This window comes from Prionailurus viverrinus, unplaced genomic scaffold (genome assembly GCF_022837055.1).
Source record: "Prionailurus viverrinus isolate Anna unplaced genomic scaffold, UM_Priviv_1.0 scaffold_93, whole genome shotgun sequence".
NCBI classification, from domain to species: Eukaryota; Metazoa; Chordata; class Mammalia; order Carnivora; family Felidae; genus Prionailurus; species Prionailurus viverrinus.
The window spans coordinates 1-135489 of NW_025927655.1; the positions used below are offsets into that span (position 1 = coordinate 1).

The window sequence follows — 135489 nt, forward strand, 5'->3', positions numbered from 1 at the left end:
CCCTGTGTCACGGCCTTGACCCCTGACCCTGCCGTGCAGGATCTCTGCGGCAGGGCTCCTCTCTGGCCCCCTCCCACCTGGCCCCTGCTGGCCATGTTCACTCTGGAAGCTGAGCTAGACCCTGCTCACAAAACTGAATTCAGTGGTTGCAGGTCGACCTCGGGGAGCAAGTTATCGAGAGGCTGTGGCCGGGCCTGTGGCTTGGGGGCTGTGGGTCCTGCGTTCGGCTGACCGGGATCCTGACAACGCGGCCTCTGCTGGTGGGCATTGCTGGGGGACTGTGAATACTGGGGGCCGGGGGACAAAGGTGTTGTCCTTGACCAGACTCTAGGCGACTGCTCTGAGCCGTTTTCCACCTGGGCCTCAACCTTGGCCTCTACAGACGTGAACAAGCACCGAGAGGCCCCGCCCCTGGGGGACCCCGGCCCCCAAGCGCCTGTCTGGCCGTGTGTCCCGGCCAGCACCCCAGATGTCCCCCAAGGGCCGGGTGACAGGGAGGGAGAGGTCCCAACGCCCCCCTCCCCCCGCCCCGGGGAGGTACGCGTCCGTGTGTCAGAGCTACGGGGACCTGCCTGGGACTCTGCCTCCAACGTGGCCGTGAGAGGTTTGCCACGGGGGAAGGCGGTGCTCACAGACATCTGGGCTCTAACCCGAGGCGGCCCTGCCCATCCCAATGCTCTTTATAGGATGTCCATCTGGAAACTTCCCTGTGGCCTCTGGGCGCAGTAGACCGCTTTCCCGACTCCACTCGTGGGTTTGCCGCATGTTTGCACAGCCCAGGGGGGCTCGGCCGTCCGCACTGCGGCCCCCCGGGTCCGTCTTCCGTGTGTGCCGTCCGCCCGGCCTGGCCCTGGTCCCCACAGCCCGGCGTTTGCCGGGAGCGCTGAGCGGGGGCCAGTGCCATCCGCCACCGCCTCCAGCTCCCGCCCCACGTGCTCAGCGGCGCCCTGACCTCTCTGGACGGCCCCACGTGGCAGCCGTGGCTCACTGAGGGAGGGGGTGATTCCAGGCACCTTCCTTGGAAACACCTGAAAAACTCCAGGCTCGGGAGGGCTTCAAAGGCAGGATATCAGGCCGCTGGAGGTGCATGAGGTCACGGGCCAGTGTCCCCCCCCCCCCCCCCCCCCCCCCCCCCCCCCCGTGGCAGGGGCTCAGGGAGGCGTGGCCTGAGCCGCAGGTCCCAGCAGACACTCCTACTTGAGCCATCCCAGCCCTGCAGCCAGGGGAGGGTCTGGGCGCTGCATGAGGGAGCGGTGCCAGGCCTGGGGGTGGCACTGATTGGTACAGGATGGGGACCTTTGCTCCGGTGAGCTGTCCCCCGCCCGCCCTCTCCCATCCCCCAAACAAGCACCTGATTTAGTTGGACAGAACCGGCCGTCTCTTCGCCTAGCGTGGGAGGTTACCTGTTTCGCCGGATGTTACTTGTTCCAAAACCCCCTTTGTCCTGGACGTGCGCGTGTTGACCTGTCAGGTCCGTGTCTGGCCCTCCTCCTTGGCCCTCTTTCCAGCAGAAGTGTCCCCAGTCCAGACCCAGCAGCCCACACGAGGGTCTGTTCCTGGAAAGGAAAGAGTGAGCGTTCGATGGGCTGCCCGCCTGGTTCGGGGTCTCCTCTGCCCTCAGCCTCACCCGAGCAGGGACCGGGGTCCCCGTGCCCAGCGTCCCCTCTGCCGGGGCCTCCACCCCTCCCGGGTCTCTGGGGAAGCAGGAATGAGACGGTGGGTCCTCATTATGCACATCAGTGCTCTGGATAAAACCCACCAGGAGACCGACCTCCTGCCTTCTCTCCTCCGAAGCCGAGAGAGGAGGATGCAGCCTTCCGGAAAACCGTGGGGGCAATCAAAGTTGAAAGACCGCTCCGTGCCTGCAAGCTCTGCCCACCCCGTGCACCACTGTGGGGCCGGAGGGGGGCAGCCCTTCCTTCCTGTCCTCCCCCGGCAGGGCCGTGCGGTCTGACCCCTCTGTCCTTAGGGCGCAGGACCGTGGAGCTGTCCTGAGGCTTCGCATGCATACGCTGGGCTGGCACAGGCTGCTCCAGTGGGGATCCGTGCCGCCGTGGGGAGCGGTGTCCCGGGGCACCCCGCTGGTGTCCTGACCGATGCCACTGGGCGCCCCGCCCCGCCTTGGCTCTGCAGCCAGCCGCTAGAAGCGCGACGGGACCGGTGCGGTCGGCGGGCAGGTGTCGTCATGGTTATGGACGGCCTTTCCCCTGGAAGTAAAGTCGTTTGGGGTCAAGCACGTTCCCCTTAGCATCACACTGGCATTCTGGGGGTGACGGGGTGGCTTTTCTACTTACCCTCCTGGAACAAGCCTGCTTCATTTTGATCATGCCAGACTCACCCCTCAGGTCCCACTCACTCACTGCAGGTGGACCTCAGCTGCCCCAAATCCTGTGGCAATGACGGTCTCTTGGTGGTTCCTTCATGCCCCGCCGAGTCCTGCTTTCCCCCGACCCCGAGACCATGGGCCCAGCTTCCCTGCCTACCACGCCTCGGCTCTGTGCTCCTCTGGACCTTCTTCTGGGGTGGGCGGGGCTCCGTGGTGGCCCTGGGGCCTCTTCAAGCCCTATTATCTGCCACGTCCTAGGATCCATCCCGGGAAGCCCCCGTTCTGATCCCCAAATGCGACTTCCCACGTGAGCGGGCAGCTTCCTCCTCCTCCAGGCCCCGCAGGCTGGACTGAGGTTCTGGGCAAGGAGCCGGAAGGCCGGGCGGGCCGTGGGAGGGTTGGGTGCATCTGGCGCCTTTGGAAGGGGCACAAAGCTCTCCGTCAGCCGCCTGGAGCGCCTGAGCCCTGGTCCTACAGCCGACTCCGCTGTTATGAACAGACACTGCTCCCCCGGGGACCCCGGAGAACGGGCCCCCTGAGGGTGGCCGCTGACTTTCGACCCTGTCCTGCTGACCCCAGCCAGGGCCATCCAGCCCGTGTCTCCATCCTGGAGATTCCTGGATCAGTGGGCCGTGGGGAGATGTCAGGCTGTGCTCACCTGTGGACACTTGGGGCGCTGAGGGGCCAGGAGAGCCCCCTCCTTGCCCTGTCCGGCTGCCCTCCCTGGGGCTGTGTGGCAGCCGGCTAAGCGTCTGCAGAGCACGCGTGGGGAGTTTGGTCTCTGCTCTGAGGGGCAGCAGGGGAGGGGGGGAAGCCCGGTGGGCAGCGAGGGGGCAGCGAGGGTGGTGGGGCCTGGGGCTGGGCCCCAGGGTGGGGACAGTGCAGAAGGAGCCTGTTAGCATTTTCTAGGCTGACTTGGAAAGAAAGACAGACACTTTCTCTTTTTTGCCTTGTATTTGGAGTGAACTGTAGGCTCACAGGCACCTGTGAGAACAGATTCAAGAGACCCCCGGCGCCCGTCCCCTGTCCTCCCGATGCTACCGTCCTGCACTCCGTCCCCTCCGCGCCCTGCCCCCGCAGACTTGCTCGTGCGCGTGGAGTGTGGGTTGTGCCGCTCAGTTCTGTGCTTTTCCCTGGCAGGGAAAGCCGCACGCCCCGCCGCAGTCCGGATTCGGGGGGACCCCCTCCTGTGGCCCCTTTAAGCCACACCTGCTGCCTTCTCGGCCCTCCCCACCCCTAACCCCTGGAGGTCACGGAGCGTTCCCTGTTGCTGTGGATTTGACATTTTGAGACCGTTTTACACACGGATTCCTTCTGGGGCCGCCTGCCTTCCCCGACCCCGCGGCCTTGAGGCTGTCCAGCTTGCGCCTGTTCACGCGGAGCTGTGGCCCGTGCCACGTTCAGTCACCCTTCTCCCGAGGGCGGCTGCTGGGCCGATTCCAGGCGGGGGACGTGGACAGGGCTGCCACGGACGTCTGGGTCCAGGTCTCGTGTGCGAGCCTCCCTAGCTCTGAGGTGAATACCCGCTGGGCCATCGCTTGGAGTCCCCAGAATAACCACGGAATAGTGGGGACTCTCCACGTATCCGCCATACACGGGGTGCGTGTCCCAGCTGCACAACTAATGATCTCTGAGGGATGACGGTCACCACCTGTCCCTCTCTGCTGGGGAACCGCCTTCCATCCGACTCCCCTACCGGAGGTGCCCCAGGCCCTCGCTCCCCAGATGAGGCACTCTGGGGGGACCAGTCCCTGGGAAGGTAGGGGGCGATCTGCAGTGGGACACGGCTGGCCCTGGAAAAGGACAGTTCAGAGAAGGAAACTGTGGGCCGAGTGGGGTCCCCCACGTATGTCCGTTCCAATCTAGTGTCCAGAACCTGTGAGTGTGACCTTATTTGGAAAAAGGGTCTTTGTGGATGTGAATCTTGAAATGAGATCATCCAGGGTTGTCCAGTGGGCTCTAAATGTAATGAGGGGCACCTGGGTGGCTCAGTCGGTTGAGCGTCCGACTTCAGCTCGGTCATGATCTCACAGTCTGTGAGTTCGAGCCCCGCGTCGGGCTCTGTGCTGACAGCTCAGAGCCCAGGGCCTGTTTCCGATTCTGTGTCTCCCTCTCTCTCTGACCCTCCCCCATTCACGCTCTGTCTCTCTGTCTCAAAAATAAATAAATGTTAAAAAAAAATTAAAAAAAAAAGTCATAGCTACTGTTAAAAAAGAAAAGAAAATAAATAAACGCAATGACAAATGACCTTATCAGAGACAGAAGAGGAGAGACACAGACACAGAGGAGAAGCCCTGTGAATATGGAGGCACGGGGTGCCTGGGGGGCTCAGTTGGGTGTCTGACTCATGATTTTGGCTCCGGTCATGATCCCAGGGTCGTGAGATCAAGCCTTGTGTCAGGCTCTGCATTGACAGCGCGAAGCCTGCTTGGGATTTTCTCTCCTTCTCTCTCTGTCCCTCCCCTGCTCTCTCTGTCTCTGTCAAAATAAATAAACATTAAAACAATTTTTTAATGTTTATTTATTTTTGAGAGAGACAGAGCATGAACAGGGGAGGAGCAGAGAGAGAGGGAGACACGGAATCTGAAGCAGGCTCCAGGCTCCGGGCGGTCAGCACAGAGCCCGACGTGGGGCTCAAACCCACAAACCATGAGATCATGATCTGAGCCAAAGTTGGATGCTCAACCGACTGAGCCACCCAGGTGCCGCATATGTATTTTTTTAATGTTTATTTGTTTTTGAGAGAGAGAGACAAAGCGTGAACAGGGAGGGGCAGAGAGAGAGGGAGACACGGACTCTGAAGCGGGCTCCGGGCTCCAAGCTGTCAGCGCAGAGCCCGACGTGGGGCTCGAACTCACGAACCTCGAGATCATGACCTGAGCAAAGTCGGACGCTCAACCGCCTGAGCCACCCAGGTGCCCGTCAAAATAAATAAATAAACTTTAAAAAAATGAACATGGAGACAGAGGCCTGAGGGACGCCTGGAGCCCCAGAGGCTGGAAGAGGCAGGAAGGACCCCCCCCCCCCCCCCCCCCCCCCACCGATGGAGCCTCCGCAGGAGCGTGGCCCTGCCTGGCCTGGACCTCGGACTTCTGGCCTCCACGCTGGGAAGAATGAGTTCTGTGGCTCTGTGCCCCCAGTCCGTGGTCACCGGCTAGAGCCGCCTCGGGACACTGACACAGGGTGGGCTCCTCCCCAGAAGGCTCCCCGCCACTCGGCGGGGAAACCCCGCAGACAGGGTGAGGGGGGGGTTTGGGGAAGCGGGCCCCCTCCTGCCCCCGGCCTCCTCCACGGCGCCCAGTGCTGCCTCAGCCCCCACGCCCGCCCTGAGGCCAAGCTCACGCACCGTCAGGCCTGGGTGGGCGTCTCTACCTTCTGTATTTGAAACAGGCATCTGGGGAGACAGAGCCGGGGGTGGGGGGGTCTCAGATGGAGACTTTCTGGAGCCTCCACCCCCAGCCCCGAGGCCCCGGGACTCTCCGGAACACTCCTGGCCCAGGGCTGCTGGCGCAGGAGGTGGGAGGCTCGCCTTGGTTGCCGAGGCTGATGATGTTCTGCGGACCCAGTCCGTACTTTCTGCAGACTTTTTCAAATCTGTCCAGGAAGCTGGGACCCAGGTCCGGCACCCGTCCTGAGGACGCAGCAGCAGGGGCCGGGCTCCCTCACTGCTCCCCTGGGACGGTGTGTGGAGAAGGTCTCGGGAGGGGGGGCGGGGGACTCAGGCAGTGCTGAGGCCGAAGGGGGAGGGGGCGCCCTGAGCAGACAGGCGGTGCAAGGTGGGGGTCCAGACGCAGCTCGGAAGCCTGGACCTGGGAGCCCCAAGCCCACCCTATGATGTGATTGACTGTGGGTGCTCTGGCAGGTGGGGACCTCGGGACGTGGCCAGACCCCCACCGGCCGAGGGTCTGTCTTCAGAGGAGGGGGACCCTGAGGCCCGACGGGAGGGGTCAGGAGGCGGTACCATAGAGCGCCAGCACAGTGGTCTGTGTCCCGTTCCTGATGTTCCGGAGGTGGAAGATGATGTACTGTCTGTAGTCGGTCTCCGAGAGCAGCACCGTATTGTCCCCCTCATCTGTGTGGACACTTGGCTTAGAGCGGCCCCCGCCAGCACCCGGCACCCACGGCTCGTGGGCCGGGCGTGCTGAGCGGCCGCGGGTGCGGAGGGTGGGCAGGTGGGCCTCGGCGGGGGGAGGGGTGTCACTCCGGGCGGAGGTCCCTGGGCAGCGTGGGTGGCAGCGGCGTGCGCCCCCTCCCCCGGCCCCGGGCTGGCGCACCTGCCCCCCTAGGGCCCCGGGTGGGGGCCGAGGGCCCGAGGAGACGCGGCGCTTTGCCGCCAGACGGACGGGGCAGCTCCCGCCTCCGCTTACGGCTGATGCTGTACTCCCCGTCCCTCTCCGCCTTCTCGCAGACCATGGCCACGTGCTCGCACTCCCCGTGCACCCTGCGAACCAGCGGGGCGTGAGCCAGGCGGCCTCCCTCAGCCCGCACCCGGCCCCCCACCCGGCCCCCACCCGGCCTTCTCTCCCGCGATATGGGTGCAGCCGGTTCGGTCAGCACGCACATGGCGCGGAAATGGAATCTCAGACGCCCGTCCCCCAAGCTCTCGATGTTCCGGATGAAGACCCTCAGGTCCCCGTTTTCCTCGATCCGCTTTATGTCGTCGGAGGCCATGGACACCGGATACCAGATCCCTGAAACCTGCAGGCGAGGCCCCGCAGACGCACGAGGAGCCCGTGTGGTATGGCCCTGGGGCTTCTTGGTAACTTCTTCCTGCAGGCCCTGGGTGTGTGGCCCCCTACCAGGGTCCCCCTCTGCCCTCCCAGAGCCCGCCCCCCCATCCTCTCAGGGACTCCCTCTGCCCTCCCAGGGACGCCCCTGTCCTCCCAGGAACGCCCCCATCCTCCCAAGGACCCCTCTGCCCTCCTGGGCACCCCCTGCCCTCCCAGGGATACCCCCATCCTCCCAGAGATCACTCTTCCCTCCTGGGGACAGCCCCTGTCCTCCGAGGTCCCCCTCTGCCTTTCCAGGGACACGTCCGTCCTCCCAGAGACCCGCCCCTCTCCTCCCAGAGACCCACCCCGGCCCTCTCAGCTGGGGGAGGAGAAGCAGGCCCCCAGGAGCAGCGGCCCGGTCACAGGTCAAAGACCCCGGATGGAGGGAGGACAGACGCCCCGCAGCCCAGCCCCCGGGGGAGGCCCAGACTCGGACCGCAGACCCACCTTGGCCATGTTATAGTTCTTCTGCACAATGGCCTGGGGGTTGAGCTCCTGGGCGGAGACCAGGCTCAGCCCCAGGGTCAGCAGGAAGAGAGCCATGGCCTCTGGTGGGGGCCTCACACGCGGCCCACTGCCTTTATACCCCTTTCTGCTCCACGGTTGCCACCCCTCTGTGCCCAGCACAGCCTGTCCTCCCCACCCCTCCTCCGAGTGCCGGGAACACAGCCAAAGGCCGCCACCGCTGCCACCCACCCCCGCCCCTCATGGGTGTCCTTGAGCCTATGACGGGAGCGCCCTGGAGTCCACCTGGACGGAGTGTCCAGCCAGGTCAGAGGCCGCAAAGGGAGGTCGGGTCGGGCAGGGTGGGCGATAGGCACCCTGGGCCGGAGCCCCCGCGGGCTGCAGAGGCCCCGATGATGCTGGGGCCTCGCTGGCCTCTCCGCGCCCCGGGGGGCTGGGCAGCAGACGGCCCTGCAGTTCCCATCCCCGCCCGGCCTACGTGTCTGGGCCTGAGAGCATCGTCGTGCCCGTGCAGCTAAGCACGCAGGGCGCTGTGCGGCCGTCCTGGCCGTGACGATGCGACCGTGGACTCGGAGTGAAGGTCCACGGAGCCCAGGAAGTGCCGACTCCCAGGAGAGGGGCCGGAACGAGACAGAGGTTTTGAGGTTTGGGGTCTGGAGAACAGAGAGGGGGGTTGGGACAGATGTGGGCCTGACCCCTACCCTGCCCCCTCCCGGCCAGGGTCCAGAGCAGTGGTGGAAGGACCCCCGTCTCCCTGTGCTGCGTTGCGGGCACAAGGCTGGCTGGTGGTCGGGGGCCGGGACTGAGCAGGACGTGGGACCCCCAATCCTGTGTAAAACACCAGGTCTCAGCGTATGCACCGATGGGGTACATTTTGTTTCACTGAGCACCTGCCGGGTCCCAGGGGTTCTCCTGGCAGAGGGGGAAGCAGACCAGGCAGGTGGCAGTGGTGGTGACCGGGGCCTGCCTGCCGCGCTCGCTGCCCTCCAGCCTGCTGGCCGGCCCCTCGTGGGGAAGGGCCCCCTCCCTGGCTGTCCCCCGTTACGGCCGGTTCTGTCTCCACGCCTCTGTCCTGTTCAGGTGTGTGGCTTCTGGAACATGGCACCCGAAGTAACGGGTCCCCGCCCCGCCCCCCATTCCGCTTCGTTGTTCGTTATCGGGCTCCGGTTCCCAGGGGTCCCCTTCCCTGTCTGATTCACCCCTGAGGCAGCGACTTCTCCCTCCGACCAAACCCGGCCTCCCTCGGTCCCTCGGCAGGTACAAAGTGATCTAAAGGATGTTAAGTCCGGCTGTCCTTGGAGGAGGGGCTTAGTCGGGATTCCCTAAACCGGGTGAGTCCCGCAGCCACAGTCTCAGGGACTCCTCTGAGAAGGTGCTGCCCCCACGGCGTGGTCTCAGGTACGAGTCCTTCCATCACTGAGCAAAGGCCAGGCGGGGACACGAGGCAGTGCGAAGGCAGGGCGGGTGCGTTCGGTTCGTGACGGCGACTCCCTCTGACCCTTGGCTCAGGGACCTGAAGCCCCCTTGAAGATGGGGGGGGGGGAGAACGCTGGCTGGTGGAATGTGCCGGATTCCCCTCTACGAGAGAAGCCTCCCCTCACTCGGACCCGGCCCCCCGCGGCCCCAGCCTCTGCCCACTGCCCTTGTCCTCCCGGGCCGCCTCCGCCTCTGGACACGGCCATCGACATTCCGCTCCGCAGACACTGGACGGTCACGGGCACAGACGTGCTCACCCACATACCCGCACTCACACACGAGCTCACGCCCTCAAGTGCAGCTCGGTCTCCCGCTTTTCTTCGCAAATTTCTCTTAGCACAGAACTCAGCACCTGCTCGAACGGAAAAATCGGGAGAAAACGTCAAACGAGCCAAAGCTGGTCTTGACTTTCAGGTGAAGGCGGCGTCACGGGGGCCGGTGGAGGGAGGGGGGGATGCGTGTTCCAGGCCAGCCGGGGCTGCTGGGAGAAGCAGGCCCACCCAGGTCAGGCTCTCTGGGGCCGGGCGCCGGACGGCGCCTCTCCCGGGGGAAGGGCAGGCCCCTGCCCCGGGTCTTCTGAGAACGCCAGGCCGGCCGCCCAGAGGCAGAGTGCGCAGAGACAGGCGTGAGCAGTCGGGGGCGCCACGGGGAAGCTCGGGCACACGGGAGAAGCTTCCACGGGAGGGCGGAGTCAGGAGCCTGTGAGTGGGGTGGGGGTGGGGGTGGGGCGCCAGGGACCCCCACCTGCACCGAGGCCGGAGAGCACGCCGTGCCCACACCTGCTTCCTGCACTTCGGGCCCCCTCTGCTGTGCGGGCACACGACCCTGCGGTGACAAGTTGTTACGCAGCCCTGGGGGGTGGAGACGCCACACATACGTGCTACTTTCCCAGTAATAACAACGCCTTTATTTCCAAAGGGGAGGGTAAAGGAAGACGCATGTTACGACCACAGATCAGGACGCAGGGGTCACGCGTGACTGTGATTTCGTTGCTCGCTAGTGGACCCGACAGGCCGCACGGCACAGGAACGTGTCGCCTCTGTGGTCGGAGAGGGGAGTCCTGCATAGGCTTGCTGGGGAGCACCAGGGACGCGCTCCTGGGCCGGGGTGGACGTCACCTGCAGGACGTCACTCTTTCTGCCGTGTGGGTGAGCACACGCACCATTCAAGACACCCCGCGGTGGGTAAGGGTCGGTCCCTAGAGAATGAGGAGGGAAAACGGAGGAAGCGAAAGGCAAAGGAGCACTCAGAAATATCCTCTGCCTTTCGGATGGGACAGGGTCCCGTCGTCTGGCAACCGTGAGAAGCCCCCGCTGGCAGGTGCATCATTATGACTGTGACTTCCTGACGTCCGCATCATCAAAGGGTCCGCCGACGTCACCATCCACAGCAGGCTCACCATCCCCGAGAGCAGGGCACAGGGTCCGGCCTGTGATTTCACAAAGACCCGGAGACAGAATGCTTGGGAAACACCCACCTGGGCTCTTCCATCCTCCTGGCCGAGGTACAGGGACCCTTTGGGGGGGGGGGGTGTGGAAAAACTCGAGGGGTTGTGGTAACAGTGGCACCTGCTTGGAGCGGTGTCACCGGGGCACATGCTAGAGAGACCCCTCCGTCCCCCTCTACCTGGCATCTCTGACGCCCTTGAATTCGAGCGGTGGCCCGTTGCCCGTCACGGGCGTGAAAGCCGTGTCCAGGGCGGTGCTGTCCAAGCGGACCGTCTGGCGGAAGAACGGCATTTGCAGCATCCACTTTTCTAGTGGCCACGTTGTCAAAGCAAAAAGGAATGAGTGGATTAATTTTCACAGCATATCGGCACTTAGTTCGGTAGACCCAGCCTATTGTAATTTCACGATCTCACCAATGTGACATTATTGAGGAGATCCTTTCTTTCCCCCTGCGTCTGCCTTCAGTGTGTTTTGTGCACTCGGGGGACAGCTGAGGTCAGAGCAGCCGCCCGTGGCTGGTGGCGACTGAGCTGCTCAGCGCGGCTCGAGAGCCTCTTGCCCGTTGACTGAGTGCTCAGAAGTGAGGCGTCAGAGGCCTCCGCTCTGCTTCGGCCACGTAACCCTCCAGACGTGTGAACAGAAACCCCGCGTAAACCTTCCAGTGTGAGCTCCGGGGGCTGGCTGGAGCCGAGCTCCACGTTTCAATGTAGGGCCTACGCTTTGGGCTTTAATCCCTGTCTACAAGCGCCGACCTTCGCGGGAGCTCGTAGTTTTTGTTTAAACCCCCATTTAGTCTTGGGACAAATGAGCCATCCTACTATCTGTGCGAGAAAAAAGAACAAGAGATCTGCTCCGGGGACACACCACGCCTCCTAGTTCAGGAAGACTTCCTCTCGTGACCTCGCTTTGCTTTCCCAGCCGTGACGTGGGGGAGAGTTCATGCGTCTCTTTCCTGCCACGCGGGTGGCATTCGCTGAGCAATCGAGGAGGACCACGGCCCCTGCACTCGGTCCCGGGGGGGGCACCCGGCGCCCCGAGGAGCTGCGGGAGGACAGAGCCCCCCACCCCCACCCCGGCCGGCCTGGTGCTGCTGGCCGAGCGTTCTGGAAGCAGGGGCTGTGGTTGGTGTCCCCATGTCTGCAGATTAGACGTTGTAAACCATGGTTGCAAGTGGCAAAGGCATGTGAATGTTGACTATCTGACATCTCCTTCTCTTCTCCTTTTTCGTCCAGGAGACGATGAATTTGAAGAGAAAGATTGTGGTGCTGGTTTCATGTGTGTTTTCCTTCCTGCTGCTGGAGCATCATCTCAGGTAAATAGATGCCAGGGAATCACAACCCGTAGTGACTGGCACCGATGGGGTGGGGTGCTGGGCTTTGGCCAGACGTTGACAACACTCTGGAAAGTTCCCTTCCCTCCGTGGGACGAAGCACCGTGCGATGGCTAAGGGTTGTTTCTGAGGGAGCAGGGTTGACCCCAAGCACCTGCTCCGGGGAGCTTTTCCATTCTTGACGGAGGGGAGGCAGACGGTCCAGAGGCTTGAGGTAGACGCCCATCAGGAGTTTGCACAATAAAAGTCGTGACGGAAAAGGGAAGCAAGGCCGGCGATAGCACGGGGCTGCTCTTCCTGACAAACAGTCCCAGCCTGTGTCCATGATGACCGGCGTCCGGGCCACAGCGGCAGGCGTGGCCCAGGGGGCGCCTCTCTCCCGATCCTCGACCCCTCCCCACTCCTCACGACGGCGTCAGGAGCAGGGCTCTCTCCCCACGAGCTATTGGAAAGGCATCATACTGTGAGAAAAAACATGTTTAAACATGAAGCCCTCACAAAACGCACATCTGATAAAAGGCTTGTGTCCAAAATATGCAAAGAACTCTTACAGCTCAACAACAAGGAAACAACTAATTAAAACGGCAAATCCGAAAGGACAGCTCACCCAAGAAGCTACACAGGGAGCAGACGGGCACATCGTGTGTCACGACACAATTGCAGATCAAACAAGGAGCCCCCGCCACACGCCCGTGAGAAGGACCCGAATCCCGAACCTGACAACACGCGCCGGCGAGGACACGGGGCAGCGGGGTTCTCGTTTGCGGCAGGGGCCACGCAACACGGGGCAGCCACGCTGAGGACCGTCTGGCAGCTTCTTCCAGACCTAAACACAGTCTCTCCAATTACCTAGCAATCACGCTCCTGAGAATTTATCCAAGTGGTCTCAACACTGTGTCCACAAGCAACCGACACAAGGTGTTTATAGCAGCTTTATTCGCAGTTACTGAGAATTAAAGCAACCGAGATGCCCTGCAGGGGTGAGCGGATAAAGTGCGGTGCGTCCAGACCAGGCAATGTTATGTGGCACTAAAAAGAGATGAGCCACGGAGCCACGGAGCCACGAACACACGGGTGAGCCTTAAATGCGGGTCACAAAGAACAGGAAGCCAATCTGAAAAGGCCACGCAGTGTATGTTAAACTCACATCCCGGGGGGCAGGGGGGGAGTCGTGTATCTTGTCTGGAAAACCTCCCTCCAGAAGGAGCATCTCGTGGCCAGAAGCTTTGTTGTATAAAGACCCACAGGTGCCTGGGGGCTCAGTCGGTGAAGCGTCCGACTCTTGATTTAGGCTCAGGTCATGATCTCGTGGTTCGTGGGTTCGAGCCCTACGTTGGGCTCTGCGCTGACCGTGTGGATCCTGCTTGGGATTCTGTCTTGCTCGCTTGCTCTCTGCCCCTCCCCTGCGCACACTCACTCTTTCTCACCAAAAAAAAAAAAAAAAAAAAAAAAAAAAGACCCTGCAGATTGATAGCGAAGCCAGCAGGAGCCAGGCGGTTCCAGTGGTGATCAAGCCAGAAGGGATGGAAAACCAGAGACAGAAAGTCCCAGAGGCATCCAGAAAGTCAGCTTTCTTGCCTACCAGCTCGGGAATATTCTGCACACGGTGCGTCTCCGTTAGGCAAGTGTGTGTGTGTGTGTGTGTGTGTGTGTGTGTGTGGTGGGGGCAGGTCCAAGGAGAGGGGTGTTCAGGGAGCAGGACAGAGATGACAGTCCCGCATCGCAAGCTTTGTTGTCCCTGGAGCCCGTGGGGAAGCCAGGAGGACCACACGTCCGTGTGACTGTTTGCTGCTCGGTGATTAGAAGACGCCAGTGCAGGTTTGTGGGGTCCGTAAAGTCGGCCGCATTGCAAGCAGCTGGGTGTGTAGGCACACAGCGTGGGTGGTCGGGCCAGACCGGGCGGGGACGGGGGCAGCAGGGAGCCAGGCGCCCTTCCCTGTGTCCCGTGGGCTCAGCCCCTCCCCCGCCCGCCCGGGACGAGGCCGGCTCCGCCATGCGTTGGGCCCCTCTCTCCGGGGTGGTGGTGTCTTTAGGTCAGGACCCCCTCCTCAACCAACCGTGTCTTCCACTCCTCCAACGCTCGGTACGACCCCAGGAGCCCGTGACACCGACATTCTAAAAGAAAGGCCACTTTGTAGTGAGTTGGCTGTTTGTCACTTTGTGGTTTTAGTGCAGCTCGGCACTGGCCGTCTGGATTTTGACAGTCTGGTCCTGGAGAGTCCGATAATGAAATTGGGGTGCCCTCTCGAGCTTCTTCCCTTACGGACAGCACGTCCCAGCACTACGGGAACAAGCCACCTAATGTGCTCGTTAAAACACCACAGAACTCGAGGTGAATCACGTACTTAGATGAAAACGAAAGACGACCACTGACTCCTTCTCCAGCCCGTTCACACTAACACGGCAAAGCCACTCCGCGGGGGACGAGGACGCTGAATCCGCACAAGTCAGCAACACGCGGACAAGCCCTTTCTTGCCTTCCCACTGTGGCCATCGCCTCCTCGCCCTGCCCCTCTTCCTGACCACGTGTCCCCTTCCAGATGCGCGGAGATAACTCCTCTCCGAGTGGCTCGCCTGACCCCCAAATCGGGTCGGATGGACCACTTACATACCCAGAGCCTGTCCCCACCGGCAGCCCCTAAGCCTGGGGTCCACTGGTCGCCTCCTCAGCTCCCCCAGGGCAGTGTGAAGGCTGTAGGGCCACAGCCGTGGAACCAGTGCCGAACGGCACCCGCCACGCCACGGGAGCTCCGTAAATATTTGCTGAACAGATGGGTGACTTATAATAACTCGGTTTTCCCTTCGCTCACAGGCCTCCCGCAGAAGAACTCAGGCTCTCAGACTGGTTTCATCCTGGGTAAGAATGAACACGCCCACCCCCGCACGAGGGTAATAGTGCCCAGTTTGGAGCCATAGGCCTCTCCTGGTCACCCAATCATAGCTGCCCCGGGAGGCTTCCTGCGGCCGGAGTTGCAATTTTTAAGGCTGTCGATATGGACATGCGGTACTTGGTTTAACCATCTTGGCGTAGTGAGTGACAGACTGTCTTTGGGGGTGGCTTGAAGATGCCGTGATGGCCCCTCTATATTTTGGCACCCGCGCTGGGGAGCCCCGTCCCCGTCTGTAACGGCCGAGGAGTGTTGGACTTCAGGGCCATGCACCGTCAGGCACTCACCCTACTCCCTACTGGTTCTAGATTGTCTACGGTTTGGGGCTTTTGCAATGATGTTTCAGCGACACATGTTGGACGTCGATCTTTTCAACTGTCGCACAAGTTGATGTGTGGGACAGATCCCCGAGACAGAGCCATGAGGTCAAAGAAGACAGGTGTAGGGGCGTCTGGGGGGCTCAATTGGCTAAGCGTCCAACTCAGATTTAAAAAAAAAAAAAAGAGGTGACACTCAGTAAGAAAAGTGAGTGTTCCGGCATTATAACTCGCCCTGGACTGGGTGCTCTCTCTGGCTCTGCGACAGTCTTGAGCCAGACCTCCCTCCCCCCGCCCTGGGTATGTTTCCTGTTTCTCGTTATGTCGTTACGGTCCTTTGTTTAATGACTTTTATAAAGTCTGTATTTTTTTTTTTTTTTATTTTAGGGAGAGAGAGAGCACAAGTGGGGGAGAGGGGCAGAGGGAGACAGAAAGAGAGAATCTTAAGCAGTCTCCGTGCTCAGCGTGGAGCCCGACTCGGGGCTCAGTCTCACGACCCCAGGATCATGACCTGAGCCGAAATCAAGAGTCGGACGCTTAACGCGCTGAGCCACCCAGGAGCCCCCTAAAGTCTGTTTTCTTTGTTATTTATGGTCTCGCTGAAATCCCTGGTCCGTTAGAAAGAATCAGGTTTCTAGACTGCCACATTCTTGAAATGATCCGTTTCTCAACCCGAAATTACCAGACAGGCAGAGAAAAAGACAGTATGGCCTGTACATAGGGGACATTGCCCCCAGAGAAGACAATAAAAGTGCCCAACCCCCACCCTCCGTGTGGCCCCAACCGTCCCCTTACAGACTCAGTACAGTGTCGTGGGCCGTATTCCCTGTGCCGTACTTCTCGTCCTGTGACTTGCTTTTCATATTACTGGAGGTTTGAACCTCACTTCCTGTCCCCTGTTTTGTCAGTGCCCCCCCCACCCCCACAGGCAGCCACCGGTTTGTTCTCTGCATTTAAGGAGTCTGTTTTTCTGCTTCTTTGTTCATTTGTTTTGTCAGATTCCATGTATAAGAGAAATCACTTGGTGCTTGTCTGTCTCTGACTTGTTCCGCTTAGCACAATACCTTCTAGCTCCTTCCGTGCCGTCACAAATGGCGAGGTCTCATTCTTTTCTGTGGCTGATTAGTACCCCATCGTGTGAACACACCACATCTTCTCTGTTCATCTCCTGATGGACACCCTGGCTGCTTCCATACCCTGGCTGTCGTAAACAATGCTGCTATAAACATGATGGAGCATGTAGCTTTAGAATTAGTGTTTTCATTGCCTTCGGGTAAATACCCAGAAGTGGAATTACTTCTGTTTTGAAATTTCTGTTTTAGACTTTTTTGAGGAACCTCCGTACTGTTTTCCACAGTGGCTGCACCAACTCACGTCCCCACCAACAGGGCCTGAGGGTCCCTTGGGGCCACATCCTCGCCAACACGTGTCGTTTCTTGTCTTTTCGCTACTGGCCACTCTGACAGGCGTGAGGTGATACCCCGTTTTGGTTTTGATTCGCATTTCGCTGGTGATGAGTGATGTCGAGCATCTTTTCACGTGTCCGTTGGCCGTCTGGATGTCTTCTTTGGAGAAATGTGTGTTCAGGTCATCTGTCCATTTTTAACTTTTTAAAATTATGTTATTATTATTATTTTTGACGATTTTATTGTTAAGTAGTCTGCACGCCCAACTCCAGCTCGCAACCCCGGGATCGAGAGTCACACGCTGTACTGATGAAACCAGCCAGGTGCCCCCATGTGTCCATTTTTTTTTTTTTTTGGCAGGTAGAGTGTGTGCGCAAGTGAGGCAGGGGGGCAGAGGGAGAGGCAGAGGGAATCGTAAGCAGGCGCCATGCCCAGCACAGAACCTGATCCCACGACCCTGGGATCATGATCTGAACCAAAATCGAGTTGGACGCTTAACTAACTGAACCACCCAGGCACCCCTCTATTTTTCTTGATGGATTGTTTTTTGGTGTTGAGTTGTATGGGTTTTTAAAACTATTTTGGATATTAATCCCTTATCGGGCATGTCATTTGCAAATATCTTCTCCCATTCAGTAGGTTGCGTTTTCATTCTGTGGATGGTTTCCTTTTTTGTGCCAAAGCTTTCTAGTTTGATGTCGTCCCAGCTGTTTGCTTTTGCTTTTGTTGCCCCAAGACTTAATTCAGCTGTTTCGACTACGTGGCTAATAAGCCCACGAAAAGATCCTCGACATCATTAGTTATCTGGGAAATGCAAATCCAGATCACGGTGACATACCGCTTCACACCCTGCGAGGCGTAAAGACCGCGTGATGACTAGATTCCGAAAGTTAGACCACAGGAGATGTTGGCGAGAAAGCAGCGAGTTTGGAACTCTTGCGAACTACTGGTGGGAACGTAAAATGATGCAGCTGCTTGGAAACGTTTGGCAGTTCTTAAAAAAGTTAGCCGTGAAATTGCAACATGACCCAGAAATTTCCCCTCTAGGTACACACCCGAGAGAATTAAAAAAAAAAAAATGTATGTTTACAGAAAGTCTTGCATAGAAACGTTCATAGCGGTACCATTGATAGTCGCCGAAAAATGCAAACCACTAAAACGTCCATCGACTGACAAGTGAATAAACAAAATCCATGCCATAGAATATTATTTAGCCACAAAAGAAAGGAACTACTGATCCATGCTACAATACAGAACCTCCCCACGAGCAGGCTAAGCGAAAGAAGCCGGGCACCAAAGACCACATGCGGCATGATTCTATTTGTATGAAATTCCCAGTATAAGCAAATCTACACAGACCGACGGTGGATTAGTTGTTGCCGTGGGTTACAGGAAGGGGGGGGAATGGGCAGGGACTTCTGGTGGGTACAGTGGTGTATCGAAATATTTCATTTCTTTTTTGGAGGCAACTGCAAATAGCATTGTGTTTTTAATTTTAGTTCCTGCGTGTTCCTTGTTAGTATATGGAAATGGATTCATTCTGTGTGTGTGCTGATCCTGTGTCCCGTAACCTTGCTGACTTCACTTGTTAGTTCTAGGAGATTTGGGTAGATTTTGTAGGATTTTATATGTAAACAAATCATCTGCATATAGGGATGTTATTATCTTCTCCTTTCTAGTCTGGTGCTTTTATTTCCTTTTCTTACCTTATTGCAATGGCTAGAATTCACATAACTCTGCTGACTATGAGCTGGTGAGAGGGAACATCCCTGCCTCATTCCCAGGTTTAGTGAGAAAGCATTCAGTCTTGCACCGTCGAGTATGATGTTAGCCACAGGAATTTTGTAGATGCTCTTGATCAAGTTAAGGTAATTCCCCTCTATTTCTATTTTTTCTGGGAGTTTTTCATCTCTTTCTTTTCTTTTTTTTTCATCATGAATGGGTGTTGGACTTTGTATAATGTTTTTTTTCTGTGTCAACTGATATGGGCATCTGACTGTTCTTTAATTTCCTGCTATGGCAGGTGCATCAAACGACTTTCACATGTTGAACCAGCTTTGCATGCATTAAGTGCTGTTATTGAAAGCACATCTAACGTCTCTCTCCTTTTTAGACTTTTTATTTCTGCCAGATTGCACTAATGGACCTAATGCAAGAGGGGGAAGTTTAGAGAAAGCACCTTCTGGATCTTCTAGAGAAAGGGGAGGGACAGAAAAAGAGGAGGAAGGGAAGAGAAAGCATAGGGACGCAGAGGTAGTGTGCGTGCAGCCCTGGCTTCAGGCAATACCAGAGGGCGTTCTGACTCTGAGCTGCCTCAGTTCAGCTGAGCCGGAGCTCAGAGGAGGTCGTCCCTGGGCCCAGAGGCAGGTGGCGTGGTGACAAAAGCAGCAGGCGCTGGGTCTCGCGTACTGACCCACATGTGTCAGCTCTGCGGTATGAGGCAGCTCGCTCCACCGATCTGTGCCTCTGTCTCTGCACACCAAGAACAAGGACCATAATTGTGTTTCCCACACAGACCACTACAAGGACCGAATGAACACCAACACAGTGCCCGGCACGTGGTAAGGGCTCTGTAGGCGTCAGCCGGTGCCGCTTGGACGGCCTCCGCTGGGGCACCGGCTTCACTGGCTTCTCGTCTGTTAACAGGAAACGCCCTGATGTTGTAACAATCACAGACTGGCTGGCCCCAGTCATATGGGAAGGCACCTTCAATAGACAGGTCCTGGGGAGATACTACGGGAGACAGAACCTCACCATAGGCTTGGCTGTCCTTGCCACTGGCAGGTAGGGGCCATCGGTTTGCCCCGTTTTATTCTGGAAAAAAAAAATACGAATGAGTGCCCGGGGACCTTCCACCTCCAAAAGGCTGCCCGTAGCTGCCCACAACCACTGTATGTGGCTGTCCTGAACAAAAACAAAGACTCCTTCCTTAGCTGGGTCGTTAAAGCCACTTGGCTGCCTTTTTACAGATACCATGGAGTTCACATTTTCTTTCTTCCCAACAGTCGTTCCAAAACTTTAAAGGCCTTTTTCCCAGACCCTCCAGGTCAACGTGTCCTTTCTCACTGACCAGTGCAGTCGAAACTATAGACCGGGCCTGTCTCCCCTTTCCTGCTGGGGGTCCTGGAGCATCGGTGACTCCTAAGTTAGACGTTTGGGGACGCACGTTGATCTCTCGCGAGCGTTCGGGGAGCGGCTTCCTCCGTGCGTGTGTGTGTTTTGCAGGACTGCGGACCAGTACCTGGAGCTGTTCATGCGATCAGCGAACAAGCACTTCATGAGCGGCTACAGAGTTGTCTTTTACATCATGGTGGACGCCTTGCCCCGGCTGCCGGACCTGGAGCCAGATCCTCTCCGAACTTTCAAGGTCCTCCCCATCAAAGGAGACCGGTGGGGTGACTTTCACCTCACACGCATGAGTTCCCTGGCCGAGCACATACTAGGGCACATTGAGGACGAAGTCGACTTTCTGTTCAGCATGACCGTCAACAGGGTCTTCCAGAACGACTTTGGGGTGGAGACCCTGGGCGCGTCCGTGGCTCAGCTCCATGCCTGGTGGTATTTTAAAAACAAGGACATCCCTTACGAGAGGAGGCCCGAATCGGCAGCGTGCATCCCGTTTGGGCAGGGGGACTTCTACTATGACGGCTCGGTCATCGGTGGCAGGCCCCTGGAGGTCTTAACCCTCATCGAAGGTTACCTGCAAGGGGTCACTCACGACCACAAGAATGGGCTGAACAGCACCTACGAGAGGCACCTGAACAAGTATTTTTTCACGCACAAGCCCACCAAGCTGCTGTCTCCCGAATACAGCTGGAACGCGGCACTCCGGCCCCCTCCGCAGGTCTGGTCGGTCAAGGCCACGCGGCTCTCCCGCCGGTACTTCTGACCCGCCGGCTCCTGCGAACGCCCGGCGGTAGGTTCCCGGGGTCACGGGCGTCCTGACGCTTTCCTGGCTTCCGGGGCTGGCGCGTGCACACCACCCAAGGGAAATGTTTCTCCTTGCCGTTTGGAACTGTCCAGTTTGGCCCGTGCAGGATAAAGAATAAAAATGATTATTTAATGTCTACTCACAGTGACGTTGGGACCCATGTACTGTAGAGAGCCGGGACGTCATTTCTGAGGCATACAATGATTTATTTTTTTTTAAGTTTATTCATTTTGAGAGAGAGAGAGAGAGAGAGACAAGTCAGGGGAGGGGCAGAGAGCGAAGGAGAGACAGAATCCCAAGCAGGGTCCTCATTGTCAGCACAGAGCCTGATGCGGGGCTCAAACTCACAGACTGCAAGTTCATGACCTGAACTGAATCAAGAGTCGGATGCTTAGCCGACTGAGCCACCCAGGCGCCCCAAAATGATTTTTTAAATGGAGAAAGATTGTAGTCCAGAAAAAGACATACATACCCAAAAGGGCAAAGGGTTAAAATACAGAGGAGACATTCATCAGCTCACAGAATATGCATGTGCCTCAGTAGCCAGGAGTGCTAAAAGCGAGGAGGGGGACGTGGGCGGCTCTGGAGGGGGAACTGCCCCCGTGGGTGGTGGCATGCCATCGTGGAAGAGACCACTGTATGTTTAGGGCAGGGAGGGCTTAGAGAGTCCCTACGAGGGCTGGAGGGCCCGAAGCTTTTCTTTATGGGACAACAAAGAGGGTTAGATAGCGTCAGGCCTGAATTGTGTCCCCCAGTTCACACGTGGAGGCCCTGACCCCAGCACCCCAGCACATGACTACCTGGAGACGAGGTCTTCACAGGGGTGATGAGGTTACGGTGAAGTCACGAGGTGGGCCCTGACCTTTTGAGGCAGGAGATCGGGACACGCACACACAGAGGGGCGACCCTGTGAGGACACAGGAGAAGACGGCCGTCTGCACGCCAGGAGGGACGCCTCAGGAGGTAGCAGCCCTGCCCCGCCTGGATCTCGAACTCCAGCCTCTGGGACGCGCGGGATACGCGTCTGAGGTTTGAGCCTCCAGAATGTGGGTCCGTGTGACGGCCGATGAGCCATACAGTGAGGGTTCCCCCAACGGCAAATAAAACACTGAAATCCTGAGGATCGGTCCCCGGAGTAGAAGCGGGGGGCCGGGAAGGCAGGCACGAGGCTGCCGGCTCGTCCCCGAGTCCACCTGGGGCCAAGCCCCGTCCGTGCCCCTTCGACGGCATCCTGCCACACCCACTCCTGGGTTTCGCCGAGTGACTCTCACACAGAACTCTGTGAATGTCTCCAAACGGAGAAAAGAGATGTTCTGGGAGCCACAAGCCCCGCATGCGCGACGCTTAGCGTTAGCGATCTCAGGTCAGGCCTGAGAGGGGGCCGTGCGGTTCAGTACCTGACTCGAGCAAACTCGAGCGTTTCCCCGACCGGTGGGCAAGGCCGGGGGTCTTACTGGAGGGGCTCGAACCTTCTCCCTCCGATGAAATCACGGCATTGGAGACACCGTGAGTTCCTTGGCTTCTCTGGGACCAGGGCAGGTGAGCGTGTTCATGCCTCAAAGTTTCGGGCCCAAGAGCAGGTCTGTCCACAGGACACAGAGGCCAGGGCCATCTCTCCGAGCAAGCGCGAGCACCCCCACACAGTGGGCGCTGACTCGGCTGTGGAAAAAATGGAATCTTGCCGATTTGGTGAGTAAAAATAGCGTATCTTTCTCTGGGATCCTTATGACGTCGAAGCTCCTTTTATGCCGTAGGGACGGGCTGTCTGTGTGTGTGTGCCGCTTTTCTCACATAGGGGCCCCTCTCACAGGCTTGGATACATGTCTTCACAGATGTGACGTGAACCCTTGATCGAGCTTGTCGACGACATCGAGTTCAGGTTTATGCGTAATTTTGGCGAGGATGGTTTTGATGCGCCGAAACCATAATTACCATCTTTTCCCTTACTATGTGTGGGGTAGGATCTCATCCCATCCCATCCGTAGGGCAGGAGGCATGGGGTGGGATTCCATTCCATTCTTCCGCACAGTGTAGAACTCTCAAGGTTTCTTGCTTATTTGGAATCAATCAGGAATTATTTTGAGATAATGCAAAGAGTTAGATATCAAAACTTGTTTTTTTCTCTAAATATCTTGGCCATTTCCCCCAACAATGTTTATTGAATAAATAATGCCCCTTAAGACAGGCCCTCTGTACACGACATTGAGTTATTATACTTGTTAGGGTTCGTTTCTTGATCTTTCTTTCTGTCCCTGAGCTAACTCCCCACAATTGTAATCGCTGTACGTTCATGTTTTGTTAGAATAACACAGTATTTGCATGACTTCCCTGACAAACATTTCAAAACTTTTGTTCCTTTTAGATTCTGGTTTGCAGTTTGGGGTAAGGATCCCACTGGAACGTTGACTGGATTGCTCGGATAGATAGGTTAATTTGAAGATTATTAGATATTTATGACGTTGAAAGACTCTGCGGGAATATCCCATATCCATTTACTCAAGTCGTTTTTCAGCGTCCCAGAGTAAGGATTTAAAAATTTTTTCTCCCCATACGTTCTGCAGATTTCTTGCCGAATGAGCAGGAAAGCATCGTGTTTGAGCACCTGTTCGTCTCCAGGGGCTGAGGGAGCCACAGCCAGACATCCGCACCGGCGGCCAGGTCTCCGTCGTGCTGGCCTCACGTGGCCGTGGATGTTGCCTTGCTTCGAGGCGTGGGTCTGGGAGGCCCTGTCTTTGCCCAGGGCGTGTCTGGGGCGGGATCCGGTCATACCTGTCTCTGGCATTTCCAGACGGTAAGTATGGAGGCCCCTGACCCAGTTTCCTGAGAGCCTGCCCTGCAGCGGGTGGTCCCCGGCTCACCCGGGCAGAGGGGGACGCCTTCCGTCCGGGCACTGCCCTCGTAGTGGCCTTGACTTCCAGGGGACGGCGCTGGCATGTCTCACCTGTGGCGCAGGCGCACGGGCCTGTGTTGACCTGGCTCCTCTGGGGAGCACGGGCTGGTGCCGCGCTCACTCGGCGCCCTCTGACCTGGGCGGGGACTCGTTGCGTCGGCTCACGGGGCCCAGGGCACCTCTCTGGAGTCGTCCTAGCAGGACCCAGGTGGCGGGAGCAGGTCAGAGGGTACAGTCCAGTCCCTCGCAGGGTCGTGTCCCTGAAGGGACTCCACGGGTGGCCCCATCCGCCAGACTGCAGTGCCGTGTTCGCTGTGGCCCAGACTTCCGGGGGCCACCTGTCCCCTCCTAGAGCGTTCTCACGCCCCTGGGCCGGGCCGGGAGAGGCTGGGAGGCGGACAAGGTAGGGGCCAGGCCCAGGCTGGAGCGGCTGCCTCGGGGGGTTGGGAGGCACCGGAGCAAGCAAGGTGGGGGAAGCGGGGAGAGGCGAGGGCAGGGGGCAGGAGGGCCGGACAGGAAGCCTCGGGCGGCCCTGACCTAGGCTTCAGCTGCGGGACACCGGGCTGTGGAGGGAAGAGAACAGGATGGGGATACGCCGAGGCTTTGTCCGTCCACTTCGAAATCACGCAAACACAGCTCGCAGCCCGTCCCTCTTGGGGATCACCTTGCCTTCTGCCATCCGGCACCCAAGGCAGCCACGTCCTGCCGTGGTCCCGGGGCCCTCACTTTGACCCCCAGACTCCACGACCCCGCCTGCCCCTCAGCCAGCCCCCCTCGTGGGTGACCCACAGCACGGCCGTGCTCCCCTGCTCTGGGCTCTCTTTTCCCAGCAGATCAGTGAACTGCCCTGTCCCCGCTGCCCTGTCCCCGCTGCCCTGTCCCTGTGAAACCGCACAAGGGCTGGACAACGTGTCTGTCTCATTCCATCTACATGCGTTGTGCCCCCCAAACAGCCTGGCCTGTGTTTGTTGATGGACCGAATGACGCACAGGGAAGGGAGGGTGAGGGGCCCTGCTGTGTGGCCTTGGCCTTATTTCTAAGCCTCTCTGGGCCTCAGGGTCTGAACCCACAGAATGGAGACGGATATTGTGCCCGGGTCACCACGTTACAGGGCGCCCAGCGCAAGCCCGCCCACATGGGCCCCGGAGAGGCTGCCCGTGGTTTTCTGTGCCCTGGTCTTACGCTCCCAGCGCGGCCTGGCGTCGGGGAAGCGTCCACGCACTCACCATCGAGATTGAAGACCGGGGCTTTGTGCAGCCGGAGCTCCCGAACGTACTCCAGGTACTTCTCCAGCCACGTGGGGTCCCCGGGCGTCGTTCTGGCTGGAATCACAGGGTCGGGTGGGGGGGACGCCGAGAGCCCACGGGCCCCGACCTTTCTCAGGGCCCCTCCTCCTACCGTCTGGCTGGTTGCCGCGGTCTAGCCGTGGGCCGCCTCCCCCCTCCGAAAGCAGGTCCACCCTGGGCAGCCCAGGTGCAGCCCCAGCCCCTCGGGGGAGGGTCCCCGGGGGTCCTCCCTTCGCCCCGCAGCCTGCTGCCTGCAGGACCTGGCCGCCCCCTCCCCGCTGCCCACCCCCTGGGCTCTGGCTCTGGTGGGGCCCATCCCCGGGACAGCCCCTCCCCTCCGTCTGGTCTGGAGGACAAGGTGCGCCCCCTCCCCACGAAGCCCACCCTCCACACCCTCCCACCCTTCTCCACATGGCACTTCTACTTTCTGGAGCCTGATGTGACTCAGTGGCTTTTAGGCTCACAGGCTATCTCCCCGGCGAAGACAGGGGAGGGTTCCTGCTCTGGCGCAGTGTCCCCGCTCCCAGGACACAGGCGAAGCGGGCGGGAGATGGGCTGGCTGAATTCCTGAGGGATTGAGCGGTGCGGGCAGGGATGCCCGACCTGAGGGGCGCCCACAGGGGTGCAGCTCTGAGCGGCCAGGGAGCCGCTGGCAGTAAGCACGGGGCCCGGCAGACGCCCCGGGGTCGGGGAGAGCCACCACCTACCCAGCAGCGCCCACAGGCTGGTGACCTCGCCGGCGTCCTCGAGGCGGATGTAAAGAACGAGGTTACTGTAGTCGGTGCCGACGAAGCAGACGTGCATGCTATTGCCTCCCTCCCCTGTGGGAGACCCCGGGCGGTGACAGGTGAGCCCTCTCTCCTCCGCCCCCAGACCCACCCCCGGGGCAGCGCTGGGCACCGGGAGGGCGTCTCCCTCCGGCACGGCGCTTCCCCCGTGACCCTGGTGCAGGGCATCGGGCGTCCCCTGCCCTCGCCTCGCCCAGCACGGCACCCGGGCCGGGGGCCTGGGCCACTCACAGGAGCCTTGGAACTGGCCTTGGAGCCCAGTCGGGTGGACGGTGATGTTGACTCCTTGGCACACGCCCTCTCCTCTGGGGAAAGAGGAGGGAGCATTCCGGGGTCACGGCCTCTCCCTGTCTACTGGCACCGAACGGTGCCGGCTTGGGCTCTGCCCCCGGGGGCATCGGAGGTGCCCTGGCTGAGGTCCCAGGTGTCCACCTGAATCCCTCGGCTATCTGGGTTCCCGAGGGTCACCCAGCAGGGAGGAAGAGGGTGGGCCCCTGAGGTGCCTGGACGGGGCTAGAGGGTAGGAGGGAGGAACCAGGGGCTTCCTGGTCTCTGGAACGGAACCAAAGCCCCCGGGAGGACTTGCACCTGTCTGTCCTTGGCTCGGAGCCTCAGGTCTCTGGGTGGGTGGCCTGGTCCTGGCCGTCCCCAGTCACCTGGGCTCCACGCGAAGACCAAGCCTTTTTGGTCCCCTGCCCCCCGGTCTTCCTTTCTCACCTGGGGTGGGCGGGGGTGGGCTGGGTACCAGCAGACCCTGGGGCCGCACAGGCCAGCGCCGTGGTGTCTGTGGCCCAGCGCAGGCAAGGGCGTGGCTCTCACTGTCGTCAAGGCCACCGGTGCAGAGTGTTGTAAGTGTCTCTGGGTTCAGCACAGCTCGTCACCGCTGTAGATGTTCCTGACCAACTGACCGCGGTGCTGCCCCGGCCCCTCCAGCTCACAAGGCAGGAAGGGACGCCGGCGGCCAAGGACCGGGCCCCGTGTGTGTCTCCCCACGGCCCCTGTCGTAAAGCTTTGGGGCTTCTGAGGTGAAACCTCCTACCTCTCAGGACGGTCTCGAGCCTGCAGCTCGGTGCCCCGTGTCCCTCCGGGTCTAACCCCTGGTCCTTGTCCCCTGGGAGGCCCTTGGGAAGACCACCCCGTGAGGAGCTGCAGGGGCCACGCTTACGTCCAGAACAAGACGAACGTCACATCCTCATCCTGGGTCCAGATGGAATGGAGGCCGAGCTTCAGGGGGTCGGCTGGGGAGACCAGGTGTGCACGGCTAGAGGCCAGCTGGATGGTCAGCCAGCGCCCCTCCACCTGTGGGTGTGCGGGGGGGGTGGTCAGCATGGGGGACAAGTGGCCCGTCCCTGTTGCAAATGCCCTTCCCTGTCAGGCCGCCCTCTGGGTCCCCTGGGCCCCTTCCTGCTGCCTCTCCCTTCCCTGCCCCCTTCAGCTCCTCCCATGTCTGGTCCAGGCTCCGTCCTCTGTTGGCCTGGACCTGGGGAGGGGGGGACTGTCCTGGGGCCACCACCGAGGCCTGGGGTTGCTCCTGCCAGCCAGCACCAGTCACGACCTCCGCGGTGGTGGGCAATGGGCAGGTCCCTTCCCGTCCCAAGGGTGACAGTGCTCAGCTGGGTGCCTGGTGGCCTGGGCAGATGCGGGCCTGGGCTGGGGATGCCCCTGCCCCTCACGTGGCCTCTCTCCTCAGCTCCTGCTGGCGGAGTGCCACCACGAGACAACAGGACCCTCATCCCTGTCCCAGGGCCGAGCTGGGACCCGACCCGGCTCGGTTACCTTCTGGGCATTAAAGCCTGGCTGTACGGGCACCTCTTCTAGCGTCTGCTGGGCACAAGCCAGGCCCAGGCTGAGGGCCAGCAGCAGGAGTGGCCCTCTCTGGGGGACCATGACCGCGGGGCCCAGAGCGGGGAGAGGCCGGGCAGCTCCCATCCCTTCCTTGTATGTGTCCTCCAGAGGCCGCTCATCTGGACAGCTGCCCTGGCCAGTCCTGCCGTCTGGCCCGGGCCCCTGAGCACCCAGAATGCCTCCCACAGGAGGACGTGGCCTCCCGACACCCACCTGTGTCTGAAGGGCGTGAAGGGTGTCATCTGACCTGGGGGGCGTGTGCTGTCAGAGCAGTTTACCTACATTGCTGGCTTCCTGGAGGCGTCAGCTCACCCCAACTCGTCTCCCTCCTCCTGGCCTGTGCTCCCCTGGGGGCTCCCACCTCCCATTCCTCCCTCCTCCCGGCCTGTGCTCCCCCTGGGGCTCCCACCCCCCAGTCCTCCCTCCTCCCAGCCTGTGTTTCCCCTGGAGGCTTCCATCCCCCAGTCCTCCCTCCTCCCGGCCTGTGCTCCCCCTGGGGCTCCCACCCCCCAGTCCTCCCTCCTCCCAGCCTGTGTTTCCCCTGGAGGCTTCCATCCCCCAGTCCTCCCTCCTCCTGGCCTGTGTTCCCCCTGGGGGCTCCCACCTCCCAGTCCTCCCTCCTCCCGGCCTGTGCTCCCCCTGGGGGCTCCCGCCTCCCAGTCCTCCCTCCTCCTGGCCTGTGCTCCCACTGGGGGCTCCCACCTCCCATTCCTCCCTCCTCCTGGTCTGTGTTCCCTCTAGGGGCTCCCACCCCCCAGTCCTCCCTCCTCCCGGCCTGTGCTCCCCCTGGAGGCTTCCATCCCCCAGTCCTCCTTCCTCCTGGCCTGTGCTCCCACTGGGGGCTCCCACCTCCCATTCCTCCCTCCTCCTGGTTGTGCTCCCCCTAGGGGCTCCCACCCCTCAGTCCTCCCTCCTCCCGGCCTGTGCTCCCACTGGGGGCTCCCACCCCCACAGTCCTCCCTCCTCCCGGCCTGTCCTCCCCCTGGAGGCTTCCATCCCCCAGTCCTCCTTCCTCCTGGCCTGTGCTCCCACTGGGGGCTCCCACCTCCCATTCCTCCCTCCTCCTGGTCTGTGCTCCCTCTGGGGGCTCCCACTCACCAGTCCCCCCTCCTCCTGGCCTGTGCTCCCCTGGGGGCTCCCATCCTCCGGTCCTCCCTCCTCCCGGCCTGTGCTCCCCCTGGGGGCTCCCACCCCCCAGTCCTCCCTCCTCACCTCCCACTGTCCCAGGGGGTGTGGTGGGGAGTGACAGCTGGAAGTCACATAATCCCTGAGGACAGCGATCAGCACGCCTGCCAGAAACCAGTTCCGGGCGACGTTGTTCCTATTCATGACGAGCATGTCTCGTACCCAGCACCCCCTCTCCAGCCCCATGGCCACTCGGACCAGGCCGCCCACCCCCCTCTCCCGGGACCCTCTGAGCTGCACGACCCGGCTGGCTGGATGCTGTCCGATGGCCACCCCCCTCAGTCTAGTCCACAATGTGGGGTTCTTTCATGCCCTCCCCGCTTTTTCTAAGAAGAAAGCAGCCTTTCAGGGAGCTGTGCCTGCTGGAGTCAGGCCCTATGTGGGTCACGGCCGGCGCGAAAACCGGTCGGCCTGGGTTTCCCAGGTGGGGCTGCGGGATCCCCTCCCATCCGCCCTCTGAGAGCAGAGGCCACGCAGACGGGCACCCCCATCCCGGGGCTGTGAGGGGATGCCCCAGGAGCGGCAGGAAAGCCGGGGGACCCGTCAACCCTGGGCTTTCTGGGGCCACGGCCGGGCTGAGCCAGGTGGCTGGTGGGGCAGGGGATGTGATGTTTTGGCTGTAGTTTTCCAGGGGTCTGATGTCAGATACAGCACGTGGGTGGGAACTCCTTCCGTAACTTGGGGTCCCATCCTTGGATCCGGTCCTGGTCTCCACCCCCAGGTGGCATTGAGTTGTTTCGGGGGTTAGGACCTCCCAGTCACACGGGAGGGCCAGAGTCCCGCTCCCAGAAATCGTCCTGGAATGCGACCCCCCCCGAAGGGGGCGCAGGGGTCCGGGGGAGAGCCGTGGTCCGGGCGGCTGGGGGGCGGGTGTAAGGCCTGCGGGGAGCACGTCCCAGGCTGAGCTGGACCCCAGGGCCCGGAGCCAGGCCGACAGAAGCAGCCTCGGAGCGTCTGACCTCGTGACAGAGCCAAAGACGGGCTTTACCACTGAGCCCCAGACCCCAAAGGCGGGAAGCTTCTGGAGCCGGACGAGGGCCTGAAGGACAGCGATTGTGTACATCGGAAGGAGAAACAGGAGAACGGCCCAGAAACCCTGACCATGAAGGGGCTGGCGCAGCTGCGGGCCACAGCCTGTCACCGAGCGGGCCTCCGGCACACTCCAGGCAGCCGCGGGCACAGGGAGATGGAGACTGTGAGGTTGACAGACTTGTGGAACTTAGTTCCCGTCTGGGGGCTCCACACAGAGCCACACAAGTGACAGGTCACATGCTGCCCGTCCGTCGGAAAGGGTGGGCCGCCAAGCTGTGCGCTGGGGGTGGGGCTGGATGAAGGGAGGAGGGAACAGTTTCCGGTGGGTGGAACAGCATGGGTGAGACCCCTGAGGCAGGCAGGGGACGGCCGACTGAGTGAGGAGAGGTCCGAGCGGCGTGGGAACGCGGACGTTTGCTGAAGGTGCGGATGCTCCGTGAGGTCACCGAGGCCAGGTCACAGGAGCCCCTGGACCACGTGCATAATGTGGATTTTGTCTGCGTGGTGGCGGCTGGTGGAGGGACACAAGCGGGGTGACATTCTGGCGATGTTCCTGGGCTGTGAGGCTGTGGGGGTCGCCCACTCTCTCCAAGGCCAGGCTGGCGGGGAGGGGGAGGTGAGCTCGGACTCCGCCCCGAGGCTGCCCTTTCCTGTGGCCACCTCCTCTCTTGCCCTGGGAGCCGCAGGACTGTCAACCCCCCACCCCGTGGACAGGCCTGCTGCTCTTATCATCATGGATGCCCACCTGTGTCTGACGGGGGAGGTGCTGCCCGGCCCTGCCTTTCTGGGGCCCGCCATCACCCACAGACACAGCGAGACCACCAGCTCCTGACCACAGAGAGGTCACTCGTGCCTTCACCAAAGGAGTGTCCCCGTGGGCAACCCCGGGTGGGCCCTGGGATCTCAGGTGGTAGCCCACAGCTCCTCTGGGCCTTCCTCTGCCCTGGGAGGGGTCTAGGGTGTGCATCCTGGGGTGGGGCTTTGGGACAGGACGGCCGTGCTGGACAGGACGGCAGGCACCTGGGCAGGTGATTCTGTGCTCACACACGATGGTCACTGTGCACGCCTGGCCTTGGTGGCCCCGGGACCATCACGGCCATGTCGGAGGCTAACCCAGAAAGCCCTGGTTGGCTTAAACGCGTGGCTGACGCATCCTGGCAGACTGGAGATCAAGCCCACGCTGTGGGAGCCACCAAAGGAGTCTAATGAGAGTGATAGTCCAAAGTGGCTGCTTACGGGAGGGTTTGAGGGTGGCCTAGAGTTTCCCGAGTTAAGGTGCCGCAGGACGTTTGAGCCACTCGGGTAGAGTGTCCCGCCAGTCTCTGTACAGCTCGGCCCAGGGTGTGTTTACGCACTAAGAGGGCTCGGGTGCCACCAAGTGGCCATCCTGGGGACATCACTGCCCGTCCCCATGGAGCCACCAGTATCTTTTCCTTCTGTGGGAGCAAGTCTCTGCATTTGAGTTCAATCTTCCCGATTTCGAAGTGAGGAAACCCACGAGATGTCTCGCTTAGCAGTGAGCTGACACTTTCCCCTTGGGTTTGAAACTACTCATTCTGTGCGCGCCTCAGCTCCAGTCCTGCCGATGCTTCTGGTAAGTCACTGATTTCCTTCTTGCGTTAGGGTAACAGAGAGGGCGAGGCATCCCTCTGCGGTGACACCAGATCGTGAAACCCTGGAGGCCGATCCGTCATCAGTGTGGCTGGTGACTCCACCCGTGAGGTCCCGGAGCCACATGCCCCCTGAGGCCCCGGAAGACACAGCCCTGAGCTGCTCCTGAGCTTGGCGCTTAAGGCGGGGAACAGACTTCAACTTTTTAAAAGATAGGGACGGGCCACGGAAAGGACCACAACAGGGCTGTCTATGGGAGTGTGGGTCGTGGGGACTGGTGTTCTGTGATGTGGAAAACCTTAAATTTCCTCACTGCGTCCAGCCCCTGGACAAGTCCCTGGGACAGGCAGAGTCACCGCCCTCTGGGAGCCCAGCTGCCTCGATGATGACACTTCGCTAAGGGCAAAAGGCGACCTTAGCTTGACCTCATCCCGACCTCCGGGATCCTGTAAGTGTCCTTTATCGCGTAAGAATCCCTTCGGAAACGTCCTTCACCTCTACCCCCCAAGACATAAGGTAACAATCAGACTCCAAGCGTAAAGTCCCCTGATACACATCTGAAAGGTCTCATGACTGAGGGTTTGCTAAACGGTAATACGGTAATACGTGACCTTTTCCCAACAATAGTGAGCCCTCTCGGGGCCCTGGAAACCTTGCTCCCAAATCCCTTGGAGGCCTGTGCTGTCCCCAGCCCCCTCCCGACTTGGCGGGGGGTAAGCAGTCGCTTCTCACAGCTCTTCCTGCCCCCGGACCTGTCCCCGTGCTTTAATAAAGCACCAAAGATGTCTCAAGAATTCTTTCATGAGACTTTTTGTCGCACAGGGTTTCGCGACTGTTTGCTCTGAACCCCAATATCTCCACGTCCTACTGGAGTGGAACAGGTGTCCCGTGGTCACAGCTCCCCACCCAACCCCCGACCAGGCAGCTCAGCTGAAGGGTTTCTAAGGGAGCAGCTGACGATTAGGCGGAAAGTGGGCAGTAGCAGAATCTCCAAGGTGCCCCCCGGCTAGTCGAGCAGAGCTGGGCTGTGATTTAGAGGGAAAAAAGGCTCCTTCCTAGGAGGAACCTGTGGAGAATGAGACAAGCAGAGGCCACTGTGTGCTGGGAGCCTTGCCTGGGCTTGATCACAAATTAGGAAGGGTTTAGCATGGTTTTAGGGATGCTCCACTCTGGATTTTAAAAACTGGAGTTCTAAAATATCTCCAGACAGCAAGGTCAGTTGGGTGTATTTGTGCGAATCTATTTCTGGGTTCTTTGCTCTGTTCTACTGATCTGTGGGTCTGTGCCTCTGCAAATACCACAGTCTTGATTGTTTGAGTTGTATCATAAGATTTAAAATTTGACAGACTGTTTCCATTTTATTATTTTTTCTAAGTTATTTTAGATACTCTAGTACTTTGCCTTCCCATATGTATCTTAGAATAATCTTAACTATGTCTACAAAACACCCTCCTAGGATTTTGATAGGAATGGTACTAAAAAACATATATCAACTTGGGCGCCTGGGTGGCGCAGTCGGTTAAGCGTCCGACTTCAGCCAGGTCACGATCTCGCGGTCCGTGAGTTCGAGCCCCGCGTCGGGCTCTGGGCTGATGGCTCGGAGCCTGGAGCCTGTTTCCGGTTCTGTGTCTCCCTCTCTCTCTGCCCCTCCCCCGTTCATGCTCTGTCTCTCTCTGTCCCAAAAATAAATAATAAACGTTGAAAAAAAAATTAAAAAAAAAAAAATATCAACTTGAGGAGAATTGACGTCTCTGCTATGTTGAGCCTTTCAACTCATAAACACAGTAAGTCTGCTTATTTGGATCTTCCTTGGTTTCCTTTAGCAAGATTGCATAGTCTCCAACATACAGATTCTGTATATGTCTCATTAGATTTACATTGAAGTGTTCCACTTTTTTGGGAGTGATTATAAACGGTGTGCTATATATATATATATATATATATAATTTTTTTTGAGAGAGAGACAGACAGACCATGAGCAGGGTAGAAGGGCAGAGGTGGGGAGAGAGAAAGAATCTTAAGCAAGCTCCATGCTTAGCGTGGAGCCCGACTCAGGACTCCATCTCATGACCCTGGGATCATGACCTGAGGCGAAATCAAGAGTCAGACGCTCAACCAACTGAGCCACCCAGGCGCCTACAAATGGTGCTGGTTTTTTATTTCCGTGTCCATATGTGCATTGCTAGTATGTAGAAATGTAATTGATTTTTGTATGTTTATCTTGTATCCTGCCACATTGGTGATCTCATTAATTCTAGGAGATTTTGGTTTTGTTTTCGTTGATTCCTTAAGATTTTCTACATAAATAATTGTGTCATCTGCAAATAGAGATACTTTCGTTTCTTCCTTTAAGATCTGTATGTCTTTTATTACCTTTTCTTGACTTCTTGCCCTGGCTAGAGCTTCCTGCGCTCTGATGAGTAAGAGAGTTGGGAGCAGGTGTCCTTGCCACGTTCCTGAGTATTCACCATCCATTCATCATTGATGAGAGTCTTCATCATTGCCCGGTAAGTACCACGTTTCTAAGTTTTATGTAGATGCCTTGATCAAGTTGAAGAAGCTCCCTCTATTCCTACGTTTCTGAGTTTTTAAAAAAAATCGTGAAGGAATGCCGAATTTTGTCAGATGCTTTTTCTACATTGATTGATGTGACCATATAATTTTTCCTTGTTAGCCTACTAATACAGAGGGTTACACTGATTGGTTTTCAAGTGCTGAAGGAGCCCTGCATCCCTGGCATAAATCCCACTTTGTTATGGTGTATAATTCTTTTTTTTACCTTGCTGAATTCCATTTGTTAATATTTTGTTAAGAATTGCATCTATATTGATAAGAAACATTAGGCTGTAGTTTTCCTTTTTTAAAAAAAATCTTTGTGGGCTTTTGGTATCAGAGTAATATCAGCTTCATAAAATGAACTGGAAAATGTTCTGTCCTCTTTTATTTTCTGCAAGAGGTTTTGTGGCATTCACACAAATTCTTTACAAATTTAGTGTCATTCTCCTGTGAAATCACCTGGACCTGGAAATGTCTCTTTGTGGAATTTTAAAATCAGGAATTCAATTTTCTCAATAGGTGTAGGGCTATTCAAATTATCTAGCTCATATTGGATGAGCTGTGGTAGTTTGTATTTTTTTTAATTTTATTTTATTTTTTATTCTTTAAAATTTACATCCAAATTAGTTAGCATATAGTGCAACAGTGATTTCAGGAGTAGATTCCTTAGTGCCCCTGACCCATTTAGCCCATCCCCCCTCCCACAACCCCTCCCGTAACCCTCAGTTTGTTCTCCATATTTATGAGTCTTTTGTTTTGTCCCCCTCCCTGTTTTTGTATGATTTTTGCTTCCCTTCCCTTATACTCATCTGTTTCGTCTCTTAAAGTCCTCATATGAGTGAAGTCATATGATTTTTGTCTTTCTCTAATTTCACTTAGCACATACCCTCTAGTTCCTCCCATGTAGTTGCAAATGACAAGATTTCATTCTTTTTGATTGCCAAGTGATACTCCATTATATCTATATACCACATCTTCTTTACCCATTCATCCATCGATGGACATTTGGGCTCTTTCCAGACTTTGGCTATTGTCGATAATGCTGCTATAAACATGGGGGTGCATGTGTCCCTTCGAAACAGCACACCTGTATCCCTTGGGTAAATACCTAGTAGGGCAATTTCTGGGTCGTAGGGTAGTTCTATTTTTAGTTTTTTGAGGAACCTCCAGACTGTTTTCCAGAGCGGCTGCCCCAGCTTGCATTCCCGGGTAGTCTGTATTTTTCAAGGAACTGGTCCATTGCATCTAGGTTGTCAAATGTATGTATACAGAAGCATTCATAGTATTGCCTTATTACCCTTTGATTCCTGCAGTGGCTGTGATGATATCCCTTCTTTCATTCCTGAGTTAAAATTTGTATCTTCTCTCCTTCGCGCTTTGTCAGTCATGCTAGATGTTTCCTTGCCAGTGTTTATGCTTTTCCTTTCTTATGATTGTCTTACTGCGCTAAGACATTCAGCATGATGTTGAAGAGGAAAACGGGCAGAGGCCGACCTTACTTTGCTGTCAATCTTAGGGGGAAGCAGTTAGTCTCTCACCATTAAGAATGATGTCAGCTGCTTACTTTTTTTTTTGTTTTGTCTGTTTTGTTTCATTTTGTTTTGTTAATGATCAGTTTAGGGATGTTAAGGGTTGCATTTTTGGCTTCCTCGTTGAGTGACTTCTGGCCAATGGGTGGGGGAGGGGGGGAGGGGGTGCCGGGTGGGATGTGTGTGCCTTTCAGGGTGGAGCATTGAACAACGGTTTGAGGCCCTGTGTCTGTGTTTTCCCTGTAGCGTGGTGACCAGCAACCTCCTGGAGGTGGCTGTTTGATCACCTAGATCCTTGAGTGGCCCTGAGGTGCAATATCCCTGCTAACCTGTGACGGGAATTGCACGTAAACAATCAATAAATCTGATGTTTTTAGCCACTGAGATTTTAAGTTCATTTGTTAATGCAGCATAAACCAGCTTCTGTTGAATGACTCTCTTGATATGTGAGAACTTTGCCTCATGAAAGGGTATGATATTTTTGAAATATGTATATATATATTTTAATGTTTATTTATTTTTGGGACAAAGAGAGAAAGCACGGGCAGGTGAGGGGCAGAGAGAGAGGGAGACACAGAAGCGGAAGCAGCTCCAGGCTCCGAGCTGTCAGCACAGAGCCCTACACGGGGCTCAAACTCACGAACCGAGAGATCATGACCTAAGCTGAAGTCGGACGCTCAACCGACTGAGCCCCCCAGGCGTCCCGAAATATATTTAAAAAAATCAATTAAAAGTGCTTATATGCACATGTCACCCTTAATCTCTCAGCCAGTGAGTTTTTGATATTTCCTAATATGGAAATGTCCTTCACTGTCTGGGTTAAATCATGATGTATTGAATTCATTGTTGGATTCAGCCTGCTAATAAATTATTCAGACATTTGTCTTTGTTGCAAAAGGATGGTTGTCCTCTCCTTTCTTCTCTTGTGCCCTCGTCCCCCAGCTCTGTTATAGGAGAATCCAGCAATTTCCCACCCATCTGTGTCTACACCCTGGAACGACTGCGTGATCCAGGAACCATCTGATGGCAGGGTGCTGGTTCTCACCCAAGATCTGGAACTGTTTCTTATTTTCTATAGTTATTGTTCTTTTAAAGTTTTCTTGGTAAAAATTAAACATAGACATGTCATGCAACCCAGAAATTCCACTTGTGGGTACTTATCTGAAGAAAATGAAAACACTAATTCCAAAAGATACACGTACCCCACGATCACGGCAGCACCATTTACGATGGCCAAGATACGGCAGCCGCCCAAATGTCCTCCATAGACGAACGGATGAAGAAGATGGGTGTGTATGCAATGGAATATTACGTAGCCATAAAAAAGAGTGAAATCTTGCCACTCGTGACAACGTGGATGGACCTAGAGTGTATTATGATAACTGAAAGACAGAGAAAGACAAGCACCATTTGATTTCACTCATATGTGGAATCTAAAAAACAAAACAAATGAAGAAACAAACCGCGAAGCAAAACACGAAGTCATAAATACAGAGAACAAACTGGTGGTTCCCAGAGAGGGGGAGGCGGGAGGGGGTTGGGCAGAAGAGGGGAAGGGGGTTGAGCTGTGCCAACTTCCGGTTATAAAATAAATAAGTCACGGGGTGGGAAGTACAGGTAATACAGCCCATAATCCTGTAACAACCCTGTGCCGTGACAGGTGGTGAGCATTCTGTAGGGTACAGCTGCTGAATCACGACAGTGAACCCCTGAACCTAATAGCATTATGTCAACTGTTCCTCAATTAAACATTTTTTACAAATTTTGTTCAAGTTTTCCTTTTAGCCAATATTGGTAATCGATCTTTTTTTAGAAATGTTCCGTTCCATCTATATTTTAAAAACTTAAGGGGCGCCTGGGTGGCTCAGTTGGTTAAGCGTCCCGACTTTGGCTCAGTTCGTGATCTCGCGGTTCGTGGGTTCGAGCCCCGCGTCAGGCTCTGGGCTGACAGCTCGGAGCCGGGAGCCTGCTTTGGATTCTGTGTCTCCCTCTCTCTGACCCTCCCCTGTTCACTCTGTGTCTCTCTCTGTCTCAAAAATAAACATTAAAAAAAATAATAAATAAATGAAAACTTAATATCACACATAAATTGTCATGTACATATAACATATATATATAACTGGGCACATATATAAACATGTGTATATATTGTTATATGTAAACTTTGTTATTTGAAAATCCCTGTTTCTGTGGCTCTGTACGTTAAAGTCAGTGGAAAACAAGTTTCTTTCCACCTCTGCTGCCTTCGCCCAGACCGCGACCCGGGGGAAATCTCTGTCGTATCATCCAGGGCAGAGCCACGCACTCACAGGCACATGACGCTTGAAGCCCCAGGACTTCCCGGTGGTAGCGATCGTGCTCAAGTTCCTGGAAGACGACCTGGAGGGTCACGGGCCGCATTTTGCAGAGAGCGTGAAATTGGATCGGAAAGTAACTTACTGACGGTTTTCTGTCAATATTTACTAGGTGACGTGACCAAGTTTTCATTTCTTGTCGTTTGTGGAGTTTGGGTGATGCCCCACTGTATGAACTGGCAGGCTGCCCCTGTGCCCTCTTGTCTCCTTCTTCAGGTTGAAAAGAGCCCCCCATCATGTGTGCTGGTCCCCAAACGTGATGGGCTGTTCAGGTGCAGAAGCCCGAACCCCGCCCCGGCCTGCGCCGCACCCCCCGCCATCCCCACTCATCCCCAGACACACAGGGCCAGGAAAGACCCAGGCAGACTGTTCCCTGCTTTATTTCTTTATTGCTGGAGGGGAGGGGCTCAGAGCAGGAGACCCCAGGTTGGCTCCCCGCCAGGAGCCTAGGGGCTGGACGAACAGGTCCGGCAGGCCCGGTCCCTCCTGAGTCCCCCGACGGGGCTGGAAGGGGTGTCATCCTCTCTGGGCCCTGAAACGGACCAGGGCTCCCCTGTGATTCCTGGGGAGCCTGTCGGACCCTCGCCGGCCCCTCCCAGCCTGGGGGTGAGGGACGGCCTCTCCACCTCAGGCTGAGTGCTGGCCACCCCACGCCCTTGCCCAGAAGAGCCCATGGGGACGTCCGCGTGGGGGCTCGACCGGGACACAGGAACGACATCCCACAAAGGCCATTCGAGAGAGTGGACACACAGCCAGCCCGGCCCCCGCGGTCAGCAGGAGAGACGCCGGGTTCCGGCCATTCCCGCAGAGGGTCCAGGGCCCGACGGAGTGGAGCTGGGGGTCCCCCGGGACGCCCCCAACCCGTGCACATGCCCAGGACGTGGGGGCAGGGCTGCTACGTTACCCCAGGAGGCGGGTCGGGCAAGAGCTCACCTACCTAGACGCGGCACTGCTCTGCGGGAAGAGAGAGAGCGGGGAGGGGGGGAGAGGTCACAGGTCGCCAGGGCAGCCCTGGGCCCAGAGGAGTGGGAGGGGGACCCCGCCCCAGGGGCTCTGCACCCCTTCCCCCGGGGCCCCGGGGAATGGGGGCCACCGTGGGAGACGGACGCGCCCCGGGCTCATGGCTGTCCGACGGGTGAGCCGCACGCAGGGTGAGAGCAGGGACGCGGGGTGTGGAGGCGGTCACCTGCCACCTGGGTCGGGTCAAAGAAGAGGCGGACGTGCACGGGCAGAGTCTGGAGGGCTCTGTCGAATTTCTCCATGACCTCGTTGTCGGCCTTCAGGGTCCTGGCTGTGGGGGGCGGTGGGTCAGTCCCTGGGCCGCGGGGCTTTGACGGCCTCGGGGAGCCCCGTCCAGGGAGCCAGAGCAGGAAGGACACACTGGCGTCCTGAGGTCAGCCCCCGGGTTGGCCTCCGGGGCTCAGCCCCCCTGCCCTCCAGGGTCCCCGCCCCGCCCTCCCAAGATGGCGCCTGGGGCCCTGCGGGGACACGAGGCCGGGACCCACGTCCCCGGGCGGCTGGGGCTCGCCCGCAGGGCCGATGTGCCGGCCAAGAACGCGTCTCTAACCGCACACCAAGCGCTTCATTCGGGCAAAGCGGCCGCGTCTCAGCCCCCTGCTACCAGATCTTAGCGGCTTGCGTTCCGTTCAGAACGTGCTTTTGTGGAGCATCACCCCCAAGCAAAGCTTCCACTTAGCAGTCATCCTCGGGCCGAGGCAGGAACACGAAGCCCAGCCCCTCGGCCTGGATCCTGGATCCCCGGTTCCCGAGGCAATGTCAGGGGACTCGGCCCCCACCGGGGGTCCTCAGCCGCCCCCGCCCCACGCAGGGCGACCCCGGGCCTGCTCAGTGACGTACTCAGGCACTGGCACGCGAGGTTCTGCCCGGGGGCGTCGGTGTTCTCCAGGCACAAGAACAGGTAGTTCTCGTAGTCGGTGTCCAGCACGAGGAGCTCGTTCTCATCCAGATCTGGGGAGAGAGAGTCCCGGGTCTTCCCTCCTAGCAGGAGGGAGAGCATGGGTCTCCTCAGGGCGGCCCCATGGCAAGGCCGGGGTGGGGAGCTTCTCCCGCACCCCCTACAGGGCACAGGGGGCTGCGAGGCCCTGGCTGTTAACTGCGGACCCCCCGCCAGAAACGCTGTGCCTCCTGCTAGATGGGCTCACTCAGCACTCAACCCCGGACCCCCCACCCCCGTGTTCTGGGACCCAGAGAGGTTAAGAAGTGGGGTTCCACACTGATCTTGAATGAATGGGGCACCTCGGAGAAGAGGGGCGGAGCCGTGGGATGCATGGAAACGGGGGGTGGGGGTGAGTATGGGCCGGAGGTGACGGTGGCCCTCGGGGGCCGTGGGGACTGCCAGCTGCACAGCTCGGTGCCACACCCCCACCCACGCGGCTCTGAGCTGGAGCCCCCGGGGCCGGTCGGCAGCCGTCGCACGAAGCCAGGCTGGAGGGCTGGCCTAGGGGGGGCAAAGTGGGACGCAGCCCAGGCTGCCCGGTGGGGACGGCCGTGGAGGAAGCGGCCCCTCCCACGGGGCCTTCTCATTCTGGACCTGGTGAGGAATGCGGGAGCGAGCACGGGAGGGAATGACCCAACGGGGGTCTGGGAGTGCAGGAACCAGGGGGCAGGCCGGGCGTCATGGGGCACCCTGACCCGTGGGAAGCAGGAGATGTCCTGGCGCAGGCGGCCTGGGAGGCGGTGCAGAGGACGGCCGGGTGCGGGTGCCCCCCAGGCCCGGCCCACAGACAGCGAGCTGGGTCTCATGGCCGTGGGGGTCAGAGAGGCCCAGCAGGGACCTGCCCACGGCCCTGAAGGCGGGAAGGGCAGTGAGAGCTGGCACTGAGGACCGTGTCGCTCTTGTCAGCACCCTGGGGCCGGAGCACGGACCCCGCCATGCTGCCCGGGAGCCGCCAGCGGGGGTGTCCGGGGTGGCCCGGGGGCCCGGCACTTACAGCTGATCTTGAACTCAGCAGGGAGCTCGGTTTTTTCTGCCCAGACCTTCTTCTGCACACACCTGCCGTGCTCCCTGAAAGAAGGCCGTGTCTGCGGGCCGCCTGCACAGACCTTCCCGTGACAGAGCTGAGCTGCGGGTGGGGAGCAGAAGCCCGGCTCTGGGAGGCCTGGGCGGCACTCGGCAGGTGACCCGGTGGGACAGGGCCACCCCATGAGAGGGCGGAGGGAGCCAGAGGGAGCGGGGGTGGGAGCGCCCTCGCCCCAGCAGTCAGCAGACAATTGTGGGGTTTGTGTCCTCCTCTCTGCCCCCCACACTGACCCCGCTCTCTCCCGTACCCCCACAACCTCTCCAGGGCGGACAGGGCTCGTGGCAGGAACCGCCCAGGCCCCCAGGGCCCCAGCCCCCAGCTGACCGGCCGGCCTCCACGCGGGCCTCTCTGCGCACTGCCCTGCGGCCTCCCTGTGTGGTCGGCCCGTCGGCCCGGAGCCCTGGGTGGGGCCTCCGAGGCCACCGGGAACCACCCCCACGGAGCCAGCTCCCGTCAGGACCCTGCCCGCCCGCCCGCCCGCCCGCCCTGGGCCCAGGCCCTCGCTGGCCCCCAGCCCGGGGGCCTCGGTCACCCACCATTTGCGCAGAATGATCTCCAGGTTGTCCCGGGGCGTGGGTCTCAGCTCCTGGACGTACACTCTCAGAGGGGCGGTCTCCGAGTCCAGGAGGGAGATGTCGCTGGCCGCCATGGCCATGGAGTGCCACGTCCCAGCCACCTGGGGAGGGGGCCTGAGCTGCCATCGGGGGCGGGGAGGCGGCCCCGGCCCCACAGCGGGCTCTCCCTCCCACCCCGGCCCGGGGCCCGGTCTAAGTGCGGTGGCAGCCAGTGAGCTCTGGGCGACCCCTCCGCCACCGACCAGACGCCCCTCTGGGAGCCCCCACACTTGAAATGACATCTTAGGTTCCCAGGTGGCCTTAAAGGACAGGTTGTGCAAGTTCTGTGGAACCATCTGGACCTTGGGCAAGCGAGGGAAAGCCGCCCTGGGGGAGGGGAGCAGGTAGGGGGGTGTCCCAGCGTCCTGGCTTCCATCCGTGCCCTTCAGATGGCCAAGGCTCCGCCCCCCGCCCACCCTGCAGCTCACCGCCCCCTCCCCCAGCCGTCCTCAGACCTTCTGCAGGTCTAGGCCGTCCATGGTCAGGGGGATGGTGGCGGCCTGGAGGCCACACACGAGGGCCAGGCCCAGGGCGAGCGGGAGGCACTTCATGGCTGTGGCTCGGGTGGCGCTGAGCTCCCGGGACTGAGGAAGGCCAGGCCGCGGGCTCGGGCCCTTATACGGGGGCCGGGGGCCTGTGAGCCATGTGGTTCCCCGAATCCCCCGTGGCTCATCCCCAGGCCCTCAGGGGGCTTCCTCCACCCGCACAATGGGAGGTCTTCTTCTCACGGAGCGAGCGAGAACGGGACGGTCCCTGTGTCCCTGGACGGTTCCTGGTAGGCCCCCGAGGGGGCAGGGTCCGGGGTGTGGGTCCAGGCTGGTCGCCAGTATCGGGAACACTTCCTGGGTCACGATCTTTGAGAACAACAGGTCAGAGTCAGCACTGGGGACAGTTGTGTCCTGGAGGGTGTGCCCCGGAGCCCAGCCAATGGCCGGAGGGCCCCACGCCAGCCCCAGGGTCCGGGACATTGTGACTGCGGGTGGCTGTCTGTCCCACACGAGGAACAGACATCACCCCTTCACCCCGTCTCCTCCTGCAGGCGCCCACCACCTCCCGGTGCCCCCACGTGCCCGGCGGGTCAAGGCCTCCCAGGTCTTTCTCCTTCAGATTCATTCTCTCTCCTGGGGCATCAGCGACTCCACGACCCACGGCCACGACCTTGGGAGGATGGGTTCTCCTCCCAGTCGCCCCACCGCTTGCAGGAAGGGGAAGGTGCCGCGGGTTCAGGTGGGGTCCGAGGACGGGCCTGGCCAGCAGTGGGCGTTCTGCCGAGTCACAGGAGTGGTCGGGGACCACGGTGATCGGCAAGGTCACCCAGCCCGCGGGCTAGGTCCTTCTCAGGGTGGGGCGCCCGTGGGGGCAGCACGAGGGGCATCCATGGGTACGTGCCATCAGGAAGCCCACGGGTCTGCCAGGCCGCAGCTCTGAAATCGCCCGAAGCACTTCCTGTGGCCCCTCGTGCCCGGGAGCTCCAGGTGTGCGGGCGCGGAGGGGAGTCGAGCGGTTACAGAAGAACGTGTCCCGCTGATCAGGTTGCAAACCAGCACCCACAGGGGGACGCGTGAGCCCCGTGCGCTGAGCCAAGGGGGTGAAAGGCCACCGCCTGACGTTCAGACGGTCAACCTGCCCGTCCCCGGGAGGCGGGCATCGGGATGGAGGAGGAGCGCGGAGGGAGACAGCCACCTGCCCTGTGCCCTCTCCCGATGGGGCATCTGGAGGGCGCCTCCCCCACAGGTGGGGGCCATCCGGGTGACCCACAGGCAGCAGCAGCACCTCGGGTGGAGGCCCAGGGCTCTGCTCTCTTTCCTGGAAAGGCCACATGTCACTGCATGTCACTGTGCCAGGAAAGAGCCCACCCCGCAGAGAGATGGCAGGTCCCGGGCCACGGGGCTCCGGTTCTAAGGGCGGGAAAGGCGGTGGCTCAGGCCGTCAGGGCGGTGTGGCCCTCTTGTGGCAGCTCGTGCAGACCTGCCTCTCGGTGTCCACGATCCTCCCTGGCAGGTGGCCGGGTTCAGTGTGGCTGCCGCTCCCGGGGGAGGCTCTGACCCCGGACGTGGGGGTATCTGTTGAAACTCTGAGGAGTGGCCTTGAAGCCAGGCGGGGTGGGGTGGACATTCTTGCTGCCTGTCGGTGGAGGATCTGGAACGGTCCGGATGAGGTGGGTGTCCAGCAGCACCTCTGTGGGGCGTGCGCCAGGCACCGTGACCCTTCCGGGCCCTCCCCACGCCGTCCCCGCAGTCCCCGTGACAGCCTCCGGGGTTCAGCGTTTTCCTGTTTTCCGGGGAGCAGCAGGGAATGCACTGGGTTGAATGGTGTCCCCCAAAACTCACGTCCAAATGTGACCTTATTTGGAAACAGGGACTCTACAGATGTGATTTCTGCGGATGAGTTCCACGTGGGAGTGGGGGCTACTGTCTCATGTCCTTTTAAGAGAAAACAGAGGCAGAGAGGGGACCCAGGGAGAAGGCCTGTGGCCACGAAGCCAGAACTTGGGAGGGATGTGTCTACAAGACAAGGGATGCTGGGACACCCAGCAGCTCCAGAAGCTGGAAGAGGCCAGGAGCCTCCCCTGCAGCCTTCGGAGGGAGCACAGCCCTGCCCACCCCTTGACTGGACTTCGGGCCTGGGAACTGGGAGAGTGGTCCTCTGTGGCTAGCAGTCCCCACCAGCAGGGGGTCCTTTGCGACGGTGGCCCCGGCTACTAGCTCCAGCAGCTTCGACCGTGTCCGCGGTGACCCGGCTGCGAGATGCGAGGCCGTACTTGGCTTCCAGGACAGGGTCGTGGGGGTGTCAGCCTGCAGAAAGCAGATGTCCCGTTTTCTGGTGAGTTTGGGACGCGCTGGCCCCGCCCTCCGCGGGTGACATCCCTCTCGCGTTCTCGGAGATTCTGCCGCGTCCCTGCCAACATGGTGCTGCAAAGCGTGCTGTTTGGGATGCACCTGGTCATAATTTCCAGAATACTCCTCAGAATGCTATTTAAAAAAACACAAAGAGGGGCGCCTGGGGGGCTCGGTCGGTTGAGCGTCCGACTTCCGCTCGGGTCATGATCTCACGGTCCACGGGTTCGAGCCCCACATCAGGCTCTGTGCTGACCGCTTGCTCAGAGCCTAGAGCCCGCTTCGGATTCTATGTCTCCCTCTCTCTCTGCCCCTCCCCCGCTCACGCTCTGTCTCTCAAAAATAAATAAACTTAAAACACACACACACACACACACACAAAAGGAAAAAAAAGTGATCGCTGGCCTCAGGCGGTTGGCGTTGTCCAGTGTGAGGGGAGACCCAGGCCCCGGCATCCAACTTTCCCAGATCGCTGCCCCAGTAAGTGGGACGTGGGAGGGGACTGGCCCCAGCCCCTTGCCCTCCTGTCGGGACCCCGAGGTCTTCAGAAGTGGCCGGAGGGCAGGCCTGTGACGGCAGAAGCAGGACATTACTTTTCTTAGGATAAACTCTCGGGGCCAGGGAGGGGCAGTGGGCTTTCACGCAGCTGAGGACGTGCGTTGATGCCCCGCCCTGTTTCCCCGGGACCCGTCCCTGCAGCTGGGCCTCAGTGGGACCAGCGGGTGGCGTGGCACCACGCGGGCCAGTCTGAGTTTTGCCGGGCACGAGTGTGGTGGCCGGCACCAGGTGTCCCCAAGCATGCACCCTCGTGGGTTAACTTCCATCTGGAAAGAACACCTCTCCCGGTGGGGGCTCCCTCCCTGCACAAATCCTAGGCAACCCAACCCCCACCCCCGACACCGGCACCACTGCTGCGTCCCGGACGCCGCCTCCCTGAGCCTCCAGAGCCCCGGGGACTTGAGGTGCCCACACTTACTAACGTTACTCACGTCAGTAGCACAGCAGGTAAAACACAAGTCGCCAAAATAGTCTCAAATGTGTCACCAACAGTGTGGCCAAATTACTGTCACCATAGAAGACCGGATGGCAGTTCCTCAAGAGAGTAAGCAGATTTCACAATTACCGTGTGATCCCACAGCTCCGCCACAGACCCCAAAAGATCTGAAGGCACATTCTTCTTTTCAGTTTCCTTGCTTCCTTTGAAAGAGCGAGAGGGAGACAGAATCCCAAGCAGACCCCACGCCGCTCGGCGCGGAGCCTGACGCTGGGCTCGATCCCACGAACCGCGGGACCACGGCCTGAGCCGAAACCAAGAGTCAGACGCGCCACCGACTGAGCCCCCGGAGCCCCTGAGAGCAGATCTCGGAGAGATATTTGTGCCTCCCTGTTCACGGCAGCGTCTTCGCAGCGGCCGAAGCGGGGAAACGGCCCACGTGTCCATCGACACGTGGATGGAGGCATAAACCACGCGGTCCGTCCACACCGTGGAAAATTATTCCGCCTTCGAAAGGAAGGAAATCCTGACAGCTGAGACCACGTGGACGGAGCTTGAGGACATTATGCCGAGTGAGATATGCCAGACGGGACAGATCGAATCCCGTAGGATTCCACTTACGTGAGGGACCCAGAGGAGTCAGGTCCGTGGAGATGGAAGGAGGGGGGGCCCAGGGGCTGGGGGAGCAGAGGTATTGTTCTATGGGTGCAGAGTTTGTATTTGGCAAGATGAAAAAGTCCTGGAGATGTGTTTTTACGGCAGTGTGACTGCACCCAGCATTACCGAGTTGTGCACTTCAGAACGGTTCGTCTTAGGGAGAGAGAAAGGAGGAAAAAACCCCACAGACACAGAAAGCGGGAGGGGGCCGGGGGGCTGCACAGTCTGGGGGGAGGTCAGTGTGTAACGGGACAGAGTCCAGTCTGGGCAAATAGACACGTTCTGGGGACGGACAGAGGGGACGGCTGCACGACCGCGTGAATGCGCCTGACGCCCCCGAACGGTGCCCTCGAAAGTGCTAACTGTTGTGATTCACGCTACGTGTATTTTGCTGCAATTAACAAAAAAAGTCTAATTGCCACGCACAGCCTCCCCCGCCCCCACCCCCCGCCCAGCGTGCTCCCCATCCTTTTGGAAGCATCCATCTCGGGAGGGGGTGTCACTCTTGTTTCCTCGGAGGCCGCCTGAGCCCCTGCTCTTCCGCAGAAAGGCCACGCGGCCTAGCCTGCTGCCTCCATCTGGAACATTCTGTGGTTTGCACCAAAGCTCAGTGCCCGGTGCTCGTGCAGCCTGGTTCTGAATGAGCCCTCGGGGCACGGGGCGAGCTGCCAGCGGCCCCAGGAGCGCACACAGTCAGCGCCCAAGGAGGCACCGTGGCCTCGCCGGCTTCCATAGATGGTTTCTGTATAACGGTTTGCGGACACGGTCTTCGAGCAGAGAGCAGAGCGCCAGACCCGCTTTGGGCGGTGGGAGGGCGGCTGCCGCCTGGGAGCAGGTGCCGGCACAGGCACGCCCAGGACCCACAGCACAGACAGAGCCACTGGTGGACGGAGCGATCGAATGCCTCTGAGGCCCCGGCGTGGGGACAGGACAGACAGCGACCCCCCGGGAGAAGAAATGGGTGAAGGTGTTCTGAGTGCCCTACACAGAGGCCGGGGGTCAGGCCCCTCCCAGACTCAGCGACGTGGACCCCCAAGATCCTTGCTGAGCTCAGTCAAGGACGAGGAGAGACACCACACAGAACAGCCGGGTGAAAGGGCCCCAGGTGTGGAGGAGGCAGAGACCGAGGCCGGGAGGCTGGGAGGCCGGGGAGCGCCCACCAGGAAATGCGCCCGAAGAGAGTGGGGACCCTCCACAGTTATTAAGCCCATCGTAGCAGTGATCTAAGTGTTTGCTGCGACATCACCAGCTCCGACCGCCTCACCGCCCTGCTCTCCTCTGACATGTTCGAGTACAGGGTCCAAACCCAGAACGGGAGGCAGGGTACTTACTCCCAGCCCGTCCCACGGACCCGTTCAACCTCTGTGTCACAGCAAGACAGGGAGCGGCAGCCTCCCCTGGAAGTAAGTGCGAAACGCCCTCGGCTAAAGGGCAGAATGTGGCACCCAGCGGCGGACAGAGCATCGGAACGAAATCGGAACCGTGAGGACCTTCTGACACCGCAAACTGCACACCGGTGCCATTTGTAACCTCAACAGGCTAACGAGGAAAGACGACTTGGTCAGCTTAGCTTACGCAGAAATCACACCGCTTATAGTTTACCAGCAACCCTGGCTCAAAAACACAGCCCGGCACAGGACAAGACAGGGCAGGGCAGGACAGCCCAGGACAGGACAAGACAGACTAGCACAGGACAGCCCAGGACAATGAAGTAAAACCTTTCAGCAAAACAGGAATGGAAGGGACGTCCCTTGACCTAACAACGCACACGAGCGCCCAGTCCCCAGCACGATCTCTCCCTCCTACAAATGCTGCCGTCGTTCGCTTTGTGTTTCTTTACCTGGAATTCGTCTGTCTCCATCACAGATTTCATTTATTTATTTATTATTGATGAGACAGAGACAGCGCGTGCACGCGCACGCGAGCAGGGGAGGGGCAGAGAGAGGGGGGGACGGAGAACCCCAAGAAGGCTCCACACCGTGCAGCTCATGAGCCATGAGATCACGACCTGAGCAGAAACCAAGAGTGGGACGCCGAACCGACCGAGCCCCCCAGGGGCCCCCGGTCCCAGGGTCAGGCCACGTGAGCGCGCTCTGTTCTGGTGGCCCTTTCTTCGTGTTTCTCTGAGTTCTGTGAGCTGCTCTGGAGACTTCCTGGCCCCACCCCTCCCCTGCGCTCGGTAGCCGGGCCGTCAGAGCCCGCGGGGCCCACGGGGGGGTCGCCTGGCGTCTGCAGAGGGGCGTCCCAGGGTCTGGACGTCGGGGGTGAGAGCCGTCCGGCTCTGAGGCCGTTGGGGCCGCGCTCTGTGTAAGCGGGTTTGTACCCGCTGGTGGCTGACCGCGTGGCTCCATTTCCTGCACTTACCGCCCCCGGCCTCCCGCATCCCTCGGCCACTTGGGGCAGGTGCAAGCCCCCGGCTCAGAGCCTGGGGTGTCTGTCTGTCCGTCCCCCTTTCAGGCCTGTCAGCCTTCGCTGGGGGCGTGCTGCAGCCGCGCTGTGTGGGCGCGTCCATTGGGACTGCCGTGTGTCTGGTGAGCGGGTGGCCTCGTGCTCAGGGACCTGTCATCAGAGCAGTTTCCTTTGCCCAAGGAGGTGTGGTTGGTGCTGCAGTAGCGGGAATGTCCACCGTCCGCGAATGTCCATGGGGCGCCCTCTCGTCGTCTTCTCCCTCGGGCTGTGATGCTCCTGGTGTCCCGTGTGCCTGGTGACCTCCGGCTGCTCCCTGGTCACTCTGCCTCTTCTGTCGGAGACCCCGGGTCCTGTTGAAAGTGTCCCAGGCAGCAGCAGCGGCGGTGGCTTCCGGTTTGGGGGCAGCACGCGGTCCCGCCAGTCTGACGTTCACAGCGTGCCTTTGCCGGCGTGGCTGGCGTGGGGCTCCCGTGGCCCTGCCGGCGCTGCTTGAGGGGCAGGAGCGATTCTCCAGCTCAAGGCCACGGCCCGGCTCCCCAGGGGAGGGTCGTCTCAGGCCCGGTGTCCCGAGGAAGGGGAGTCCATCCGGGCGGCTCGCGGTTGGAGGGGCCCCCGTTGGTCCTTCTGGCCACAGGCACTGGGCTAGCCTGGTGTCATGGGGGGGACCCCGGTTTGATCCAGGTGGGCAGTGGGCCACCCTGGGCTGCCTTCTGTCCTGGGGGGGACCCAGAACTAGCTGCCACTGCGCTGTCCTCGGATCCCCGGGTCCCAAACCAGACCGCCCTGCTCGCCTGCCTTCCAGGGCTCTCTTTTTGGAGTTTATGTTATTTTCAGGGCTCGTGATCGTGGTGCTTACTTTGCTGGCTTCCAGGTAACTGTGGCGGTGGCCGGAGGGGCCCGGCGGGAGGGGCAGCCGGCCCTGAGGTTGGGGCCTGAGGCCCGAGGGGTGTCAGAGTTGTGGTCACTGCAGCAGGGCCACACCACCATGCGGGGTGTGCAGCCGAGCTCAGGGTGCAGGAGCTGTCCTCCCCCGTGTCCTACCTCCCACTCCCTGCATTTGTTCCTTCGGCCGTCTCCACTTACGGACGAGACCAGACGCGGAATGGACGGCAGGGGCCGGGCGGGCTGGCGTGCGCTGCCCTCTTGACTCCAGCACCCGCGCCTCGCCAGCACGTGGCCCTGGTGACCGCGGACGTGCGTGGCACACGGGTTCCGTGCCCGGCGCCCCCAGAAGCGAGCTCACCTCCTTTCCACCCGCCCCGGGTGGGCCGGATCCCATCAGTGGTGTCTCCGGGCCCGAACCCGGTGTTGCCCTCAGATGGGGCTTTGTGTCGGGTTCAGAGCTGGGCTGGAGCCACACGGCCTGGGTCAACGTCCAGGTCCCCCTCTGACCTGGCTGTGTGGACCTGGAGGCTAGTTGCTGCTGGGACACCCTCTCTCGGTGTGGACGGGAGTGGCTGCCTTCCAGGGCCTTGGTGACGGTGGAAGGAAGGCCTACGTTCAGCCCCCAGGCAGGGGCTCAGGGTGACCGCAGGCCGGCCCATTTCCTGTTCCCGTTTCTGTCCGGGGCGGGGGAGGGGGGGCAGGTCCCCTCTGCAGTGGCTCCCTGGGGGACCCCAGAGCCCTAACAGGGGGGCGGGGGGGGGCTCTGCTCTTTGATGCTGGTGTCTGTGGGCCTGTCGTCCACACCGCAGGCCGTGTGCCCTCTCGGCCCTGGAGCTCCAGCCGCCCCCCCAACCCCGACCTTCAGGCTGGCAGGAGGGCAAGAGGCACCAAGGAGACCCCTGAGACATTTCTGTGTCAGGAAAGGCAACGGAGCAGTTGGAGCCCCAGCTGCACGGCCCCCTCAGCACGTACAGCTTCCACGGTCGTGGGACCAGAGACGCCACACGTGGTAACGGGACATCGTGTCTAACACCCCGCGGGGACCCCCCCCCCCATCCCCACACGCACAAGGCCAGGAAAGACCCAGGCAGACTGTTCCCTGCTTTATTTCTTTATTGCTGGAGGGGGAGGGGCTCAGAGCAGGAGACCCCAGGCTGGGCCCCCCCCCCCCAGGAGCCTAGGGGCTGGACGAACAGGTCCGGCAGGCCCGGTCCCTCCTGAGTCCCCCCGACGGGGCTGGAAGGGGTGTCATCCTCTCTAGGCCCTGAAACGGACCAGGGCACCCCTGTGATTCCTGGGGAGCCTGTCGGACCCTCGCCGGCCCCTCCCAGCCTGGGGGTGAGGGACGGCCTCTCCACCTCAGGCTGAGTGCTGGCCACCCCACGCCCTTGCCCAGAAGAGCCCATGGGGACGTCCGCGTGGGGGCTCGACCGGGACACAGGAACGACATCCCACAAAGGCCATTCGAGAGAGTGGACACACAGCCAGCCCGGCCCCCGCGGTCAGCAGGAGAGACGCCGGGTTCCAGCCATTCCCACAGAGGGTCCAGGGCCCGACGGAGTGGAGCTGGGGGTCCCCCAGGACGCCCCCCACCTGTGCACGTGCCCAGGACGTGGGGGCAGGGCTGCTACGTTACCCCAGGAGGCGGGTCGGGCAGGAGCTCACCTACCTAGACGCGGCACTGCTCTGCGGGAGGAGAGAGAGCGGGGAGGGGGGGAGAGGTCACAGGTCGCCGGGGCAGCCCTGGGCCCAGAGGGGTGGGAGGGGGACCCCGCCTCAGGGGCTCTGCACCCCCTCCCCAACCCGGGAATGGGGACCAATGATGAAGGATGACGCTGTCCTGATTTCTACAGAACCACTGATGGGTCCCAGAGCTGGGACAGCAAGCCCAGGAGGGGGCGACTGAGGGCAGAGCTAACCCTTCCCCTGGGTCAGGTCCAGGATGATCCGGATGTGCACGGGCAGAGTCTGGAGGGCTCTGTCGAATTTCTCCATGACCTCGTTGTCAGCCTTCAGGGTCCTGGCTGAGGGGGCGTGGGGGGGGGAGGCAGTGGGTCAGTCCCTGGGCCGCGGGGCTTTGATGACACTGGGGAGCCCGAGGTCCCCCCCCCCCCCCCCCCCCGTCCAGAGAGCAAGTACAGGAAGGACACACTGGCGTCCTGAGGTCAGCTCCCGGGGTAGCCTCCGGGGCTCAGCCCCCCTGCCCTCCAGCGTCCCTGCCCCTCTCCCGGCCCAGTCCCAGGACAGCACCCGGGGGGGTCTGCATGGACACAGGACAAGAGGGCCCACAGCCCCCGGGCCGTCGGCTGTCCTGCCGCATCAGGACACCGTGAGTCAACTGGCCAGGGAGCGTCCTGCTGGCCCAGCGCCCACGGTCCCCTCGGGAGCCCCGGGAGAGAGCACCTGAGAACAATGGTAGGGTTCCCCGTGTGGACGACTCCACATCGGATCACACCCCAGGACCTTTGCTAACGTGAGCCATGGAGGCCAGGAGGCAGCCCTGCTCCCTTCCTCCCACCGGGGCCCCCGGAGTGCTCACGAGCCACGCCTTGGAGGGTGGCCCCGTGGCGGCTACGCACCCAGGTACTGGCACATCATGCCGTTCTCCGTGCCGGGCGCTGGGGCCTCCACGCAGAAAAACATGTAGTGGGTGTAGTCAGTGTCCAGCACCGAGATCTTTCTTTCCCCCTGGTCTGGAGAAGAGGCCGGAACAGAGACCTGAGATCCGGCCCACGACCCCCCTCGCCACCTCGGGCCTCCCCTTCACCTGCCGTGCATTTCCACGGCCCGCACCTGGCAGGGACCCCGCGGGGGGCCCTCCGAGCGGCCCTGGCTGCGCCGGACCGGCACGCCCTGCACTTGGGCCGAGACTGTGGGCATGGCTTTCAAAATCCTTACGGCAGCAAAGCCTTCTGGGATTTTCTGCCCTGCTTGGCCCAAGGCTCGTCCCCACCTCTGGCGGTGCGCTTCAACCTTTCGGATATTCGTGCAGACGCTCAGGCGCTAAGACCCAGGTGACCCCCCCCTACAATTCCTGTGACAGGTGCCCAGGTCCTGGGAGCGATGACAAAATAATCCAGAACCGGAGCCGGAGTCCACTGGAGTCGCGGCTCTACGCGGACATCAATGGGCAGAAAGAAATGGAGAATTATCGCGGTGGGTAGGGCCGTGGTGTCTGTTTTTCAAAGGTGGGGAGCCAACGGGAGCGTGTGGGGACCCCAAGTCTGTGGGGCCGTGGGCCTGGCAGGGCTCGGAGCAGGACAGCGGCGGGTGGGCCAGCAGTGTCCCTGCCGGGCACCGCCCAGCTCTTCGGAGGCTCCCGTCACCTTCCCAGGATGACCCGAGGTCCTGCTGGAAAGCCTGCTCATAGCTTAAGAATGGGAGGTGCTGGGGTGGGTGCTCGGTGGCCGTCCTTGGTGGCAGAGGAGGGCTGGAAGCTAGGGGGTGGGCCCGGGGCCCGCCCCGGATGAGGCCTCTAGGCCCAGGAGACAGGGCCCGGGCGGAAAGGCTGGAGTTGAGGCCCAGAACGTTCCAGAAGCAGGTTCCAGGATTGACCGGCAAATCCACAGGGTGTTTGCCCACCGGTCTGGTTTATTTGGGTATTTTTAAGGAGCCCCAGGCCGCTGGTCCCTGAGCAGGGGAGTTGCCGCAGGCCTGCCCTCGGGCGTTCCCTGCGAGGACCGAACCTGCCCGGGTTCGCAGGGAACCAGATGCCTCTCCGCCGTCTTCCTACCTGAGCAGGGAGCCAAGGGGCCTGGAGGAGACTGAGCCCCAGAGGCGGGGGGCTGGTCCCCAGGCCTCATCCACCCCCCTCCCCGGGAGTGCCCTTTGCGATGTAGGCTAGGAGAAGCCGGGCCTGGCGTTCAGGGCAGGCCACACACCCGTCTGACTCTTCCCTGCCGTCAGGACGTGGCGGGGGTCGGGGGTGGGGGGCTCAGAGCGGGAGGGAGCACTCTGTCCACGGGCACGGGGTGGGGGCACTTACAGTCGACCGTGAACACGGCTGGGTCCTCGGTCCTCTGGGCCATGATGTTCCCCTCGATGCATGCGTGGTTTTCCCTGAAAAGCCAGAGCGGTGGGGGTCACCCCCGAACCCCAGTGGAGGGACAGGAGCTGGGCTCCAGGAAGCGTCCACAGACCCTGAGGACACCCAGCCCTGGGTCGGCTGTGAGCAAGGCCATGAGGTGTTGGCCCAAATGTGAGTGGCCCTGTGGCCTTGAACAGGTGACTCGGACAAGGTGACAATGGGGTAGACGAAGCCAGCCCAGAAAGCTGCTGGGGGTGGGGGGCGGGGGCTAGCTCAGAACTGACCCCGTCCGCGGGGGGATTGGTCACAGCGCCTCTAAGGATCTCATCACCGATCACAGTGAGAATTCCTTGGGTCCCCGGCCCTCTCTCCAGGGCAGACAGGGCTCGTGGCAGGAACCGCCCAGGCCCCCAGGGCCCCAGCCCCAGCTGACCGGCGGCCTCCACACGGGCCTCTCTGCGCACTGACCTGCGGCCTCCCTGTGTGATCGGCCCGTCGGCCCGGAGCCATAGGCTGGGCCTCCGAGGCCACCGGGAACCACCCCCACGGAGCCAGCTCCCGTCAGGACCCTGCCCGCCCACCCGCCCGCCCGCCCGCCCTGGGCCCAGGCCCTCGCCGGCCCCCAGCCCGGGGGCCTCGGTCACCCACCATTTGCGCAGAATGATCTCCAGGTTGTCCCGGGGCGTGGGTCTCAGCTCCTGGACGTACACTCTCAGAGGGGCGGTCTCCGAGTCCAGGAGGGAGATGTCGCTGGCCGCCATGGCCATGGAGTGCCACGTCCCAGCCACCTGGGGAGGGGGCCTGAGCTGCCATCGGGGGCGGGGAGGCGGCCCCGGCCCCACAGCGGGCTCTCCTTCCGACCCGCCTGCTGGTTTGTCCCCTACACTCTGGGGTTTCTCGAGTGGGATCGCGATTGTGGTGCGTCAGGACTCAGGGCACATCTGAGGACCTCCTACCGTGTGCCAACACCCCAAGGGGTTCTTGCATATTTGCAATAGCTGCCCTCTCCCCCCAGCGCTGTCCTGGGTGAGCTCCTTTCCGGAGTGTGGCAGAGTCATGGGTGACTCCGCCCGGGAGTGAGAGGGAAACAGGCAGGTGGTCGGAGCCAGCGTTTGGGGGACAAAGGCCTGGCCTAGCTCTATGCCCCGTCTGGTCTTCCCTTAGATTTCTGCAGTCAGGCCTTCCTGCCCTCTGTAGGCCCCCCAGCACCCACCCCACATGCCCACACCTGTCTTATATCCAGGTCCTCCATGGTCGGGGGGACGGTGGCGGCCTGGAGGCCACACACGAGGGCCAGGCCCAGGGCGAGCAGGAGGCACTTCATGGCTGCGGCTCGGGTGGTGCTGAGCTCCCGGGACTGAGGAAGGCCAGGCCGTGGGCTCGGGCCCTTATACGGGGGCCGGGGGCCTGCAAGTCAGGACCTCTGGGACCCCAGCCATGCGGTTCCCCGAATGCCCCGTGGCTTATTCTCAAGGTCCCGAGGACATCATCTTCCAGGACAGCCTGAGGCCCTCTTCCAGTGCCACTGACTCCCCCACTCCAGTCCAAACAGGAAGGTCCCTGTGTCCCTGAGGCCTGGACGGTTCCTGGTAGGCCCCAGAGGGGTAGGTCTGGGGTGTGGGTCCAGGCTGGTCGCCAGCACCAGGAACACTTCCCAGGTCGCAATCTTGGGCAACAACAGGTCAGAGTCAGCACTGAGGACAGCTGTGTCCTGGAAGGTGGGTCCCGGGGCTCCACCAATGGCCAGAGATCCCTATGCCAGCCCCTGGGTCTGTAGACATCATGCCTGTGGGTGGCTGACTGTCGAGCACAAGGGGCCCACCTTGTCACATTCCTGGTCCCCTCCCTGTGTGATGCCCAGTTCACACCGTTGTTCTGAGCTTGTGTGCCCTTGGGCCGGACATGGCCACGTGCTCTGTTGTGCTCCATGAGGACCCCACCGCCACCTCGCTCCTGTGTGGCCACCTGGGCTCACAGGTCATCATTCTGGGGGCAAAGGCTGCAGTCCCAGATGTTTGGGCAGGCTAGTGGCATACAGAGTGCACAGAGGACCCTGCCCCCTCCCAAAGCCACCCCTCAGGCAGGTTCTATGTGCCCCTGAAGCATGGGCAGTCAGCTCACCTTCGCTCCCTCTGCGGGTCTGGGGGTGGGGTGGAGGCTGTCGTGGGAGTGGGACTTCAGGTAGGCAGAGAGGGGGGCTCGGGTCCTGGGCCCAGGTGGACAAGTGCGTGGCCGGCAAGTTGACCAACTCCAGAGAGGAAGGTGGACGTGGGGACGCGGTGGGCAGGGAGGGGCAGGGACCTGGGACTTGGCACCCTTTCCGATCTCGCTTTTGCTGTCTGTGTAAGTAATACAATTTCTGAATCTAAAAAGGGCTCATTGTTTCTTTACCAGTGGAATCTGTCAGCCTCGCTTGATATGTGTATCTGTCACGTCACCAATAACACTAATGAATCCACATTTGTGTAGCAGAAACAATTGTTTCTGCATTTTGAAAGTTACCTGTACTCTACACAGGAAACCTCTGCAGTATTTATCCCAGGGTTGACTGTTCAAGGGGCTCTACTGAGGTAGTGTTGAGGCAGCAAAGATTCCCAAAACAGGTCACACAGCACTCTAAATGGTGTTTGAGAAAAGGAGTGACGGATGTTAAATAGATGGGTGGATGGTAGATGGATAAATGGTGGATGGATGGATGGATGGATGGTTAGTGGATGGATGGTAAATAACTGGATGGATGGATGGATGGATGGTTAGTGGATGGATGGTAAATAACTGGATGGATGGATGGATGGTGGATGGATAGACTGATGGTGGATAGATGGTTGGATGGTAAGTGGATAGACGAATGGTAGAAAAATGGATGAATGGCTTCCTTAACTCCTATTGGACAGGACATTTAGCGTCTCATTCTCACAATGCCTCCAACTCTCCAAGGTGCTTTCGTGTCCTTTGTCACTCTTGACACCTCCCGGCCAGCTTCCTCTGCAGGTGTCAAGAACGAGATCTAATGTGCCAAGTGCCTGACCTATATTGACCCACAGTTAGTGGCCAAGGCTGGCCTAGAGTCCAGGGCTGTTGAGGTCAGCCAGAAGCAGGTTCTGGAACCAACGTCACTTCCAGCTCGCAGGGCCCTCCTAGACCCGGTGCGGGGCCATCCGCCTGAACCCAGAGTGAGCCCGACACCTGCCAGATTCTGCAGAGTCCTCAGGCTCTTCCTCATAATGGGTCTTTGTGTCTTGCTGGCTCCGTTTTTGGCCCCTTCTGAGACTTCCCAGTAACCCTGAGTGACAGCTGGGTCTGATCATTAACTGAGTAGGGCAGGAAGGAGGTGAACACCAGTTCAGTCTCAGGGCTGCAAGTGGTAATTAGGGCTTTCAGCTGGTGCTGATAAATATTTACAAGGAGAGAGTCAAAGTAGGACTCAGAGTCCTAAACTGGTCCCTGTTATTCCCAGGCTTTCTCCACTTACCCAGATACGCTTGGGACCCAGAGGACAAACCAGGGGACCCTTCATGTTTTAGGACGATCAAGATTCGATTTTCCCCTCCAAAATTGGATTATGAGCTAGACTAGTCAATGGTTCTTTTTACAGCAAGAACATAGAGATTGTAGGGCAACTCTTGAGTGAAAGAGAAAATTGCAGAGTATTTAGAAAATAAAAATGAACACATAGCACATCAGATTCTGAGGGATCTGGGAAAATCTATTGTCCTAAAGATGATGTTAATAAATGAAAAGAATGAAAAGGAATTGGTTAGCTATACCACTCAAAAATTAGGGGTGAAAACAACATAACCATAATAAAGGATAAAGAAGATAATATTTACATTTCTGCAAACATAAAAGCAGAAATCACTGAATTAGCAAATAGGAAAATGGGAGGGGAGGTGTCTGTGCCGATAGCACAGAGCCTGCTTGAGATTCTCTCTCTCCCTCTCCCTGCCCCTCCCCCACTTGCACTCTCTTCCTCTCTCTCTTTCTCTCAAAATAATAAATAAATAATAAAGAAACTTAAAGAAAATAGAAAAACCATTACTTGGTCAAGTGGTGGTTCTTGAAAAATATCAATAAAATGGGGAAGCCATTAGGTGCCTTAGTCAAGATAAAAAGGAAAAAGAAAAAAATACATCGAATATGGGAAATAACCACAAAAGGAGAAAAAAGTAAAGAACCGTTAGAAGGGAAATTTTTATTTAACTTCACGGAATAAATGAAAAGTTGGATGAAACAGACAATTTTCTAGAAAAGCGTTTTCTGCCAGAGGAGAGGGAGCCGTGCCCAAAATGCGTGAAGGGGAGTGGGAGGCACAGGCTCCCAGTTACGGAATGAATAAGTCACGGGGATGATAGGTGAAGCATGGGGGACGCATGGGGGACATAGTGATGTTGCAATAGTGTGTATGGTGATAGATGGTGGCCACGCTTGTGGTGAGCACAGTACAACGTGCAGAGATGCTGAATCACGATGTCGTGCACCTGACCTGAACCTAACGTAATGTTGTGGGTCAGCTGTGCTTCCAAAAGGCAACACACAGAACAAAACCACTGGGGTTCTGGCACGTGGACAGCCCGGGAGAATGGATGAGAAGCCTCCGAACAGACCAAAAATACACATGAGAATCACGAATGTGGGAGAACTCAGTAGTTATAGACGGTTTCGGGAGAACAGGGTGGATAGTTGGAAAATACTGTTTGGGTGCTAACTCATGAATTAAAGCAAATGAATTCCTGATGGAGAAAAGATGAAATATTTTTTAATATGAAATTTATTGTCAAATTGGTTTCCATACAACACCCAGTGCTCATCCCAACAGGTGCCCTCCTCAATGCCCATCACCCGCTTTCCCCTCCCCCCCCCACCCCCCAGCAACCCTCAGTTTATTCTCAGTTTTTAAGAGTCTCTTATGGTTGGGCTCTCTCCCTCTCTGTAACTTTCTTCCCCCTTCCCCTCCCCCATGGTCTTCTGTTAAGTTTCTCGGGATCCACATAAGGGTGAAAACACATGGTGTCTGTCTTTCTCTGCCTGACTTATTTCACTTAGCATAATACCTTCCAGTTCCATCCACGTTGCTACAAAAGGCCAGATTTCATTCTTTCTCATTGCCACGTAGTATTCCATTGTGTATATAAACCATAATTTCTTTATCCATTCATCGGTTGATGGACACTTAGGCTCTTTCCATAATTTGGCTATTGTTGAGAGTGCTGCTATAAACATTGGGGTACAAGTGCCCCTCTGCATCAGCACTCCTGTATCCCTTGGGTAAATTCCTAGCAGTGCTATTGCTGGGTCATAGGGTAGGTCTATTTTTAATTTTTTGAGGAACCTCCACACTGTTTTCCAGAGTGGCTGCACCAGTTTGCATTCCCACCAACAGTGCAAGAGGGTTCCCGTTTCTCCACATCTTCTCCAGCATCTACAGTCTCCTGATTTGTTCATTTTGGCCACGCTGTGTGAGGTGATATGTCAGTGTGGTTTTGATTTGTATTTCCCTGATGAGGAGTGATGTTGAGCACAAAAGATGAAATATTGAACATCCAGGAATTCAACTTTAGAATATGAAAAGCCTCTCTAAAGATGATCGAAGCCCTGTGACAGTGATCGGAAGCCACAAAAGGAAACGCCGGTGAGTTTAGCCACATAGAGGAAACACATTAAAATGACACCAGTAGCCAAGCAAGAAAAGCAATGATAAACTGAGGAAAATTATGTTTAACTCTTTTAACTGATAGCACAAATAAAATCTAATTTCCTTAATACATAAAGAGCTCCTACGAATCAATAGAGAAATACCAAGAACTCAATAGACAAAATATATGATTTGCTCCCTCACAGAAAAGTATTTTGAATTAAGTAAAAACGAGAACGAAATCTATTACAATATGTGGACACAGCTCAAGCAGCACTTTGAAGGGAATTTGTGGCATTGATGCTTATTATTAGACTGCCGGAGACCAGCTCCAGCAGCCAGGGGTTCCCGAAGGAAGAACGGTGTCAGTGAAAATCAAACAAAACTAAAATAAAAAACTGGAAAATAAAAAACTAAAATAAAAACGGACACAGTCAACAGCAGTGTGTTGAACTGGCCAATTTATTGCGGTAAACGTGGCATTATATATGCTAGTGATTTCCTTGTAACGTACGTCATCTATGTTTTTCTAACATTACCCAATTCTAAAATTGTTCCATTGTATAATCACCCAATAAGGAATAACATGATTGTTTTATCATAACGTTCCCTCCTGCCCTTTGCTTGTTGATTAATTTCTTTTATTGTTTTTATTATGTATCTATGTTTATCTATAATTTATAAAGTATTTGCTTTGCTGTTTTCACGAAAGGTCATTTATCTCTCAACACTTCAAGTGGAACAGTTACAGGGACACGACCTCTTAGTTGTTTCCCTGAACCATTCGTGGTTTTGAAGAACAAAAGCGTTCGCCTGGGTCCGAGGTGCCAGGAAGGGGGCCAAGAGGGCCTTAGAAACCCACGCCTTACACATTCTCAGAGAGACAATGCACCTAGGAACCAATGAACCCTTCTGTACTTTAACCGATGAGGTTCAATCATCATCTGGAATGCCTCCTGGGGGCCAAGTGGGCCTAGGGGTCAGAGTGACCTGTGTCCATAGATAACACTCCTTAGTTACCGGAGTGGGGCTCTCTGCTTCGTTGGCCGCCTTTGCTGGCAAATGCATGAGCCTATCCTTCCTGTAAGTAGAGGAGTCTCCATGGGGGATGGCAAGGGCTAAACATAAGGCCGCACAATTTCTTGCGGAACTTTATTTTCTTTCCTAATTGTTCTTTTCCCAGAGGGCCTGTCGAGGGCGATTCCCCAACAGACAATACCCCAGGTAGCTTTTTTTTTTTTTTTTAAATTTTTTTTTTCAACGTTTATTTATTTTTGGGACAGACAGAGACAGAGCATGAACGGGGGAGGGGCAGAGAGAGAGGGAGACACAGAATCGGAAACAGGCTCCAGGCTCTGAGCCATCAGCCCAGAGCCCGACGCGGGGCTCGAACTCCCGGACCGCGAGATCGTGACCTGGCTGAAGTCGGACGCTTAACCGACTGCGCCACCCAGGCGCCCCTACCCCAGGTAGTTTTAAGGCCAAATTACCTAAAAGCGGGAGTACAAGAAGCTTCCCTGTCGGCGGCCGCCCTGCAGTCACCAATCCGTCCACAGCCCGGGCCCTGCCACTCAGGCTGGGATAGCTCGGCTTCCAGAATTAGACCACATAACATGCTCAATTTAAAAATCTAAGTCTGTAGCTTAAGTAACTAGGAGAATAAGTCAAAACCAGTGTAAGCAAGAGGAAAGAAATGATAGTAATAGCAAAAATCGATGACATGGAAAACAGAAAACCAATATAGAAAATTAACCCAAATCAGGTTTGGTCTTTGAAAAGATGAGGAAAATGGATAAACCTCTAGCCAGACTAATCAGGAAAACCCAGATAGCTGGTGTATATCACTATTAGGGATAAAGAATGTGACACCAGCACAGATCCTATGGACTCTAGAAGAATATCAAGGGAGCATTTTGAGTAACTTTATGGAAATAATTTTGATAACTTGGACAATTGCATAAATTCCTGGAAAGATGCAAAGTATCAACGCTTATTAGAGAAGCAATGCATAGCCAGAATTGACGTAGATCTATTGCAGAAATTGAATTTATAGATAAAAATCTCCCCCACCATCAAAATCTCAAACCACAGTTGGTTTCACTGTTAAATTCTGCTAAACATTTAAGAAAGCAGTAACATGAATCTTGCAAAAACTCTTCCAGAAACCACAAGCCGAGGGGTGACTCCCCAACTCACATTATGAGGCTGGCACCACACAGATTCCAGCTGGCTGTGTGCCATTCACTAAAGAAGACTTAAGTCTCCTTCGAGTTGAAATGTCACTCTTACCTTCCATTAAATTTCTTCACAAATTTCCCGCCAGTCTACTTTGCTCCACTGACCTTTTCATTTATTCCAGTGACAACATGAGTCCTTCCCTGTCCCTTGTCCTCGTGACTGTGCGTGGCAAGAGGTTGGCTCCACTGTCCCCAGCCCCCTCCTTCCTTCCCTGGTACCAGATCGCTCTAAATGAGTCCTCGATCAAACCCACGCCTAAAGTTCCATCTGTTTCAAATTGGATTCCAGCTGATAAGAACACCCATATTGTCACCAACACAAATGTTACTACTAGGCTGATGTTAAGATTTCTTTTTCCCTAGAATATAGTCCACACAAGATTGAGTACGAGGAAGTGGGGCACTATCGCAGGGGCGAGACCCCCGGGTAGGCACACAGCACAGTGAACATGGGGTGACCAGAGTGTGGCATCTGGCCAAGATTTCTCGATGTGGCTACCCACTCCATCACTGTCCATGTTCCCTAATATTGGAACTGACCACGCCTCAGGGCAGATCGATCTCCGTATGGCATTAAAACATGTCACTGGCAAAAAAAAAAAAAGTTTGGGATTTTTTCTCTGAAGTGGTCAATTTATAGAAGTTAGATTCATTTGTTTCTGCTTGTTTATCATTTTATGGCTTGCTGCCTTTCGGTTTTTATTCTTGTCTCACATTTAAAATATTTAAGATGTGAACGGGTTCGAAACTTAGAATTGCGTGAAAAGCTGCGCCCGCCAATTTGTTGCCTGCGCACCTGCGTTCCTCGCGGTAGATCACCAACTCACTGATGTGTGCTCCGTCCTGAGTGTCTTGTCACGGGTTCCTGCGTACGTGCTCATGGCCGTCCTTTCCCACGCAGAAGTTAGCACGTGACGGCAGACGCTGGAAACCTCCCCACGTCCATTTAGAGAATCTACAGGAAGGAGTTTCAACAGACTTCGCCACCTACAGAGAAGCCATTCCCCTTTGCCTTCTGTTATCTGAACATAGTTTGTTCAGACATGTCTTCTGGGTATGAGATCCACCCCGATGCCCCCCTGTTAGATCCCAGGGGCGACTATGCCATTCAGGGGCTTCGTGCTGATGCGTGGGGTGTCCTGGGTGGCTGTGTGCACTGACGCCGGGCCGGCTGACCCATCGGGCAGGTGGATCGGGAGGCGTACCCGGTGCCTGCCCCGTGCGCGGTCGTAGGGGTGAACTGGCCATCTGTGAACACAGAGCAGGGAGGAGCCCCTTGGTGCCGTGCAAGGGCACTATTCCTGGTAGGGCTTTCTGTCACTGTGCTGTCTCTGCCAGTCTCTGTCAGGCATGAGGTAATGGAGCTGCCCACTGCTGACCTTCTGTCCCTGAAGCACCTGTCTGTCCCCTCCTGATGCTGGTGGCCGGGGAGCGGGCGGGGGCTCTGCACCTATCGGTCTGTCTGTCTGTCTGCCTGGCAGAAGGACCTGTCTACTTTTTCTCTGGTCTTCTTTGATTTATTTTGGACGCTTGCATTTGCTGTGGAAGTCATCCATTTGGGGTTTCAAGTATATTAGGCTAGAACCAAATAGACAAATCCCTTATGATTCTTTTAATAAAATTTCTCTTGATCTGTGGTGGTCATTGATTGTTCTGGAGTTTGTGGTTTTTCCCAGCTATTTCTGACAGGTGAGCTAACTGAACGGGTGCAGCCTCACCCCGCCCTCACCGTGGGGCGCAGGCACCTTTATTATCCTCACTTTAATGCTTTCTTTCTAACTTGAGTTGATTGTAGATTCATTTATTTTAGCTTCTTTTACCTAACTACCGTAAGGATTAAGGACTCCTCCTGGCCCATCGATTCTGATACTTTGCGCGTATTTGACAAATTTTGCACAAGCAGGTTCTCCTGTTTTGTTGATGAGAAACCTGGCCCCCCCCCCCAGATGCTGCCCGGGTCCCACCCGGAGCCCCCAGAAGTGCCAACAGAGCCCGTGTCCCCACACACTCCCAATGACACACTTCGAGGAGCAGAGGTCATGCGGCTTTATTTAGAATCTTCAGAGAGCAGGTGCCCGGCCCCCAAGCACAGGGACCAGGAAGGAGGAAGGGGACGGGACCAGGTCTCTGGCTCCCTCTTTGAGAGGACAAGGAGACGTCTGCCTTCTGGAGGAGGGGACCGAAAGGTCTGCTTGCTCCTGTGTGGGAGGTGAGCAATGAGGTCACGAACACAGACGAAGGCAGAGCAGCGTGCTGCTGGGGACAGGGGACCGGGTGGGGCCAAGGACATCCCCCTTAGTAATGTGGCACCAGGCCTGCAACTTCTCAGCCTTCGATGCCACCCAGCCACGACCCAACCCCCTCCCTGTCCAGTTCCCCCCCCCACCTCCTTCAAACAACAACCTGACCCCCAAAGAAAGCACGAGGTCCCAGAGTGGGGCACGTGCCTGGACCTAACAGGCTCTAGGACAGAGCCGGGCACTTGACTGGCATTGCCAGCCCGGCCCCCGCGGTCAGCAGGAGAGACGCCGGGTTCCAGCCATTCCCACAGAGGGGCCAGGGCCCGACGGAGGGGAGCTGGGGGTCCCCCGGGACGCCCCCCACCCGTGCACGTGCCCAGGACGTGGGGGCAGGGCTGCTACGTTACCCCAGGAGGCGGGTCGGGCAGGAGCTCACCTACCTAGACGCGGCACTGCTCTGCGGGAAGAGAGAGAGCGGGGAGGTGGGGAGAGTCACAGGTCGCCGGGGCAGCCCTGGGCCCAGAGGAGTGGGAGGGGGACCCCGCCCCAGGGGCTCTGCACCCCCTCCCCCGGGGGCCCGGGGAATGGGGGCCACCGTGGGAGACGGACGCGCCCCGGGCTCATCGCTGTCCGACGGGTGAGCCGCACGCAGGGTGAGAGCAGGGACGCGGGGTGTGGAGGCGGTCACCTGCCACCTGGGTCGGGTCAAAGAAGAGGCGGACGTGCACGGGCAGAGTCTGGAGGGCTCTGTCGAATTTCTCCATGACCTCGTTGTCGGCCTTCAGGGTCCTGGCTGTGGGGGGCGGTGGGTCAGTCCCTGGGCCGCGGGGCTTTGACGGCCTCGGGGAGCCCCGTCCAGGGAGCCAGAGCAGGAAGGACACACTGGCGTCCTGAGGCCAGCCCCCGGGGTGGCCTCCGGGGCTCAGCCCCCCTGCCCTCCAGGGTCCCCGCCCCGCCCTCCCAGGATGGCGCCGGGGCCCTGCGGGGACACGAGGCCGGGACCCACGTCCCCGGGCGGCTGGGGCTCGCCCGCAGGGCCGATGTGCCGGCCAAGAACGCGTCTCTAACCGCACACCAAGCGCTTCATTCGGGCAAAGCGGCCGCGTCTCAGCCCCCTGCTACCAGATCTTAGCGGCTTGCGTTCCGTTCAGAACGTGCTTTTGTGGAGCATCACCCCCAAGCAAAGCTTCCACTTAGCAGTCATCCTCGGGCCGAGGCAGGAACACGAAGCCCAGCCCCTCGGCCTGGATCCTGGATCCCCAGTTCCCGAGGCAATGTCAGGGGACTCGGCCCCCACCGGGGGTCCTCAGCCCCCCCCGCCCCACGCAGGGCGACCCCGGGCCTGCTCAGTGACGTACTCAGGCACTGGCACGCGAGGTTCTGCCCGGGGGCGTCGGTGTTCTCCAGGCACAAGAACAGGTAGTTCTCGTAGTCGGTGTCCAGCACGAGGAGCTCGTTCTCATCCAGATCTGGGGAGAGGAGAAGAGCCAAAGGGGAGACGAAGTCCTGTCCAGCAGGAGCCCCCTACGGATGTGGTTCCTTGTCCTGCAGCCCCCAGGGTGCTGCCCACGTGCAAGCGTGGCCATCGGCAGCAGGAAGTGCAAAGTGGGGAGCACAGAGCCGGGTGTGTCCCCTAGGCCAGGCGTGTCATGGGTCAGGTGGCGGGGACAGAACGGTCAGACGCGCACACAGCGGTCGGAGCTGTGCCCCGGGCTGTGAGCAGGAGAGCTGCTGACCAAGCACTCAGGCTTGGCAGGGAGGGGCCGGAGGTAGGGGTGAGGTGGGGGTGAGGCATGAAGGAAGGAGAGAGAGGAGGAGGGTCAGGGTGGCCCAGAGCAAATCTTCAGCGTGAGAGAAAAATAGAATTTGCCGACCGAAAACCCACAAGAAATGTCTGTGCCTCCTTTGTTTAAATTTTAGCACTTAGCTCTCCATTTGTGGTTTTTTATAATTCACAAAAGCCCCTAAATGTTGCAGTTTGTGATAGAGAATTCGGTAGAAGATCCTTAAACCACCCGCCCCGCCCCCACTCCAGCAGAGTCCAGGAGCTCAGCTGCGCACTGACCGCAGTCGTGGGGCCGGAAACTCTCCCTGCCCCGGTTCTGTGGTCGGGCTGGGTAACCACGCCTGAAAGGCTCCTGGCTCGGGGCGGGGACAGACCCACGGGTCAGCGCCCCACCGGCCGCTCCAGGCAGCCCCGAGAGTGGGACCGGACCGGCACTCTCCCACCTCGTCCCCGCCTGCAAGGACAGCCACCACCCAGGGACAGTTGTGACCAGCCTTGTCACTCGCACCCGGCCCTCGGGGAACTCCCACTCGGCCCTTGGGGACACTTACAGTTGATGTTGAACTTGGCCGCACACTCCGTTTTCTCTGCTAAGACCTTCTTCTCAACACACCTGTTGTCCTCCCTAAAAGGTGGTAACACTGAACTTGAGTTGTCCTCTCTGTGATCCCTCATGGCAGGAACCGCCCAGGCCCCCAGGGCCCCAGCCCCCAGCTGACTGGCCGGCCTCCACGCGGGCCTCTCTGCGCACTGCCCTGCGGCCGCCCTGTGTGATCGGCCCATCGGCCCGGAGCCCTGGGTGGGGGCTCCAAGGCCACCGGGGACCACCCCCACGGAGCCAGCTCCCGTCAGGACCCTGCCCGCCCTGGGCCCAGGCCCTCGCCGGCCCCCAGCCCAGGGCCTCGGTCACCCACCATTTGCGCAGAATGATCTCCAGGTTGTCCCGGGGCGTGGGTCTCAGCTCCTGGACGTACACTCTCAGAGGGGCGGTCTCCGAGTCCAGGAGGGAGATGTCGCTGGCCGCCATGGCCATGGAGTGCCACGTCCCAGCCACCTGGGGAGGGGGCCTGAGCTGCCATCGGGGGCGGGGAGGCGGCCCCGGCCCCACAGCGGGCTCTCCCTCCTGACCCGGCCGGGGGCCCGGTCGAAGTGGGGTAGCAGCCAGTGAGCTCTGGGCAACCCCCCCCCACCAACCAGATGCCCCACTGGGAGCCCCCACACTTGAAATGACATCTTAGGTTCCCAGAGGGCCTTAAAGGACAGGTTGTGCAAGTTCTGTGGAACCATCTGGACCTTGGGCAAGCGAAGGAAAGCTGCCCTGAGGACAGGGTGCGGGGGGGGGGGGGGGGGGGTCCCAGCATCCTGGCTTCCACCCACACTCTTCAGACGGCCGAGGCCCCGCCCCCCGCCCACCCTGCAGCTCACCGCCCCACCCTCCCAGCCGTCCTCAGACCTTCTGCAGGTCTAGGCCGTCCATGGTCAGGGGGACGGTGGCAGCCTGGAGGCCACACACGAGGGCCAGGCCCAGGGCGAGCGGGAGGCACTTCATGGCTGCGGCTGTGGTGGCGCTGACCTCCCGGGACTGAGGAAGGCCAGGCCGCGGGCCTGGGCCCTTATACGGGGGCCGGGGGCCTGCGAGCCATGTGGTTCCCCGAATCCCCCGTGGCTCATCCCCAGGCCCTCAGGGGGCTTCCTCCACCTGCACAATGGGAGGCCTTCTTCCTGCGAAGCGAGTGGGAACGGGAAGGTCCCTGTGTCCCTGAATGTTTCCTGGTAGGCCCCCGAGGGGGGAGGGTCCGGGCTGTGGGTCCAGGCTGGTCGCCAGTATCGGGAACACTTCCTGGGTCGTGCTCTCTGAGGACAGCCGAGCCTGCCGCCTCTGTGCTCCCCAGCTCTGTGCCGTTTGGCAGCCGGGACCCAGGCAGCACCCCATTGGGAACCCGGGGTCACCACGCTGTGTCCAAACGACCTTGACAACTTCACCCTGGAACGACCTCCCTTTTGTGTCCCCAGCAGCATCTGGGTGACTGCAGCCCGCACACAGGCTTGTCAGTGGGCACAACCACGGAGACAGGTCTCCCTGCCCCCGGTCACCCACTCAGCTACCAAGGAAGGAGATTCTAATGCAGATACGACCCCAGTGTCTTCTCTGTAAGACAGAAGGGATGACCCTGGAGCATGTTGTGCATTTTGGGGGAAGAAGTTCTGGACCTAGAGGGCTCCCTGAAATCTCCTGGAGAACTTTTCAAGACGGTGCTAGTCCTGGGCCCATCCAGACCCACCGAGGCAGGGACGGCCCCGCCTTGCCCGTGTGAGGGACGACCCCCAGATGTGAATACGGGTACGGGCGGCCACTGAGGCGTGCTCACGCGTGGTAACTGCCACGTGTGGTCACAGCACGTTGCTTTGTTTAAAATACCACGCTAGCAGAGTGCAGACTCTTCTCATTACAGAGGCCAGGGAGGCATGTCTGGGGTTGGCCCTGGAATGTTCCGCCAGAGACAGAAGGAAAGTAACAGGTCTGTCTGTGGAGCCCGGACAGCTGTGAAGCTGAGTATAGGGTCCAGGGGGCTCACCCGCCACCCGGTCTTCTCCGCACACGTGAGTGTTTGTAACATTTTAAATAAAAAACGCAACCCATGATCACTCCTACGTGACCGGCTGGTGAGTATTCACTGAGAGGATGGAGTCCCCAGATCAAAATGGATTCCGGTCCCCAGGGTCCTGTCACTTCTCACTCTGGTCCCTGAGCTCTGGCAGCTCCAAACCCCTTCCCTGATCCCTGGTTCTGGCCAACCCCATCTCCGCACAGCCACCCCGGCCCCCGTGTCCCCACACCTCATAGCTGCACAGCCACCCAGTCCCCTGCGTCCCCACCCGGTGGCTCAGCTCACGCAGGAGGGTGCCCTCTGCACACCAGACAAGGCGGCTCAGGAGGCGACTCTGTGCGCAGGGACCTGGGCCAGCCCGGGGACCCGAGGCAGGAGCTGTTCTCAAGTCTAAAGGGGGGGCTTTGCCAGGGGAGACAATCCAGCCCGAGATGCAGCCCTGGGCCTCTGGGGGTGAGTGTGCCCGTGTGTGTGTGTGTGTCTGCCGGGAGCCAGAGCAGTGGGTATCTCACCTCAGTGACCCCTGTGGCCACGGTCCAGCGTCCGGAGGCCCAGGGCAGCCTGCTGACCGGGCTCTTGCGAGGGTGGGGCTGGAGGCGTCCCCGCCTGCCCGCTGCCCCCGTTCCCGCACATTCTCAAGCCTGATTATCTGGATCCAGTGAATTCTGTGAGCTGCAGTCATCTGATTGAATTTGACTTCCGCCTCGGTTACCTGGCTGGTTCCTGGCGTCTGTGCTCAATCACCCCGATCGGCCCAGATGCTCACAGGACGAACGAACGTGGCCCCCACGGCAGCTGCACCCCACGGTCTGTACCAGAGCCGGCGTCCGGGGCCGGGGCTGTCAGGACACAGGGAAATAAAACGTGAAGGGCGACGGAAAGCCTGCAAACCTCACCTGACCCAGAACAACCGCCCGCAGGGGCCCCCACGAGTCCACACACGCGCGTGGTCACAGCAGCACCGGCCACACCCGCGGACACACGCCACGGCGGGGGGAGCCTCGGAAACGTCACGGTGCGCCACGTGCGAGAAGCCAGACACGAGAGGCCGCCCGCGGAATGATTCCTCGCCTACGAAGGTCGGGGACAGAGCGCAGATCCAGGGTGTCGGGGCTCGGGGAGGGGGGCTGGGGTCGCCTTTGGGGCGATGAACACATTCTGTGACCAGAGACAGGTGGTGGCTGCACGGCATCGTGAGTGTCCCAAATGCCACTGGATTGTTCATTTCCATGGCTCATTTTATGTTGTGTGACTGTCACCTCAATAAAAGACCAAGGACGAAATCCATCTGTCTGGACTTGCGAGATGGAGTGGCAGGTGCACTGGGGCAGCGATGGAGAATTTTCCAGAATTCTCCAGAATTTTCCAGAACGGAGCGCAGACATCAGTGCTCAGGCCGGGTGTAAGAGGAGGACTCTGCCTCCGAGCAGCCGCTGCTGAGGACCAGCAGGAGGAGCCGTGGGTGCAGGGCATCTGCTGGGGGCTGGAGGGAAGGTGTGGGTCAGGGAACAGGCGGGCCCCACAGGAAGTGCAGTTTACAGGACTCCGTGAAGATCTCGCTGTTCCGCCCCATCTCACCGGTGACTGTCCTCCCTGGGACACTCCTGGGTCTGGGCCTCCCTGCAAACCACTGTCCAGCCTTCGGGCAGGGCCGGGTCATTGGGGAGGGGACGGTGCTCGGGCAGGTGCTGAGCTTGGCTTTCCGGAAAGGAAAATACCTCCGACGGGGTGTCTGCCACCTCCCCCACCGGGGAGACGGAGACCAGGCTACCGGGCTCCACCGGGGCCTCCCAGGAGCTGGGCACGGGCCCCCCGCCTCCTTGTTCTCCAGCTGGAGGGAGGCCTCCTGGGACTGTCACCTGTCGGACCTTACACCCCCACCCTGAGTCTCAGCCCCAGACCATTACAGACACTGGGCCCCCGGCCCCGGCTCCCTGGAGCCCCTTCTCTGGGCCTCGGTGCAGCCACGGCAGGAGGACCAGCTGCTTAGGGACAGGTCAGCACCAGGTGGATAAATGGTGACAGGCCTGGAACCCCAGGACAGGAGCGTGTGGCTGGGGCGGCATCCAAGGGGTCTCCCTGCCAGGTACCCAGCTTGAGGGCCTCGTGTCTTTGCAGGGAAAGCGGGGTAAGGAGCATTGTCATTACAGAAAGCCAGACACGCAAGGCCAAGGCCAGTGAGGCCGGGCCCTCAGGCACTGCTTCTGGACGCAGCAGGGACCCCTGCCCCGTGTTTCCTGCCTGGGCCCCCGCAGTCTGCATTTGGGGCCGGCTGTGTCCCGGAGAGGCCCCGGGATGCCCGCGACGTAGGAAGCTGCACTGACCCTGCGTGGACGGAGCTGCCCTCATCTCCCCGCCTCAGGGGAGCCGGGCCGGCTTCACCCTCCCGCCAGGAGAAGGGAGACGCTGGCCCCCGCGGCTGTGTGTCAGGCCTCTGGCTGCAAAGCTGCCCAGTGACTCTGGGAGCCCGCAGGGTTGGCTCCAGGGCGTCCAGCCAGGCCCGGAGGGAGGGGGCAGGAGCAGAGGGCGCCCCGGCTGGGCTCCCATTGTCCGGCTGCCCCCATCTGTGGGCCCGGGGAAACGTCCTGCTGCCCTCACTCCTGCCCGGTCTCCAGCCAGCGGGGAGCTGGGGGGCCGGGAGATCCCCCCTGCGTGTGTCCCCACATCGGAAACCTGTCACCCTCACACCCCTGTCCCCCAACCTCAGGACCACCCCGGACCTGAGCTTTGTGGCGTCGGCCCCGCGGGAAGCCCCCACAGGACCCTTGGGCAGAGCCACACCCCCACCCCTCCGCCCACACCCCCACGCCCCTTGGGCCACCGCACCACCGCCGAGAACCAGGACGCCGGGTGCCCTCGCGTCCTCCCTGGCCTGGCTTGGCCGCCCTCCCTGACCCCAGCCCACGCGAGGGGCCCCACACACAGGCACAGTCAGCAGTGATTGCAGAAGCTCTTTATGTGGGGACAGGAGAGGGGTGGGGCAGGGAGGCGGGGGAGGGGAGGGCGGCAGGAGGGGCGGGGCGAGCCCAGGCCCGGTGGGCGGTGGGCAGGGGTTCCTTCCATGTCGTGCAGGACAGAGGGTCCTGGTGGTGCCGCCCCGGGGCTGCAGTGGATCCGTTCCTCACGCCTCTGGCTCTGGAAGGGGGGGTGTCAGTGAGGCCAGGGGCGGGGGAAGGCCTGGAGGGGGGCTCTGTGGGGTGCAGGTGTGGGTTCACAGGGGGGCCGCTGCAGAGCCTGTCTGAGCAGAGGGGGAGGGTCCTTCTGCCATCTGACCCCAGCCAAAGCTCTGTGTGCACGAGGGGCTGGGCCACGGCGGGACCTCAAAAATAGCCCCATTTTGTCCTCATCTGGCTGTGCTCCCGGCAGATCTGGGGGCCTCGGGTGGGTCACGGCACCTCTGGCTCCAGTATTAGTGAGCCGTGTGACAGAGGTCCTGGTGACAGGGCAGCAGAGGGGATGCGGGAGGAGGGGAAAGTGACAGCTTGCCCTGGATCAGGGTGGCCTGGCAGCTCTCTCTGGGTGGGCCGGGTGTGATCAGGCAGACCCTGGGCCCCTGGCCCCGACTTCCACATATGAAGCCAGTGGACAGAGAAAGAAAAGGAGTCCCTCAATGTCCCTGAGTGACACCTGGGGACAGATATCCGAGGCGACGAGCAGGCCCCAGAGGGGGCTCTCAGGGCAGAGAAGGCTCTGCCCACACCGGGTCCCTCCTGTCTGCAGGTTGGGGTGCCCCTGGGGTACCCGACATCCCATCGAATGCAGGACTTTCCTCCAGGGGTCACTCACCCCAATCGCAAGTAGGGGCGCAGCTCTCTGTGGAAACGAAGGAGACCGAATGGGAAGGTGCCCCAGCCGAGGGCCCCGACCCCAGCACCGCTCACGCTCACGCAACAAAGACCCAAGAGCGGGGCCCCTGGCGCCCCTGGGACACGTCACTGCACCGATGTCTCCCCCAGGGAGCGGTCCGGGTGGGGACCCAGGGGACACGTGCCGGGCCACCCTCTCACCCGTCTGGACGGGCTTGAAGACGCTCTCCTGCGGCAATCCCTTGCACTGTGAGAATTTCTTAAATGCTTCCAGAACTTCCGGGGGGACGCCAGGACTTCTACCTGCGGTGGGGTGAGCGGGCGAGCCGAGGTGTCAGGGGGCACAGCCCGGGAACAGTCAGGGTGGGGGTGGCAGGAAACATACCCGTGAGCTTGGCTGTGCTGAACCTCTGCCCCTGGAAATGCCCTTTGCTGTAAAACATGAGGTGGCCCTTCACGGGGGTCCCCTCGGGCATCCCTCCACGTGCAGGTGGCTCACGCCCCACACCGCGAAAGGTCACAGGGTGGGGCACGTTGGCGGAGGCCCCCTGGGCTCCACCCCAGACCTGAGCCCCAGGAGTGGGGTCCCCGGCACCAGGGACTCAAGTCCCGAGCCTGCCCCTTCCTGGGCACAGGACTTGACCCAGGGGGAAGGCCTGGAGGGCGTGAGGCACCACCGCCCCCCCTACGCCCCGCAGGTTCTGTGTTCGCCGGGCACAGCGGTTTTCTCCAGGACAGACTCCACCGTGTGGCACCGGCCGCTGGTCTTGGAGGGCAGGAGTCAGGTGGGCAAGGGCTCGATGTCCACTCCTGTTTGGGGGACGCACCAGGCCTCTACTCCTGCCCTGCCTGGGGCTCTTCTACCTCCAGAGTTCGGTGGGCGTTAGTGTCACCCCACGCCCACGGCAGGGCAGGAGGGCCCCGAGTGGGGACTAAGGCCACGGGAAGGAGAGGCCACTCGCTTGTGCCTCAAGGAGACGTCACGTAGCCGCTGCCCAGCACCGAGAACGGCACAGGGGTCACCTCGGCCATTGGGAAGCCCACCTCCGACACGAGAGCATTAAAGTACCACTTTCCCGAGGTCTGAAAGACGTGTGCCCTCTGCAGGCGCTGCCGCACACGTGGCCAGCCCCCCCCCCCCCCGCCGACCGTGACACCCCCATAATTCCACCTACGGGCCCCAGCAGACACAACCAGCACCCGGCCGCTCGTCCCCCAGCCCGTCTGAGGCCGCCCAGGGGTCCCCTGTCCACCCCCCACCCCGGGGCTCCCAGTCCCTTCCAGATTCTAGCGCGTTCCCTCAGCCACACCCTCATCTCCGAGGGTGCTGAGGACGAAATGGAGGTCCTTTTGGCCCTGACTCTTCCCGCTTCTCTGACCGTAGCCTGGGGAGGGTCACGGCTGCCAGACAAGCCTGTCTCTGGGGCTCGGGGAGGGCCGGGGTGTAGAGGCTGGGTCCCGGGGACTTGGCGCAGACCCCCTGCGACCCACCGCCAGCTGGCAGGGAGAGCCTATCATCTGGGATGACAGCTCATTAAGCCTTCAGGCCCCCGTGTTCTCCCGGGTCACCTATTCCCAGCGGCGGTGGGTCGCAGGGGGTCTGTGCTTCGGAGCAGGAGGTCCCTGAATGGGCGGGACACACTGTCAGTATCGGAGCCTCCAGTGGGAAATGAGTGGGGCGGCTCCTGAGCCCCCGGCCCCCTCCCCACGGCTCACCTGGCTCCGCCCGGGCCTGCCCGCGCCACCTCGGCGGTCCCCTGGACCCGCTGTTCCTGGACCCGCCACATCCCTCCCTGGTCGTCCCATAAGGGCCCTGTTCTGGGACTCAGGCTCAGCTTCAACGACGCCTCCTTGGGGAGGCCCCCAGACACGCTCTGGGAACGCCCCCCTCCCCCCCCCCCCCCGCACATCATGTTCCTGCTTGATCTGCTGTAGGACACTTGTTCGTTTCCTGGGTTCCGTGGTCACCAAGCCCGGGTGGGCAGAAGTCTGAGATCGAGGTGTGGCAGGGCTGAGCCCCCACCCCCACCCCGCCTCGTCCTGTCCCCCGAGGCTCCGGGGGTGGGGGGTCGTCCCTGCCGCCTCTCCCGGCTCCCGGACGCCCCAGCTGTGTGCCCTTCGTTCCGTGTCTTCTGTCCCCAATCCCCGTCTTCTCTCCTCTGGATGCCAGCCCTCGGTGCGCAGCCCTCGGTCCAGGATGACCTCGTCTCACGGTCTGTGACATAATCGATCGCATCTGCAAAGACCCTGCGTCTGAATCAGCCCCCAGGCGGGCGTGTCTGCTGGGGCCCCATCCAGCCCAGCACGCGCCCCCCTCTCCAGAATGACCCTGCACACCTTCTCATTTGTTGCCAGCTTCTCCTGTAAGAAGTGGGCTGCCTGAGAGCAGGGCCTCGGTTCCCCTGCTCACGGCCACCTGCCCAGAGTGGCCCTGCCCTCCCCCGGCAGCCTCAGCCTTGCCTGCTGCCCACCGTCTCCGTTTCACACTGGCCGGGTGGGAGGCGCGGGCCCCAGAGCCCGCACCCAGCGGCCGAGCCCCCGCTTCCCTCTGAGTAAGGACCCCCGTGCTCTTTCCAGGACCACAGCAGGTCCTGGGCGGGAGCGTCTGTCCTGGGGCCCGGAGCTGGCCTCGGCAGGAGGCCGGGGCCGCAGCGGGTATAGCGGACCCCACAGAGGAGACCTTGTGCCTTTGTGCACGAGCTGCGCCTCCCCCACACGTCCTCAGTGACCCCTGGGTGATGGAACTGAACGTGTCACTTGTCATTCCCCAGTAATTATCCCAGAAAGGTGCTCTTGAGCAGAGCGCTGCCTTCCAGGGGTGGGGAAGGGGCGGGCCCAGTGCCCTTTTAGACCCGAGACCAGGAGGCAGGTCCAGGCTTTGAGAAAGGCTCCCCGTTCCCTGCTGTGCTGACCTTCTCCCAGGGGCGGGCCCTTCCAGGTCTCAGAGAAGACAGGGCTCCCCGGACCCCTTGACGCCCCAGCTCTGTGGAGACTCTGGTGCTGTCCATCCTGACAAGGAGCCGGGACACCGGGACACCGGTGGGGGGCGTGGGACGGCCTGTGTCCACAGCCCTGCTGAGGCTTGCAGACTCGGGGGTGCTGAGGGGCGCCGGCAGGCCACGGCAGGGTGTGGGCCCAGCCCTCAAGGCAGATAAGATGTCACCTGATGCCACGTTCCATTTGCAGGTGTCAGGTGGGTGTGAGAAGGGACACACACGTCAACGGAGCAGAACAGAGAACCAGGCACGGGGCCACACCTCAGGGCCTGTGGGCTGTTCGACAAAGGTGCTGAACAATGGAACATCCACAGGCAAACAAAGGAGGCTTGACGTCAGCCTCACGCTCTCCTTTACAAAACCAGCTCAGTTGTCATGGGCCTTGTGTAACGCAATTTAGGAGAAATTTGCATGACTTGGAGTCAGGTGAATCGGCACCATGTCAGAAAGGCAGATTAGCAAACTGGAGGTCATCAAAATGCAAGATTTCTGCTCTGCAAATTCCAAATAAAAATTCTTTATTTTTTTATTAAAAAAAATTTTTTTTAATGTTTATTTATTTTTGAGAGAGACAGAGACAGAGTGCGAGTGGGTTAGGGTCATAGAAAGAGGGAGACACAGAATCCAAAACGGGTTCCAGGCTCTGAGCTGTCGGCACAGAGCCCGATGCGGGGCTCGAACTCACGGACCGTGAGATCGTGACCTGAGCCGAAGTCGGAGGCTCAACCGACTGAGCCACCCAGGCGCCCCCAAGAGAATTCTTTTTTTTTTTTTAATTTTTTTTTTTAACGTTTATTTATTTTTGAGACAGAGAGAGACAGAGCATGAAGGGGGGAGGGGCAGAGAGAGGAGACACAGAATCGGAAGCAGGCTCCAGGCTCTGAGCCGTCAGCCCAGAGCCCGACGCGGGGCTTGAACTCACAGACCGCGAGATCGTGACCTGAGCTGAAGTCGGACGCCCAACCGACTGCACCACCCAGGCGCCCCGAGAATTCTTTAAAATAAAGCTGCACCCTGGGAGAAGTGTTTGCAGATTTCATAATCCCCCCCCAAAAAAACCCCAAAACACATGGAACACTCCAAGCCTCAACAGTAACAAAGTGAATGACCCAATAAAAATGAGCAAAACGCTGGAACCGACGCTTCCCCAAAGAGGACATCCAGGCGGCAAAGGGCCGTGGGAGTGGAGGTGAGGGCTGCCGGCCCTGAGGTGACAGCAACTCATACCGTCCACAGCACGGGATGCCGAGTGGCGGAGAGGATGGCCGAGAGCAGGACCCTGGTCCACAGCTGCTCCGGGGAACAGCTGGGCGATTTCTCACAGATCGGAATGTACCCTTAGCCTTACGTACGACCCGGTGACCTCTCCCAGGTCTGCACGTAAAAGAGAAGAGAACACAGAGTCACACGTCTGCGAACGCGCGTGACAGCTCCAGCCGTAATTGCTAAGAACCAGACACGCCCCACAGGCCTTCACCTCAGCGGCTCGAGCAGACCCGGGGCCGCCCGTGCGATGGACTGACACGACGAACTGAGTCAGGTGTGGACCGAGTGGACAGCTCTGTGGGTGGCAACGGCAGCCAGGCTCACGGGCGCCGTGCCGTGTGGTTCCGTTTCCGTGACGTTCTAGAAAAGGCAAAGCTCCTGGTGTGGAGGAGGGGTGAGTGGTTGCAGGGGTCGGGGACCCAGCAGGAGGGAGGTTTTGTGGGGAGTTTCAGGGGACAGAGCTGCTCTACGTCCTGAACTTGGCTACGCGGGTCTCCACGTGAGTTAACGTTCACAGAACCGTACTTAAAAATGCTATGGGTTAGGGGCGCCTGGGTGGCGCAGTCGGTTAAGCGTCCGACCTCAGCCAGGTCACGATCTCGCGGTCCGGGAGTTCACGATCTCGCGAGATCTCGAGTGATCTCGCGTGAGTTCGAGCCCCGCGCCGGGCTCTGGGCTGACGGCTCGGAGCCTGGAGCCTGTTTCCGAGTCTGTGTCTCCCTCTCTCTCTGCCCCTCCCCCGTTCATGCTCTGTCTCTCTCTGTCCCAAAAATAAATAAAAAACGTTGAAAAAAAATTAAAAAAAAAATGCTACGGGTTGGGGTGGGGAGCAAACACCCACCCGCCCCCGCCCCGCCTTACCGCTTTCTGGGCCAACACCCGAAGGCACAGCATTTCCAGCTGCTTTTCTTCCTCCAGCCCCTTGGGAGGTGAGTCCTCTGGAATCGGTTTTCCCAGGGTCTCCGCGTGTGTGCGTGTGCTTGCCCAGAAGACAGGTGGGGCCACCTCGTCGGTAGGAGACGGGGCACCGGTGTGTCGGCACCGAGTGACACAGTCCCTCGGATGATTCTGCTGGCTCGTTGGGACACAGCTCGACCGGAAATGTGGGACCGGCGGCCGTCTGGCTGCAGCTTTCAGAAAGGGGACGTCGAACTTTGGAGCTCTGGTTCCGTGAGGTCCTTCGCCTCGTGTTCATTCTCGAAGCGTCCGGGCGGACGTGCAGGAAAACCGGACCCCCGTGCGACAGCGTGGGCTGCGGGATTGCGTCAGCAGCTGAATTCAGACCCTGCCAAGTCCTGTGCAAGGGGGGGCATGAGGAGGGGACGGGCCCCCGACCCCCGATTGGGACACCGATGAAGTCCAGTTAGCGTGAGGACCGCGGCCCTCCCTCCGGCCCCCTGGTCCTCCCCGAGCACGATCAGCCCCTCTGCCCTTGCCCGGGGGCACCCGACTTCCGGCCCTTGGAAACCCTCTGCCGAGGCGCCGTGCAGGAATGGACTCGGAAGGGGTCACCCCGAGAGAGCTGCCTTCCGTGCCGAATGGAGCGGAATTCGTCAGTCTGCGTGCACGCGCCAGGGTCAGGACTTCGCGAGGCGGCTCGGGCAGCTGGGGGCAGCTTCAAAGCCCGGCTGGGAACTGCTTCATGCTCTCGTTGGGAGAGGCTGAGACCCCAGAACTGCTCTGAGCGTGAAAGAGAGAAAGGGTCCTGTGTCTGTCACTCGGGGTGATCGGGAGACAGAGACCACACGGCCCTTGGAACAAAGCGTCACGTGAGGAATTAGTGACTTGGTGGCAGGGCTCGGGCACTAACGGCAGCAAGAACCACACGGACATCAGAGAGGAGGCCCGGGACCCGCCGGGGGCCGACTGCGCTGGAGGGGACACACATTCGTGGGGCTTGGGGCCGGTGGGCCAGGGTCCCCGTGGAATCCCTGTAAAAACGCCAGTGGGTGAACTCCACTGGGCATCCTGCTTACGGGCCAAGCATCTCGAGACAGAAGAGGAGCGGGGAGAAGGCAGCCCCCCAAGCTGGGCGCCCCCTCCCCCGCCCTCTGCCCACGGGCCCAGCGCTTGGACCCCACGCGGGAGGGGAGCCAGACAAGCTGTGGGCCCTGTGGCCACGAGGGTTCCCGCTGCCGTCCTGCTTCCAGGTTCCCTTCTCTCTCCAGGCCGCTTGCCTGCAGGGGCCAGCCCCACCCGTGTCTCTGGGGGGCCAAGCCCCCGGGACTGAGCCCTTCCCAGGCCTTGGTGACTATGGTTGTCTTGTCATGACAGTGCCCAGGCAGGGAGCCCCCTGCAGGGGAGCCGCCAGGGCACCCCCGGCCCAGACGCGCCCCTTCCCGCTCTCCTGGATGCAACGAGCCTGCCCGCTCACCGTGGTCAGGGTCAGCACTGCCACCAAGTAGCCTGGAGACGAGAAGATCGTACAGCCGCGGAGGCGTCCGAGGCCGTGACCCGGGGCCGAGTGTGTCTGAGTGTGGAAGGCGGGCGTGGGGGCCGGCCGCGATGCCGGGGCCCCGCTCATCTTGCCCCGGGCCCGTCCTTCGCGGGCACAGAGGCTGGGCTCTCCCTGGGGCAGGAGCACACCCACAGCAGCCCAAGGCACACCAGCACGGCCCCCCACTCGGGCCCTGGGTCAGCCCAGCCTGGTGGGGGGACGAGCTGCCAGTGAAGTGTGCGGGTCTGACGCCACGGGATCCCCCCCGGGACACTCACGTTCTGTCCTCTCCTCGTGGTGACTGTGTACAAAGCCCATCAGATTTCCCAGACCGCAGGAACATCCGCTCCCAGGGCAGAGCAAGGATTTGGGGACTCTGGCCGTTTCTCAGCTCACACACACCATCTTCTCTTGGGATTATCAAGGACAGTTCCGTTACCAAATGGTGGTACCCCCCACCTCCCACCTGCCCGCCAGCTCAGGGAGCGTTATTTACTCTGGACGGAGCCCCGAGACCACTCTCTGAGGGCACCGAGGGGCGCGGAAGTCACGGCACTCGCTCCCCATTCTCTCTGCTCTCTCTCAGCCCCGCGGAGCAGGTGCGGCGCTCACAGAAGCCCCGCCCTCCTCCTGGCTTGAAGAACCAGGGGACAGAGTCCTGGGCAATTCCGGCTGCTGGAAAGGGAAGGGAGAAATCCTCGAAAGAAGGCAACCAGAGAGCGAGAGCCCCAAGTGCTGCACGTGAACGGTCTGAATCTCAGGCTCACCCTACGACGGGAACGGGCAAGGCAGACCCCGTGCCGCCCAGCTAGGGCCGAAAGAAGATCCTGCCACCATGCAGGGGAGGCAGACTGTGCAGTTTGGGTTCAGACAGGGGAGGCGCCTGTTGGCAAGGGCAAAGTCCACACTCTTCCGAGGAGCCCCACCAAATCCAGAATTTGTACAATACGTTCCCCAAATCCAGGAGGCAACCCGAAATTACTCAGCAGACGAGGAAACGGGAAAATACAACCCATTCTGCTTTCTTTAAGTTTATTTATTTTGAGGGAGAGATTGAGAGAACACAAGCGTGTGAGAGTGGGGGAGGGGCAGGGAGAGGGGGAGACAGAGTCCCAGTCGGTCTCTGCACCGTCGGCCCAGAGCCCAACGCGGGGCTCGGTCCCACGAACCGCGAGATCAGGACCTGAGCCAAGATCAAGTGTCAGACGCGTAACCGACTGAGCCACCGGGCGCCCCACATACAACCCATTCTAAAGAGAAAGGCTCGAGGTACACGGGGCTTGCGGACCAGGAGGCTGAGGCCGTGTTCTAAGGACACGTAAGGCTGCAGGAGAAAGCGTGCTGCTGACCCACGCAAACACAGGCGAGCCCGGCGGGAGACGGGGGCCCCTAACACTAAACGTTCCAATAGCTGACGTGGAAACGCACTGGCCAAGGCCGACGGAGGGACACAGGAGCCGCGGAGAACTTGAGTCCGCCTCAGGAGGAATAAGGCAACCCTGGGAGTAGAGTGAAAAAAATATGGAAAACCAGAACAGTCTCGGGGGGCCAGTGTCCAGCCCGAGCGTAATCGCCTTCCAGGAGGGGTGGGGCGGGCCGGGCCGAGAGTCGGTAGAAGAAACAATACTTGGAAAGTGCCCAGATTTTCTTAAAAGCCATGAGGGACGGATACAGAAGGTCAGGGACCCCCAAGGGAGGGACACTGGGAAGCCTCAAACCCAAATGTGATATCGGAGACGCGGGCTAAGGTGACATTGGGAAGGCCGTGGCGTTTTGCCGGGAAGCCCCCGGGGCCGGAAGACATGGGCCGATGTCTGTAAAGTGTTGAAGGAAGGAGCCCACCCAGAATCCCGTCTGCTGGAAATACCCTTCCCGAACAAAAGCAAAACTGTAGTCGCTGAGGATTGGGGGCGACAGAGCGGCCGGCAGGGCAGGGACTGCCTGGGGGGAGTCAGCGTCACTGGTCGGGGGGGAGTCAAGGGGAAACCTGCTGTCCCTTCCCAACCCCTTATGACATCCCACCATTTGGGTGAGACATGCAGGTCAACGGGCACGTACGGGGATCCGGGGACAATGGGCTGTCCGGGGGCAAGGTTTCCACTGCTCGGGTAAGACGCCAGCTCCGAGCAGGTGCCCAAGGTCACGTGTCTTGCAGCCCAGGCAACCCCGTTCACAAGCTGAGAGGCCCGCAGCGGTGGAAACGCAACCAGAACGGGGACGATGTTCGGGGCCCCTGTGGATCCCTGGGCCCCTCGGAAGCCCTGAGACCCGGCCGCTGGTTTTCTTCTTTCTTCACCACCAGTCTGAGGGACACCCCCTCTTCCAAAATGCCCCTCCCCATGTGACGTGGTGCCCAGGACAGAGCTTGGAGGTCTTGCTGAGGCTCTGGCCGTGCTGAGGACGGCTCTGGTCTGATCCCAGGCAGAGGAAGGTCCCGTGCGGGCGACACTGTTTGCTGTGGGCCGAGGTCCTTATGCCTGGGGCCTGGGCAGAGGCGCTGACCGGCCCGTCAGCCAGGCCGGTCTGAGGACGCAGGCCTGGGACCACCTCCAGGAGCCTGGTGGCCATCCCTCCAAGCCAGAGCCTTGGCCAGGAGCTTCGTCAGCAGCACGTCCTCTGTCCCCATGGGGGGGGGGGGGGTCCCCAGGGACACATAGTGTCCTAAATTGATGTCCTCCCCAAACACCCCAAGGACAAGGAACTGGTCCCCATGGTGTGTCTGGTGTTGCCCAGGAAGCAGGAGGAAGCGGAGGGACTGAGACCCGCGAGGAGCCACGGAAACAACGCGAGCGGTGCCCTGAGGGGTGCCCTGAGGGACAGAGGGCTGGACAGTCAGGACACCGCACACCCCCAGATGGCCCCCGGGGCTCCGAGCCGGCTCCCAAGGCCCCACGGGTGCGGTAAAGCAGAGAAACTGCCCGAGACCCCTGTGCGCCTGCCACACGTGACCTGGGAGCTGGGCCGCTGGGTCTGGAGCTGGGCGTCGAGAGCAGCGGCTACAAGGAGGCCCTCGGATGGCGTGCACACCCCGGGGCCCCCGGTGCTGCCAGCGCCCGTCCACAGGGAGCCCCGGTAGCCGGCTTGGCCCACCCGACGTGCAGCACGCGAGTGGCCCTGCAGCTCCAGCCCTGGTTCCCGGCCCCGGGCGAAGCCCCTGCCTGGCCCCGCTGGCCGTCCTCTGTGTTCAGAGCTGAGTAGCCACTGCCCTTCTCATGTCCGAGTGTCGCTGTGTCTCATTCTGTGGTGTGGTGTCCTCGGGGAATCTTTAAATCTTAGAAAGCACCGGGAGCCCTGAAGGTGTCTGAGTCCGTTCTTCTGCTCCCGGGACCTGACAAGCTTCCAGGCCCCAGGGGACCGTGGGAGGTGAGGTGTGGCAGCCAGCCTAAGAAGCGGGGGCTGGCCTGCTGGCCCTGACGAGGTTCAGGCCCCAGCCGCACCCCTGCTCTGAGCTGCTGTCCCCCCGGCCCCCGCTGCCCCGTGCAGGCTGCCCGGATACAGGACCAATGCCCACCTGGGGCAGACGCTCCCCTCTGTTCCGAGCCTGACGAGTCTCACTCGTGCAGCCCCGTGGACCGGGACCTCCCCCACCCCCAACCTCAGAACCACCCCGGACCTGAGCTTTGTGACGTCGGCCCGGCGGGAAGCCCCCACAGGACCCGTGGGCAGAGCCGCACCCCCACCCCTCCGCCCACACCCCCACGCCCCTTGGGCCGCCGCACCACCGCCGAGAACCAGGACGCCGGGTGCCCTCGCGTCCTCCCTGGCCTGGCTTGGCCGCCCTCCCTGACCCCAGCCCACGCGAGGGGCCCCACACACAGGCACAGTCAGCAGTGATTGCAGAGGCTCTTTATGTGGGGACAGGAGAGGGGTGGGGCAGGGAGGCGGGGGAGGGGAGGGCGGCAGGAGGGGCGGGGCGAGCCCAGGCCCGGTGGGTGGTGGGCAGGGGTTCCTTCCATGTCGTGCAGGACAGAGGGTCCTGGTGGTGCCGCCCCGGGGCTGCAGTGGATCCGTTCCTCACGCCTCTGGCTCTGGAAGGGGGGGTGTCAGTGAGGCCGGGGGCGGGGGAAGGCCTGGGGGGAGGCACTGTGGGGTGCAGGTGTGGGCCCATGGCGGGGGCCTCTGTGGGGTACAGGTGCGGGTTCATGGGGGGCCGCTGTGGGGTACAAGTGTGGGCCCACGGGGGGCTCCAGCCATTGGGCCTGAACAATCAGAAGGGGCAGCTTCCCAGGGGCTGTCCCCAAGGCTCCCAGGCCAGGTGTGAACATGTGACAAGCCAGCTTCAGTCCAAGGATGGGGGAGAGCAGAGGAGGAACCGGGAAGACGTCTGGATCCTGACCCTGCCAGCACCTGGGCAGGTGACGCTGAGGCAAGTCCCTAAAACTCCAGGGAGAGACCCAGGAAAGCTGAAGTATCCTGCACATGGCTGCCATATCTCCGAACCTTTTAAGCAAGTCATTGGGTAAACAGAGGCACCATGACTGTTTAGGGGCGAGGAGGGATTTCGCACCTGCTGGCCAGCGCACGGGCATGTCGGGAGGTATGTCTCCTGCCCACTGTCCGGAAAGGACTCCCTAAGTGCCCAGGGGCTCCCCCGATGAGACCGAATGTGCAGGCGACGCCCACGTGCCAGGATGACTCCAGGGGCAGGGAGTCCCCTTGCCTGGCCTGGGAGGGGGGATCCAGGGTGGGGGGCAGACCAGATGGCCTCTTGAAATCCCCCCAGCAACAAGGTGGTTTTTGCAGGCGTCCTCTGCAGCCGCTCACTTACCCTGATCTGTCCCGGGAGGGCAGGTGTCTGTGGACGGAAGGAAACACACGTGATTCAGAAGATGGCAAGGGGTCGGTCAGCGCCCCAGGCCCCTCACCGGCCAAGGTTTCGGACCACCCCGGAGAGAGCCAAGCCAAAACGAGACGCAGTGTGTCCCCATCCACCGTGCGGGCGAGTGGGCAGCAGCGGGCAAAGCCGCCCTTCCTACCGCTTTGTTTGGGGGAGAAGATCTCCTGGTTGAATCCTTTGGCTCTTATGAACTCCCGAAAATTCTCCAAGGCCTCCTCGTTGCTCTCGGGGTCTCTTCCTGTGGGTGAAACCAGGAGATCCGAGGGTGAGGGGCCCGACTCGGAGGCGCTGCTGTGTCTACCCCAGCCTGGGCACGGAGGGAGGCCCCACACCCGCGTGGGGGCTGGACCGGAGGGCCCTCGGCCGGGGGGAGAGTGTGGCTGGAAAGGCAGAGCCGGGATGCTGTGGCCTCCTAGCAGGAGCCCGAGCAGCAGACCCGGGAGGAAGCAGACACAGGCTTCACAAACACCCTGGGGATCCCCCCGCCCCGGCCGCTGGACCCTCCCGCCACAGAGGAAGCGCACGGCCTCTCTGGTCCTGGGGCCCAGGCCGTCCCGCGGCACTGACATTCTGCAGCTCTGGGCCACGGGGAGCTCTCAGGAGACCCTCTCGGGGCCTCTTGTAACCGGGCAGGGGTGGTGCCGACCTCCCGATGCCTCCTTGAGCCACCTGTCCAGGAATGAAGGCTGGCAGCTGGCCTTTCCTTCCCGGGCAGGGCCCCTTGCGCACAGAGCTCTTCTCCCCCCCACCCCCCGGAAGCGGAGCTGTCCCCATGCACAGCGGGGCCTGCCCCGTGACATTTGTGACATTCGAGTCCCTGCGCTCTGGGTTTCCACTGCAGAGACCCAGGCTGGGACCCAGAAGCCCAAACTCTGGGGATGGGAATAAATGCTTTCCTTCCGGAAAAGCAGCCCGAAGGCGGCGGCTCCTCCCAGGAGAAGGAAGGGGAAGGCGGGCAGCGCCTGGATGTGTGAGCCTCACCCACAAGCTTTGCCATTCGGGCCTGCTCCCCCTGGATCTCGCCCTCACAGTAGAAAATGTAGTGGTCCTTCACCTCTGTCTGCTCGATGTACACGACACGCTTGCCCCCGTCTGCGGGGAGGACAGTGCACACATCAGGGAGAAGCCACATGGCTCTCTGGAAAGAGGCGCTCACCCGGGTCCAGCTTAGCAGACCCCCCAGCCTCCATGCGCTCCAGGCTCCCCCCCAGGTCCCTCCCCAATGGCCCGACCCCCTGCATACCGGGTCACGGAGAAGTCTCGGGCTGTGGGGCTGGAAGAGGTTGGGGCGTGGGGAGCTCAGCCCTTACCCCTGACGTGGGCACAGCCATAATGGGAACATTCTGGACAGGCCAGTCCCCCCAGGGACAGATCTGTCACACCCAGTGCTTGGGGGCTGGTGTTCATATATGTGAGGCACACTGACTGATGAGAGGAGACGGCAGGCATTTAGGGGTCAGATAGGAACGGGGCTTCTCAGGCCGGGAGTCCCCATTGGAATCATGTCACTGCCCCGTCTCCCGGGGCTGGGGGGGGGGGAAGGGCGCACCGCCCAGGGGAGGCTCCAGGACTCACAGAGCAAGTATTTGTTGGGCTCAGAGGTTTTCTCCAGGATCAGTTCCACCTCCTTGCACTGACCATTTATCCTGGAACACAGAAGCCACGTGAGGGGCTGTGGTGGGTGTGGCCTCTCGCCAGGGCCCCGTGATGCCCTGGGTCTGAGGCCAGCCGACTGGGCAGCTGCCATCTCCCACCCCAAGTCTCGGCCGGGCCCCCAGTGCCACGTGGGGCAGCTCCCTGGGGCTCCCCCAGGGGAGGGGGTGTGGGTATCTCACCCCTAATCAGCCAGCGCTGCCCCTCAAAGCCCACGGGGTCCCATCTGGGGCTTCTCTCCCCTCCCTGAGTGCCCCCCCACCAGTGAGGCACTTCCCACGGCAGGGTGCCCCCAAAGCTGCCCCGTGCTGAGTGTGAGGAAGACAACAGTGTGGCCTGTGCCCGCCGCACCCAGATGCTGGCCTCGCGGTGCGTGTGCACGTGGGGGGTTGCTGAGGGAGGTCACGGGCCACCACAGCTGACACTCACAGCAAGGTGGTCTCGGCTTTCAGGTTGCCCCCCTCCAGAACCGTGAGGGTCATGGGAGTCACCAACTCCAGCTTCTTCTGGGATGTCTCTCGGTCTGTGATCATGGCCTTCAGGTACCATTTTCCTGACATCTGCAGAAGGTGCCCTCTCTTCAGGACACAGGCCAACCACCCCCCCAGAGCCCCCCTCCCCCTCTGCGGGCCCAGGCCCTCCTGACCCCCGGGGCTGGAGGCACACGGCAATTCCGAGCCCACCACCCTCCCCAGCCAGCGCCCAGCACCCGGGTGCCAGCTGCCAGCCTCCACAGGTGCCCTCCACCCTGGGGGTCCTCAGGGGCAGGGGTCAGTGCCTGAGCCTGAAACGTCTCCCGCCTCCCTGAGCCCCCTCCAGCCCACCCTGCCCGTCCGAGCCTCACAGCCGTCGAGTCCTCGCCCGAGGCCGGGGGATCCTGGGCCTGGAGGACGGTGATGAGGCCGAGGCCGATGGCCAGGAGCAGGGCCTTCATGTCTAGGGGTATGTGCTCACAGCTGCCGACAGGTGCTCACTGGGACTCCGAAAGGCTGTCCCGGCCCTTTGCACAGCCACACTTTATACTCTTCGGCCCAGGTCCCCCGGGAGGCTTGGCACGGACAGTCTACCGCTCCCAGCCATCAACCGTGGCCAATTCTGCAGTGAAGCGGATAAAACATCGTTGTTGTAGGACTGAACAACTCTGGGTGACCGCCATGGACCCGTCAGGTCTGCGCCACGGGCCAGAGACACAGTAGCAGATGCTATCGGGAAGGGAAGCGAGCCTGGCTGGCGTGCTGGCCGCCAGAGAGAGGACACAGGCTTGGTCTCACAGACCCTCCTGTATCCGGGCAGGCTACCCGACCCCAAATTCAGCATCGAGAAGGAAGGATCCGGCGTGTGGGAACGACTCAAAGGGGTCGTCCACCCTCCCGGCAAGATGTGTGCGTGGACACCTTGCGCAGAGCGGTGACAGACGAGACGCGGAAGGGGAGAACCACAACGGGCAGGCAGAAACGGGGATGTGTCTGATGTGCACACGCACACACGCAAACGTGACATCGGGAGCCCGGAGAACGCAGAGGCGGCCCGCGAGGCCGCCGGGGACACACCGCCTCTGGTCTGGCCACGTCACATCCGACTCCCCCCGTGTCACAGCAGAGCAGGACAGACCAGACACACTTTCAGGCGAACAGCGTTGGTAGGGACGCAAGGGGAACCAGCACAAAAACAGCTGAAGAAGCAGTCGACTGAGAAGGCACGACCGTCGCGAACTTGAGGACAGGCTGGGCCAAAACCCAAAAGGCCAAGCAGCCGCAGGAACCCGCGGTCACACGGGGGACGTCACACCCCTCCGCTGGAGCAGAGGCTCGCAGGGGTGAGAGGCTGTGCGCGCGAAGCAGATTCCAGAGCAAGACGATAGAGGCCTGCCTCACGGTCGAAGAACCTCGCTCTGGAAGAGCCGCAGAGTGTCCACGTGCGGGTAATGCGGCAAATTTCAAGAAGCAATACAAAGAGCGTGCCCTTTGTGGCCGCCAAGCCGCGAGGGCCCGCAGTGAACAGAGTGGCAGAGAGAGAAAATCCACACTTGAGAATCTTCCCAAACAGCTCGTGGTTTGAAGAGGAAATCGCAAGAAAAGTATCGCGTATTTAGAAAGACTTCAGACGGGTTGGGTGTCGAGTAACGTCCCATGCTGTGGCCCCCACATTCTTCTGCTGAACCCCTAGCCCCTCCATGATGCTATCAGGAGGTGGGGCCCCTGGGGCGAGTGGGTCCTTGAGGGTGGGGTCCCCGGATATAGGATCGGAGCCCTTGCGGAAAGACCCCAGGGGGCTGCCTCACCCCATGCGTCGGGTGTGGACATGGCGACAAGATGGCCCTCACCAGACACCACACCTGTTGGCACGGTGATCCCAGACTTCCGGCCTCAAAACTCTGAGAAAGCAACGTCTGGCGCTTTTGCTATAGCGGCCTGCGGGGACAAAGACAGGGCAGCTAAAGAAATCCAGAGAGAAATGTCTAGAGCGTTGGGTGGGTTTCTTAAACAACAACAAAACAATGAAAATAAATGAGCTAAGCATGTGAGTCAAGAAATAAGAAAGATAGGCTAAAGAAATTAAAATCTAAACAATTATAAAGAGCAGAAATTAACGAACTAGAATATTTTTTTAATGTTTATTTTTGAGAGAGAGGAAAAAAAAAAAGAGAGGCAGAGTGTGAGCAGGGGAGGGGCAGAGAGAGAGGGAGACACAGAATCCGAAGGAGGCTCCAGGCTCTGAGCCGTCAGCACAGAGCCCGACACGGGGCTCGAACCCACGAGCCGTGAGATCATGACCTGAGCTGAAGGCAGTGGACTGAGCCACCGAGGTGCCCCTAGACTATTTTTAAACTGGAGAAAACCAATAGTGGTCAAGCTGGCTGTGGGAAAAATGCATTAAAATAGACTCCTAGCAAGGCTGATGGAAAAAATCAGAAAAGCAATGAAATCAAGGAAATGAGATCGAGGAAAAGCTCGAGCCGTGCTGAGGAGCCACGGCCGTTTGGAGACCCGGGTGCTGTCACAGGGCGGCACCCACAGACCAAGCAGATGGCGTGGCCGGCCCAGGAACAGCCCTGAGCAGGAGCGGAAATGCAGACGCGCCTTGCAGGTGACAAGAACATCTGTGGGGGCGGGGGGAGGGGCGTTGGATAAACGGATCCCACCGTCTGGAACAGGTGCAAACGCTGATGTCCCTGCCTCACGCCACACACACGTAGTTCCCTACAGACCGTGAGGCGCCGTATGAAAAACAAAGCTTTGGAGACCCGAAAAGAGAGGGAGAGGTCCTAACAGAGGCTGTGAAAGGCAAGCCAGGCAGGAGGAAAACGTTTGCAGTGTGTACAGGTGGGAGATTTATGCAGGGTCCACCGGGAGCTCCTGCAAAGGAATCGGAAAAAAGAGCAGCGGCGGGGGACAAAGTGGGCGGCGGACAGAAGAGGCAGCGGGGTGCGGGGCGCTCAGCGTCACCGCTGGGCGGGTCGAAAAGGAGATCCCCCGCAGAGCCCCACCTGAGGATAGGTGCCCCTAGCACGTGGCGTGCGGAATTCTCATCCACGGCCGCAGGGTGTGAGCCCCCAAGGGAGAACCACAGGCAGTCCCCGGCAGACACGCGAGCCCTGGGCCCCGCAGTTCTGCTCGTTCAGACCCTGAAACGTCCCTGCGGGGCCCTCCCATGCGCAGGTGAACTGCTCCCCTGTCGTGAGAATTTGTAAATTTGCTGAAGCTTCTCAGTGGTGCGGGAGGGGGCCACCGGCAGTCTGGGGCTCAGTGGGACGGTGGGACGGTCACTTGAGTGTAGAGCTACTCTCTGCTGGCTCCCCCTTGTGGCCTTGGCTTTCAGGAACACCCCCCCCCCCCCACTGCCCTCTGTGCCGATGCTGCTGGGGTCCCCACGCGGGTGTGTGGGCTGCAGGTCACCGCACGTGGAGAGCGAAGGAAGAGAAAGGCCGCTCTGCGCGAAGCCGGGGGACCGGTCTGCGTCCGGTGCTTCCGCGCCCCGCTGCGGACACTTGTAAACGGCGCTCGGTTCCCGTCGCGGGCCGGTCTAAACGCAAGCCCCTCTCTGTCTAAATCGCAGGGTGATGCCACACACTTTTATGCTGTTTGGACGGTAATCACACGAAGCAGAATTGATCGGAATTCTGGTCAAGGCACCAAATCCCGACGGGGGTAACAAACGTGTCACGTTGGAAGTCGCGGGTCTTCTGCGCCCCAGCCACCAGCAATGACAAACGAATTCTGGTGCCCCATACTAGAGCGGAGCCTGAATTTTCTTCCTGCTGCAGGAAACAGTAGAAAGTCAACGTCACGGGAAGCGGCTAGAAGACACGGGACAATGACATTTTCTGGAGATGTGCATGTAGTAACTAATCAGATGTCATGGTTCTCCTTGGATTTGGTGATGTGTACGGCACGTAGCTTTATAATTTTTATTTTATTTAAAAAAATGTTTCTTTTGAGAGAGAGGGACGACGTGAGTGTGAGCAGGGGAAGGGCAGAGAGAGGAGAGAGAGAGCCCCCAGGTTCTGCACTGTCAGCACTTAGTGCGATGCGGGGCTCGATCTCATGGCCGTGAGATCACAACCTGAGCCAAAATCAAGAGCCTGGATGCCGGGAGTGCAAGCTGGTGCAGCCGCTCTGGAAAACAGTCTGGAGGTTCCTCAAAAAACTAAAAATAGAACTACCCTACGACCCAGCAATTGCACTACTAGGTATTTACCCAAGGGATACAGGTGTGCTGTTTCGAAGGGGCACATGCACCCCCATGTTTATAGCAGCGCTATCGACAACAGCCAAAGTCTGGAAAGAGCCCACATGTCCATCGATGGATGAATGGATAAAGAAGATGTGGTCTATAGATACGGTGGAGTATCACTCGGCCATCAAAAAGAACGAAATCATGCCATTTGCAACTATGTGGATGGAACTGGAGGGTATGATGCTAAGCAAAATTAGAGAAAGTGAAAACTCATATGACTTCACTCATATGAGGACTTTAAGAGACAAAACAGACGAACACAAGGGAAGGGAAGCAAAAATAATATAAAAACAGGGAGGGGGACCAAACAGAAGAGACTCATAAATATGGAGAACCAACTAAGGGTTATGGGAAGGGTTGGGGGGGGCGGCTAAACGGGTAAGGGACACCAAGGGATCCACTCCCGAAATCATTGTTGCACTCTATGCTAACTAACTTGGACGTAAATTTTAAAAACTAAAAAATAAAAACAAAAAAGAGTCTGGATGCTCAGCTGTCGGGTCCACCCAGGCGCCCTGGTACTCAGCTGTTTCGGTGTGCAATTTGGTGGATTTTTTTCCTCACTCCAACTAAATATTTACTTTCCTATCTAGTTCAGGTTAATAATTTGTATTGCTTTTGCTCTGTGTCCAGCGCGGGTCGGTCTGTCTCCATCTGACCCCCGCCCACCCCACCCCCGGCCCGTGCCGTCCCAAAGCCCAGCGCGGCCGCCCTGTCCTCGGGACGAAGGGGCCAGGGCCACCGTCCGTTCAGGACCGCGTGTCACGGTTGATGGCGGCGTGCCAAGGGGGCCCCGTCACCAGGTCAGCTCGGCTCCCTCCTCCCCCATTGGCTGGCTCACGCGCTCCTTTGGGACTGGGCTCAAAAGGAAGCTTGGACTTAGCCCAGCTGACCCAGTGGCAGCCATTTGGCACGAGGCGAGCCACACTTGACCTCAGGGCCCGGGAGCAGCGAGGCAGCCGGAGGGCCCGGCGGTGCCAGGGCGGCTTCCAGGAAAGGTCACGCCGTGTTTCTGTTCCGGCTCTTTCTCTACCTTGAGCTCCTGCAAGGTCTCCGGCTTCTCTGAACACAGGACCCCTTTGTACCACTAGTTTGCTCCGTGTTACGGTGAATGTCACACGAACAGTGTGTCCTCCTGTCTTGGCTACTAGGTCAGTGCCAGTGGCCATGGCCCCCAGGGGAGGCTTGGCCAACCTTTCTGGGCCGCTGCCCTGGCACGAGCAGCCTCTCGGGGGCTCCTCACACCCTCCTCCCGGGAGGCAGATCCCAGGGAATGGGCCCCGAAGGCAGGCCTGTCCCAGTCGGTGTCCAGGAGCCACGTCGGGCCCCCCCGATGTGCTCGGCCCGGGGGTCGTGCCCGATCGGCCTTGGCCGGCCCAGGAGGGTGCAGGGGCCTCATTACGGACACGCTGACCTCTCAGCCGGGCTTCTTCCGGGGGACCGGACGCCTCACTCTGCAGCTGGGGCCGGTTCTGAGCAGGGGGCTTGAGGGCCGGTAACTGTCCCTGTGCCGCAGATGACAGGCTGTGCACTTTCCCTCACGGACTAGGAGGAGCAGAGAGGAAGGGCTCACTAGCAGGGGCCGCTGAGGAGGGAACAGAATGAAACCGGCCCTGTTTGCCCCCCGGGGAATCTGGCCCCCGCCCTCCACCCTGAAGTTCTCCCGCCTCGCCTCCCTGGCCGTCCCCAGCCCACCCCAGCTGAAGTGTCACAGGCGGGGCCTTGAGACCAGCGCCGAGGGAGGGAGGCCCTGTCCCCACGCCCTCCCCCTGCTCCCGGCAGGCCGGCTCACAGGTGCCATCGGCCTTGACCTCGGAGAGGCCATGAGTCTGGTCCACGAAAGGCGTGGAGGGGCCAGAGGGTGGGAAGGGAGCCAACTCCTCAGAGGCTGGTGCGCGCTGGGGCTTGTGCGTGACCGAGGGGCCGCCTCCCGCGGCAGGCTCACCCGGGGGTGCTCTGGGGAGGGGGGTCTACAACACCGTGCCCTTTGACACACTCCCATTTCTCCCCTTTTCTGGTTTTCTGAGCCCTTGTTTGCAATTGCCTATGGGATGGCCCTACCAGACTCCGAGTACTAATAGAAAGACTACCCTGGGGGGTGGGGGAGCTGAACAAGGGAGAGTCTAACTCCTCCTTTTAAATTTTCAGCCTCTTCTGAGTTCTGTGCAGTTGGCTGTTGAATAACGCAGGGGTTGGGGTACCCAACCCCACCTCCTGGGCAGTTGAAAATCCACATATAACTTTTGACCTCCCCCCAAAACTGAACTGCTGATAGCCCGCTGGTGACTGGAAGCCGTACTGATCACACAAACAGTCGACTGACTCATAGCTGGCCCGTTCTGTGAACACACGCTGTGTTCTTACCGTAAAGGGAGCCGCAGAAGAGAAACATCAGAGGAAGATCAAAAGGAAGAGAAAATACATTTACGGCGCTGGCCTGTATTTCCTGAAAAAAATCCCGGGTCGCAAGTGGACCCACGCAATTCCAACTCGTGTCGTTCAAGGGTCAGCTGTATAATCAGAATTTTTTTTAAAAGGCTGTTTACATTAAATATAAGCCGATATATTTGTATTGTAATTTTAACATGTAAATTGTCTATAATCTCACCACCACCCCCCAAAGAACATTCCCCAGAGATTTTAACAGGGTTGCCATTAGGTATGAGGTTGAATTTGGGGATAATCCAATTATTGCCATGGTTTCCCCCCTATTCGTTTGCTCCCCATTTGGTCTGCGGCCACCATGTCCCTTGGGGCCGTTGGGCATTTCCTTGTGGGTGCCGAACACATCTTTTCAGGTTCTCCTAGGCATCAGGGGGACCAGTGTGAAGGGCTGAGAGTGTCCCTGGGCTGCTGGGCCCACGGGAGCCATGTTAGTGCCGGAAGTCAGGGGCTCGAGGAGGCCTTTGGTGGCACCGTGGCGGGTGACCCAGCGACCGTTCCCGGCCTCCACCCTCCCCGCTCCCCATGGACCAGTGTCCTCATGAATGCTGACCGCCCTTCACGGTGAGTCTGGTTGATCTAACCGCGACCCCATCCTCTGGTCAGTGACGGCTCTGGAACAAGCCGGGAGACACGGGAAGAGACAAACCAAGGACAAACCAAGAGACAAACCAAGGAGAGACGCAACAGGAACCCCATCAGGATGAGCCAAGCTCGTGGGCCCTTGAGTAGAGACATGGAGAGTTCCCAGACCCTGAGTGACCCCACAGAAGCCCGCCCCGGAGCTTGGACTCCAGCCACATGAGCCGACACACAGCCAGATTGATCCGGCTATGGGAGGCAAAGCACAGCACCTGGTGTGGGTGCTGCGGTCAGGACAGCCCTGCCGTGGACGGCACAGTGAGGGTGCTCTACCAGGAGAGGTGCGGGCGACGGCAGGCGCAAGCATCGGGGGACAGGCAGGTGCTGGGCAGCGAGAGGTCGGCAGCGGTGACACGGGGCGGGGGGGGGGGCCTGCACAGGCCACCATCACTGCTGATCTCCAGCAACAAGGAAGGAGGCACCGGGACAAAGCAACAGGATGTATCTCTAAACCCATAGCAGCTGACCTTTAAGACTCCAGAGACGGACCGTGCCCGTCTCAAAAGTCCTTACTCTCAAACAATTATGCGGTCTGCCGTGCATGTGGAAAAGCCAACATCAATATCCGCGTGCGCGAGGCTCCAGGTGGCTTGGCCGTTGCGCGGGGAAGTGAAGCCGGCGCCTGGCTCGCGGCCCCCGGCACTGACCGCCGGGCGGCAGGGCCAGGCGGACCCGGTGACTTCCAAGGGTCAGCCCACCGTCACCGCCTTGCTGTAGGTTGGACAGAGCAAGCGTGTCTGCTTTCTCTGTTCTGATTTTGTTCTGTTTGGGGAAGCGGGGGACGCTGCGGGTTTCAGCGGAAACCATCCCAGAACTAGGCTGGTCTGGTGACCTTGCTGTGACTCCCGAGTGACTCGGCTCGCCTTCGACCCTACCCGAGGTGCCAGCAGTGCGGACATTCCCATCGAACTGCTGGGTTAGACTGGAAATGTTTCTCAGTTCTCTCTTCTTCCTCTGCCTCCGTCAAGGGACAGAACGGCTTCCAGGTCACGCTGCCTTTTAACAGCTTTGTCGGCAAGTACGTCACATCCCCTAGAGTTCATCGTGTTACCTGGACAATTCGGGATTTTTGCTCTATTTCAGGCTTGCGCAGCCTTCGGCAAAATCTACTTTTGGAACATGCCCACCTCCCCAACAAGGTCCCTCATAATTCCCGACATCAATTCCCAACCCCACCCCAGCCCCTGGAAGCCAGCCCTGTGGATTTTTCTCTTCTGGACATTTCATACAAGGGGATCCATGTAATATGTGGCCTTTCACTCAGTATCATGTGTTCGGGATACATCCCCGTGGTCGTGGGGCTGGTGTTTTGGTCTTTTTCACAGCTGAACGATATAATATTCCATCATAGGGGCAGACCACGTTCTGTTTGTCCATTCCCCTCCTGCTGCGCACCTGGGTTGTTTCACCTCGGGGTTCGGCGAGGGATGCTGTGTCCACATCTGCGTGAAGGTCTCCGTGTGGACGTACGTCTCCAGCTCTGTGGGGTACGTGCCTAGGAGAGGGCTCCTGGGTCATCCAGCAGCGCTATGAAATTATTTGAGAAACTGACAAGGTGTTTTCCATGGTGGCCGCACTTTCATATTCCCACTCGAAACGGGCGATGGCCTCATGTTCCCGACATCCGTGACAACACCTGTTTTTGCCCATTTTCTCGGCTGATGCCGTTCTAGTGGGTGTAAGGGGGTGTTTGTTGTGCTTCGATGTGTATTTCCCTGATGACTAGTGGCGCTGAGTCGCTTCCACGGGACTTTGGCCATTCGTGCGTTTTCTGTGGTGAAACGCATATAAAGATCTTCTACTTGTTTTTTAAGCTGAGTTTTCATTTTTAGGGCTTGTCCTCTTCCTCCTCCTCCTCTTCCTCTATTATTTCATTACTCAAGAGTTCTTTCTACATTTTGGAAACGATGGTGTTTTTGAATCACAAAAGTTTTTAATTTTGATGAAGTCCAATCTGTCTTGTTTTAAATGGATCGTGCTCTTGGTGTATATCTAAGAAATCTGGCTAGCCCAAGGTCATGAAGATTTTCTCCTGTGTTTTCTTCTTGAAATTTTATAGCTTTAGCTCTTGCATTTAGATTTATGCTCTATCTTAAGTTAGTTTCTTCATATGTTGTGCAGTGCAGGCTTAAATTAATCTTTTTGCAAGTGGTTTCACCATTATCGCAGCAGAATTAGTAGGAGATGTTCCCTTTCACCAATGAGTTGCCCTGGCACCTTGTCAGGATCAATTAGACAAAAATAGTTGGGCTTCTTTCCATATTCTCCGATATAGTCCATCAATCTATATGTCTATCCTTTATTTTTTTTAATTTTTTTTAACATGTATTTTTTTTTCAACGTTTTTTTATTTATTTTTGGGACAGAGGGAGACAGAGCATGAACGGGGGAGGGGCAGAGAGAGAGGGAGACACAGAATCGGAAACAGGCTCCAGGCTCTGAGCCATCAGCCCAGAGCCTGACGCGGGGCTCAAACTCACGGACCGCGAGATCGTGACCTGGCTGAAGTCGGACGCTTAACCGACTGCGCCACCCAGGCGCCCCTGTATTTATTTTTTTGAGACAGAGAGAGACAGAGCATGAATGGGGGAGGGGCAGAGAGAGAGGGAGACACAGAATCCGAAACAGGCTCCAGGCTCTGAGCTGTCGGCACAGAGCCCGAGGCAGGGCTCAAACTCACAGGCCGTGAGATCATGACCTGAGCTGAAGTAGAACGCTCAACCGACCGAGCTACCCAGGCACCCCAACAATACTTTTTAATTGAGAAGTATAGGACCTCCAACATTGTTCTTTTTCAAGATTGTTTTCGCTATCTGGATCCCTTGCAATTCCATATAAATTTTAAGATCAGCTGGTATCTTTCCCAAAAAACCCCGCCAAAATCCCATTGGGATTTTCTCAGTGATTGAATTGAATCTATATATTGATTCGGGGGGATTCGCCATCCTGACAATACTGACTCTTCCAATCCACGGGCATGGAACATCCCTCCGTCTACGTACAACATCTGAGCTCTCTCAGCAGTGGCTTATAGGTCAGCCCACAAGCCTTGCACTTCTTTGTTAAATTTATGCTAAGCATGTTACTCTTTTGGGGACTTTGTGACTCGAAATGTCTTCTTGCTTTCGTTACAGACTGTCCAATGCTAGTACACAGAAACACAATGGATGACACTGCAAACTCATTTATTGATTTTTATACTTTCTTGTTGTCGATTCCCAAGATCTTCTACAGAGAGAACCAGTCGTTTGTGGAGAAAGACCATTTCACTTCTTCCTCTCCAACTGGGAGCTTAAGTGTCTTTTCTCATTTTTGGTTTTGATTGTGGTGCTTATTATTCATTTTTTTTTTTTGTCAGAGTGAACCGGAGAGAACCTTCATGAATTTGGAAGACCCTGGTGTTGAATGCATGGACATTTATAATTATTTTATCTTCTTGAAGAATCAAGTCTCCATTTGCTATGGCATATCCCTCTTGGTGTCTAGTAATATTTCTCTTGTCTTAAATTAAGTCTATTTTTCTAAATTTGATAGACCTTCTCCAGCTCTCATGGTCACTGTTCACATGGTGTCTCTTTCTCCATCGTGCTATTTTCACCTCCTTGTGTCTTCAATCTGAAGCATTTCTCTTGTAGATCATGGAGCTGGATGGTGTTTTCCATCCAGTCTGACAGTGTCTGTCTTTTGATTGAAATGTTTAATCCATTTACATTTAGTGGAACTCTAGATAAGGTTGGATTTATGTCTGCCCTCCACTATCTGTTTTCTATATGTCTCATGTCACTTACTGTCTTCTTTTGTATTAAATAGATACTTGTCTCTTCCCTCTCTCTTCCTCCTCTTCTGTTGGACTGTGAGTATGGCTATGCTGCCTGATTGAGTTCCACAACCTGAAGGCTCTGCTCCTGTTCCTTCATTTTTTCTGCTCTTCAGATCAGATGGTTTCTCTTGGTCTCCCTTCACAGTTTGCCGAATGTGTGGGATACTTTCTCAGCCATCTCAGATATACTGTTGAGCTCTCCCAGAAAATCTTCCACACAAGTGACAGTACTTTTCAACTCCAGAGTTTCCATTGCATTTTTTTTTTATAATTTCCGTGTCTTGGGGCACCTGGGTGGCTCAGTCGGTTGAGTGTCTGACTTCGGCTCGGGTCATGATCTTGCCGTCTGTGAGTTCGAGCCCCATGTCGGGCTCTGTGCTGACAGCTCAGAGCCTGGAGCCTGCTTCGGATTCTGTGTCTCCCTCTCTCTGCCTCTCCCCTGCTCATGCTCTGGCTCTCTCTATGTCAAAAATAAATAAACATTCAAAAAAATTTTATAATTTCCATGTCTTTATTTTCTCTATTCCATAAGTCATTATCCACATACTTTCCTGTAGTTTCTGTAAATTTTTTTTAATGTTTATTTATTTTTGAGAGAGAGACACAGCACGAGCGGGGGAGGGGAAGAGAGAGAGGGAGACACTGAATGAGAAGCAGGCTCCAGGCTCCGAGCTGTCAGCACAGAGCCTGGTGCGGAGCTCGAACCCACGAACCGTGAGATCATGACCTGAGCCAAAGTCAGACGTTTAATCGACTGAGTCACCCAGACATCCCTTTCCTTTAGTTCTTTAAACATGGTTTACATTAATTCTGTTTTTACTTTGAATTCTGGCTTCCTAGTGGTTGGCAAGTTCTTGCCCAGAGGTTGGGCTCCAACACCTGAGGTCAGGAAGGCTCCTGTTTCTTGCCAGTGGATCTGGGTGTGGTTTGGAAACACATTCAAAGTTCTGGCCATTTACAAATCTACCCTTGACGTACCTCTTTCCCAACTTTCTCGTGTCTCCTCTGCACGTGTGCAAGGCCTCACGCTGAGCTGGGAGGGAGGAGACAGCTAGGACCCTCTCTGGTCTTTCTTGAGCAGGCTGTTCTATTGTTTGATTAAACCTCAGGCAGCTGTAAGTGGATCTCCACATCGGCTGCCACTGAGATGGCCACCGTTTCCGGAAATTCTCGTGGGCTGGGCTTCCCCACCTGTGCACACCGGACGCTCTCCCTCTTCCTGCCTGGCGTTCCGATGCCCCTCAGTGCTCGTGAGCCTCTGGTGTCTTCCCGGAACCCTGAGCCGGCTGTTCCCTGGCAGCCCGTCCAGTGTGAGCCTTGCTCTCTGGGAGGAGCATTTGCTGAAAACCTCAGTGCATCCTGCCGCCATAGCTGGCTCGCTCTAGGAAGGCGTGAGAGGCCGAGGCCATCACCTCGGCCATCTGAGGACCCCAGGCCGTGGGATCGTGGCCCGGAGCGGAGCCGGTCGGAAAAGGGTGCGGCAAAGCACGGAGGCAGGTTTCCAGAAAGCTGTCCGGGGTCCTCGGCATCCTGCCCCTTTTGAATCAAAGCCCTGATCTTTAAAATGCCAGCGACGTCACAACGTGGGCCAGAAACACAAACATCTCTGGGCATCCACCACCACCTGAACTATTGTCCATTTTTGTAACTTGAGGTGGGCAGAGAGAATGGGGGCAAGGCCTTGAAGAGGGTGGTTCCTGGCCCAGACTTTGTGTTTGGGGGTAAACGCCATGCAGACAGGCCTTTGCTGGGCCTGAGGAGGGGACAGGTATGGGGACCCCAGCCGCAGGCACAGCTGTCCCAGTGATGCCACCTCAGGGTGCCCGAGTCCACCTGCCGCTGGGAGAGCACGGGCGACCCTCCTCTCTGCCTGAGGGCTCTGTCCTGCCCCAGGGGCGCCTCCTCTCCTGTCAACCGGGGCCAGCCTGCCACCTGGGATCGCAGGTACCCCGAATGCCCTGGGGACAGGGCCGGTCCGGGTAGGACACCGTCTCCCAGCGGACTTGAGCGCCAGGCCGCCACGGTGCTCCCCCTCCTCCTCCGGCTGCGTGGGTCCGAGTCCTCCTCTGCTCAGGGACCACCCTCTGTCCAGGCTCCACACGCTGGCACTTGGGGCAGGTCGTCTGGACCTTCTGGACTCGTGCTTCCTTGTCGGGAACGTGGGCAGAGGCCTCCCTCCCAGACTCGCCAGAGGGGACACGGCCAGGAACATTCAGACCCTGCAAAGGAAGATGCCACGTGGGGGACCTATCGGGTCGTGCTCACTGGAGAAGTCACGGTGCTCAGCACACAGCAGGGACCTGAGTTCCCCAGCTGAATTAGGGAAGGAGGAACGGAAGGAGGGAGGGAGGGAAACCATAGAAGTGGGGTCCACACCAGGTCGGGTCAGAGGTCCGGTCAGAGGGCGTCACAGCTCGGGCCCTGGAAGGGGGCACGGGACACGTCCTTCTGTCCCTCCAGCGCTGACCTTCCTCCACGTGGGACCTGTTGACCTCCTGGATCGTCTCCACCTCCTCTGCAAACAACGCTGAGTGTTCCCAGAAGGGGGACAGCGGGCAGGGGCCAAGGAGGGGCTTCCGGAATCCTGTGCCCTGGGGGACTCTGGGACAGCCTTCCAGGTGGCCCTTTATGTCCTCCAGGCACCAGGCCACGATTCCACCTCATGTCTCAGGGAATGCACCAACCCATCTAGAAGGCCCGTTACATCCCCATGTCACAGATGGGGACACCGGGGCTAATAGCACAGCCTGGGTCACTAGTAAGACGAGCTGGGTCAGGAAGCCCATCTCCTCGACTTTGGATTGTCGTACCCGCAGGCGTGCATCTTGGAGTCCTAGGGCTCGGGGTCCCTCTTCCTGGGGGACCCCACCACCCGCCGAGGGCCTCCCCTGAACTCAGGGGAGCGGAGCTGACCAACCTGCCTGGGGCCCCACAGGGGGCTGGGGAAGGGCCGACCGGGGGTCTGGAGGCTCTCCTAGTACTGGGCCAGCCGGTCCCCTGCAGGACGAGGACTTCTCGCTGGGGATCGGCTGGGGCCTCTGCTTCCTCACGTTGTCACCTGGGCTGCCGGTCCCCAGACCAGAAACCTGCCCCTCTGAAGGCAACCACCGCTGCCTCCCCCGGGTCTCACTTGCCTGAGTCCCTCCCCGGGACCCCCCGCATCTCTGACGCCTGCTCCCGTGGGGGTCGCCTCCCCTTGGACTGGGACGGGTCTGGCCTCCATCCCGGGGAACGCACTGATTTGGAGCATTATTTGGCCCAGAGGCCTGTGAACCTTCTGGCCCTGGGTCGTGAGGGATGCTCTCCCCTCTGTGGTGTGACCGTCCGGCCTTCTGCATCTCCCGGTTTCTGTTTGGGCCACGGGAGGACCAGCCGTGTCCTGTCTGGTTTTAGGCTGTGGTGTCATAGCACGTACAGGGGTCTCCACCCCGAGACCGTGCCCATTGTCACCGAAGGGGCCTCCATATTCCCACCTAATCTTTAACCCATTGTGATTTCAATATCAAACGAGAAAAAGCCTATTTCAAACGACCACAAAGTACAAAAATGAATCTGTCTCGTCTGAAAAGTCGGTGCGGACCCAAAGGTATCTCTGGCGACATTCCACTTGAAGGAAACCTCCAGAGTAGGTAACGGAACACGGAGAGGAAGCAGACTGGGGGTTCCCAGGGGCTGGCGGGGGCACGAATGGGGAGGGAGGGCTCCGGGTACACGGTGACCCTTGGGGATGGAGATATTCTGCAGCAAAATTCTGTGGCGTGGTTCACAGCGTCGTGAGCGTGCCCAGTGCTCAGGGATTGCACAACATAAAATAAACAACATTTTTATTGAAGATTAATGTGGATTTTAAACATACCATGAACAAATAATGTACCAGCTAAAAAGTAGAGGAGAGAAAGGATAAGGGAGAAGAGGAAGAGTCATTCTGGTGGAGGGGTCGGGGACTGGGACTGGAGCAACAATTAGAAATACAATAAACACCCCTCGAAGGCCTTTGAGCCCTTGATTTGTAGTCGGAATCCATATGGGAACAAGGGCGGTGGCAGGAACGGTGTCGGGAGCAGAAGCAGGAACCAACTGACTCTGCTCAGGTGCCCGCTGTCCCAGCACAGGTCCCAGGTCACCTGCTGGCTCTCCGGCCCCTGCAGGAGTCGCCCCAGACTCCACCCCCGCCTGCAGAGACGCCGAGGACCCCGATGCCCTTGGGTCGGGCTCTGGAGCCGCACCGGCTTCTGCTCCTGCCCCGGACTCTTGAGAAGGAAACAGAGTGATGGTTGCAGCGGCTCCAAGGCCTCATGGTGAGAGGAAGGACGGTCCCCCACCCACCCAGCGCCGGCCTCTCCAGGGGCCTTTGCAGAGACACAACTCACCCCAGAGCCTCCCCGAGAAGCCACGGCCAGGAACCCACACGAGGACCTCTGCCCCTCTGCAGGCCGCAGCCCGGGACTCTCAGTCTCTGCTCCTGGCCCCACACCAGCCCCGGGGGCTCCTCCATGGGTGGCCCAGCACCGCCCTGGTCCCATGAACACACATCTCCCACCCCCAGCCTTCTCACCCTCGGGCTCTGGCTCCGGGGGCTGTGAGTCCTGATCCCAGGACCGGTGAACCAGCACCCTGTGGAGGGGCCAGGGCGGTGAAGGAGGCCTTCCCAGGCCATCTCCAAGCTCTGCTTCCCAAGACCTCCGTGCGTCCACTCTCTCCCTGGGCCCAGGGTGGCCCTCCTGGATGACGGGGCACACGCACAACTCCCTACGGCAGGTGTAATGGGATTCGGCCAGACGTTTCCCGATTTCATCGGTTGATTTCTGGAAAGACAGTGACGCGCGGATGGTCCGGAGACATCACAGTCCCGCCCAGTCATCCTCAGAGTCCTTCCACCCTCTCCACCTGTGGCTCCCAGATCGGACACAGCCCTGCCCCTGGGACACAGTGACATCCACCAGCAGGGCTCAGGATGAACCTCGAGGACAAGAGGGCCACCCCAGCAGACCCTGTCCCTACCCTCCAGCCTTGACGGGGGTGTGAGCCTGACCCGCCCACCAGGCATCTGACCCCTTCATCAGCCTGCACCTGCTCAGGTGGGCCCTCCACACACGACCCCTCCTTCCACGCACACACACACACACACACACACACACACACGGGAGGGGACGTGGGGCCGCACAGGTCAGATCAGAGTGGTGTCGGGCTGGACTGGATGTCTCTGGGTCTCCTGTGTTACCTTTGGGTCCCTGCGAGCTAGAGACCTGAGGCGTCCTGTGCACGACCTGACGCACTGTCTCCAGGGTCGGGAAGTGTCGTGGCCATTGGCTCCCCTGAGCCGGCAGCCGCGGGACACGGGCACACAACAGGAGAACATGTTCGTCAGGCAAAGGTGTCCCAACGAATGAGCCCAGTTGGGCACTGTCTCCAGAATGTGGGTGCCTGGTGACCCGGGTTCTGAGTTCAATTGGGCTCTGTGACCAGGGAGGTGAGGTCAATTCCTGGGGTCACCTTACCCGGCTTCCTCCTCCCACAAGAGCCCCTCCCAGGCTGCAAAGGAGTCCCCTCCACCCCATGCCCTGTCCCTACAGTGACACCAACACAGCCCAGACACGTCCCCACAAGGCCTGGTGTGGCCGGTGCCACGGCTTTGGGGACCCGGAGCTGGGTTCAGACCTGGGTTTTCCTCCTGACCAGTGCTGGGACCCCGCACAGACCCCGTGCCTCCTGGGGCTCCCCGGTCTCCCCATCTGCACAGTGGGGTCCTTGTGGCATCTACTTGTAGGGGTGCCATCAGGGAGCCACCTGTAGACACGTCCCGTGCCTGCTATCCCGTGAGGCTCATGGGCACACGTGGCCATGGAAGGATGAGGAAGGGGTGCGCCTGGCACAGAACACAGGAGAGGACCGAGTGGAGTCTCCTTGAGGTCATGGCCTCCTGCTCAGCCCAGAGCCAGGTGTGTGCCGACCCCTAGGGCACCTGGACCCCAGCTTCCGGCCGGGCTCAGGGACGGACACCAGAATGTGTCCCTGTTTCCTGTAGCTCTACACAACTCACCCTGTCCCTCCCAGTCACCCTTCACCTGGGGTGTGAACATGACCCTCCCATCAGCCTGTTCCTGCTCTGGGTGGCTTCTCCCCCACGTCCCATCCTTACAAGCACACACAGCCTCACACACACTCACAGACACAGGGAGGCTCGTGCGGCTCACCATTCGGATCAGGGCCGTGTCAGGCTAGACTGGCCTGTCCTGGGCTCCCGGTATCACCTTTGCGTCCCTCCAGGCACGTGACCAGAGGCTTCGGGGGTGAGACCGGACCCACCGTCTGCAAGTGGGAAAAGGCTCTCCCTGTGGGCTTTCCTGAGACCACAGCCTCGATTTATCAGGACACAGCATGAGAACACGTTGCGCATTCGAAGGTCTCCAACCACAGGGGCTGAGTGGGGTGCTTCTCTAGAATGGGGGTGCCTGTGATACACACGGGGGCATTTGGGATCCCCTGGCCATCGGCCTGGCGTGGCTCCCCTCATGGGCATGTTCCCTGGAGACAATGTCCCCGCCCCACACCTCTTCTCTCCCCCAACCCCTGTCACCTCCAGGGTCCACTCATCCTTTGACCCCCACGCGGGTGGTTAGTTACTGGGGGGCGGGGGACTGTGTTTCCATGCAATTGCGTGGACCTGTGCCCATTCAGAGATGCCCAGAGGGAAGGACCCCACACGGGATAGGTTCAGTGGTCCTTCAGGATCTTAGAGGCTCTCATTCCCTCGAAAACCCCCTGGGAAAGTGAAGCCCTGGACTAGGAGCCCGAAACCTCCCCCAGCCCCTCTAGTCTCTGCTCACCTGGTGGGTCCCCGGCCAGTCCCTGCCTTTCCTGGCCTCAGTTTCCCGACTGTTCCACGAGCGCTTGGAGGAGGAGCTTCACCAGTCCGGCTAGCGTGGCCCCTGGCTCCCACCTTCGGGCAGGATGTGGCGCGGGAGACTTGTGGGCGGGGAGGTGCTCCCAGCAAAGGTCGAGGCAGGTGGAGCCTGCACAGGTGCACCGGGACCATGGGACTGCGCACACGGGACCACCTCGCGGCAGGAGCCCACGACACCTGGGGTCGCACGTATCCGATCTCCGACGCCCGCTCAGTGACCCTCATATCCTCTTAGGCCTGGGGCCACGGCCACTCCACCCAGGCAGGGCGGCTGGACGCAGCGGGTATGGAGACCCGGGTCAAGAGGGAAACGAGACAGACCCCCACCCTGCTGACCTGGCCCCCACACTCCACTCCACTGTTCATCCGGGCGCCTGGCTGAGCAGGGGGAGGGGGAGGGGGACACGAGTCTGGGCAGGGAGAGGTCAGGCCGCCTTTCCCTCCTCTCCATCCCCTCCCCCTGCCTTCCCGAGAGCCCCCTCCCCCTGCAAGCTCCCCCACTTTGGACACCTTCACCTCCCTGCTTTTATCCCCCACACACCCACCAGAGGTGGGAGCCGCCGACCCCATCTTCCAAAAAGAGCACCGAGGTCCCAGAAGCTGGCATAGAGCTTGCGTGTCACAGGACTCTGACGTGGCCCCGCTGTGGGTGTGAGCCTGGGTCGCTCTGACCCGAAGCGTGGGCTTTCTCAGGACCCCGAGGAGGTGACCTCTGAAGCCAGCCTTAGAGATGAGGGTGCTCTGGATGGGAGCCATGGAGCGGGGCGGTGGTAGCAGGGGGCTCAAGGGGCAGGGATGGTGGGCTCCCTGGGGGAGGAAAACACTAGGGAGGGGGGAGGGGAACACCCTGGGGAGGGCATCTGGCCCAGTTCACTCGGGGCTTGGACGTCAGGTAAGGAGTCGGGGGTCACCACAGCTTGCCAGGCGCAGGGGACGTGACCAGTCAGTGTCGTCAGAGCCACGGCATCCTAGATGTGCAGGGAGCTCACGGGCTTGGTATTTGCCCCCAGATAAGCATGGATTCCCAGGCACCGGCCTGGGAGGATGATGTTGCCTCAGTCTCCTCCTCTGTAGAGCAGAGCAGGTCATCGCCTCCTCCCGGGGCTGGATTACCCGGCAGGTCCAGAGATGGTCTCCTGTCAGAGGAGTTGTTCAAGTGACGTCTGTACCCAGAGAGGTCTCGGAGAGGGGACCAAGGGACATGCCCCCTGCCAGCTCGGCAGATGCTCTCGTCCAAGCTGCTGATCCTCACGTCCAGGCCGGCACCGGTGATGCGGTGTCGCCCGCCGGCTGGGGGGTCAGGGGCAGTGAGGAGCTGTGCTTGCGGACCCTGAGAGACAGAGCTCGTGAGGGCCCAAGGCTGCCCCGGGGCGTGTGGCGGCTGAGGCTGCACTGAAGCCCGATGTCTCTGGGAAGGACTGGGAGGACAGCCTGGGCCCTGGGGTCTCCAGGAGGGACTGGGAGGCCAGCCAGGGACCTGGGGTCCCGCCTTGTTCCTGCCGTGGGAGGGGTCAGTCTGCATCACCCATTTCACAGAGCAGGAGAGTGAGGCCCAGAGAAGGGAGGCAGGTGTTTCTGGGCACAGGGCTGGTCAGCAGAGAGCTGGAATACCACCTCCGGAGCCCCCGCCAGCCCGGGCAGGGACCCCCCCGAGTCGAGGGTGATCCTTCCCCTTGTGCCTGGCCACTCATTCTTCCCAGACCTTGACGGTGGCCTGTGCCTCTTGGCCACAGATATTGCTGGCCGACCAGGAGGGAGTCCAGCTGGTAGGACAGGTCTAGCTACAGGACACAGGGACACCTGTGAGCTACCAGGAGCCACATTGTGGTCTCTGTCCCCGAGCCTGCCCGGCAGCTGGGGTCCAGGTGCCCTAGGGGTCGGCACACACCTGGGTCTGGGCTGAGCAGGAGGCCATGACCTCAAGGAGCCTCCACTCGGCCCTCTCCTGGCTCCTGCCCGGTCTCACCTGTCCTCCCTGAGGGGCTCCAGGGCCCGGATCCAGGCCGCTGATGGCTGCTCGGGCTCCAGCCGGGAAAGATGTAGAGCATGTGGAGCAGCTGGACCTCTTGGGGCTGGAGGGAGGGCCGGCCACCCACGGGCCTTGGCTGGGGAGGATGAGGGGCTCTTGGGGTGAGGAAGAGGCCAGGACCCGGTGCCGGGGTCATGACTCATGTATACAAAGGGCTGAAATCACTGAGTGCCCGGGGGATGCCCAGTTAAAGTGGCCCCCTGACACTTGGTTTTCCTGGAGGTGCCCTCTGGCCTCCAGGGGCCTCTTCCCACCCTCTGACTCCGCCCAGGGCTGCAGCCAGGCTGGACCTCTGTCCAAGGTCCTGCCAGGAAGACAAGGCGGAAGGAGGAAAGGAGAGGGCAAGGGGCGGACCGACATCTCCCGGCCCTGAGTCGGCCTCCACTGCTGCCTCCAGGAGGCCTGGCCCAGCCATGCCCCCGGGTCCATGCACCTGGACCCCGGGGTGGAGTCTGCGGTCCAGGCCAGCTGGGTGGGGTGGGTGTAGTCACTGGCTGTCGTGTCCCCAGATGTCCAACCCACCTGGCCTCGCACCGTGAGGCCTGCCTGGATGGGGAGGGCATGGTTCTGGGGCTCAGGAAGGTTGGGGTTCCAGAGTAGTTGGCAGAGGGGGGAACATGGGGGACCAGCCAGGTGGGGAGCCATTGGATTCATGCACGTCAGCGTCACCTCTGGATCATCCACAGGTGTTGAGTGCCGGTACCTGGGCATACCTGGCCATGACACAGACCCGGCTGGCCTTGGGGAGGGAGGCCTGTGTACCCAGGGCACCTCCCCTCCACCTACCCCTGGGGGCGAGCCTGGACCACGGCCACGCTGATGCACTTCCCCGTCTGACCCTCAGGGACAGGGGGGACACTGAGGTCAGGAGAGGCAAGGACTGGCCTAGGACAAGTGAGGTGTGCAGGATCCAAGGAGCAGGGCTGGTCTCCAATCCTAGGCCAGCCTCTACGCCCTCATGGGGTTCTCCCTGGGAATGAGAGCCCCTGAGATGCTCAGGGGTCCCTATGTGCCCCATCCATGCGAGGCTGTGACCTCTGGGCATCTCCAGAAAGGCGCGTGCACACACACACAACCACACACACACACACACACACACACACACACACACACACATTCTGACTGTCCCACTGGAGATCAGAGGGGAGTCCACACTGGGAGGGGGTGGTAAATACAGGGCAAAGAAGAGAAAGGCTGGAGGCAGTGGGGCCATGGGGCAGGGACATCAGGATTCCTGGCAATAGCCCGGGACCCACCACATAGGGAGGGGATATGTGCCGGCTGAGGGTCAGGGGGTCCACAAGTGTCCGGGGGGATTGACAGGAACTAGGGGAGGACGGGCCTGGGGTCCTGTGTCCACGACGCTGAGCCCATGGAACTAGGAAGTGGGGACGGGGCTACGGCACAGAAGGACTCAGCTTCCTCCTCCTAAACTGGGCTGTGTCGACAGTGTCCCAAGGGTCCCACAGGCTCATAGATGAGTCTGTGTCCTGGGATCTTCATCCCTGGCCCTCTGTTCTCCCCTCCTGGGAAAATGCTTCCTACTCCCTCAAGGTCCCTCGGAGTGGAGGGCAGCCTGGGGGCCTGGAGGACCGAGGACCTGGGTTTGCAGCACGTGGTCAAGCAGTGGACCCTGGTGTGGACACCGAGGTCAAGAGCCTCCTTGTTGGAGCCTCGGGTCCTCATTAGGAAGTGGTTCCCCAGGCAGAGCCCTGGCTGGGGAGAGGAGGCCTCGTGAGGGACCTGAGCACCGGTCCAGGGGAGGGACACGGGCCACAAGGTAGGCTTCTGAGGGTTGTCACCTGGACCCTGGAGCCCACAGGACCTGCGCCTATGAGACACAAAGAGAGAGACAGAGTCCGAGGCAGAGACAGAGAATGGACCCACGAGAGAGGAAACCAGAAATTCCATGAATCGGCTCAGAAAAACACCCGGTCATCATATTCTAGCCCTTAGAACCCGGTCACATGGGCCGTCCACCCAGGAGGGGAGGGGGTGACAGAGGCACGTAGGACCAGGAATCGGGAAGGCTGGGAGCCACAGTGGGGACCGCCCAGCAGGTAGGCCCAGACCAGGCACTGGGACCCGAGCCCAAATGTAATGGAGCCCCTGGCATGCGTGTCTGGTGGGCACAGGGTCTGAATGAGTTCACCTCCACCTTCCCTGGGCCTGGGACCCAGGCAGGAGGGGTGGCTGTGCCTGGACCCGGAGAGGACCCAGGCCCGCGTGAGTGTGTTCCATGCCAGGCCCACCCCTTCCTCGTCCTTCCACGGCCACGTGTGCCCACGAGCCTCACGGGATAGCAGGCACGGGACGTGTCTACAGGTGGCTCCCTGATGGCGCCCCTACAAGTATATGCCACAAAGACCCCACTGTGCAGATGGGTGACCGGGGACCCCGGGAGGCACAATGCAGGCTCCCAGCACTGGTCAGGGGGAAAACCTAGGTCTGAACCCAGCTCTGTGGCCCCACAGCCGTGACCCCGGCTGCACCAGGCCTCGCGGGGACGTGTCTGGGCTGTGTTGGTGTCACTGTAGGGACAGGTCATGGGGTAGAGGGGAGCCCTTTGCAGCCTGGGAGGGGCTCTTGTAGGAGCAGGAAGCCGGGTAAGGGGACCCCAGGAAGTGACCTCACCTCTCTGGTAACAGACCCCAACAGAACTCGGAACCCGGGTCACCAGGCACCCACATTCTGGAGACAGCGCCCGACTGGGCTCATTCGTTGGGATACCTTCGCCTGACGAACATGTTCTCCTGTTGTGTGCCCGTGTCCCGCGGCTGCCGGCTCGGGGGAGCCCGTGGCCACGACGCTTCCCGACCCTGGAGACAGTGCGTCAGGTCGTGCACAGGACGCCTCAGGTCTCTAGCTCGCAGGGACCCAAAGGTAACACAGGAGACCCAGAGACATCCAGTCCAGCCCGACACCACTCTGATCTGACCTGTGCGGCCCCACGTCCCCTCCCGTGTGTGTGTGTGTGTGTGTGTGTGCGTGGAAGGGGGGGTCGTGTGTGGAGGGCCCACCTGAGCAGGTGCAGGCTGATGAAGGGTTCAGATGCCTGGTTGGCAGGTCAGGCTCACACCCCGGTCAAGGCTGGATGGGAGGGACAGGGTGTGCTGGGGTGGCCCTCTTGTCCCCGATGTTCATCCCGAGCCTGTAGGTGGATGTCACTGTGTCCCAGGCGCAGGGCTGTGCATACTCAGGTCTGTGTCCGATCTGGGAGCAGCGGGGAGAGAGGGCGGAAGGACACTGAGGATGGCTGGGCGGGGCTGTGATGTCTCCGGGCCGTCCGCGCGTCACTGTCTTTACAGAAATCAACCAATGAAATCGGGAGGCGACTCTCGGAATCCCGATTCACCTGCCCTACAGAGTTGTGCGAGTGCCCCGTCGCCCAGGAGGGCCACCCTGGACCCAGGGAGAGAGTGGCCGCACGGAGGTCTCGGGAAGCAGGGCCTAGAGTTGGCCTGGGAAGGCCTCCTTCACCGCCCTGGCCCCTCCACAGGGTCCTGGTTCACCGGTCCTGGGATGAGGACCCGGAGCCCCCGGAGCCAGAGCCCGAGGGTGAGAAGGCTGGGGTGGGAGATGTGTGTTCACAGGGCCCGGGCGGTGCTGGGCCACCCAGGGAGGAGCCCCCGGGGGCTGGTGTGGGGCCAGGAGCAGAGAATGAGAGCCCCCGGGGCTGCGGACCGCAGGGGGGCAGAGGTCCTGGTGTGGGTTCCTGGCCGCGGCTTCTCGGGAGGCCCTGGGGTGTGTTGTGTGTCTGCAAAGGCCCCTGAGAGGCCGGCGCTGGGTGGGGGGTGGGGAGACCGTCCCTTCTCTCACCCTGAGGCCTTGGAGCCGCTGTAACCATCACTCTGTTTCCTTCTCAAGAGTCCGGGGCAGGAGCGGAAGCCGGTGCGGCTCCAGAGCCCGACCCAAGGGCATCGGGGTCCTCGGCGTCTCTGCAGGCGGGGGTGGAGTCTGGAGCAACTCCTGCAGGGGCCTGGGAGCCAGCAAGTGACCTGGGACCTGTGCAGGGACAGAGGGCACCTGAGCAGAGTCAGCTGGTTCCTGCTTCTGCTCCCGACACTGTTCCTGCCCCCGCCCCTGTCAACGCCCTTCTCCCTGCCCCTGCCCCCACCCTTGCTCCCACATGGATGCCAGTCACAAATCAAGGGCCTGAAGGCCTACACGGGGCGTTTACTTTACTTTATTTTTGTTATATTTTATTTCAAATTTATTCTCCAATCCCTGACCCCGACCCCCCACCAGAATATCTCTTCCTCTTCTCCCTCATCCTTTTTCTCTTCTACTTATTAGCTGTTACGTTATTTGTTCATTAGTTATAATCTTATTAATCTTCAATAAAAAGTTTTATTTATTTTACATTGTGCAATTCCTGAGCACTGGGTATGCTCACAACGCCGTGAACCACGCCACAGAATTTTGCGGCAGAATATCTCGGTCCCCAAGGGTCACCGTGTACCCGGAGCCCTCACTCCCCATTCGTGCCCCCGCCAGCCCCTGGGAACCCCCAGTCTGCTTTCTCTCCATGTTCTGTTACCTCCTCTGGAGGTTTCCTTCAAGTGGAATCTCACAAGAGATACCTTTGGGTCTGCACCGAATTTTCAGGCGAGACAGATTCATTTTTGTACTTTGTGGTCGTTTGAGATAGACTTTTTCTCGTTTGATATTGAAATCACAATGGATTAAGGATTAGGTGGGAAAAAAGAGGCCCCTTCGGTGACAATGGGCACGGTCTCGGGGTGGAGACCCCTGTGCGTGCTGTGACACCACAGCCTGAAGCCAGACAGGACATGGCCGGTCCTCCCGTGGCCCAAACAGAAACCGGGAGATGCAGAAGGCCGGACGGTCACACCACAGAGGGGAGAGCATCCCTCACGACCCAGGGCCAGAAGGTTCACAGGCCTCTGGGCCAAATAATGCGCCAAAGCCAGTGCGTTCCCCGGGATGGAGGCCAGACCCGTCCCAGTCCAAGGGGAGGCAAGCCCCACGGGAGCAGGCGTCAGAGATGCGGCACGTCCCGGGGTGGGAGTCGGGTAAGTGAGACCCGAGGGAGGCAGCGCTGGTCACCTTCAGACAGGCAGGTTTCTGGTCTGGGGACCGGCAGCCTAGGTGTCCACGTGAGGAAGCAGAGGCTCCAGCCGATCCCCAGCGAGAAGTCCTCGTCCTGCATGGGACCAGCTGGCCCAGTACTGGGAGAGCCCAGAGCCTGGGGTCAGCCCTTCCCCAGCCCCATGTGGGGCCCCAGGCAGGTTGGTCAGCTCTGCTCCCCTGATTCAGTGGGTAGGGGCCCTCGGCAGGTGGTGGGATCCCCCAGGAGGAGGGACCCTGAGCCCCAGGACACCAAGATGCACACCTGCGGGTAGGAGAATCCAAAGTCACGGAGATGGGCTTCCTGACCCAGCTCGTCTTACTAGTGACTCAGGCTGTGCTATTAGCCCCGGTGTCCCCATCTGTGACATGGGGACGTAACGGGCCTTCAGATGGGTTGGCGTATTCCCTGAGAGTTGAGGTGGAATCGTGGCCTGGTGCCTGGAGGACATAATGGGCCACCTGGAAGGCTGTCCCAGAGTCCCCCAGGGCACAGGATTCCGGAAGCCCCTCCTTGGCCCCTGCCTGCTGTCCCCCTTCTGGGAACACTCAGCGTTGTTTGCAGAGGAGGTGGAGATGATCCAGGAGGTCAACAGGTCCCACGTGGAGGAAGGTCAGCACTGGAGGGACAGAAGGACGTGTCCCATGCCCCCTTCCAGGGCCCGAGCTGTGACGCCCTCTGACCGGACCTCTGACCCGACCTGGTGTGGACCCCGCTTCTATGGTTCCCCTCCCTCCCTCCTTCCGTTCCTCCTTCCCTAATTCAGCTGGGGAACTCAGGTCCCTGCTGTGTGCTGAGCACCGTGACCTCTCCAGTGAGCACGACCCGATAGGTCCCCCACGTGGCATCTTCCTTTGCAGGGTCTGAATGTTCCTGGCCGTGTCCCCTCTGGCGAGTCTGGGAGGGAGGCCTCTGCCCACGTTCCCGACAAGGAAGCACGAGTCCAGAAGGTCCAGACGACCTGCCCCAAGTGCCAGCGTGTGGAGCCTGGACAGAGGGTGGTCCTTGAGCAGAGGAGGACTTGGGCCCATGCAGCCCAGAGGAGGAGGGGGAGCACCGTGGCGGCCTGGCGCTCAAGTCCGCTGGGAGACGGTGTCCTACCCGGACCGGCCCTGTCCCCAGGGCATTCGGGGTACCTGCGCTCCCAGGTGGCAGGCTGGCCCCGGCTGACAGGAGAGGAGGCGCCCCTGGGGCAGGACAGAGCCCTCAGGCAGAGAGGAGGGTCGCAGGTGCTCCCCCAGGGGCAGGTGGACTTGGATGCCCTGAGGGGGTGTCACCGGGACAGCTGTCCCTTGCCAGCCCCACTTCCCCAAATCCAAGCACAAGACCTAACAGCCTCTGCCCCACCCCCCAGACAGAAACCACTTCTGTTCTTTTTCCTTTGTGGATGGGTCCATGCCTGCCCTCAGCACCCTGTCTGCTCCCCGCTGTGTGCACGCAGCTGGATCCCAAAAGCGAGCCCCGGACCCACCCAGGAGGTGGTGCGGCCTCTCACCCGCAGCCAGCAAGGGGGAGCCGTCCCCATGGACCTCCTCACCCTAAGAAGACACGTAAGCCATATTCCCCAAGGTTTTTAACTATCACACACAGACACGCACACAGACACACACACACACACACACACACACACACACAGAGCGAAGGGTGGGGGCCCAGGAGGACCCACACACGTATGTCTCCGGCTCCTCCCGCCGCCCCTGTGCTTTTGTGGGTTTGCTCTGGTTCTCTCGATCCTCCTCCTGGCCCCCCCCTGAAGGCATCAGGTCCACGCCCGAGTCCCTGGGTCACCCACCCACCTCTCCTCTTAGGAAGACGTGCAAATGCACACCCTGCATTTCCTCCCATCTTCCTCTCGCCTCCCAGACTTCGGTCGTCAGATTTGGGAGTCGAGAACACCCCTTGTGTCTTCCCTCACCTGTCCTTCCACCCAGCTCTTCCCAGGCCATCCCCGAGGCGGTCCTCGGGCTGGATTCGTCTCCTGGGAGGTGGGGTCAGGGGACAGAGGGCAGACGGTGCCGGTGGGGGCAGGAGAGGGCCGTGGCCCACAGGCCGAGTGCCGGCTTGTCTGCCAGGGCCCCCGGGCTGGGTGAGCCCTGCCGGCTCTCCTCTTTCTTCCCGGGAGACATCCTTGTCCTGAACGGGCACCAGGGATCCTGAGTGAAGACACCACTTTGCTTTGAGACGACTTTCTCGCTTTCATTTTTTGAAAGTCTGTTTTTGAGACCAAGAGAGACACAGAGTGCGAGCAGAGGAGGGGTAGAGAGGGAGGGAGACACAGAATCTGAAACAGGCTCCAGGCTCCACGCTGTCAGCACAGAGCCCGACCCGGGGCTCGAACTCACGAACCGTGAGATCGTGATCTGAGCCAAGGTCGGACGTTTCACCGACTGAGCCACCCAGGTGCCCCTCGACTTTCTCCTTTTAAACATTTAACATGGTACAAGTCCCTGACCTTAACTACGCCTCCCCTGCCGGGCGCCATCACCACTATCTAGTTCCAGAACATCCGCATCACCCCAAGCAGAAAACCAGTCCCCGCCGAGGGGTCAGGTGCTCGCTCTTGCCGACCCCCCGTGCTCCCCGGCAACCAGCGACGTGGCTCCCGTCACTATTTCTTGACTTATCATTATGAGTTTTTCACACGGGTGGGATCCTACAGCGTGTGGTATTTTCTGCCTGGTTTCTGCCACTGAGTATAACGTCTTCTAGTTCACCTACGTCGGGGGCGCCTGGGAGGCTCAGTTGCTTACACATTAGACTCTCGACTGCAGCTCAGGTCATGATCTCAGGGTCACGAGGTGGAACCCAGAGACGGGCTCTGTGCTGGTCGTGGACCCCGCTTCAGATTCTCTCTCCCTCTCCCTCTGCCCCTCACACTGTGTGTACGTACTCTCTCTCTGAAGAAACAAACACCGAGTTCCTCACACTGTAGCCCGTATCCACACTCCAGTCCTTTGTGCCCGAACGAATAAAGGGTTGTTGTGAATGGGGCTGCTATGAATATTTACGTACAGGCTTTCGTTAGAGCACCTGAACTCGATTCTTCTGGTTATACGATAGAGAACTTGGGTGAAATGTTACCCGTACGCCTAACTCTTCGAGAACGTGCCAAACGTTCTGCTACAGAGGCTCCACCATTTTTCATCTCCCAGCTACGTAAGCGGGTTCCGAGTTCTCGAAATCCTCCCCAACAGGTGTGTTGTCGGTGTATTCAGTAGAGCCCCTCCTTGTGGGTGTGGGAAGGCGTGTTACTGTGGTGGTGCGGTGTCGGGGTGCATTTCCCTTTCTTTGTATATTCCAGATGCAATACCCTTATCAGATTTATGGTGCGCCAATATTTCCTACCATTCTTTGGGTTTTCTTTACATTCCTTTGAGATTGTCAGTCACTCACAAGACGTTTTGGCAATGATGAAGTCCCGTGTGTCTCTTTTCTCCTTGGTTGCCTTGCCTCTGGTGCTACATTAGGGACACGACTGCCAAACCCAAGGGAATGAAGATCCCCCTCTAAGTGCTCTTTATTGATTTCTGGGGCGTTAACATTTTTGCACTTGAGAAAATGTTTTCCTTATATTTGAGAGAGAGATCGCATGAGTGGGCAAGCGGCGGTGGGGGGGAGGACAGGGGCTCCGAAGCGGGGTCCACGATGATGGCAACGAGCCAGCTACAAGGCTCAAACTCCTGAACTGTGAGGTATGACCTGGGCTGACGTTGGATGACCCACTCACTGACTGAACCACCCAGGTGCCCCTGGAGATCATTGTTTTCCGTGGTGTCGGGTAATGTTCTGAGTTCACGCTTTTCTGTGTGGAATCTGGTTTCCCAACACCGTTTGCGAATACTCCGTTTTTACCGCACGGAACGGTCTTGGTACCCGTGTTCATAAACAAGTGACCGTACCCGTACGGATTTATTCATTGATTCCCAGTTGGATTCCATTGATCCATAGGTGTTGGACTTCTGTGCCCATAGCTTGGTGAAAGTATTATAATCTCACACAGAATGTTTTTATTCCATGATATTGTGCCCGTGAGGTCATGGAATATATACACGTATTCTCCTTCTTCTTGTCCATTCGAGAACTTTTAAATTATCCATCTTGTGTAGTAGCTCTGACCAAACTTCCATCAAGCTGTTGAAATGAGGTGTTGGAAGAGGGCATCCTTCCCTTATTCACCATCATAAGGGGGAAACGGTCAGTGTTTAACCACTGAGAATGACACACATGTGAGTTTTTTCCTCAATACCCTTTGTCATAATGCAATCTCCTATTTCTATTTCATTGGCAGCACTTGTCATGAAAGGTTGTAGATTTTGTCAAAGCTCATCCTGCAACAATGGATCCTTCTTGAACCGTGTGGGACAAACCACCAGTGAGAGCGTCAGGCTCTGGGGTTGGCTTTGTTGGAAAGCTCTTGGTACCGCCTCAGTCTCTGCACTTATTCCAGGTCTGCTCACGGTTTCCATTTCTTCTGGAGTCAGTTCTGGGAGTTTGTGTGTGTCTCAGAATTGAGACGTTTCCTCTCAGCCAATTTCTTGGCGTGAAATTGTTCAGTTTTTGTCTATTCTGTCAATTTCATAAATCTCTAGAAGAAAGAATGTTGTTTTCACCGATTTTCTCCAGGGCTCCTCTGTTTCCTATATCGTTATAATTTCTTTCGATCTAATATTTTTAGGTTGACTTTGATCTCTTTTTCTAGTTACCCAGAGGAATCTTCTACCTGTTGTGGACACCAGCCATCCACAGGGCCACTGTCCAGGTCTGGGTTGTTGGGTAGATAAGCAACTACAGACAAGAGTGGATGAGGCTTCCAGGCAATTTCTACCTCAGCTGGCATCCCAGGCCACCCCCACACTGCAGCTGTGTCCAGGACTCCTCCTTTTGCCAGGCCGGACGCCCAGCAGCATGCTGACCTGGCTTCCCTGGACCACTCACACCTTAGGTCCCTTCTGTACTCGGGGAACAAGAAGAGCCATGAAGTGAGGCAGTGGTAGCAGGGGGCTCTGAGGGCCCAGGGCTGGTGGGCTCCCTGGGGGAGGAAAACACTAGGGAGGGGGGAGGGGAACACCCCGGGGAGGGCATCTGGACCAGTTCTCATGGTGCTCCGGATATCAGGTAAGGAGTCGGAGTCACCACAGCTTGCCAGGTGCAGGTGCATGCTGATGCACTTCCCCATCTGATCCTCAGGGACAGTGGGGACACTGGGGTCAGGAGAGGCAAGGACTGGCCCAGGACATGCGAGGTGTGCAGGGTCCAAGGAGCAGGGCTGGTCTCCAGTCCTAGGCCAGCCTCTACCCCCACATGGCATTCCCCCTGGGAATGAGAGCCCCTGAGATGCTCGGGCTTCCCTATCCACCCCACCCGTGTGAGGCTGTGACCTCTGGGCATCTCCAGAAAGGCTCACATGCACAGAAACACACACACGCTGACACTTACTGCCCAGCTGGGGATCAGAGGGGAGTCCACACTGGGAGAGGGTGGGTAACACGGGGGAAAGAAGAGAAAGGCTGGAGGCAGTGGGGCCATGGGGCAGGGACATCAGGATTCCTGGCAATAGCCCGGGACCCACCACATAGGGAGGGCAGATGTGCCGGCTGAGGGTCAGGGGGTCCACAAGTGTCCGGGGGGATTGACAGGAACTAGGGTAGAACGGGGTCTGGGGTCCTGTGTCCACGACGCTGAGCCCATGGAACTAGGAAGTGGGGACGGGGCTACGGCACAGAAGGACTCAGCTTCCTCTTCCTAAACTGGGCTGTGTCGACAGTGTCCCAAGGGTCCCACAGGCTCATAGACGACTCTGTGTCCTGGGATCTTCATCCCTGGCCCTCTGTTCTCCCCTCCTGGGAAAATGCTTCCTAGTCCCTCAAGGTCCTTCGGAGCGGAGGGCAGCCTATGGGCCTGGAGGACCGAGGACCTGGGTTTGCAGCACGTGGCCGAGCAGTGGACCCTGGTGTGGACACCGAGGTCAAGAGCCTCCTTGTTGGAGCCTCGGGTCCTCGTTAGGAAGTGGTTTCCCAGGCAGAGCCCTGGCTGGGGAAAGGAGGCCTCGTGAGGGACCTGAGCACCGGGCCGGGGGAGGGACACGGGCCGCAATGGAGGCTTCTGAGTGTTGTCACCTGGACCCTGGAGCCCAGAGGCCCTGCTCCCGCGAGACACACAGAGACAGAGTCCGAGGCAAAGACAGAGAATGGACCCAGGAGAGAGGAAACCAGAAATTCCATGTATCGGCCCAGAAATGACACCCAGTCATCATATACTAGCGCTTAAACCGGGTCACATGGGCTGCCCACCCGGGAGGGGAGGGGGTGACAGAGGGACGTGGGACCAGGATTCGGAAAGGCTGGGAGCCACAGTGGGGACCGCCCAGCACGTAGGCCCAGATCAGGCACTGGGACCCAAGCCCAAATGTAATGGAGCCCCTGGCATGCGTGTCTGGTGGGCATAGGGTCTGAACGAGTTCACCTCCACCTTTCCCCGGGCCTGGGACCCAGGCAGGAGGGGTGGCTGTGCCTGGACCCGGAGCAGACCCAGGCCCACGTGAGTGTGTTCTGTGCCAGGCCCACCCCTTCCTCGTCCTTCCACGGCCACGTGTGCCCACGAGCCTCATGGGATAGCAGGCACGGGACGTGTCTACAGGTGCCTCCCTGATGGCGCCCCTACAAGTAGATGCCACAAGGACCCCACTGTGCAGACAGGGAGACCGGGGGCCCCGGGAGGCACAATGCAGGGTCCCAGCACTGGTCAGGGGGAAAACCCAGGTCTGAACCCAGCTCTGTGGCCCAAAAGCCGCGGCCCCGGCTGCACCAGGCCTCGCGGGGACGTGTCTGGGCTGTGTTGGTGTCCTGTAGGGACAGGGCATGGGGTGGAGGGGAGCCCTTTGCAGCCTGGGAGGGGCTCTTGTGGGAGGAGGAAGCGAGGTAAGGGGACCCCAGGAAGTGACCTCACCTCTCTGGTCACAGAGACCAAGAGACTCGGAACCCGGGTCACCAGGCACCCATGTTGTGGGGACGACGCCCAACTGGGCTCATTCGTTGGGACACCTTTGCCTGACGAACATGTTCTCCTGTTGTGTGCCCGTGTCCCGTGGCTGCCGGCTCGGGGGAGCCCGTGGCCGCGGTGCTTCCCGATCCTGGAGACCCTGGGTCAGGTCGTGCACAGGACGCCTCAGGTCTCTAGCTCGCAGGGACCCAAAGGTAACACAAGGAGACCCAGAGACATCCAGTCCAGGCCGACACCGCTCTGATCTGACCTGTGCGACCCCAAGTCCCCTCCCGTGTGTGTGTGTGTGTGTGTGTGTGTGTGTGTGTGTGTCTGCGTGTCTGTGTGGAAGGAGGGGTCGTGTGTGGAAGGCCCACCTGAGCAGGGGCAGACTGATGAAGGGGTCAGATCCCTGGTGGGCGGGTCAGGCTCACCTCCCTGTCAACGCTGGATGGGAGGGACAGGGTGTGCTGGGGTGGCCCTCTTGTCCTCGATGTTCATCCCGAGCCCTGCTGGTGGATGTCACTGTGTCCCAGGCGCAGGGCTGTGCACACTCAGGTCTGTGTCCAATCTGGGAGCCACAGGTGGAGAGGGTGGAAGGACTCTGAAGATGACTGGGTGGGGCTGTGATGTCTCTGGGCCGTCCGCGCGTCACTGTCTTTACAGAAATCAACCGATGAAATCGGGAAACGATTGGCGGAATCACGATTCACCTACCCTACAGAGTTGTGCGTGTGCCCCGTCGTCCAGGAGGGCCACCCTGGGCCCAGGGAGAGAGTGGCCACACGGAGGTCTCAGGAAGCAGGGCCTGGAGTTGGCCTGGGAAGGCCTCCTTCACCGCCCTGGCCCCTCCACAGGGTCCTGGTTCACAGGTCCTGGGATGAGGACCCAGAGTCCCCGGAGCCAGAGCCCGAGGGTGAGAAGGCTGGGGTGGGAGATGTGTGTTCACGGGGCCCGGGCGGTGCTGGGCCACCCAGGGAGGAGCCCCCGGGGGCTGGTGTGGGGCCAGGAGCAGAGACTGAGAGCCCTGGGCTGCGGCCTGCAGGGGGGCAGAGGTCCTGGTGTGGGTTCCTGGCCGTGGCTTCTCAGGGAGGCCTGGGGTGAGTTGTGTGTCTGCAAAGGCCCCTGAGAGGCCGGCGCTGGGTGGGGGGCGGCGGGACCGTCCCTCCTCTCACCCTGAGGCCTTGGAGCCGCTGCAACCATCACTCTGTTTCCTTCTCAAGAGTCCGGGGCAGGAGCAGAAGCCGGTGCGGCACCAGAGCCCAACCCAAGGGCATCGGGGTCCTCAGAGTCTCTGCAGTCAGGGGTGGAGTCTGGTGCGACTCCTGCAGGGGCCGGAGAGCCAGCAGGTGACCTGGGACCTGTGCTGGGACAGCGGGCACCTGAACAGAGTCAGCTGGTTCCTGCTTCTGCTCCCGACACCGTTCCTGCCACCGCCCTTGTTCCCCTATGGATTCCGGCCACAAATCAAGGGCCCAAAGGCCTTCGAGGGGTGTTTATTGTATTTCTAATTGTTGCTCCAGTCCCAGTCCCCGACCCCCCCACCGGAATGTCTCTTCCTCTTCTCCCTTATCCTTTCTCTCCTCTACCTTTTAGATGTTACATTATTTGTTCATGGTATGTTTAAAATCCACATTAATCTTCAATAAAAGTTTTCTTTGTTTTACGTTGTGCAATTCCTGAGCACGGGGCACGCTCACGACGCTGTGAACCTCGCCACAGAATTTTGCTGCAGAATATCTCGATCCCCAAGGGTCACCATGTACCCAGAGCCCTCACTCCCCATTCGTGCCCCCGCCAGCCCCTTGGAACCCCCCGTCTGCTTTCCGTGTTCCGTTACCTACTCTGGAGGTTTCCTTCAAGTGGAATCTCGCCAGAGATACCTTTGGGTCTGTACCAACTTTTCAGAAGGGACAGATTCATTTTCGTACTTTGTGGCCGTTTGAAAGAGACTTTTTCTTGTTTGATATTGAAATCACAATGGATTAAAGATTAGGTGGGAAAAAAGAGGCCCCCTCGGTGACAATGAGCATGTTCTTGGGGTGTAGATCCCTGTGTGTGCTGTGACACCTCAGCCTGAAGCCAGACAGGACACGGCTGGTGCTCCCGTGGCCCAAACAGAAACCGGGAGATGCAGAAGGCCGGACGGTCACACCACAGTGGGGACAGCATCCCTCACGACCCAGGGCCAGAACGGTTCACAGGCCTCTGGGCCAAATAATGCTCCAAATCAGTGCGTTCCCCGGGATGGAGGCCAGACCCGTCCCAGTCCAAGGGGAGGCGACCTCCACGGGAGCAGGCGTCAGAGATGCGGGACATTCCGGGGTGGGACTCGGGCAAGTGAGACCCGAGGGACGCAGCCTGGTCACCTTCAGACGGACAGGTTTCTGGTCTGTGGACTGGCAGCCCAGGTGACAATGTGAGGAAGCAGAGGCCCCAGCCTATCCCCAGCGAGAAGTCCTCGTCCTGCAGGGGACCGGCTGGCCCAATACTGGTAGAGCCCCCAGAGCCCAGAGTCGGCCCTTCCCCAGCCCCATGTGGGGCCTCAGGCAGGCTGGTCGCTCTGCTCCCCTGAGTTCAGGGGGGGCCCTCGGCAGGTGGTGGGGTTTCCCAGGAAGAGGGACCCCGAGCCCCAGGACGCCAAGATGCAGGCCCGCGGGTAAGACAATCCAAAGTCAAGGAGATGGGCTTCCTGACCCAGTTCGTCTTACTAGTGACCCAGGCTGTGCTATTAGCCTCGGTGTCCCCATCTGTGACATGGGGATGTAACGGGCCTTGTAGATGGGTTGTCGCAGTCCCTGAGAGATGAGGTGGAATCGTGGCCTGGTGCCTGGAGGACATAAAGGGCACCCGGAAGGCTGTCCCAGAGTCCCCCAGGGCACAGGATTCCGGTAGCCCCTCTTTGGCCCCTGCCCGCTGTCCCCCTTCTGGGAACACTCAGCGTTGCTTGCGGAGGAGGTAGAGACGATCCAGGAGGTCAACAGGTCCCACGTGGAGGAAGGTCAGCGCTGGAGGGACAGAAGGACGTGTCCCGTGCCCCCTTCCAGGGCCCGAGCTGTGACACCCTCTGACAGGACCTCTGACCTGAGCTGGTGTGGACCCGCTTCTATGGTTTCCCTCCCTCCCTCCTTCCGTTCCTCCTTCCCTAATTCAGCTGGGGAACTCAGGTCCCTGCTGTGTGCTGAGCACCATGACCTCTTCAGTGAGCACGACCCTACGGGGTCCCCCGGGTGGCATCTTCCTTTGCAGGGTCTGAATCTTCCTGCGCTGTGTCCCCTCTGGCGAGTCTGGGAGGGAGGTCTCTGCACATGTCCCTGCAAGGAAGCACGAGTCCAGAAGGTCCAGACCACCTGCCCCAGGTCCCAGCCTGTGGAGCCTGAACGGCAAGGCGGCCCCAACCCCCACAGTGGATGAGGGAGTCTGGACCTTCGTCCCTCCCAGCCCTCTCCAAAGTGCAAGGCCTTCTCTCCAGCCCAGGGTGAGCCTGCTGGGCACACAGGCCCCTCCGAACATGCCCTCGTTCACCTGTGGGTCTGGGCCCCTTGCCCCACCCTCAGCTCCTCTGCCGGATGCAGGGGGAGCCCTCTCCTCTCCCTGGTCTGCTCCTGGGGTCCCGGCCTGCTGGTCTCAGAAGAGCTTGCAGATTTGCTCCCCATGACCAGCGTGGGGTCAGGGACAGGATGGGGTCTGTGGGTCGAGGCCAGGCCTTAGCGAGTGCGGGACGATGGGATTTGGAAAAAGAATGACCCGCAGGTTCAGCTGGACTCCCGTAGACTGAGCCACCAGACTGCATACCCACTGGTCCCCCCTGAGCGCACAGGACAACACGGAACAGAGGAGCAGAGACCCGGAGGGACAGTATTGGCCCAGCGCTCACCTGCCCTTACGGTTTCAAACCTCACCTATATGGGGGCGGGCGTATGCTGTCCCGACGGTACCTAAGGCAGAAGCCCTGTGTGGCAAACACAGGACAGAGCTGCTCAGGGTGACACCGGGATGAGGCGTGGACTCCCCGAACGTCCACGGCCCCCTAGAGGCCCGACCCCCAATCCCAGAAGCACAGCTTGACGAGCCCATGAGGAACCCATCGCTTCTTTTTATAGCAGGCAACACTGAGGTTTTGTCCAAGGTCACCCAGAACTTCGAGGGCAGAGCCCGTGGCAGGTGGCCTGAGACCTGGCATCTGTCCACAGAGACACGTCTCCTGTTGTCGCCCGGTCCCGGTACCGAGGCCCCGCGGGGCCTGACATGGATGTCTGGGTCCACCCTGAGCTTTCCAGAGCCGTCTGCTGGGCTCCCGGGAAAACGCTGGCCCTTGCTCCAGCCAGAAGGTTCTGCCCTCCGGTAAGAAAAGGGAGGTGCATGCACTCACTGGGCTAGAGGCCCTGCGCCCACCTGCCCTTGGAGATTAAGGTCTGGGGAGCCCTGTCTTCCCGCTGCTTCCAGGGTTCTAAGACATGCTCGACCACAGATCCCTTCTCTTCTGGGAGACATTCCCAGGCCTCCTCCGGGATCTCAGGCGGAGGTCACAGCAAGGGATCGAGCGGGAGGATCTGGGCGGTAGGGAGGTTGAGGACGGAGTTTGGAGGCCAGGGCTCCCGGTCCAGCTTGGCCGCTAACCAGAAAAGGATCCCTAGCCATTCCCCCGGGGGTGCCGCCCCATCCCCTTGGTGACGTCAACCCCTCTCCTGGAGTTACCAGTGGGGAGACCGACCACCAGGAAGTTCTTCCTCATCTGCCCGGAAGAGTCGAGACCACGTTCACGGACAAATCGAGGGGCCTGTTTCCCTACACACCCATTTGACAGATGGGAAATCTAAGGACAGGCCAAGGGAACGGAGGCTTGCTTCTCCGGGGTAGCTGGGGCATAGCCCCTCCCCCGCGGGCCTCACTTGGCTTGGTCCTAAGCTGCTGGACGAGCCCCCTGATCCCAGCGAGACCACACGGCTGTCACCAGAAGTCCTCAGTGAACCCCTCCCTGCTCCAGTCAGCTCCAGGCGAGCAGGAACCAGGTTGGCTCATTGCTCTAAGTCCAAGTCCCCAGAACCTTCCCGCAATGTAGTGGACGTTTACCTTCTCTCGAATAACCAGGTGAATTGATATGCGTAAGGTGCTGTCATTGACAGACACCGCTTCTGTCCTTGTTCCTCTGTGGATGCGTCCATGCCTGCCCTCAGCACCCTGTCTGCTCCCCGCTGTGTGCACGCACCTGGATCCCAAAAGCAAGCCGCGGACCCCACCCAGGAGGTGGTACGGCCTCTCACCCGCAGCCAGCAAGGGGGTGCGCCGTCCCCATGGCCCTCCTCCCCCTAAGAAGACACGTAAGCCATATTCACCAAGGTTTTTAACCATTGTACACACTAACACACACACACACGCACACAGACACACACACACACACACACACACACACACACACACACATAGACCAAGGGTGGGGGCCCTGGAGGACCCGCACACGTATGTCTCCTGCACCTCCTGCTGCCCCTGTGCTTTTGTGGGTTTGCTCTGGTTCTCTCGATCCTCCTCCCGGCTCCCTTGAAGGGTCAGGTCTCCGCCCAAGTCCCTGGGTCACCCACCCACCTCTCCTCTTAGGAAGACGTGCAAATGCACACCCTGCATTTCCTCCCATCTTCCTCTCGCCTCCCAGACTTCGGTCGTCAGATTTGGGGTCGAGAACACCCCTTGTGTCTTCCCTCACCTGTCCTTCCACCCAGCTCTTCCCAGGTGGCCCTGAGGCTGTCCTCGGGCTGGTTTGTCTCCTGGGAGGTGGGGGTCAGGGGACAGAGGGCAGACGGTGCCGGTGGGGGCAGGAGAGGGCCGTGGCCCACAGGCCGAGTGCCGGCTTGTCTGCCAGGGCCCCCGGGCTGGGTGAGCCCCGCCGGTTCTCCTCTTTCTTCCCGGGAGGCATCCTTGTCCTGAACGGGCACCAAGGAACCTGAGTGAAGAGACCACTTGGCTTTGAGACGAGGGGCGGTGTGTACAAGGGCTGCAGAAGACGTTGGCCTTGAATGGGGAAAGCGAGGCCGGCCACGCACTGCTGTCCCGTTCAGGTCCCTCTGCCACCTGAGTGCACCTGCAGCCGGAGGGGCTGGTTCCCGGCAGGCTGGCCGCGTCCCCTTGGAGCCCCGGTCCCTCCTCTCTGCCTGAGGACTCTCTCCCAGAGACGGGAGCCCGTCACAGCTGTCTCTGGGACCTCTGCTTCCTCACGTTGTCACCCGGGCGGCTGGTCCCCAGAGTAGAAACCTGCCCCTCTGAAGGCGACCACCGCTGCCTCCCTCGGGTCTCTCTTGCCCGAGTCCCTCCCCGGGACGTCCCGCATCTCTGACGCCTGCTCCTGTGGGGGCCGCCTCCCTTGGACTGCGACGGGTCTGGCCTCCATCCCAGGGAATGCACTGGCTTTGGTGCATTATTTGGCCCAGAGGCCTGTGAACCTTTCTGGCCCTGGGTCGTGAGGGATGCTCTCCCCTCTGTGTTGTGACCGTCCGGCCTTCTGCATCTCCCGGTTTCCCATTGGGCCATGGGAGGACCGGCTGTGTCCTGGCTGGCGTCAGACTGTGGCGTCACAGCACGCACAAGGGTCTCTATCTCTGACACGTGCCCTCTTTCACTGACACAGCCTCTTGTATCCTCGTGACATCCCCTCCCCTCCCCGGTGGAAGGACCGTGTGAGCAGTTCTGAGGGAGAGAACATAATGATGGGTGTCGCTTCCAAGGTGGTTCATGAAAGCCTTTGGTGTCTCCGGATTCCTTTTCTCCCGGGTCCATTCCCTGTCTCTGTGTCAGTGTGTGTGTCTGTGTGTGTGTCTGTCTCTGATGAAGCAAGAGCAGATAACATGAGCTACCCCAGGAGGCCCAGTGCCAAGAACCTGCAGAGGGTCCGGGCTGAGACACAGAAGTCCTGAGACCCCCCCAGTCCGAGCCGAATCCTGCCAAGAGCACGTGCCCGGTCGCGGTCTTGGAGGCGGACCCTGCCCCACTCGAGCCTCAGCTGAGGCTGCAGCCCTGGCCTCCTGGGTGACCGTGGGGCTGAGGCTCCCAGCCGAGCCAAGCCGGGAGACTGGTACAGAAAGTGTGAGGTGGTCCAAGTAAGGTGAATGTGTCCCCCAGCACAGACAACAGTCCATCCTCCAGGCTGGGGGCTGGGCCTGCCCTCCTCCCTCCCGAGCTCTCTCCGGCCACACTGGCCCCTCCTCAGCTCCTCTCTGGACAAACCCTCTGTGTCTCCGAGTCTCTGCAGCTTTGCTCGTCCCCGCAGCACACTGCTTGCAGACGTGTGCGGGACTGGCTCCTCTTGTCCATCTGGGTCCCAGCATCAGGGCCACCCTGGAGGCCTGTGAGACCCCCCCCCCCACCCATGGGCCCCTGGCCGCCCTCCTTCACCCTGCTTCATTTCCCGACAGTCTTTTGTCTTTCCTTTCACACAGATTCACTCTTGTGCTTTGACCCAACTCCCCCTCTGGGCTGTGAGCTCCTGGAAGGCTGGGACCTCACGGGACCTTTGACTCCGGCCCCCCGGCCCAACACAGCCCCTGCTCAGGGTGAGAGGCGCAGGAGCTGAATGCGTCCAGAGAGGATCTCAGAGTCCCTACCTGCCTCTGAGCAACTCATGCTGTGGACATGCAGACTAATAGTAAGAGGTACATGTTGGGTTGGGGGCAGGGGACGCCCAGCATGACCCCTGAGCGTCCCTTCCCGCTCCAGAGGCTTCACTGAGCACAGTGGACACAGCCTGCCGCCTGGTGGTCAGCACCAGCATGACAGTCCCAGGCTTGGAAACCAGAAAACAAAACACACACCTTTGTTTGGATGTAGTCAAGGCAGCAGCCCTCCCTGGCCCTAGGGGGGCACAGGGGCAGGACCTGCGGGCTCCAGGGGCGATGTGAGCACTTCAGAAGCCTCCCTTGTCCCCCGTTCCACCTCTCCCGTCCCGGTGCCCCGTTCATTCCTATGGCTTCCTCACCCCAGTCAGGGCACTACCTCTGGAAGCCCTTCCTAATGAGGCCCCGGGGCTCCGACAAGGAGGGTCTTGACCTCGGTCCCCACACCAGGGTCCGCTGCTCGGCCACGTGCTGCCCACCCAGGTCCTCGGTCCTCCAAGCCCCCAGGCTGCCCTCCACTCAGAAGGACCTTGAGGGAGGAGAAAGCATTTTCCCAGGACCAGGAGCATCTTGGGGCAGGGGTGGAGGTCCAGGGCCAGCAGACAAGCCTGTAGGAACCCTTGGGACACCACGTCTATGCAGCCCAATTGACACAGGAGTAAGCTGAGGCCTGTCCCGTAGCCCCCTCCCAGTAGGGGGGTGTCTCCTTCTAGCTCCAGGCTGGTGGTGGACACAGGACCCCAGACCCCTTCTTCTCTGGTTGCCCCGGGGAGTGCCCAGCCCAGGCAGCCCCCTGGGTACCCTGGAGACCCCACTGGCCATCAGGGTGGTACCTCTCCCCACCACACGTATGAGCCCTGGTCATGCTGCCAGCCCACTGGGGACCCCTGCCCCGTGGCACAGCTGCCTCCAGTCCCCTTCTCCTTGCCCCGTGTCACCTCCCCCCTCCAGGGTGTACTCCCCTTGAGCCGCGGCCGGGTGGTCAGTGTGTGTGTGTGTGTGTGTCTGTGTGTGTGTGTGTGTCTGTGTGTGTGTCTGTCTGTCTGTGTGTGCGTGTGCTTGCCTGTACGGTCTGGGGACATCCAGATATAACAGCCCCACCTCGTATGGCGTTGATAGGGATCCGACGGGATCTCAGGGGTCTCATTCCCAGGGCGAACCCCAGGGCAGGACTGAGTTTGGCCTAGGACGGAGACCCCCACTGCTTGGACTCTGCCCACCTCACGTAACCTGGGCCGGTCCCTGGCCTCAGTCTTCCACCTGGCCCTGAGGTTGGGCGTGGAGTGACGTCAGCGTGGACAGGGCCCAGGCTCTCCTCCTGGGTGGATGGAGAGATGTGCCAGGCACAAAGGCCTCCCTGGCAAAGGGCAGCTGGGTCTCGTGTCCTCGGCCTGGCAGGGCTGTGTGCCCTCCCCGGGGGGCTCCGTGCCGCTGGTCCCGTGTGCGCCCTGCCTCCAGACCGCTGCCCTGTACCCCAAATCCTGTGAGCCCTCGGATCAGCCTCACCCCAGCCAGTGGGCTGCAGACTTGAGGGCCGGGTGGGTTGGACACGCGGGTACACGAGGGTCGCCAAATGTACCTATACCGTCCCAGCTGTCACAGACCTCACGCTCCCCGCCCCAGGGTCCAGCTGGGTGCACGGCCGGGGCAGGGGGCCTGGAGGAGACGGTGGACACCAAGTACGGGCAAGGAGAGGATCGGCCTGTCCCCTCCCGCCTCCCCCTCCTTCTCTCCACCTTCTCCCACTTTCTTCCTGCCAGGATCCGGGACACACGGGGCAGCCTGTCCCTGGCTGCAGCCCTGGCCGGGTCAGAGGGGTGGGAGGGAGCCCAGGAAGGAGGGGGCACATCGTGGGGATGTCTGAGTGTTGGGGGTGGTTAGAGTTGCTAGGGACCCCCGGGGTGCTCACTGACTTCACCCCTTCTTATACATGAACTGCGGCCCCGGGATCAAGGGCACTCAGCTCTGAGTGACCAAGTCCAGCCGTGAACGGGAACGAGGGACTCAGTCTTCACCCTCATGGAGCCCTGCCCTGACCATCACAGGTCTTGTCCTGGGTTGGGATTCCCCCAGCCAGGTGATCCCTGTGCCTCCTGCTCACCTTCCTGAGATGGGAGTCACAGACCCCATTTTCAATGAAGAAAATGAGGCTCTGACACCCACCACGTGAGCTTGTGGGTCACAGGGCTGGGACATGGACCTATTGTGTGTTTGTCCCCCGGACAATCCGACCCAAAGCCTGAGCTCGCACGGGAGCCTGAGGAGGCTCCAACCCTGGAGATGGGGACGTCCTGGGTGGGGGCCATGGGAGGGGCGGTGGCGGCAGGGGCCTCTGAGGGGCCGGGGCTCCATGGGCTCCCTGGGGGAGGAAGGCCCTAGGGAGGCCGGGGTGGGGTGAGGGGTGCCCACGGGGGAGGGCGTCTGGACCAGCTCACGCAGGGCGCCGGATGTCGGGCCAGGAGTCGGGAGTCACTGCAGGTTGGGGAGGGTGGGGATGTTCTGCCTCTGTGGCCCCCAGCTGCTGACCGTGGGGGAGACGCCGTCCCACCGCTTAGGCTGTGAGCTCGAGGGCCGGGCGGTGTCTGGGCTTCACCATAGTGTGCGGGTGCCTGCACACAGCAGCAGACAGACACGGATGCTGATGCGTGCGGGGATGAATGAATGGACACGAGGCTGCGGCTCTCATCTGTCGCTGTAAACAGCAGGGTCCGCGTCATGCGGCTCTGGGACGGTCCCAGTGAGTCACCGAGATGTGAAGTGTTATTCCTCACCCGGCACAGTTTGAGGGCTGAGAATCCAGCAGGGAACGGGACGGGGTGTGTGCGCATGGAGCTGACCGGAGTGGGTGCCGCTCGAGCTGGGCACAGACGCCAGAAATACATCGCTTGCGGGTGTTCTCGTCGGCCCTCCCTCTCCGGCTGGGGACGTGGTGGCCGCCGGCCTGCGGCAGAGGGAGTAGCGGGAGGGAGCGGAGTCCACACGGCCCCCAGGGCGAGGGGCAGGGGCAGCACAGAGCTGACGCGGAGGGGCAGGGAGAAGCGCCCGGGGTCTGCAGCCTGCCCGTCTGGACACGCGTGTGGGCTAAGCAGGTGACCTCTAGCCGGTCAGTCCCTGGAGCCACGACACTGGGGCGTCCGAGGGGGATGCCGCGGAAAGCCAAGCACCCTTTTCCCAGTTTGATGCAGACTCAAACTCCCAGGACTCACCTGCGAGCCAAGGGAGGTGGAGGTCAGCGGTGGGATTATGGGGTGTCTCCGGGCCCATCATTGTTCTTTTCTTCATTTCTCACATCCTGTAGGAAATATGCCAGTAACTGGAACAAGGTATCACACACGATGTCTGCATAACACCCTGTTCTAGATATTCTGAAACAAGGTCCTCTACAATTAGGGTCATGGCAGACGCTGGACCCCGGCCAGCACCCTGGCGGGCGACACCATGGCTGGCGTGCAGGGTCTGGGGCGGCAGGGCCGCCTGGCAGGGGCGGGGATGTTGGGGGACGCACATCTCCCCCGGAAACCTGCTGTGTTACTAGGGTCTCAGCCCTCCCTGCAGTGTCTACATTTTGTATTCCACCTGAAACTGGCCCAGCCTTTCGTTCCAGAATTTCACACGCACAGTAACAGCCGGGACAGAGGAGTGAGTGCACAGGTGTTTCCTACAGCTGCCCTGGGCCAGTGCCCGCCTTTCCTGGCTTGTTTCCCAACTGTCCCTGAGGGCCTGAGGTGGAACCACATCGCTCACCGAGCCTGGGGGCAGTGTGGGCTCTCAGCAGGGCTGGAGGGTAGCAGGAGGCAGGGGGTGGGGACGCCGGTGGCAGGGGTGGGGACACTGGGGCAGGACTGGGGCCCTCCAGCCAGGGCAGGGGAGGAGACGCACACCTGGGGCAGGGGAAGAGAGGCTCGGGCTCAGGTCACGGGCCTCAGTCCTCACTTAGCCGGGTCCCGAGACCCAGACGTGAGGGCGTGCACCCTGCCCCGGAGACTCCGCCCCTCCTCGTCCCGCATGGCGCACATCCGTGGGGGTGTTGGAAGGGTTCCTCCAGCCGCTGTGGGGCTCGTCGTGGGCACTGGGTGTGCGCAACCTGTTGCAGGGCGACCCGTGCCCGCCCACAGTTTGCAGCCCTTGCACGCGGCTCAGCCGGTGCCCAGAGTCCACTTAGGACTTTCCGGTGCCGGGGCAGGTCTGGGTGCCCTTCGACTGCCCAGCTGCCCCGGGGGCCCAGGGATCCTTTGCCTGTCCCCGGGCCTTTGTCTTGCACTGTCCTTGTTTGTGTATGAAGGGACCGGCTGGAGACCTCCATCCCTCCACGGAGGATCGGGGACCCCCGTCATCCAGCAGGTGAGAGGGCGGATCCTCGGCACCAAGGGGAGCACCGTCCACCACCACTGCCCTCGACCCCCTCGGGGCGCCTGGGGCAGGGGCACACCTGAGGTCATTTTTCCTGTAATGACCTGGTAGCAGGTGCCCAGCTGTAGCTAGGGAGGCTGTGTTGGGCCTTTTCTGTACACAGAATAATGCAGATGTGCTTGTTTCCGAAGGCTCCTTTAATGCAGCTGATGTTGTCAAGGTTCACCATGAGTGCGGCATGGACCGGGAGTTCAGTCGGTCTCAAGCCTCATAATGTTCTTCAAATCATTGTTATTGTGTAGATAGGCCGTGTTCTGTATCCACTCAGCAGTCAATGGACATTGGGGGTGTTTCTACCTTTGGGCAACTGTGAGTGGCAATGCTGTGAATGTTCACGGTCAGGCTTTTCACAGGTTTTCATCCCTGGATCATACGGATACTCCGTGTTTACGTTTTGAAAAATGGCCAGACCGTCTCCCAAAGGGTTACATCACTTTATATTTCTGCCAGCAAAGGAGGAGGACCCCAACGTCTACGGATCCTTGCCAACACTTCTTAATATCTATCTTTTAATGACAGCCGTCCTGGTGGATGTGAACTTGTATCTCATTGTGGCTTTGATTGGATTTCCATCCTAAAGAATGATTGTGGAACATTGTTGGTCACTTGTTTATCGTTTGTCGAGAAATGTCTCCTCAGCTGCATTTCCCATTTTTTCTTAATTTTTTTTAATGTTTATTTATTTTTGAGAGAGACAGAGACAGAATGTGAGTGGGTCAGGGGCAGAGAGAGAGGGAGACACAGAAGCAGAAGCAGGCTCCAGGCTCTGAGCGGTCAGCACAGAGCCCGACGCGGGGCTCAAACTCACGAGCTGTGAGATCATGACCTGAGCCAAAGTCAGATGCTCAACCGACTGAGCTACCCAGGCGCCCCTGCATTTCCCATTTTTAAATTGGATGCGCAGTTTCTTCCTATTGAGTTGTAAGATTTAATATGCACTCCACATGCAAGTCTCTTAGGATATATGTCCTTAGCCGATTCATTGTTCCATTCAGTAAGGTGCCTTCTAGCCTTAGTGATGCTGTCTTTCAGTTCACCTACTTGTAGTGTTTCTTTTTGAGAGAGAGAGAGAAAGACAGAGTGCAAGTGGGGGAGGGGCAGAGAGAGAGGGAGACACAGAGTCCGAAGCAGCTCCAGCTCTGAGCCATCAGCGCAGAGCCCGATGCGGGGCTTGAACCCACGAACTGTGAGATCATGAGCTGAGCTCAATTCGGCCACTTAATCGACTGGGCCCCCCGGGCGCCCCTGATTTTGTTTCACTGACGCGTGGCATTCAGTCAGTTCCGTATATACTTCGATGATTGGGTAGCTGTGCGTATGGCCGTGATCACACAGCAGGTCCCGTTAACGTCCATCTGCACACGTAGTTGCCCATGTTTTCTTGTTACAGAGACTTTTCAGATTTACCCCTTGGCAGTTTCCACACGTGCAATGCAGTATTAACTATAGTGACCACGCTGCACATCACGTCCCTAGACTTATTTCTTTTATCACAGCAGATTGTACCTTTCGACCAGCTTCCCCGGTTCGCTCATCCCTTAGCCCCTGCCTCTGGCAACCACCGGTGTGATCGCTCGATCTGTGAGTTCTTTGAGCTCTGTTTTTAAGATCCCACTTACAAAGGAGATATGATATTTGTTTTTCTCTGTCGTGTCGGACTTATTTCACTTAGCATAATATCCTCGTCTGTGTTGTCACAAACGGGTTTCCTCCTTGTTTATGACTGACTAGTATTCTATGATATGTACGTTTCTGTGTGCGCACATTCCCACATCCTCTTTGTCCGTCCATCCATCGTGGATGCTTGGGTACCTTCCACGTCTTGACTCTGTAAGTAATGCTGGGGAGCGGGGGTAAGATATCTTTTGGCGTGAGTGTTTCGTTTTCTTCCTATAAATACCCGAAAGTGGAATTGCCGGGTTACCTGGTGTTTCTATTTTCGATGTCCTGAGGAGCTTCCATGCTGCTCTCCGCATTGGCTGCACCAGTTTACTGTCTCGTACAATTTCTTTCTTGGTACTGTGCTTGTATCCTGCAGCCTTGCTGAACTATTTTATTACTTCCGGAAGATTTTCTGTGTATTCTGTACGATTTCCTGTATACCCAGTCATGTTGTTTGCAAGTAGAGACGGCTTTTCTTCATTCCCTCCGACCTAGATGTCTGTTATCCCCCTTTCTTGCCTCGTCGACACGGCTGAGACCTCCAGGACAGGGTGGGCTGCAGCCGGGGCTTGGGCCTCGTCCGTGACTTCAGGTCCAAGGCTTCCAGTCTTTCCTCCTTTCCGGGTGACGGGAGCTGTGGCTTGTTCGCAGGTGGCCTATAGGAGGGCTCAGGAAGTTCCCTTCTGTTTCTGTTTTGAGCGTTCGTATCACGAAATGGTCTTGGATTCTGTCAAGGGTTTTCTGTACTAACTGCCGATCAGATTATACAGCAGATTGAAAGCCACAAAGTTGTGTCGCTTTCCCTCTTCTTCTGTCTTTCTCCCTCACACAAACACACAGAACTTCTCTGGAAGCTCATCAGAACTGGATGGGAGCTCTTGGGTCCTGGTTAGCCTCGTTCGGGCCGCTGTGTGCCTGGGGGTGGGCCCGTTCAGAGGACACGCCCCACAAGGGACAACTAGAAATCAAAATAGTAATGATAATCTTCCAGGTGGTGGCTGCCTCTGGCATGCGTATGCCATGATTTCCTCTTCTCTGTCCCGACTGTAGAGTGAGAATTTTTACCACTAATGGAGACGACTGTACGGGAAACAGAGCATATCAAGCATGTGTCCTAACGGGTAATGACCAGGAGGCAAAATCCCCTGCTCACCCGAGACGCATGTCAGAGGGAATACAGCATCTTCTGTACTGACTTCCTTTGTGGAAGTCCACGTTCCGAAAAGACCGTTTCTGGCTTGTTTTCTGAGGCCTCGCGTCGGGAGGCCCGCTTTTGTCTTCCGGGAGTCTGGGTGCTGACGGTGTTTCTGGCCGGTCTCACGAGCGGCAGCTTGAGCCCACAATGTGGCCTCTTGCAGGTAAGAGGGCTTGGGGGGTCACCTGTGTCCTCAGCCAGGAAAGCATCAGCCACGCACTTCTCGGCATTCCCAGGAGGTGCCCGCAGAGCCCAGTACGCAGCGCGAGGCCTGGACCGGGGAGGCACTTTGCACGCTACGTGGCGCTCGGTCTCTAAGGCCCGCAAGTGACAGAGACTCTTAAAGTGGGAACGGGAAGGCAGTTTAGCGCTGTGGTAGTTGAGGTTCTCCAGGTTAAGCTCCAAATAAAGAGAGTGAGAGAGTCATCCTCCCTCCTCACGTAGCACAGCTGTCCCACGTACGGTTCAAACCATACGAATCCTCTTCCCGAGGAGGATGCTGAGCTCTCAGGGGACGTCCACGCTTGTCATTGATATCCTGTGACTTACATCCTATGATGTGAAGTGAGCCGTTATTAATGCATCTTATGTTACACGATAAGAAGACAAGGAAGGGAAGAAAAGAGAGGTATTTGATACTCAGGCGTACGGTCTACAGGTGAGGAAGACGCCCTGGGGTGTTGTTCTAACATCAGCTCACATGAGAGCCCTGGAACCACAGCCAGCTCCAGCACCGGCTCCAGGACCAGAGGAAGGCCTGGAACCAGCACAGGTACCCGCGGTATCACCGGCTGCAGAGACAGAGGCAGCTCTGTCGTCAACCGACTTGCCAGGTCCGGCACCAGCCAGCTCTGGAGTCTGGGTCGGACCGACGTACATTCCAGAGCAACGGACAAGGCAGGAGTGAACTAGACCTGGTCCTCATCGCTTCCGGCAGCACGACTAGAGCTACAGGCATCTCTGGGGCTGGAACTGTCTCCAGAGCCAGCGTCAGCACCGGAAGTGGCCTCAGCGCCAGATCCCGCCCTAGAGCCAGCTCCGGCAGCGGCTCAAGAGCTTGAGAGACCTGCAGAGCCAGCCAACGCCCGCCGAAGCTCCAGACCCAGAGCCAGTCTGAGCCCCAGCCTCTGCGTCTGAGCCACTGCCACAGCCGGTTCTGTCACCAGCTCAGAACTAGAGCCAGAACCGGCTCCAGAGCCAGAGGTCAAGCCCCTTCCCAGCTCAAGTCAACTCCAGGTCCGGCACTGATTCAACTGCCGAGATCGAGGCCGCTCCAGCTTTGGCTCCGGTGCCAGGTCCAAGGTCAGGGTCGGTGCTCTCCCACCAGCCAGCCCTGGCTCGATGCCTGCTGTAGCACTGCCTCCAGAGACGGCGGCCGCTCTCTCGCCAACTCCTGTGTCAGCCCCGGTGGTCGCTCCAGTGCCCACGTTAGAGTGAGAAGCTGCTCGAGCCCCATGTAGCGTCGGTGCCAGGTTGCAAGGAAGAGCCAGCTCCAGCATCGGCTCCAGCATCGGCTCCAGAACTAGAGTCAGGGCCGAGTTCAGGGTCAGAGCCTCCGACAGCAACAGTTCTCATACCGGGTCCGGAGCAGAAGCCCCCGCAAGTGCCGGCTGCTGCGCCAGCTCCAGAGCGAAAGCTGCCTTGGGCACCAGTGGTAGACGCAGAGCCGATGCCACCTCCGGACAAAGAACCAGCTCCGGCACCGACATCCCAGCCACGTCCTGCTCTGGCACCGGCTCCATCACCGCCTCCTGTCCGGAGCCCGTGTCCGATCCAGCACCGGGTCTGGAGTCGGCATCCGCCCGGACACCGGTTCCGCAGGTGGAGCCAACGCCGGGGCTCTGACCGGCTCCCCCGCCGGTTTCCCCACCAGCCGGAGGGCCAGATCCAGGACCGGCGATGCAAGCAGGGCGCCCGGCACCGGGTCCAGCATAGCAGCCGCGACGAGAGCCAGCTCCGAACCAGAGCAGCTCCAGCACCATGGACAGCTCCCGCAGCGGTTCAGGAATTGGATCCCCCGGGACTCTGGCACCAGCTGTGTAGCTCACACTGGCTGCACAGCCAGCTGCAGTTCCAGGGCCGAAGCTGAAGCCGCTTCAGCACCCACTCGGGAGCCAGAGCCAGAGCCAGAGTCTACAGCAGAAGCTCTAGCTTCAGCTCCAGAGCTATATCCGGCTGCAGAAGCAGGTCTGGGTCCTCTCTGGAGGTGCCTGCCGCTCTAGCACCTTCCCTAGAGCTGGAGCCAGGTCCAGCACCGCCTCTTGCCCCAGCTGCAGACATGGGGCCAGCTCCAGCTTCAGCCCTGGGGCCACTTCCGGGATTAGAGCCCCCGTTCGAGCCGGAGCAGCTCCAGCACCAGCTGTGGAACTACCCATACGAATGTCCGCTCCTTCCTCGACCGCCACCGTCGTGGGGGCCGGTATGGGGCCGGGGTCAGGACGGTCCTTGCTGGGCCGGCCACCCCAGGTACCCTGGTCACTCCACTCAGAGCTCGCCTGCCCGATCCCTCCTGGAGATCATGGTTCCGGGGGCTCTGCACCCCCGTTTTCCCAAGCAAGGCTCTCAGTGGACCAGGAGACCGTGGAGGCTGAAAGCCGAGGCTTGTACCTGACAAATGATATAAAATTTGACCCAGAAACTCCACTTGATGGCTTGTGTCCTGAAAAAGGAGAGATTTATGGACACGGTTGATCCCTTGAGGAAGCTGGGAGTGAAAACTCAGAAACGGCCCACGTTCCAGGGCCGGGGCGCTTTGGAAATTCTGATGTGGGGACACAGAATGCAGAGGAAGAGACTTGAGTGGCCAGCACCCAGCCCCGGGGAAAGCTGGTTCAGGAAGAGCACACACCCCGTGCCCGCCTCACCCCACACGCTGCACCACAGTTTCTCCGCTGGTCCTGGGACGAGCCCTGCTGGGGAGGATCCGCGCCTGCAGCGGTGGATGGGGGCTGCGCTCTGTTGTCCCAGAGAGGGGAGGCCGTCACACTTCTCGCTGTGGATTGGCTGGGGCCTGTGCTTCGTCACATTGCCACCTGGGCTGCGGGTCCCCAGACCAGAAACGTGCCCGTCTGAAGGTGACCAGCGCTGCGTCCCTTGGGTCTCACTTGCCCGAGTCCCTCCCCGGGACGCCCCGCATCTCTGACGCCTGCTCCCATGGGGGCTGCCTCCCCTTGGACTAGGACGGGTCTGGCCTCCATCCCGGGGAACACACTAATTTGGAGCATTATTTGGCCCACAGGCCTGTGAACCGTTCTGGCCCTGGGTCGTGAGGGATGCTCTCCCCTCTGTGATGTGACCGTCCGGCCTTCGGCATCTCCCGGTTTCTGTTTGGGCCACGGGAGGACCAGCCGTGTCCTGTCTGGCTTCAGGCTGTGGTGTCACGGCACAAACAGGGGTCTCCACCCCGAGACCATTGTCACCGAAGGGGCCTCCTTTTCCCCCCTAATCTTTAATCCATTGTGATTTCAATATCAAACGAGAAAAAGTCTATTTCAAACGACCACAAAGTACAAAAATGAATCTGTCCCATATGAAAAGTCGGTGCAGACCCAAAGGTATCTCTGGAGAGATTCCACTTGA

At 59.6% G+C, this 135489-nt stretch overlaps 8 protein-coding genes and 1 long non-coding RNA gene across 20 annotated transcripts; 3 read left to right on the forward strand and 6 right to left on the reverse strand.

The window, feature by feature from the left end:
• Positions 1 to 5353: 5353 nt before the first annotated feature.
• On the reverse strand, positions 5354 to 7750 carry LCN9 (lipocalin 9). Its single transcript, XM_047848639.1, has 5 exons — positions 7546 to 7750; positions 6888 to 7024; positions 6694 to 6767; positions 6288 to 6398; positions 5354 to 5957 (listed from the first exon to the last, which is right to left on the reverse strand). The coding sequence occupies exons 1-5, from the start codon at positions 7639 to 7641 to the stop codon at positions 5752 to 5754; spliced, it is 624 nt and encodes a 207-aa protein (XP_047704595.1). The 5' UTR covers positions 7642 to 7750; the 3' UTR covers positions 5354 to 5751.
• A 2051-nt stretch (positions 7751 to 9801) lies between these two features.
• Positions 9802 to 20495, forward strand: GLT6D1 (glycosyltransferase 6 domain containing 1). 12 transcript variants are annotated; one of them, XM_047848627.1, is made up of 8 exons: positions 11718 to 11799; positions 12761 to 12891; positions 13275 to 13635; positions 13988 to 14149; positions 14630 to 14674; positions 18790 to 18989; positions 19075 to 19212; positions 19654 to 20495. In XM_047848627.1, the coding sequence occupies exons 6-8, from the start codon at positions 18961 to 18963 to the stop codon at positions 20315 to 20317; spliced, it is 831 nt and encodes a 276-aa protein (XP_047704583.1). In that variant the 5' UTR covers positions 11718 to 11799; positions 12761 to 12891; positions 13275 to 13635; positions 13988 to 14149; positions 14630 to 14674; positions 18790 to 18960; the 3' UTR covers positions 20318 to 20495. The 12 variants fall into 12 exon arrangements, with proteins under 12 accessions (XP_047704587.1, XP_047704589.1, XP_047704581.1 ...); XM_047848628.1 differs by having other exon boundaries at positions 18913 to 18989; XM_047848634.1 differs by having other exon boundaries at positions 18944 to 18989.
• A 3298-nt stretch (positions 20496 to 23793) lies between these two features.
• LOC125160078 (beta-lactoglobulin) lies at positions 23794 to 27210 on the reverse strand. The gene is made up of 6 exons (XM_047848642.1): positions 27100 to 27210; positions 26489 to 26622; positions 25555 to 25628; positions 25243 to 25356; positions 24385 to 24571; positions 23794 to 23812 (listed from the first exon to the last, which is right to left on the reverse strand). Exons 1-6 carry the CDS (start codon positions 27208 to 27210, stop codon positions 23794 to 23796), a joined length of 639 nt encoding a protein of 212 aa, XP_047704598.1.
• Positions 27211 to 30448: 3238 nt separating this feature from the next.
• Positions 30449 to 36104, forward strand: LOC125160080 (uncharacterized). The gene is made up of 3 exons (XR_007150121.1): positions 30449 to 31444; positions 33397 to 33503; positions 36024 to 36104. It is a non-coding gene; the product is annotated as an uncharacterized LOC125160080 (long non-coding RNA).
• A 1704-nt stretch (positions 36105 to 37808) lies between these two features.
• LOC125160075 (beta-lactoglobulin-3) lies at positions 37809 to 41641 on the reverse strand. Its single transcript, XM_047848638.1, has 7 exons — positions 41546 to 41641; positions 41013 to 41152; positions 40387 to 40460; positions 39293 to 39403; positions 38622 to 38726; positions 38373 to 38389; positions 37809 to 37967 (listed from the first exon to the last, which is right to left on the reverse strand). Exons 1-6 carry the CDS (start codon positions 41639 to 41641, stop codon positions 38373 to 38375), a joined length of 543 nt encoding a protein of 180 aa, XP_047704594.1. The 3' UTR covers positions 37809 to 37967.
• Positions 41642 to 49971: 8330 nt separating this feature from the next.
• Positions 49972 to 54223, reverse strand: LOC125160077 (beta-lactoglobulin-2). Its single transcript, XM_047848640.1, has 7 exons — positions 54128 to 54223; positions 53548 to 53687; positions 52858 to 52931; positions 51452 to 51565; positions 50792 to 50896; positions 50542 to 50558; positions 49972 to 50136 (listed from the first exon to the last, which is right to left on the reverse strand). Exons 1-6 carry the CDS (start codon positions 54221 to 54223, stop codon positions 50542 to 50544), a joined length of 546 nt encoding a protein of 181 aa, XP_047704596.1. The 3' UTR covers positions 49972 to 50136.
• An 8577-nt stretch (positions 54224 to 62800) lies between these two features.
• On the reverse strand, positions 62801 to 66343 carry LOC125160074 (beta-lactoglobulin-1). The gene is made up of 7 exons (XM_047848637.1): positions 66248 to 66343; positions 65709 to 65848; positions 65346 to 65419; positions 64367 to 64477; positions 63697 to 63801; positions 63449 to 63465; positions 62801 to 62966 (listed from the first exon to the last, which is right to left on the reverse strand). The coding sequence occupies exons 1-6, from the start codon at positions 66341 to 66343 to the stop codon at positions 63449 to 63451; spliced, it is 543 nt and encodes a 180-aa protein (XP_047704593.1). The 3' UTR covers positions 62801 to 62966.
• A 15396-nt stretch (positions 66344 to 81739) lies between these two features.
• LOC125160079 (major allergen Can f 1-like) lies at positions 81740 to 85332 on the reverse strand. The gene is made up of 7 exons (XM_047848643.1): positions 85243 to 85332; positions 84828 to 84958; positions 84321 to 84391; positions 83727 to 83837; positions 82885 to 82983; positions 82677 to 82703; positions 81740 to 81936 (listed from the first exon to the last, which is right to left on the reverse strand). The coding sequence occupies exons 1-7, from the start codon at positions 85330 to 85332 to the stop codon at positions 81923 to 81925; spliced, it is 543 nt and encodes a 180-aa protein (XP_047704599.1). The 3' UTR covers positions 81740 to 81922.
• Positions 85333 to 107676: 22344 nt separating this feature from the next.
• On the forward strand, positions 107677 to 124603 carry LOC125160072 (basic salivary proline-rich protein 4-like). Its single transcript, XM_047848623.1, has 6 exons — positions 107677 to 107855; positions 108281 to 108530; positions 118266 to 118391; positions 119984 to 120043; positions 122220 to 122363; positions 124470 to 124603. The coding sequence occupies exons 1-6, from the start codon at positions 107718 to 107720 to the stop codon at positions 124601 to 124603; spliced, it is 852 nt and encodes a 283-aa protein (XP_047704579.1). The 5' UTR covers positions 107677 to 107717.
• Positions 124604 to 135489: the final 10886 nt, after the last annotated feature.

Excerpts from the sequence above, each read along its gene's own strand:
- LOC125160072 (XM_047848623.1), top strand. The coding sequence starts at position 107,718 with ATGTTCTCCTGTTGTGTGCCCGTGTCCCGCGGCTGCCGGCTCGGGGGA. Across the intron at positions 118,392-119,983 it reads AGGGGCCGGAGAGCCAGCAG|CGTTGCTTGCGGAGGAGGTA; the intron begins GTGACCTGGGAC and ends GGGAACACTCAG. Across the intron at positions 120,044-122,219 it reads CAGGTCCCACGTGGAGGAAG|CACCCTGTCTGCTCCCCGCT; the intron begins GTCAGCGCTGGA and ends GCCTGCCCTCAG.
- GLT6D1 (XM_047848631.1), top strand. The coding sequence starts at position 10,498 with ATGCTTGGGAAACACCCACCTGGGCTCTTCCATCCTCCTGGCCGAG. Across the intron at positions 11,800-14,629 it reads CTGCTGGAGCATCATCTCAG|GCCTCCCGCAGAAGAACTCA; the intron begins GTAAATAGATGC and ends CTTCGCTCACAG. Across the intron at positions 19,213-19,653 it reads GCTGTCCTTGCCACTGGCAG|GACTGCGGACCAGTACCTGG; the intron begins GTAGGGGCCATC and ends TGTGTTTTGCAG.
- LOC125160075 (XM_047848638.1), bottom strand. The coding sequence starts at position 41,641 with ATGAAGTGCCTCCCGCTCGCCCTGGGCCTGGCCCTCGTGTGTGGCCTC. Across the intron at positions 39,404-40,386 it reads TGCTGAGTTCAAGATCAGCT|ATCTGGATGAGAACGAGCTC; the intron begins GTAAGTGCCGGG and ends CTCTCTCCCCAG. Across the intron at positions 38,727-39,292 it reads CCTCGCGTGCCAGTGCCTGA|CCAGGACCCTGAAGGCCGAC; the intron begins GTACGTCACTGA and ends CGCCCCCCACAG.
- LOC125160078 (XM_047848642.1), bottom strand. The coding sequence starts at position 27,210 with ATGGTCCCCCAGAGAGGGCCACTCCTGCTGCTGGCCCTCAGCCTGGGC. Across the intron at positions 26,623-27,099 it reads CAGGCTTTAATGCCCAGAAG|GTGGAGGGGCGCTGGCTGAC; the intron begins GTAACCGAGCCG and ends GCACACCCACAG. Across the intron at positions 25,629-26,488 it reads ACGTTCGTCTTGTTCTGGAC|AGGAGAGGGCGTGTGCCAAG; the intron begins GTAAGCGTGGCC and ends CTCTTTCCCCAG.
- LOC125160074 (XM_047848637.1), bottom strand. The coding sequence starts at position 66,343 with ATGAAGTGCCTCCCGCTCGCCCTGGGCCTGGCCCTCGTGTGTGGCCTC. Across the intron at positions 65,849-66,247 it reads ACGGCCTAGACCTGCAGAAG|GTGGCTGGGACGTGGCACTC; the intron begins GTCTGAGGACGG and ends CCCCCTCCCCAG. Across the intron at positions 64,478-65,345 it reads GGCCAAGTTCAACATCAACT|ATCTGGATGAGAACGAGCTC; the intron begins GTAAGTGTCCCC and ends TCCTCTCCCCAG.
- LCN9 (XM_047848639.1), bottom strand. The coding sequence starts at position 7,641 with ATGGCTCTCTTCCTGCTGACCCTGGGGCTGAGCCTGGTCTCCGCCCAG. Across the intron at positions 6,768-6,887 it reads AGATTCCATTTCCGCGCCAT|GGTGCACGGGGAGTGCGAGC; the intron begins GTGCGTGCTGAC and ends GCTGGTTCGCAG. Across the intron at positions 5,958-6,287 it reads CACTGTGCTGGCGCTCTATG|GACGGGTGCCGGACCTGGGT; the intron begins GTACCGCCTCCT and ends CTGCGTCCTCAG.
- LOC125160077 (XM_047848640.1), bottom strand. The coding sequence starts at position 54,223 with ATGAAGTGCCTCCTGCTCGCCCTGGGCCTGGCCCTCGTGTGTGGCCTC. Across the intron at positions 53,688-54,127 it reads AGGACCTGGATATAAGACAG|GTGGCTGGGACGTGGCACTC; the intron begins GTGTGGGCATGT and ends CCCCCTCCCCAG. Across the intron at positions 52,932-53,547 it reads GAGATCATTCTGCGCAAATG|GGAAAACCACGCATGCATCG; the intron begins GTGGGTGACCGA and ends CTGGCTTTTCAG.
- LOC125160079 (XM_047848643.1), bottom strand. The coding sequence starts at position 85,332 with ATGAAGGCCCTGCTCCTGGCCATCGGCCTCGGCCTCATCACCGTCCTC. Across the intron at positions 84,959-85,242 it reads CGGGCGAGGACTCGACGGCT|ATGTCAGGAAAATGGTACCT; the intron begins GTGAGGCTCGGA and ends CACCTTCTGCAG. Across the intron at positions 82,704-82,884 it reads CTTCTCCCCCAAACAAAGCG|ACACCTGCCCTCCCGGGACA; the intron begins GTAGGAAGGGCG and ends TTCCGTCCACAG.